Source organism: Equus asinus, chromosome 13, assembly GCF_041296235.1.
Source record: "Equus asinus isolate D_3611 breed Donkey chromosome 13, EquAss-T2T_v2, whole genome shotgun sequence".
NCBI lineage: Eukaryota > Metazoa > Chordata > Mammalia > Perissodactyla > Equidae > Equus > Equus asinus.
The window spans coordinates 1341660-1464424 of NC_091802.1; the positions used below are offsets into that span (position 1 = coordinate 1341660).

Below are 122765 nucleotides of genomic sequence, written 5' to 3' on the forward strand. Positions count from 1 at the left end.
TTTGCTGAGGAAGACTGGCCCTGAGCTAACATCCATGCCCATCTTCCTGTACTTTATATGTGGGATGCCTACCACAGCTTGCCTTGCCAAGTGGTGCCATGTCCGCACCCGGGATCTGAACCTGCGAATCCTAGGCCCCCAAAGCGGAATGTGCGCACTTAACCTCTGCGCCACTGGGCTGGCCCCTGAGGTTGTATTGTTAATTTATCTTTCTGTTACTTTGTTGTTAGTGTACAGAAATACAATTGAATTTTGTATCCTGCTACTTTACTGTATTCATTTCTTTCATTCATTAATTATTCACTCACTAACTTCAAAAAGTTTCTTCAGTGAATTCTTCAGAGTTTTCTATATATAAAAATCACATCATCTGCAAATAGTGACAGTTTCACTTCTTCCTTTCCAGTTTGGATCCCTTTTATTTCTTTCTCTTGCCTGATTGCTCTGGCTAGGACTTCCAAGTCTATATTAAATAAGAATGGTGAAAGTGGGCATCCTTGTCTGATTCCTGTTTTGTTTTTTTTTTTTGAGGAAGATTAGCCCTGAGCTAACTGCTGCCAATCCTCCTCTTTTTGCTGAGGAAGACTGACCCTGAGCTCACATGCATGCCCATCTTTCTCTACTTTATACGTGGGATGCCTGCCACAGCATGGCTTGCCAAGCAGTGCCATGTCCACACCTGGGATCCACACTGACAAACCCCAGGCCGCTGAAGCAGAACGTGTGCACTTAACCGCTGCGGCACTGGGCCAGCCCCTGGTTCCTGTTCTTAAAGGGATAGATTTCAGTTTTTCTCCATTGAGCATGATATTTGCTGTGGCTTTGTCATATATGGCCTTTACCATGTTGAGGTACTTTACTTTTATACCCATTTTATTCTGAGTTTTTTAAAAATCATAAACGGATGCTGTATCTTGTCAAATGCTTTCTCTGCATCCATTGAGATGATCATGTAATTTTTATTCTTCATTTTGTTAATGTGGTGTATCATGTTGATTGATTTGCGGATGTTGAGCCATCCCTGCATTCCTGGAATAAATCCCACTTGATTATGGTGTATGATCTTTTTAGTGTATTGTTGCATTCGATTTGCCAGTATTCTGTTGAGGATTTTTGCATCGATGTCCATCAGTGATACTGGCCTGTAATTTTCTTTTTTTGTGTTGTCCTTGTCTGATGTTGGTGTCAGGGTAATATTGGCTCCTCCAATGAGTTAGAAAGCTTCCCCTCCTCTTCAATTCTTTTGGAAGAGATTGAGAAGGACAGGTGTTATGTCTTCTTCTAATTTTTGACAGAATCCACCAGGGAAGACCTCTGGTCCTGGATTTTTACTCTGGGGAGGGTTTTGATTACTGTTTCAATCTCTTTGCTTGTGATTGGTCTATTCAAATTCTCTATTTCTTCTTGATTTAGTTTTAGAAGGCTGTATGATTCTAAGAATTTATCCATTTCTTCTAGATTATCCAATTTGTTGGCGTGTAGCTTTTTGTAGTATTCTCTTATCATCTTTTGTATTTCTGTGGTGTCTGTTGTAATTTCTGAGGAGAAATTACACTTCTGATTTTATTTATTTGAGCCTTCCCTCTTGTTTTTTTGGAGAGTCTAGCTAAAGGTTTGTCAGTTTTGTCTGTCTTTTCAAAGAACTAGCTCTTCATTTCATTCATTTTTTCTATTTTTTTTTTTTTTTAGTCTCTATTTCACTTATTTCTGCTCTGATTTTTATTATTTCTTTCCTTCTCCTGACTTTGGGCTTCATTTGTTCTTTTTCCAGTTCCTTTAAGTTCACTGTTAGATTGTTTATTTGAGATTTTTCTTGTTTGTTGATGTAGGCTATATTGTTGTAAACTTCCTTCTTAGAACCACTTTTGCTGTATCTCATAAATTTTGGCATGTCATATTTTCATACTTATTTGTCTTCAGGTATTTTTTTATTTCTCCTTTGATTTCTTCATTGACCCAATCGTTTTTCAGTAGCATTTTGTTTAATCTCCACGTATTTCTGGCTTTTCTGAATTTCTTCCTGTAGTTGACATCTAGTTTCATACTGTTGTGGTCAGAAAAGATGCTTGGTATTATTTCAGCTTTCTTAAATTTATTGAGACTTGTTTTATGGTCTAATATGTGATCTACCCTAGAGAATGTTCCATGTGCCTTCAAAAAGAATGCATATTCTCTGGTTTGGGGATGGAATGTTCTTTATATATTTACTAGGTCCATCTAGTCTAATGTTCCACTTGAGGCCAGTGTTCCCTTATTGATCTTCTATTCAGATGATCTATCCATTGGTGTAAGTGGAGTGTTAAAGTCCCCTACTATTATTATGTTGCTGTCTATTTCTCCTTTTATGTCTGTTAATAATTGCTTTATATATTTAGGTGCTCCTATGTTGGGTGCATAGATATTTCCAAGTGTTACATTCTCCTGTTGGCTGTTCCCTTTATCATTAGGTAGTGCTCTTCTTTGTCTCTTGCTACAATTTTTGTTTTAAAGTCTATTTTGTCTGATATAAGTACTGCTACCCCACCTTTCTTTTCTTTACCATTTGCATGGAGTATCCTTTTCCATCCCTTCACTTTAAGTTTGTGAGAGTCTTTAGGTCTGAAGTGTGTCTCTTGTGTGCTGCATATATATTGATCTCGTATTTTTATCCATTCAGCCACCCTATGTCTTTTGATTGTAGCATTTAGTTTTGATGTAGATTTAGCATTTTGATTGTGGCATTTAACGTAGCTATTGATAAGAACGTACTTATTGTCATTTTGTGACTTTCTTCTGGGTGTTTTCTGGGTAGTTGTTTTGTTCCCTTTTTCTTCTCTTGCTCTCTTCCCTTGTGGTTTGAGTTCATTCCTCTTAATTTTTTGTGTATTTATTATAGGTTTCTGGTTTGTGATTACCATAAGGTTCATGTCTAATAACCTACGTGTATAGCAATACACATTAAGTTGATCTCTTAAATTTGACCTTTTGCTAACAGCTCTACTCTTTTACTCCAGTCCTCCCACATTTCATGTTTTTGATATCATATCAAATCTCTTTTTTGTGCACGTGTCTCTGTTACTCTCTTATCAGGGAAATGGCTAATTTTACTACTTTCGCCTTTTTTTTTTTTTTTTTGGTGAGGAAAATTTGCCCTAAGCTAACATCCACTGCCAATCTTCCTCTCTCTCTCTCTCTTTTTTTGCTTGAGAAGGATTAGTCCTGTGCTAATATTTGTGCCAATTTTCCTCCATTTTGTATGTGTGATGCCACCACAGCATGGCTGATGAGTATGGGTCTGGCCTAGTATTTTTGTCTTTTAACCTTCCTATTAGCTTCATAGATAGTTGATCTGACACTTTTACTGTATATTTGCTTTTACCAGTGATTTTATTGTTGTTAGTGTTGTTTTTATAATTTTCTTATTCCTAGTTTTGTTCTTTTCTTTTCCACTTAAATAAGCCCCTCTAGCATTTCTTGTAAGGGTTGTTTCTTGGTGATAAACTCCTTTAGTTTTTGCTTGTCTGGGAAACTCTTTATCTCTACTTCCATTCTGAATGATAACCTTGCCACGTAGAGTATTCTTAGCTGTAGTTTTTTCCTTTCAGCACTTTAAATATATCGTCCCACTCCCTTCTAGCCTGTAAGGTTTCTGCTGAGAAGTCAGCTGCTAGCCTTATGGGGTTTCCTCTGTATGTCACTTGTTGTCCTTCTCTTGTCTCTTTTAGGATTCTCTCTTTAATTCTTGACATTCTAATTATAATGTGTCTTGGTGTGGGCCCCTTTGGGTTTTTCTTGTTTGGTGCTCTCAGTGCTTCCTGTACCTGCATATCTGTTTCCTTCCTTAGGTTAGGAAAGTTTTTAGCTATTATTTCTTCAAATAGATTCTCTGTCCCTTTGTCTCTCTCTTCTCCTTCTGGGACGCCTATAACACGAATGTTAGTGCATCGGATGTTGTCCCAGAGGTCCCTTAGACTGTCCTTGTTCTTTTTAATTCTTTTTTCTTTTATATGTTCAGCTTGGGTGATTTCCTCTAGTCTTTCATCCGGCTCACTTATCTATTCTTCTGTATCATCTACTCTGCTATTGAGTCCCTCTAGTGAATTTTTCATTTCCATTAGTGTATTTTTCATTTCTGGTTGGTCCTTTTTTATATTTTCCAATTCTTTGTTGAAGTTTTCACTGAACTTGTCTATTCTTCTCCCAAGATCCATGAACATCCTTATGATTATTAGGTTGTACTCTTTATCAGGTTATCTATGAGATTTTTTTTTGTAGAAACCTCATGGTAACCACTAAATAAAAAATAAGAGCAGAGACACAATCATAAAGAGAAAACTGAGGAAAGCATCATAGAAAACCATGAAAATTAAATGGCCATCAGAAATACAAGGGAAGAGAAACAATGCACATATAGAAGCACCAGAGAACAAAACAGGAAATGGCAGTATCAAGCCTTCATATATCAATAATCACTCTAAGTGTAAATGGATTGAATTCTCCAATCAAAAGACATATAGAGGGGCCAGCCCCATGGCCGAGTGGTTAAGTTCACATGCTCCATTTCACTGGCCCAGTGTTTCACCGGTTTGGGTCCTGGGCACAGACATGGCACCGCTCATCGAGCGATGCTGAGGTGGCATCCCACATTGCACAACTAGAAGGACCTACAACTAAAAATATGCAACTATGTACCGGGGGTTTTGGGTAGAAAAAGGAAAAATAAAACCTTAAAAAAAAAAAAGACATAGAGTGTTATAATGGATTAAAAAACAAGACACAGGGACTGGGCTGGTGGCACAGCAGTTAAGTTTGCACTTTCCTCTTTGGTGGCCCAGGGTTCACCGGTTCAGATCCCACATGTAGACATGGCACTGCTTGGCAAGCCATGCTGTGGTAGGCATCCCACATATAGAGTAGAGGAAGATGGGCATGGATGTTAGATCAGGGCCAGTCTTCCTCAGCAAACAGAGGAGGATTGGCAGCAGAAGCACAGGGCTAATGTTCCTCAAAAAACAATCAAACAAAAAAACAAGACCCAACAATATGCTGTTTCCTGGAAACACATCTCAGTTCTAAAGACAAACACAGGCTAAGAGCGAAAGGATGGAAGTGAATACACCAAGCAAACAGCAAGCAAAAGAAAGCAGGTGTTGCCATACTTAGACAAAGTAGACTTCAAGATAAAAAAGGCAGTGAGAGACAAAGCAGAGCGGTATAATGATCAAAAGGGACACTCCACCAAGAAGACATAACACTTCTAAATATCTATGCACCTAACACAGGAGCAGCAAAGTATACAAAGCAAGTATTAACAGACCTAAAGAGAGAAATTAACAGCAACACAATAATAGTAGGGGACCTTAACACCCTACTTACTTATATCAATGGATACACCATCCAGACAGAAAGTCAACAAGGAAATAGTGGATTTAAATGAAACTCTTTAGCAGATGGACTTAATAGATATATATAGAACATTCTATCCCTAAATAGCAGAATACACATTCTTCTCTAGTGCACATGGGACATTCTCAAAGATAGACCATATGTTGGGAAACAAGGCAAGCCTCAACAAATTTAAGAAGATTGAAATCATATCAAGCATCTTCTCCAACCACAATGGTATGAAACTAGAAATCAACTACAAAAAAAAGCTGGGAAAGTCACAAATATGTGGAGACCAAACAACATACTACTGAAAAACCAATGGATCTTTCTCCATACACAAAAATTAACTCAAAGTGCACCAAAGACTTGAAGGTAAGACCTGAAACCATAAAACTCCTAGAAGAAAACATAGGCAGTACACTCTTTGGCATTGGTCTTAGCAGCATCTTTTTGAATACCATGGCTACTGAGACATGGGAAACAAAAGAAAAAATAAACAAATGGGACTACACCAGACTAAGGAGCTTCTACAAGGCAAAGGAAACCATCAACAAAACGGAAAGACAACCCACCAACTGGTAGAAAACAGTTGCAAGTCATATATCTAACATGGGAGTAATTTCCAAAATATATAAAGAACTCACACAATTCAATGGCAAAAAACCCAAATAACCCAATCAAAAAATAGGCGGAGTATACGAACAGACATTTTTCCAATGAGGATATACAGATGGCCACAAACATATGAAAAGACATTCAATATCACTAATTATTAGGGAAATGCAAATCAAAACTACAACGAGCTATCGCCTGACACCTGTCAGAATGACTATAATTACCAAGACAAAAAATAACAAATTTTGGGGCCCACCCAGTGGTGCAGCAGTTATCTTTGCACGTTCCGCTTCAGCAGCCTGGGGTTCACTAGTTCAGATCCTGGGAGCAGTCCTACACACTGCTTGACAAGCCATGCTATGGTGGCATCCCACATGTAAAGTAGAGGAAGATGGGCATGGATGTTAGCTCAGGGCCAGTCTTCCTCAGCAAAAAGAGGAGGCTTGGCAGCAGATGTTAGCTCAGGGCTGATCTTCCTCAACAAACAAACAAAGAAACAAAACAAATTTTGGAGAGGATGCAAAGAAACGGGAACCCTCGTACACTGCTGGTGGAAATGCAAACTGGTGCAACCACTATGGAAAACAGTATGGAGATTCCTCAAAACATTAAAAATATAAATACCATATAATCCAGCTATCCCTCTACTCGGTATTTATCCAAAGAAGCTGAAATCAACAATTCAAAGAGATTTATGCTTCCCCATGTTCACTGCAGCATTAGTCACAATAGCCAAGAGGAGGAAGCAACCCAAGTGCCCACTGACTGATGACTGGATACAAAAGATGTAGTATACACACACACACACACACACACACACACACACACACACACACACACAATGGAATACTACTCAGCCATAAAAATAGACAAAATGGTCCCAATTGCAACAACATGGATGGACCTTGAGGGTATTATGTTAAGCGACATAAGCCAGCCAGAGAGAGACAAACAGTGTATGATTTAACTCATATGTGGAAGATAAAAACATGGATAAAGTGAACAGATTAGTGGTTACCAGAGGGGAAGGGGGTTGAGGGGGTGGGCGAAAGGGGTGAAGGGGCACATCTATATGGTGATGGATAAAATTAAACTATTGGTGGTGAGCACGATGCAGTCTATACAGAAACTGATAAATAATAATGTACACCTGAAATTACACAATGTTATAAACCAATATTACCTCAATTTAAAAAAAGATTTTGTGTCTGAGCAATTAAAAAAATATATATATAGTACTAAGCAGCTTTGTCCATGTCTCTTTTGGGGATCGTATCCTCTTCAGGATATATCCCACATTTTATTTATGTATAAGGCTGTTATGATTCCAGAGTGTTGTAAGTGATTATCTATTATTCAAGTAGCGAGCACAGAAATCCTTTCATGGTTAATGACCATGTGGATGAAAAACTTCACTGATAGATACTAGGGGTCTGGAATGCTAAGTACAGATTCTTGAAACCAAACCATATCTATAAGCCCAGCGATATTGGAATAGTCATCATATGTAATATATAGAGATGCAAATAACATACAATTTGTAATTCCTAACTTATTGACCATTTATGATCTCACCTTTTATTAAACTGACATTCTTTTCTTTAACATATCCATAGTGTGCCTTACTTAACCAGTGTTTTATTCTGAGAATCATCTTGTTCGATTCTTCTGTAGAAGTTTGTTTTGGGGGCTGGCCCCGTGGCCAAGTGGTTAAGTTCGCCAGCTCTGCTGCAGGCGGCCCAGTGTTTCGTTGGTTCGAATCCTGGGTGCGGACGTGGCTCCACTCATCAGGCCATGCTGAGGCAGCGTCCCACACGCCACAACTAGAAGGACCCACAACGAAGAATATACAAGCTATGGACTGGGGGGCTTTGGGGAGAAAAAGGAAAAAAAATCTTAAAAAAAGTTTGTTTGGGTTAATTAATTAGCTAATTCAAGATTAATTTTTGAGACCCTGCATGTAGCCACTACTACTCTGGGGACTGGTGGATATGGAAGGTAATAAAACGCACAAAAATCATTACCCTCATAGAGTTTTCACGCTACTGAGGAAGAGACAATAAAAAATAAACAGATTCTTTGGAGAAAAATAAAGCAGAGTAAGAGGATGGAGAATTTGGGGGGTTGGAATTTTCAATAGGGTGGCAAGGGGAGCCCCATTGAGAAGGCCGTGTCTTACCAGACCTGAAGGAGGTTAGGGAGTCTAAGCCGTGGAATACGGGGTAGAACAAGTTATAGGCAGAGGGGACAACAAGCACCAAGGCCTGAGGCCCAAGTGTGCTTGGCAATTTTTCCTAAACACAAGTGCTTTGTCTCAGTCCTCTGCTCATTAAGCCCCGCGTCTTTAACTGCTGGAGGTTGTCTTTACTTATTTTTTAACTTGTGATAGCTCTGGACTGGCCTCGCCAGCAACTGCCCCGTCTCAACCTGTGCAGGAAGGCAGCGAAGCAGTTTGCAGTGGCGCAGGCGAGCAGCACCACGCTGCCTCCGTTTTCCCACATCCTTCGGGCCTTTCCTCCCCCAGGCACTGTTTGCATGTGTTTTATTCCCCGCCCTGGCTCCGTCACCTCCGTACCTATCAGACCCCTCCTGTCCAATATGGAAGCCGCTAGCACTTCCAACATGGCTGGCAGGAACTGGATGTGCTGTTAAGGGTAAAATGCCATATTTCGAAGAACTCATCCAAAAACTGTAAAACATTTCATTTAATAATTTTACAATATTGCTTACATGTTGAGATGATATATTGGATTAAAGTATGTTATTAATTTCACTAGTTTTTCATTTTTAAAAATGTAGCTATCAGAAAATTTAAAATTAGACACGCTCTCGAGTCCTATTTCTTTGGAGGGCGCTGGGTTAGGCCCTCGGGGGACGCCGCCTCCCGGGGTAAAGGGACCCACGCTCAGCCCGCTTCCTCGAAGCAGCGCGAAGCAGGTAGCGGCGGCCGCGGTGCACGACGCTGGCGCTGCAGCGCGGGACCGGGTACGCGGGCCGGAGAGACCCGCAGTCCCAGAGCCCGGCTCCCGTGGCCAACGGGGCGGACAGACACCCAGCGCGGCGCCGCCGGCCAGAGAGCACAGGCGGGGGGCTTCGGGCGGACGCCGAGACCCGGCGACACTGCAGGGCCTCGAGCGGCCCCGCCTGTGGCTCCGCCTCTTTGCAGTAGAGCTCGGGCCGGTGCAAACCGGTTCAGTGCCCTGACGGACAGCCCGCGTCACCCAATCCTCCGCGCGCCCCCCTTTCCCAGCTGGTGGGAGACCGTGAGCGTCGAGCGGCCAGCGTCCCCGGAGGCGGCCCCGAACCAGATGGACTGTCCTGGTAGCCAATGACAACTGCTGCCGGCGCCGCGGCCGGCAGGCAACCAATGGCGCGGGCGCAGGGGCGGGCCCTCGCTAGCCCCACCCCTGGCCGCCCGCGGGGGCTCGGGGCGGCCAGAGCCTGCGCAGTGCGGCCGCGGGTGACGTAGCCGCGCCGGCGGCCTCCGCCCCGCCCCCGCCCCCCGCCCCGGGCGAGCGCAGCGCGGGCGCGCCTGGCCGGCCGCTCCCTCCGCGTCCGCGCAGCCCGGCTTTGTCCGCCGGCCAGTCCCCGGCCGGCCGGGCGCGCAGCGAGCAGCCCCCGCCGCGCTGGCGTCGTCCTCGCCGCCCTCGCCGCCCCCCGCGCGCGGGCGGGCCCTGCCGCCCATGGGCTCCCGGCCCGAGCCGGACAGCGAGGCCATGGACGCGGAGCTGGTGGTGACGCCGCCGGGCTGCTCGCACCTGGGCAGCTTCAAGGTGGACAACTGGAAGCAGAACCTGCGGGCCATCTACCAGTGCTTCGTGTGGAGCGGCACGGCCGAGGCCCGCAAGCGCAAGGTGCGCCCCGAGCCGCGGCGGGGGCGGGGGCGGCGGACCCCGGGGGCGGGGAGGCGGGCTGCGCGCGCCGGGCTGGGGGCGCGGGGCTCGGCACCTTCCTTGCTCCTGCCGCCCTTCCTACCCCCTCCCCTCCCCCTTCCTACTCCCTCCCCTCCCCCTTCCTACCCCCTCCGCTCCCCCTTCCTACCTTCCCCGCCCCTCCCTCTCCTCCTCCTCCTCCCCTTCCCCACCCTTCCCCTCCCCCTAGTCTTCCTTCCCCCCGCTCCCCACCCTTCTCTCCACCCTTCCTTAGTCCTCCCTCCCCTCCCCCTCCCGTCCCCCTCCCCCGCGGGGCTCTGGGCGCGGGGGTGGGACGAGCAGGGGTGGGGTTTGGGGCGCGTCCAGTCCCGCGGCTGGCCGAGCGCAGGCCTGGGGAGGGGCGGCCTTGTCCTGCGGGCTGGGGCTGGAAGCCTGGGACAGACGACGGGCGCCGGCGTTCCGCGAGGCTTCTCCGAGGAATCCGCCGGGGTGGGAAGGTTCGGGGCGCGGTTGGGGGCCCCGAGGAAAAATAGGACAAAAAGCTAATACAGGGACTAAGACTATCTGGAGCCTGTCGGAGGCCTGCTGTGCGTCAGTCCCCTGACTCCATCCTGAGTATACGTCATTCTAGAGTGTTCATTAGGATTACCTAGGCCAAGGAAACAGAACCGTACGTCGGGACTGGGGGTTATTAGGGTGTGGTTACAACTGCAGAACCCTCCCTGGATCAAGGGTCTGCAGGAGCCAGTGTAGGGGAATGGCGTCTCCCCCGTCCCCGTCTCAGATTTGGATGTGGGTGGAGGTGGTGAGCGAGCAGGCCGTTAGCAGTGTTGTAAGTCGTGCCGCCGTTGAGGGCCGGACCTGCGAGGCCGCCTCGTTCTCAGCACGGCTGTGGTTTGCAGAATCCTCGTAGCTCCGCGGGAGGGCGTTTAAAAGGTTAGTCTGATGAGAAGGTGGGCCTTGGCCTGCCTTCTAAGAGAAGAGCCTTTGGCACGGAACTGTTCCACCTTCGTGAGACATTCAGGAAATTATATTTGGTGTTACATTTTTCAGGTAGACGCCCCATTTAAGTGGTTAGGTTAATTAATGATTTGCAAGTCAGAAAATAAGATAAAACTGTTATCTGAATCAACCTTGTTTTTACAGTGTAACAGTTTTGCAGTTTGCCGTCTGCAAGGTTAGGAGGCGTTAGGCAGTTTCCATCTTGAATAGTGTTTTTGTTTTTTTTTTTTGAGGAAGATTAGCCCTGAGCTAACTACTGCTAATCCTCCTCTTTTTGCTGAGGAAGACTGGCCCTGAGCTAACATCCGTGCCCATCTTCCTCTACTTTGTATGTGGGACGCCTGCCACAGCATGGCGTGCCAAGTCGTGCCATGTCCGCACCTGGGATCTGAACCAGTGAACCCCGGGCCCCCGGAGCGGAACGTGCAAACTGAACTGCTGCGCTACCAGGCCGGCCCCTTGAATGGTATTTTTTATGGGCAAACAGATCCACTGAGATTGTAGGGACTGTTAAGCACCAGGGTTTTTTTTTTTTCTTTTTTGGTCAGTAGTGGCGTTGGGAAGCATTACTTCTTACAGTGAACTAAAATCAGAGATGAAACAAATTTCTATTAGATCAGAGGGAGATTCTTGCTCATGGAATTGTGCCTTAAAAAAAAATCGCCTGGTTGAAACGATGATATGTTGCTGCTGTGTATTGTTAGTTAATTGGTTGAGATTTATGTGAGGTGTGTAAGATTTATCTCCACATTGGATTGAGTGGGGAATCTCTTCCTCTCTTTCCTTCCTCTCTCTCTCCTTATCTTCCCCCTTCTCCTCCCCTGTAATTTTTAACAAACCTGAAAGAGTCAAGTTTAACCTGTCATTAACGTGGCCTCATTTTCTAAAGGACGAAATCACATTTTTTTTTTTGCTATGTATGACTTGGATTACTGTTTTGGTTTTTTTTAAAGATGGCACCTGAATTAACATCTGCCCACCTTTTTTTTTTTGTTTTTCCTCCTTCTCCCCAAAGCCCCCCCCAGTACATAGTTGTATATTCTAGCTGTGGATCCTTCCAGTTGTGCTGTGTGGGACGCCGCCTCAGTGTGGCCTGATGAGCGGTGCTGTGTCCGCGCCCAGGATCCAAACCAGCAGAACTCTGGGCCACTGAAGTGGAGCGCACGAATTTAACCATTCAGCCCCCGGCTGGCCCGGATTAATGTCTTTTTTTTCTTTTTTTTAAAGAGATCGGCTGCTGAGCTAACAACTGTTGCCAATCTTGTTTTGTTTTCTTTTTCTCCTTCTTCTCCCCAAAGCCCCCCAGTACATAGTTGTATATTCTAGTTGTAGGTCCTTCTGGCTGTCTGGATTAATGTCTTTTAATGTCAGTTGCTAGGTTTGAAAGCTGTTGAACCGGGTCTGTATTATTCATCAGTAAGAGCTTGAGCTCCGGGCGGACCGCCGTGGTGGTGAATACTTCTCTCGCGGGTCTGGTCTCTGTCTCGCTGGTGGTCCACCAGCACTGAATCATAGTGGCCTTCCCTGCTGCTCTCAGAGCGTTGGGGCAGTCGCGGTCTTGGCTCGCCGGGCCCTGTGTGACTGCGTTCTGGCGCACTCTAGTGGCCCAGCCAAGGAAGACTTGCTCTGAGAAGCAGTTCACCCCTGAGGATTAACAGCGAGTCGTCATTGCACGTTTGACACTTCGCACAGAGTTCTCAGCAGGTCTCTAGGCTCAGGACACTTTCAGTTTTAGGGATGTGAAGTTTCTTAGGAAAGTACTTCAAGTTACATTGTAGTCTTTATAAATGAACCAGGTGCCTTTTGAGGTTGGTGTCTCAGCTGCAATGTGACTAGAGACACAATTCCTGGATGAACGGGAATTAAAACTTTGTCTAGTCCAAAGTAGAGGTGGGTTGTGGTTTTTATATCCAAACTTTGATCTTCTTTTGATAGGCAGAGAGTGAGAATGTCATGATCAGATTTGATAACTTTCTGCTCAATTTAGGCTTAAACTGCTGTAAAACTTCTCTAACTACTGAATGTAAAACTGTGTCTGGATTTAGGACTCCTCGCTGCCACAGTGAACTCTCCTCTGCATTTCTGGCATTTGTTAAATAGAACAAATATCTTACCACTTTAGGGTTTGTGTTTGAAATAGAAACTGGCCATAAAAACATCAGGAATTTTCAGTTCTACTGGTTATTATGACACAACATAGTCTACGTTATATTTTGAGCGGATAGACACTTTGGGGGGGCAGGTAATGTTTTTAAAATAATCATTTCTGTCTTCTTTGAACTGTTTCTGTGACACTAAAATTTTCCAGCAGCTTGTCCTCAAAACACAGAGCCCTCAGGGTGGCCAGTGGTGCAGTGGTTAAGTGTGTGGGTCCCGCTTTGGCGGCCCGGGGTTTGCCGGTTTGGATCCTGGGTGTGGACATGGCACCGCTTGGCAAGCCATGCTGTGGCAGGTGTCCCACAAATAAAGTAGAGGAAGACGGGCATGGATATTAGCTCAGGGCCAGTCTTCCTCAGCAAAAAGAGGATTGACAGTAGTTAGCTCAGGGCTAATCTTCCTCAAAAAAGAAGAAAAAAAACCATAGAGCCCTTTTTGTAGCTATAGTAAATACTTTTTTTTTAAGATTTTACTTTTCCTTTTTCTCCCCAAAGCCCCCCGGTACATAGTTGTGTATTTTTAGTTGTGGGTCCTTCTAGTTGTGGCATATGCGACCCCGCCTCAGCGTGGCTTAGATGTAATGCCTGGAGTGACGCAGCCCACCATCTGGTAGATAGTAGCCCGAGAACCGTGAAAAATGCATGCATGTCACTGGCTCCACCAGTGACTCAGGTCATCTCTTTTGATTCAGCCAGGCACTCAGGGTGGTGAGAGTGCTGCTGAGAGCTCTCGCCTGTCTTTCATCCATTTTTTTTTTTAGTTCATTTTTTGTATATGTCTTTTTCTTGTGTATGTGTGAGGAAGATTCTCTCTGAGCTAACATCTGTTGCTGATCTTCCTCTTTTTTTTTTTTTTTTCCTTAAGGAAGATTAGCCCTGAGCTAACATCTGTGCCAGTCTTCCTCTGTTTTGTATGTTGGTCGCTGCCACAGCATGGCTTGACGAGTGGTGCAGGTCTACGTTTGGGATCCTAACCTGTGAACCTTGGCCACCAAAGCAGTGTGTGCTGGAGTTAACCACTACAGCATGGGACCGGCCCCTTGTGTTCTTTTTTTTAAATAAACATTTTTCCTATTCAAACTTTATTGTTCTAGGAATTAACTTTTGCTTTATTTATTGATAAATTGGATCCTTCAAATCATGATGAAGCATTACACCATTGATACTAAGCAGGGGACAGGCCATTCCAAGTAAAAGGCTAAAATGCAGAAGTTTTTTCTTTTGAGATAATCATGGATTGACATACTCTTGTAAAAACTAATACAGACAGATCCATGCACCTTTACTCGGTTCCCCTAGTGATAACATTTTGCAAAACTGTAATACAGTATTACAACCAGGATGTCCACACTGATGCACTCATCTTTGATACAATCCACCCATTTTATTCAGATTTCCCCAGTTTATTTTACTCGTTTGTGTGTGTATAGTTGTACGCAAATTAATAATAAAGTAGTTTTGGATTTACAGAGAATTTACCAAAAATAATACAGAGGTTTTATTTTTCCTTTTTCTCCCCAAATCCCCCCAGTACATAGTTGTGTATTTTTAGTTGTGGGTCCTTCTAGTTGTGGCATGCGGGATGCCGCCTCAGTGTGGTCTGATGAGTGTTGCCATGTCCACGCCCAGGACGCGAACCGGTGAAACCCTGGGCTCCTGCAGCAGAGCCAGTGAACCCAACCACTCGGGCTTGGGCCCGGGCCCCAATCTCCCCAATTGTTAACATCTTACATTACTGTGGTGGGTTTTGTCACAGCTGATGACTGAGCTTGATATGTTGTTATTACCTAAATTTCGTACCTCATTTAGATCTCCTTAGTTTTTCCCTGGTCTCTCATTTCTTTCCTAGAATCTCATCCAGAATTGCTCATTATGTTGAATTGTCATGTCTCCTTAAGTGCCTCTGGATGGTGAAAGTTTCCCAGACTTTCTTGTTTTTGATGACCTTGGTATCTTGAGGAGTATTGCTCAGGTATTTTGTAGAATGTCCCTCAGTTTGGGTTTGTCTGATGTTTGTCTCCTGGTTCATAGCCCATTACGGGTATTGGGAGAAAGAGCACAGAGGTGAAGTCCCCCCCAAGTCCTGTCCAGGGTAAAACAGTCAGCATGACTCATCGCTGGTGGTGGTGAGCTTGACCGCATGGCTGTCGAATCCCTTCACTGGGAAGGGACTCTTTTCCCTCTTTTCAGTTCTGTCGTCTTTGGAGTGAAGTCACTCTGCACAAGTCACACTTAAGGAGTGGGCAATTATGCTCCACCTCCTGAAGGCCAGAATATCTATCCGTGTGTTATTTGGAATTTTTCTGTATGAAAGATTTGTCTTTTCTCACTCATTTAGTATTTATTCAGTTATTTATATCAGTATGGACTTGATATTTATTTGATACTATAGGTTATAATCTAATACTCTGTTACTTATTTTGTTGCCCAAATTGTTCCAGCTGCAGCCATTGGGAGCTTTTCTGTGTCCTTTGGACATACTTTTGTCTTTTTTTTTTCTTTTGCTGAGCAAGATTCACCCTGAGCTAACATCCACTGCCGGTCGTTGTCATTTTGTATGTGAGCCAGCACCACAGCATGGCCGATGACAGATGGGTGGTGTAGGTCCACGCCTGAGAACTGAACCCAGGCTGCCTAAGCAGGGTGCACCCAACTTAACCACTAGGCCGCTGGGGCTGGCCCTTTCTTCGTCATTTTTTTGTTTATTGTTGTTTTTGAGCACTTCCTGCTTTCTTGTACTGCAAGATCTTCTAGGCTCACCTTGTGTATTTTCTGCCCTAGCCTTAGAGTCTGCCGTTTCTCCAAGGAGCTCTGGTTCTTTTTGTTGGAGAATGGAATTAGAAAACACAGTCTAGGGCCGGCCACGGTGGCGCAGTAGTTAAGTGCACATGCTCTGCTTCTGTAGCCTGGGGTTCACTGGTTCGGATCCTGGGTGCAGAGATGGCACTCCTTGGCAAGCCATGCTGTGGCAGGTGTCCCACGTATAAAGTAGAGGAAGATGGGCACAGATGTTAGCTCAGGGGCAGTCTTCCTCAGCAAAAAGAGGAGGATTGGCAGTCTATGTTAGCTCAGGGCTCATCTTTCTCAAAAAAAGGGAAATACAGTCTGGACACTGGCTGTGCTTGTTGATACTGGAGTGTTGTGGCTTCTCAGCCTTCAGGGGACAGAGCTAGGAGACAGATGTGTATAAACACATCTACGTCAATTTCAGTGCAGTCATGTGCTGCATAATGATGTTTCAGTCAACAATGGACCACATGCACGCTGGTGGCACCATAAGATGAGTACCATATGGCATAAGTGTGTAGTAGGCTGTAACATCTAGGTTTGTGTAAGTACACTCTATGATGTTCCCACAATGAGGAAATCGCCGAACAATGCACTTCTCAGAGCGTATCCTCTCCGTTTAGACACACGACTGTATATGGAGATCCATTTCCACCCATATTAAAGTATACCTGAGTGTAGGCTGATATTCCCAGCTCTAATCCTATACTCCACGGATCATTCTAGCCTTTTCCTCTCACTTACCTGTAACTTCTCTGTCCAACAGAGGGAAACCTAACCCTGTCGTCCACCATCCGTGTACTTGACTGTTGAATGTCAGCATTACACATGTAGTGGCTTCAGAATTAGTAACCTCTGTTCTCCTGGGGAACTGCGTCATCCAGAGTACGGCACTCAGGCATGCTTCCTTTCGCCTTCAGTTTAACACTCCCCACTCGTTCCTGAGTTACTTAGGTAACTTGTCCTCCTCACCCCTCAGCGAGGTTGTGTCCCACATTTGTAATACAGTCAGATTCTTTTGTCATAGCCTGCATTCCATCCTCTGACTGCCTAAGCAATTATTTGAAAATTTGTGTACATTAAGGTTTGCTCTTTGTGCTGTGAAGTTGAGTGAATTTTGACATGCGTGGTGTCATGCGTCTGCCACTACAGTGCTGTACACAGCAGTTTCACTGCCCTGAAAAAACCGTACGCTTCACCTGCTTAACCCTCCCCAAACCCGGGAACCACGGCGCTGTTCTTCGTCTCTCTAGTTCTGCGGTTTGCAGGGTGTCGTAGAAATCGGCTTATGCACCATGTAGCCTTTCAGCCTGGCTTCTGTGGTTATCAGCACGCGCTTAGTGTTGCGTGGATGGACAGTTCATTCCTTTTTGTCACTGAGCGGTATTCCGTCGTATGGCTCTACTGATCTTGACACCGACTAACTGCCCTGGGCAACTCAAAAGAGGTTTCGGAAAAGCTTAACTGTTTTTCGAAATGTTTTTTTAGTTAAGAGACTGTGCAATTACCAACTGCCCTGAGCCTGTCCAGACCCCAGCGCAGGAGTGACGCCAGTGCAGGGGGGCCGGGAAGTGCCCAAGGGTTCATTTTCATGTTGAGATCTCCACCCCCAGAGGAGCTTGGGCCTTGTCACTGTACCATGCAATGTATGTGGAAGCATGTTTTCTAGCTGCACCTGTGCAGGCTTATACCCACCTCTACATGTGGTGACGGAACTTCGTTTTTGAATATTTATTCCCCATCTCAGATAAAAGGCCCCTGCTTTCCCTTGCTTGGGGAGCCGCGGCTCTGGAATAATTCCTTGTGGGCTCCTTACATGCTGCACATGAACCTCACTTTGTGTGACAGCTGCTTCTGGTGAAGGCGTGGCTTTCAGCTCCCCGAGGAGCAGACCCGCTCTGGTTTGGTAACAATGTGTCCTGTAAGTCTCTTAATCTGCAGGTTCTGCTTCCATCCCTTCCTTCTCCTTACAGTTGACATGCTGAAGAACTTGGGCCTGTGACTTGTTGACTTTCCCGCAGTTGGGGATTTGCTGATTGCGTGTTTCTGGTGCAAGTTCAGCTTTTCTTTTGTTCTCTGTGTTTCCTGGAAGTCGGTGGTGTGGGGGAAGAGGGAGAATCCCGCCCCCCTCCCCAAGGTTCTTATGGCTGGTCAAACAATTAAAAAGGCAAATTAGCAGGAGAAAGTCAAACAAAGTTTAACAACGTGTGTACATGGGAGAAACCCAGGAAAATTGAGCAACTCAGTCATCTGGCCAAAGCTGCCACCTTAAATATCATGTCTTCAGCTAAAGACAAAGGAGGATTTGGGGGGTGGTGTTTTGGGATTTTAGAGGAGAAGACGACTATTTAGTTATTTATTCTTTTTTTAAAGATTGGTACCTGAACTAACAACTGTTGCCAACCTTCTTCTTCTTTTTTTTTTTTCCTTTTCTGCTTTTTCTCCCCAAATCCCCCCCAGTACATAGTTGTATATCTAAGTTGTGAGTCCTTCCAGTTGTGGCATGTGGGACGCCGCCTAAACATGGCCTGAAGAGTGGTGCCGTGTGCGTGCCCAGGATGTGAACCAGCTGCTGAAGTGGAGCGCAGGAACCCAACCACTGGGCCACGGGGCCGGCCCCAAAAAGACAATTTATATGGAGATGGAAATGCAAGTTTGTTAAACAAGTTTTTTGCTGGGCCAGAAATGGGCTTGTTGGTCCCTTTCTATCACCCTATTTTACATTATACTGTAGCTATCTCATGGTATTAGCTCTTTCCTGGAACAGGCCTTCTATGTTTAATTCTTTTAGGCAGTTTAAAGGAAGGTCAAATGTTCTTCCTGAGTCTTCTGACCCTACATTGTCTCAAAATAATTCGCATCCTAGAGTGGCGCATCTGCATCTCGGGGCGGCCTGCCCTGGACCCCATCAGGAGCCAGGCCAGAGGCTCCATCAGACATTAGCTTAATCCTTTAGCAAGATCTTAAGTCACGTGTCTTTTATGAAGGTTCTGCTGTCTTCAGTGCACAGGCCTGATGAGATCGTTATCAAGCAGACACTTGGAAGATTAGATGGGAAGTAAGCAAGCTTGGTTTTCAGGGACTGAAATGACCTACCTTACCGATATCTAGATTTCTTTCTTGCCTCGCATTTTATGTTGGCCAGCACCTGCAGCAGAGAGTGGTGAAGAATATAGACTCGTGTGTCGGTAACTTTCATTGTAACTTGTTAGCAGCTCTGGTAAAAGACGGCAGGGAGTAAAGGGGAGCAGCAGGTTAAGATGAAGTTTCAGGATAATCTGATCACTCCCTGTAGGGGCTTGTAACTGACAGTTGGGAAGTGATCTGAAATTTAAATCAACAGCCCAAGGCAGGCAGTGCCCGCGCACTTTGCCCTAGCCTTGCTTCCACACAGATGTGTGTCCTTGGGTAGGTCCCCACATCTGTCTTGGCCTTCACTCATCTCTCATTTATGACAGTAGTACTTTATGTTTACATAGAATTTTCCATTTTATAAAGCATTTTTCATATGTAATTTCGTTTTGGTTTTGGTACTCGTGATAAACAGTTTTGAGGTAGGATTGGCAGGTAAGTCCTAACCTGGCCAAGGACGCTGATGTTAAATGCCAGGTCTGGGCCTTGAAATTAGGTCAGTCTGACGCTAAGGTTCATGCTCCCATTAAATTATTCTGGAAAGCTTTCAAACACCACCAAGTAATTCTCCAATCTTGGCGGACACCACTTGGATGTCCTACAAATTTGACTCAATTCTGACACTGCCTGGACATAGTGTAAGATTCCACAGGTTAAGGGCTCAGTCCCACAAGACTGCCCCCGCTTGAGACACCAATCCAGGTTGTCACCTGTGCTTGCAGCTGACCATGATCCCCTCCTCGGGTTCAGTAACTTGTTAGAATGGCCCACAAAGCTCAGGGAACCATTTACTTATGTGTGCCTGTTTATATTATGAAGGATACTATAAAGGATACAGATGAGGTGCACAGGGTGGGGTTGGAAGGACCCTAAGCACAGGAGCGTCTGTCTCGGTGGAGTTGGGGTGCACTGCCCTCCCCACACATGGATGCACTCCCCAACCCAGAAGCTCTCAAACCCTGTCGTTAAGGATTTTTATGAAGGCTTCACTAGATAGGCACGATTGATTAAACAGGCATTGGTCAAATCATTACATAGGCATGATTGATTGAGGCATTGGCCATTCGTCGGGGGATGGGGCTGAAAGTTCCACCCCTCTGCTCTCATGGTTGGTTCCCTTGGCAGCCGCTCCCCATCTGGAGCTATCCAGGAGCTTTCCAGAAGTCACTTCATTGACATGCACTTAGACATGGTTGAAAGGGACTTGTTTGAGTAACGAAAGATGCCTCTATCCATCTAATCACCTAAGAATGCCAAGGGTTTCAGGAGCTTTGTGCTTGCAACTGTGGATTGAGACCAAAATGTGAATTTTTCACTAGACTACAGTTATGTCACCACTGTTGTAAATTGAAGGAGTTGGACTAGAATGATGCTAAGGTCTGTTTTAGCTCGGAGATGCAAAGGTCTGAATCTGGCTTTCCGAGGTTGGGAAACTTGAGGAGATTGTCTAATTTTGGTCAAGTCTTTACCTTCTGGTTCTTTCATTTGTTCATGGGGAAAATGGAGTGTGCGTACCTGTCCCTTTGCTTACATCCGAGTTCATGGTGGTGGAGATGTATTTTGAACCTTTGAAAAAGTCACTGACAAGAAGGCATGAGACTTGAGCTTTCCTTCTCGCAGCTTCGGGTTTAATAGCCCGGCAGTGGTTGGAAGGCGGGGGTGATGTCTGAGGTGTGTGCCAGTTCTTGAGGTGCTGGTTCGTGTGTGTACTTTACGCTGAACTCAGAATTCACCGCACAACTGAGTCAGCCCACTGGTGTGAGCCCATGTGTGTCGACTGCAAGGGCTTTGCCCCTTCTGCCCCGTCTGCCCCGTCCCCATCCTTCTTGGGGTTAAGAGGAAGATAGGAGAAGGGAGATAACAGAGACTAAGATATCCAAAGGAATGTTCTTAATATTGGGGCTGAATTGATGGACTTGCAGTGTGTTTCCTGCACTGTGTGAAATCAACAACTCTTGGTTTAAAAGTTGTTGATTCCCCATTGCTGTTCCTACAGGTCCTAGCTGTGTTTCAGGATTTACTTGCAGGCTGTTGAAGCTGCTTGAATTAATTTATAGGAGAAAGGAATTTAGTCCAAAAATCATTGCAAGGCCTCCAGGAGCGGCAGATTCTAGACTGAGTTTCCTGGAACAGCCGCCAGCCTCCAGAATCCTTCTGCCTCCCTGACAGGAAGGTGTGAGACCCGCTCGAGGAGGAGCCGTGCAGCCCCTCGGCCGACTCATACGCACTGCCCGTGAGGCGAGAGTGTCCAGGGAGTTTGGTTTCTAATCATCTCAGGGTCAGTGGGAGGAAGTCAGAAGACTCATAGCTAACGTGAACTCTCTTAGTCTGCAGTGGGTGCTGCAGCAAATGACCACACACTGCGTGGCGCAGAACAAGTTCTGGAGGCAGGAAGCCCGAAATGCGGTGTTGGCAGGGGCCCCCCCGGGGGCTCCAGGGCAGGAACCGATCCGGCCTCTTCCAGCTCCTGGAGGACTCTGGCACCATCGCCAGTCTCTGCCTCCACCTTCACATTGCCTTCCTTCCTCAGTCTAATCTCCCTCTGCCTCTCCCTCTAAGGACACTGGTGATGGCATTCAGGGCCCACCCAGGTAATCAAATATAATTTCATCTCAAGACTCTTAATTAAATATGCAAAAATACTTTTTCCAAAGAAGGTGGCATCCACAGGCTCTGGTGATTAGGACAGACACTAGCTTTTTGGGGGCCCCTGTCAGCACACTACAAATCCTCACGTGTGCAGGCAGTGTCCTAAATACTTTGAAAGCATCAGTTCATTTAATCCTCATAATAGGTGTATGAGGTAGGAGCATGTCCACAGTTTAAAAGTGAGGAAACTGAGGTAAAGAGAACTCTGTCACTTGTTCAGTGTCTTGCAGCCAGGAAGTGCTGAACCCTCTGCGTCCTGTAACAGATGTTGAATGGGTCACGGTGGCGGCTGCAAGTGCACTAAACTAGAAGTCAGCAGCTGGCTTTGGATAAGTAATTCACGTTAACACCTAACTATTTTCACTAGTTTCTGGTGGTACTGACCAACTGCCTGGAGTTTTGGGTTCAGACGTACAGGTGTCAATACGATACATCTTAGGGCATCCAGGGTTAATTCCAGCTGCTCTGGCCGTGCTTTAATTTAGCTTCTGGAGGAAGTGAACTCAGGAGACAGATATTAGGAAAAGAACTCCGTGTGTAACGTAGTAATTGCTCATTTTAGGACCTGGAACTGTGCTGTCCATTACTGTAGTCATCAGCCACATGTCAAGAGCTCAGTAGCCACATGTGGCCAGTGGCTGCCGTAGTGGACAGTGCCGTTACTGAACGTTTCCAGCATCATAGCGTTCTATTGAATGGTGCTGATAGAGACATCATAATACAGAAGACAACTGAGATTTTATGAGTATGTCAAAGACAGGTTTCTGTTTTCTCTATTCAGTGCCGGTTGCCTGTTGGTTGGCTGCTTGATGGCTGTTAGAGAGGTGGTCCCTTTGCTTCTGGCTCCATCAGTCTGTGAGCTTGTCTTCACTGGTGAGGGCTGAGCGTCCTTGGCCTGTGCGCACGTGACCAGTCACCCAGAGGGAGGATGGATGAGGCTCCCCAGGAGTCTGTTCCCAACAGCATTCATAGCTAAAGGGAAATTTTCAAGATACTTGGCCGTGTCGTTTGTTGTCTGTCCATCGTAACTGTATGTGTAATTTAAAAATGTCCCCTGCATTACTGGAAGCACTTATAGTTACTTAAGTCCTTGGATTTATTGTTGGAAGAATAAATAGATGGTAGACCTGCTGTTTCTGCTGCCGCTGCTGAACATCCTGCACTGCGTGGAAACAGCCCGCATCCGCCCGCCCACCCTCGAAGGATCAGCCGGCCCCAGACGTCTGTGGTGCTACTGTTGAGAAGTCCCGTGACGCAGCTAAACCTTAGGGGGTTCGCAGAGAGAAACTCTTCATATTATTTAAAAAAAGTAACCGCTGAGAGTAACTGCTTAATCAAGAAGAAATGGCATTTTAATGATCAGATTTGAATGTGAGTCCACAGATAAAATTGTCGGTGGAGTTGATGGTGTGCCCAGCTCCTTGCAGGGCTGTTCGGGGCCCTCCCGCAGGGCTCGTTAGCCCAGGGCTGCTCTGGAGGACTTGCACCTCCCACTGGCCTGGTTGGGCGTGTGTTCTGAGCACCCCTGTAAAGGAGCGCCTGCCATGCGATTACAGGGGGTGCGCGGTGCTCATCTGTCTGCTGCGGCTTCTGACCTGGGGCTCAGCCGCAGGGCACTCTTTTGGAGTGAGCATTCCTGTGTCCTGCCTCACCCACCGCACTGACTCTGCCTGTTCTGGAGGCCAGAGAAGTTCTTAAGGTCCCTGTGCAGGTCCCCTTAAGGCAGTTACTCTCTGGGTAGAAGTCACGATTCGCGTTTTCTGTAAATACAGGTGTGAGACTGGTCCTCGTGCCCTGTCCTGCCCTCCCTCGGCCCTCCACTTGGGTGAGTGCTCACCTGTCGCTGCTGGCTGGGCCCTTGCCTTGGTCTTGTGTGTGCAGTGAATCTTAGAAGTGGCTGCCTCGGAGCTGCAGGGGAGAGTGTGGACTCTTGGGGTCAGGCAGGTCGCAGTCCACGTTCTAGCAGTGTCCTCCAGCTGTGACTGAGTAAGTTTCTTCATACGTCAGAAGGGCTTGACCTTCCTCGTGGCGTAGTTGTGAGGATTGAGTGGGACAGACTGCCCAAAGACCCCAGCACCAGTGTCTGGTGCGCATCTGGCAGATAGTGTGCAGTGTCCGTGTCACCAGCCTTTGTTTTCAGAGACCCTTTCTGTTTTGTTTAGGCTTCTCTTCCCCATACCCTATTTATTTTCTACTTTGCTTCATCTCCCTGCTCCATCTCCCACCTCGAAACAGAAGAGAAGTACATACAGTCGTGTCATCTCAGAGGCTGGAAATTCAGTTTGATAATCTGCAGGGGATTTATAGCTAATATAACTGTAATGGTCATAGGGTGCTAGGAAACAGTGGCATTCAGGGTGGTTTGGGTGTATAAGAGCTGTTTGCCACTCTGCTCATTATTTCTGTGACCTCAATTTTAGGTTTCTGTGGTCTAGTTCTTGGCAGTAAACCATTCCTCTCCCTTGTTTGTGTATGTTGCTCTGATTCACCTTCTTCTTGAGTGAGTGACAGAGTGCTTCCGAATTCGCCACGGTCCTGGAGTATAAAGCTTAAAATGCTGTCAGGTGAAGGGGGACTAGGTTGTGAGTTGCTGGTCTGGGATTGGGACGGGAGCTGGGGTGGGCACCCTGTCGGGACTCGGAGGAGAACACAAAGACACTGCTCCTAAAGCTTCGTGTGGTAAACTTGCTGGTTTTGGTAATTGAGATTATGGGCTGTTTTTTCTTACATGGTGCTAGTTTTGAGCTAAATGAACTAAGTACCTTTTGGGGCACTTGAGAGGATTAACAAGGTGATCTTTTAGTGTGGTGAGACTGAGAAGAAATCCGCGCCTTCCTTTCCCCCATAGTGTGCCCCTTGTGGGTCACTGCGCTGGAATGTTCCCTGTGAGAACTCCTGTCATAGCATGTGCTGATTTTTAATTCTCTTTGAATTTCAGGCAAAGTCGTGCGTCTGTCATGTTTGTGGTGTCCACCTGAACAGGCTTCACTCTTGTCTCCACTGTGTCTTCTTCGGCTGTTTCACAAAGAAACATATTCATGAACATGCGAAGTCGAAACGGCACCACCTGGGTAAGGCACCCTTCTGCGATGTCCCACTGGGCTCGGGGACCGTCCTTGCCCCAACTCCTGCTCTCTGAATCTTGATTCGCAGTTCCACTCTTGCGGAAGTCCACTTCCTTTATCTAAAATAATTTGTGCCCTCCTTGTGCCACTCCGCAGAGGAGATGGAAGGGACAGACTAACTCAGATGGACTATGTGCCCAGCTGGCCCCGAGGCTTTTAAGTTGGTTTAATGTTTATGCAGCCTGAAGTGATAAATTATGGTGGCTCACTGTTTCAGCCAGCTTTCTTTGACATGTGCCTTTTCTTTAATGGAATATCAGAGACTCATCTTTCCCTCTGAAAAGCATGATTAGGAATTAGATTAGGCAAAATTTTGCAAAGAAAGATCTTAAATGGAGTGTTAGGTTAGTGATGTCAGCATGGAGTTGGGTGTTCATAGGTGATTTTTATTGCTTTCTGTAATGGATTTTCATTGTTCTCAATAATACTGGTTCATGAAAAGGCTAACAGCACTGTGGCATTAAGATAATTTACATTTCATAGACTTATGAATTCAAACTGTTGTCATACATTCTGGAAGTTACATAAAGCAGAGTTTTGCTCAACTGTATTTTCTAACTGTGGTCATTAAATATTCTCTCCTTCAGAATAGTGCTTTCTGTTAAATGATTGTGAGGTTTTAGGATATCCTTAAGAAAATCACTTTCAAAAGGTCCAAGCCAGAGAAGCTATTCTAGAAAATATATCACGTGGGTCTAGCAATTCCAGTTAAAGATATTGTGTAGGCCTTTTTAAGTGGTAGAGATGAAATTGTACCAACTCAGTCATCTCCCGTGGACCTGTCTCATTTGTAACTGTTAACTTAAAGGAAGCGTTTGCAAAAGGACGGCTGGAGTTGGGGGCTCAGGTTGTGACAATGGGCTCATTGGCCTCTTTGGAGGGAGAGCTCTAGTGCCCGCAGTGCTGCGCTTGTGCCGGCGGCCTGTCCCACGGAGGACGGGCGAGGTGGCCGGTGATCCCTTCCTACACGACTAGAAAGTAGTCGTGTGTGTCCAGGTGGGGAGGAGGGCAGGGAGCAGGAGAGGACGCTGAAGGGCGGCCTGCCCTGGCAGGAAACGGTGTCCGCGTCCCGCACAGGCTTGCCCTCCGCTCCTCTCCCTCCACAGCTCCCGCCCGCCCCCGCAGAGCAGCGTCCGAGGCTCTGGGTATTTTGGTTGCTGTTTTATGGGGGATGTTTTGCAGAATGTTCAAGGGCAGTTTAATTGAGCAGCTGAGTGTCGTATCAGGAGTGAAGAGCCTTGATTTCCTGTGGCCAAGTTCTTCTGTCTCCTGGAATACCCATCAGTCTTTATACTGGTACCTGAAGTGGATTATTGGAAACGTTTCTCACTGGGCATCCAGTTTTCATTGAGTAGCAGGAGAGGCCTGTCTGGATGTTGTGGATGATGCGTTTCCACAGAGACTGTCAGTAGCAGTGGGCCATTGTTGAAGGCCTTATGCAAGGACCGGTGAGCACGGCCGGCGTGGGATGCGACGGGTGTGATAGTGGTTTGCTGGAAGGGTCTGTTGCCTTTGTCCCACCTGTCCTCCAAAATTGCCTTGATGTGATGTGATAAAGTGCACACTTTAGAGAACGGAGCTTACTGTAACGTGGTGTAGTCAGTCACCTTTGCTGGTCGACTACGTCTGTGCTGGCAGGTGGCATAGACAGGATGTTGGGGTCTCAGGTAACTGTGAGGCCTGTGCAGTAGCGGAAGATGACAAACCTGGAGAAGTTTGATTTCACACTTTTTAGTTTCATACAAGTTTGTGTTTTATGTTAAGTCACAAGGGCACGTGGATTTTGCCCGTATGAGCCACAGAAGGTCTAAAAGTACTGCCTTTAGCTTTGTTCTCTGCATCCCAGAAGAGTTATTTTAGTTGTCCAAAAAAGATAGTACATGTGTGGGGTTGGGGAGTGTGGTTATCAGCTCACTTCTGAGTTGATGATGTTTTTCCCCCGCTATTCTCAAGGTCATCCTGTGACCAAGGGAAAAGGCCCTGTCCATGCATGGTACCTATGTCAGCTGAGGCTTGGGAATTCCCAAGTAAGCTGAAGTGTGAAAACAAGACCCGTGGGAGAGCCCCACAATCCTAGGGCCTGTCTCCAACTTACTGGTCGACGTGTCACTCTCATCCAGGTGTCTGATTCCTATCGTTGATCCTTTTGTCTTGCTGCAGGCAAGGCTTCATCCTTAGAATAGTTATCTTGACTATGAAATACTTTTCCAAGGAAACTACCTTGATTGTGGGTGTTGCTTTGGGTTTTTAAATTATATATTGAGGCAAAATTCATATAACATACAATTAGCCGTAATAGAGTATACAGTTCAGCAGCATTTAGTCATTGACTGTGTTGTGCAACCACCATCTCTTTCTGCTTTCAAAACTTTCCACCACCTCAGAGGAGTACCCCATCTCTATTAACGAGTCACTCTCCACCCTTTCCTCCCCCAGCCCACTCCCACTGGCACCACTGATCTCCTTTCTGTTTCTGGATTTGCCTAATCTGAATATTTCCTGTAAAAGGAATCATACAGTGTGTGGCCTTTTGTGTCTGCTGCTTTCTCCTGGCGTGTGTTCAGGGCTCGTCGTGTTGCAGCAGCATCAGTCGTTCGTTCCTTTGTATGGCGAACAGTCTCTGTGGACGTCCCGCCTTTTGTTTATCTATTCATCTGTTGATACACATTTGGATTGTTTTCACCTTTTTTGGCTCTTAGAAATAATGCTGTTGTAACCATTCATGTGGAAGTTTCTGTGTGGAACAGATGTTTTCATTTTCCTTGGATATATACCTAGGAGTGAGGTGTCAGTCATGCAGTAATTCTGTGTTTAATTTTCTGTGGAGCCGTCAGACTCTTCCACAGCTGCTGTACCGTTGTACATTTCTGTCAACAACGCATGAGGGTTCCAATTTCTCTACATTCTTGCCGACACTTTTCTTTCTTTCTTAACTTTAGCCATCGTAATGGGTGTGAAGTGATACTTTCTTGTGGCTTTGATTTGCATTTTCTTAATGACCAGTGATGTTAAATATTTTTTGTGTGCTTGTTGGTCATTTGTGCATCTTTGGAGAAATGTCTCTTCAGGTCACTTGCCCGTTTTTTTAGTTGGGTTGGGTTCTTTGTCTTTTTGTTGTACCTTATGATATATGTGTAAGTATTTTGGAAGTGTGTGTATATTCTGGATACTAGACCCCTAAGAGAGATGATTTGCAGATATTTTATCCAATTCTGTGGGTTGTCTTCTCACTTTCTTAATAATGTCCTTTAATGCATGAAGTTCAGTTTTGATGAAGTCCAGTTTATGTTTTTTCTTTAGTTGCTTGTGCTTTTGGCATCAAGTCTAAGAAGTGTAATTTATCAAAGATACATGACTCGTGCGTGGCAGAGCCAGGGTTAATGCTATTTATTGTGAGTCGGTGCTCTTTGCTCCGGCCACATTGCCTCTCAGACTCCTGATAGCGCTTGGTGAATCCAAGACAAAAAATCCTTTTTAATTGTTGAGCAGAGATAGTCCCTTTCTTTCAGGTACTCGAAGGACTTGATCTTATTTATCTTTATGATGAAGTAACTAAGAACCCGCTCTCATCCTTGTTTCATAGACGGGGCAGTTGAGAGAGTGCAGGACCCATGCACGGGTGGGCAGCAGGCAGGCCTGGCCCTCTGCTCAGAGGCTGCTTTACCGCCGTACTGACAGGGAGCGCGGGCACAGAGCTGTTGCTTTCCTTGTCGTGATGGTGTCAGCTCTAGACGGAGTGAAGCACGGCCACGGCGCGTCAGGCGGCCGAGAGCCCTCATGGGCTCATCATACTCTCTGGAAGTTTCCCCTGTTCGAAATACCACTGTTTCAGAGAAGAGGCAGAGGGTCCTGTGTGGAATGTGGGTGTGGCATCTCCCTTTACCTTGGCAGGAGCTTCCCAAGAAAATACACATGCTGGGGCCGCCCCAGGGTCGAGTGGTTGAGTTCGTGCTTCAGTGGCCCAGGGTTTCGCCAGTTTGGATCCTGGGTGCAGACAAGACACCGCTCATCAGGCCATGCTGAGGCGGCATCCCACATGCCGCAACTAGAAGGACCCAAAACTGAAAATACACAACTACGTACTGGGCGGCTTTGGGAGAAAAAGGAAAAATGAAATCTAAAAAAAAAAAAGAAAATACACATGCTTCATCTATGTAGGATAAACTGACTGACGTGGGAGGAAATTCTGTGATTAGAGAGTAGAAAAATGGTGCAGTCAAATGTCTAAAAACCTTATGTTTAATTTGTCTTTAAGCCCTGTCTTTCAATTTTTAGTTAAATTTTCTCTCTCTTCCCTCCTTTCTCTTTTCAGCCATAGAGCTTATGTATGGCGGTATCTATTGCTTTTTGTGTCAGGACTACATATACGACAAGGACATGGAAATCATTGCCAAAGAGGAGCAGCGGAAAGCTTGGAAAATGCAAGGTTTGGTTCTGTCTAGAACTGTGTGCCTGATTTGTCTCTTAGTCCTGCATCCTCTCCTGGCTGTCAAGGACAAAACTCACAGAAATAAAAGATCAGGATCTCGGGAGAGAGGGAGTTCAGGGAGAAAGGGTGGCAGCTGGGCTCTGCAGGTTGGGTTTGCATTCGGTGGGACGAGCCGCCTGCTTGCTCCTTCCTGTTATTGGCGTTTATGGAGGCTTCCTCACGTGGGCATGATCGATATTACTCTGTTTCTGCCCTCTCCCCTCTCTCGAGGGTGGGAGGGTGGGGCTGACAGTTCCAAGCTTCTGATCATGTCTTGATCTTTCTGGTAACCAGCCCCCACCTAGGAGCCATCTAGGAGTCCTCCCAAAGTCACCTCAAGAGAACAAAAGATGCTCCTAGTGCTCTTACCATTTAGGATGTGATCAGGGTTTTAGGAGCCTGTGCCAGGAGCCAGGGACAGAGGCCAGTACATCTCTTTTCTGTCTCACAGTAGCTTTGGTACCAGTGTGGGTTTCTCACTTGGTGTCACTTCCCTGTCCACACACGATTGCTTCATCAGATTCATAGTCAGGGACACACATGAATATCGTGTATCTGTTTTCTTCATTGTTCATTTATTTCTTTCTGGTTCACCTGATCTTTTTCTTTCCTTCAGTTTTTATTTCCAACAGACGCTCATGGGTTACAACAACAGTAATAGATACAGTTACCCCTTGACGGGTGAGCATCTCAACCAGCAGAACTGTCCCTGTTTACAAAGAGAACATGGAAACCCAGTATCTCTTTTAGTTTTTTGCCTTTATTGTTTTGCTTTAAAAACCCCATTTCCTGGGAATGGAACAGTAGGAACAGGTGCTCTCAGGGATCAGAATCATTTGTGTTTAAATCTTTTCTGGAGAACAATCTTTTTAACCAACTTCCTCTTCTTTTCCCACTCAAAAATTTAGTAACATTGCAACTAAGTCTGAGTATATTATTTCTCTGTGCAGAACACTTAAACCATAGGGCTGAGAAATGTGTGTCCCAGAATAAAATAGAATTCTTCTAAAACCATTCCACAGTTCCGTCTGTCAGCAAGATGCTATGTCTTTTAATATTGATTGAATCGTGCAGAAGTTTTCGGGAGCATGGAATAGGATGAGTATTAGGATGACATGTGACACTGCCTAGCATTTACATCAGTATTGTCTTTGGTTTAAATCTTTTATGGGTAGAGCTGTTCAACAAGGTGTATTTTCAAAGTACCTTTCAACAAGTGCATTTCATCGCTGTCAGTTTCTCTCGCTCTCAGGAGACGCCTTCATCTGGGTTGCCACGTACTCCCATTGGCGCCCCTGCTGCACTCTCTACTCAAGGACTAAAGGCTTTGAAGAAACCACCATTTTGGCCTCAGTGTTAGGCTAGCTTTAACTGGAGGTATTGCTTTTCTTGCAGCAAACAGCTTGTTCATAGCACATCCTCTAAAAGAAAGGCCTGCACATGTTGTGTAGTCCCTTACAGTGTCACAGGGTTTTAGAATGACCTCAGGCTGTTGCTGTCCCTCTTTGAAATACAACCTGATATAAGTATTATATCCCACTGCTTTTGTTTATTAACATACTTGATGAAAATTGGGCTAACGGCATCTGGAACTGTCTTTCGTCTGCTTAGGCGTTGGAGAAAAGTTTTCAACTTGGGAACCAACCAAACGGGAGCTTGAACTGCTGAAACACAACCCCAAAAGGCGCAAGATCACCTCCAACTGCACCATAGGTGGGTGGGCGCATGCTCGGGGGCTCTGCGCGCATCCAGCTAGGCTCACTTCTCGGGGTTTACAACTGGTGTTCGAATCACTATTCTCTGTGAGACCCTGCATTCATCTGACCCATCGGTTTGCTCACCAGCCACTTCCTGAGCCCGTCTTCTCTGCGGGGACCCGCAGCGGGCTTGGGGCAGGGACGGGCAGATGCAGTCACTGACCGCGGCCCTCACACCATTGCATGAAACGGCTCAAGTTCATTCTGGCCAGATTGATGCTGTGTACAGTGATCTTGAGGGAGAGGAATGTGTGTGTAGGGGGGAGGGTTCCCTGGGTTTTCTAAGACTTCAAGAAATACATTTTAGAAACTTTTAAAATAATTTTGATTGTTAGAGAGGCTTCTTGCTGACCTGTCCTGTTGTTATAGAATATCTTTGGGTAATTCTATCAAAACATACAGTGGCTGAAGTTGGGTGGGTGATGATGAACATTCCTCTGAACAGTTCGTATAAAAGTGTTGTAAAAATTAGAAGAATGTTACATTTCTTTTTGCTTCTTAAATGACTGAGTGAGAGACGCAGCAGGCACTGTGGAGGAAGCCCCGGCAGTGCCGTTGGGACTCAGTAGTACTCACATAGCGGTCCCCCTTACCGCAGAGGAGGCGTTCCAGGACCCCCAGCGGATGCCTGAAACCTCAGATGGTGCCACACCCTAGATACACTGTGTTTTTTCCTATTCATACAGACCTACGATAAAGTTTAATTTATAAATTGTGCACAGTAAGAGACGAACAACGGTAACTAGTAACAGTTGGCTTTGGGGCCATTATTAAATAAAATGAGGGTTACTCGAACACATGCACTGTGAGACCACAACAGGCAATCTGATAACTGAGACGACTACTAAGTGACTAAAGGGCGGGTGGCATATACAATGTGGACAGGCTGGACAAGGGGATGGTTCCCCTCCCAGATGGCATGGAGCGGGACAGCACGAGGTTTTGTCATGCTGCTCAGAATGGTGCACAATTTAAAATTTATGAATTGTTTATTTTTTCCATTTAATGTTCTCCATTTAATGTTTCTGGACTGAGATTGATCTCAGTAACTGAAGCCATGGAAAGCAAAAGCAGAGATAAGGCGGGACTGCTGTAGTTCAGTGCCCAAGCCAGTCCTGCTTTCCCGCCTGCCTCCTGCCCAGGTCTGCGAGGGCTCATCAACCTTGGCAATACCTGCTTCATGAACTGCATCGTCCAGGCGCTCACCCACACGCCGCTGCTGCGAGACTTCTTCCTCTCCGACAGGCACAGGTGTGAGATGCAGAGCCCCAGCTCCTGCCTGGTCTGCGAGATGTCGTCACTTTTTCAGGAGGTGAGCACTGTTGACTTTTGCAGCATAACATTTCTCTAACTACATGGGGTGTTTTCTCTTTTAAAAAAGAGAAAATAAGGTTGACTATAAAGAAAAGCAAATTTGTAAAACCTTATGTAGTGAGTAAATATTTAATATGTGCGTTTATTATGGAACACATCTTTTCTAAAAGAGATTGTTAGATAAGAGGCTATTAGCATCATTTTTAGAGGCACACTGCTGACTTAGAGGATGAAAAAGAGCCCTTTGGAAGAAGCACGACTGGTGGGTGACATTTGTCCCTAAATACTGTGGTGTTCCTGCTCCGCGATGTCTGCCATCCTGATTCACAGTGAGGCGTGTGGACATGCGCAGGCCACTTGTTTGCTTTGTTCTCAGAGAGAGTGGGTCTTGTCTTCTGTTGCCCAGCCTTCTCAGTCTGCTTCACCAGAGGTCCCTGTCTCTGTGTTCCTCTGCTCTGAACATCAGGTTCCGTTCTCCTGGTTGGACGTGAGCTGCACTCAGGTCGTGCTTGGCCATGTCTGTCTCCAGCCAGTGCTTACAGCATGGCAGAGCTCAGGCTGGGCTCAGGCATCCTTGGGCTGGACCCTCCACACTCAGCTTGGTGGCCTCAGCAAGTACAGTCCCTCAGCACCCGACTACGGGGGGCGATACTTCCTGCCCCACAGGTTGCTGAGAGCACCTGGATGTACTTTAGTGTCTAACACAGGAGCCAGCAGGTGCAGCCAAGTCTGTTTTTCCCATAACCTGTGATTGCAGCACCTCACACCCACTTGGGAGCCGCCCCTCAGTGACCTAGGGGGCTCTGGCGGCCCTCACATGCCCGCGGCAGAGGCAGGAGTGATCGAGCCATTGCAGCAGAGACCATCTGGCCTGCAAAGCCAGAATCCTGTGCTATCTGGACCTGTTAAAAAATGCCTGCCGACCTTTGGTCTAGCCTAACCCGGTGCCTGCGTACCTGCAGCGTGCAGTGACTGCTGGGGTTACGGCAGTGAACAAGCTGAGTGGTGTCGCCGGCCAAACACAGAGACAGGCGGTGTGGTAGAGAAACTAATGAGGGGTGGCTACACACCTGTGGGTCCACTCATTTCCGGTGGGCACTTCTGGTGATAAATTCATCTCTATCTGATTGGTTTTTAGGCTCAAATCTATTAAGGTATCATTTACAAAGGGCATAATTCACCTTTTAGTGTACAGATCTCTTTGTTTTGACAAATCATTTTGGCTTATCTGTAGAAGACAGATGGTGGGAAGGGAAAAAACGATATACAGACTCAAAAAGTCAGTGAGTCCAAATAACAGTGCAGTTTGCAAAAAAGAAGAAAACAAAATGGAGTCATTTTTGTCAGAGTAGCCGTTAGAAGTTCTAGGCAGCTGTTAAATATTTTTCCATTGTGTGTGCTTTGTGTTTGGAGCGTAGCATTCATTCCTGACCAGCGTTTTCGTTTCCTGTCTCTGAGCAGTTTTACTCTGGGCACCGGTCCCCCCACATCCCGTACAAGTTGCTGCACCTGGTGTGGACTCACGCCCGGCACCTGGCAGGCTACGAGCAGCAGGACGCCCACGAGTTCCTCATCGCGGCCTTGGACGTCCTGCACCGGCACTGCAAAGGTGCGGCCGTGCGCCTGCAGCCCGGGCTCCGTGCGGGCCTCTCAGAGTTCGTGTGTGTTAGGATCGCATGTTTTTCCCAGTAAGAAGAGCACGTTAGTACCTCACAGAGGTTCTTCGTAGTTTTTGAAAGGAGGAAGCCATTTGGGTGTTGTCTTCTGACCTTGCTGGGAGTGGAGCAGCATGGTGGTCGGTCCTGTGTCACCGGTAACGGTGGACAGTGAGCTCTCCCTTCTTGATGGGCCTTTGCCCTGAGTCCTCTGCCGCCAGCTTCCTCTTGGCCTGATTTGGGAGGGGCGTGTCTGCGGCTCCCATGAGTTGTTGTGGCGGTGGCAGACCGGGAGCGTCCAGATGTGCTCCAGATACAGCTGAACCGGCACTCCTGCTCCCGCCCCTCTCAGGGGCTCCCAAAAGGCCGCGGGGCCGTGCTGTAAAGGAGCCTGAGCCTCGCCCGTGCCAGTGCTTCCCTGACCCTGAGTCAGTTCATTTTGGATCCAGCCAAGGGCCTTTACTTTCAAGTCCCTCTTAGGATCTTGCTGGAGCTGGGCTTCCTCGTAGTCGAGTCCCACAGCCTGGCCCCAGAGGGCGGCGGCCTCACCAGTTTGCAGATTTGCGGGTTTGGGGGAGGGGCAGCAGGCGAGAGATTAGGACTGAGCAGGAAGCCGCAGTGGGTCCCCCTGCCCTGCCCACCGCGGGCTCCCCGTTTGAAGGCCCTGTGTGGAAGCTTACTGACGCAGGCGTTAGCCCAGTGAGGTTATCAAGCTTGAGTGTGGTCGGAGTCACCCCAAGGGCTCGCTGCTGTTTCTGCCTGGTGGGCCTGGAGTGAAGTCAGCACTTTTCATTCCTAATGAGTTCTAGGCTGGCTCAGAGCATGCTCGGGTGGAACTGGAGTGTGCTGGGGTAGCAGAGTTACCTGGTTACCTGTGGCCTCTGGGCTGAGACAGCTAGTTGTGGGTGATAGCCCTCTGGCTAATTTTCTTTCACCTTGATGTTTTTTAAGAAGCAAAACCCTGGTTGTCCAGGTCTTGGTGAGCGGCCTCATGCTGCTGCTTCTCAGTCTCTCGTAAGTGCCCTGTGTGGTCTGAGGTTACAGCTCAGAGCCGAGCCAGACCGGAAATAAGATGGCTTGTTCTGGTCGTCATGGGTTTGGGTTGTAGGGTTTTTGTATGTGTGCAGTCGTATGCCACATAATGACATTTTGGTCAACAGTGGACCCACACGTATGACGGTGGTTCCCTCAGATTAGTCCCATACAGCCTAGGTGTGTAGTAGGCCGTACCATTTAGGTTTGTGTTAGTACACTGTGGCGTTCGCACAACGACACGTTTCTCACAACCTGTCCCTGTCACTAAGTGACACCTGACTGTGCTTAAGTTCTTTTGTCCTGAAAACACACATGTGATCTTTTTAGTGCTTGCCCGAGGAGCCCGCTGAGCGTTGCTTAGCAGCTTGGGTAAGGCTTGGTTTCCTGGCATTGAGTGCAGTCCACGACAGAAAGGAGCCGCTGTGGAAGGTGATGGCGTTATTACTCCACCACTTGAGAGCCTTCTATAACTGGTGTTAATCTGTTCTAAAAATCAGCTGTGTGGAAATGCATTGCTTTAGTTAAAATTTTCATATGACAAAAAAAACGATGAAACCGTTGTGACCTGCTTCTCTGACACGTTCCATTTGAAGAGTGAAAAGGTATGGAAGGCTCTTCCCATAGAAGCACGTCATCAGAATTCTTCTGAGTTCATCAGGCTACTGGTTCACAGCACGTGGGGTGGCCGTGTAGCACTGGGTTAGGCGTTCTTGTATGGTGTTGTGACCTTCAGGTGTCTTTTTGGCTTATTTTTATTTGCATCTTCCTGTATGTATTGTCCCATATCCTAGCATTTTGTCCCATGAATTTGAAATCCATCTAAGTAGCATTTCTCCCTAATCTCTCCAGGCAGCTGCCATCAGAAGACCCAATGTCCGTCCTTTATCCCTCTTTAATAATTTTACTTTTTTGATATGTGTTGTATGTATACATACGGACACACTCTCTATCCCCATCGTCTAGTTGAGTGACAGTTAATAGAATGTATACACAATATGCATTAATAGGTATTACACTCCACCGTGTGTTCATATGTCTACACACAAGTATGAATAAAACTTGTGTTGAGCTGGAAAGGGTGGGAGTGGTACTTACCTAGATGCAGCTGACTGGGAAACAGCTGTTTCTGAGGTCCCAGAATGCAGGAGCTGATGAGAAAAGCATTCTGCAGTAATGCTTTCTGAAGTGAGGCCCCCATTTCTGTCTAGTCCGGGGGAGAAGGAGGGCCTTCCCTGGCAGCCTCTGACCCGCAGTGTGTCAGGCCACCTCAGTGGAAAGCTTCACTCAGTTATTCTCCGCCCAACCTCGGAATCAGTAACCCTCCCCAGCTGCTGGTCATTGGATACGTTTTAGTGGCAGGATAGAAGTTAAGGATATCCTTTTAGGGAGTGGAGAGAAAGAAGAAAATTGGAAATACACTGGCTGGCTCATCCCGTTCCCTGCCAATTCTCTCTGTTGCCCTTTTGAAACTGTCAGCTCTCCTGGCCTCATCCTGCCTCCACGGGTGAGTGGCCTCACCCGTGGGATGTGGCTCTTGGAAACTTGCTGACTCAGGTGTGGATGTGAATTCCAGAGCTGCGTTCTTTCCCCAGGTGACGATAACGGGAAGAAGGCCAACAACCCCAACCACTGCAGCTGCATCATAGACCAGATCTTCACAGGCGGACTGCAGTCGGACGTCACCTGCCAGGTCTGCCAGTAAGTGCAGGGCCTTCCGAGGGATGCAGGGGGTGCTTCTGCAACACGGGGAGCCATCTGGGCCATGCCAGCCAGGCCACCGTGTGGGACCCCCGGCCCACCAGTGAGACTCACTTCACTCCGGCACTGCTTAGTGAACATCGGGGCGCATTTCCAGTCAGTAAAACTGGTGCATTCTGAGAGGTTTGTGAAGGTTTCAAACTCTTGGAGCCGAACGTGTATTCAGCGCCACCCCAGTCCTGCCTTCTCGGTGGTGTGCCAGTAGGTCGTGTGGCTCTTACAGAGGAGCAGCCAGCTGAGAAGCAGAAGTGCAGACAGCCACGCCAGAGGCATGTGTCGAGGTAAAATAGCTCCAATACAAAGGACAGGAGAAGTTAGCAGGTCACCCTGAATGCTGACGTCGTCTGGGGCAGGGTCCCCAAGGGGGATGTGGCTTTTCATGTGGAGACCGTCCATATCCAGCATTGTGTGCTTTGAATCTTTCCCCCCACGTCTCAGCTTTCCTGGGGGTCGCTGACACCAGGACCCTAATAAAACAGCCCCAGAAGGACTGGACCACACGTGGCAGATACTTGGTATACGTGCTCCAAACCGTGTCAGTTTTAATTATTTTATGGTTTCCTTTTCCATTTTCTTCACAGTAGTGTCCCTAATTCTTTACAAGTGGAGGCTCTGTCCTTGGAGCTCCGTGCTCCCTCTCCAGAAGGAGCACGATTGGCTGGTGAGGCCTCGACCCTCCCACGCGGTGTCCGTGCACCCCCACGTTTTCGTTCCAGTTCAGTTTTTATAAACCCTGGCCATGATCCACGAAAATTACTTCAGAACATGTGATGGATTGCCGCTTGCAGTTTGTGTAGGATAGACTAGATATTGGAAAACGGTCAGTTTTGCCTGTGTTAAAAATGCACCGTTCTGTTCCATAGCATACGTCATCATGGGCTGGCCCCCTGAGCGGGGTTTAGACTCGTAGTTTCAGTGGCCTTTGTGGGCCCTGGGGTGCGCGACTCCGTCAGCAGGAGGTCGTCTCGGTTCACATCCTGTTGCGCATGTGTAGTGGATTTCCTAGTGTGAGAGTTTCTCGTGGCGTATTTTGAATAGAGCTCTGGGAGGGAATTGGCTGTGCTAAGTAGAACATGAGATGCAGCTGTGCGGCCTGTGGGCTGGGCCTGGTTGGTGCCTGCTCTCCGTGTGACGTGTGTTTGGAGGTCTAAGTTACTACCAAGGCCGGCAGTGCCCGGTTCCCAGGGAGAAATTCTGCAGTTCACACATGCGGCCAAGAGAGATCCATCGATGCAGCACCTCTGGACATGGAGCCCAGGAATTTATATTTTCCCAAAGATCCCACAGTGACTGATGAGCTGCTGGTTTGCAAACCATTGCTTTAGGAGCAGCCTTTGCCTGAAGTGGTTTACATGCTCCCTTCCCAGGCCCCCTTAGGAGCCCAGGACACATTTGTGTGAGCACTCTGCTTTTTCTGACTTTCGATGTCGTTTGCATAAAAGGGCGGAGTTGAGATTCGCTCCACCCAGTGGGACTTCTGAAGCTGTGTGTGGATGTCAGTTCTCATGGGCTTTCATCTCCCTTTGCTTCTAGTGGCGTCTCCACCACAATAGATCCCTTCTGGGACATCAGTTTAGATCTGCCTGGCTCTTCCACCCCCTTCTGGCCCCTGAGCCCAGGGAGCGAGGGTAGCGTGGTGAACGGGGAAAGCCACGTCTCAGGAACCACCACTCTCACGGACTGCCTGCGAAGGTGAGAAGCCTGTCTTGCGCTGTGTAGGGAAAGTAAGGGCTTCCTGGCCAGTGAGTGTCGTCTCCTTGCCTCGAGGCTGTCAGAGTCAAGTCCTGGTAAGTTCAGGGCCGCCCAGGGCCGCTGTAGGATTTTCTTTCACGTGTCTGGTATAAAACAGAGAAGATATGTCACCCTGCCGATGGCTGTTGTTGGTGCCCAGTGGCTCCTACTAGTTTGTCACATTTTTGCAGGATGGCTAGCTTTTTCTATCCACCCAGCTTTGTGTTTTAGAATGTCTGTATTACAGCTATTGTCCCCCCCCATGTAAATTAACAGAGCCACAGAGCAGCAGGCGAAGCTCCCTCCCCTTTTGTGATAGTAACCTACCCCAGCGCCTGCACTGGACGAGCTGGCCTCACGCTGTGGCAGCATCCACTTCTGCCGGTTATGCAGACCTGGAGTGCTGCCCACGCAGTCCAGGCTCCGCCTGTCCACTTACACGTTGTTGATTGAGATGAGTGATAAGATTTAGGGTGCTGTAAAACGCGTTTAAATAGCGGTGATGTACAATTGTGGGGAAACCAGAACCCCTTCCAAAACTTTAATTGAGTTTGGAGTTTCATAGCTTTTATTTTCTTTTAATTGCATCAATTAAGGGTCACTGTAGACGAGTCCTTGTTGGGTGGAAGTGTTCCTTATGAAGACAGACAAGCTTCCAGGTTGTTACCTTCCTGTGTCGTCAGCAGGCCCAGAGGTGCATGTTTAGAATTTTAAAATGCATCAGCTTTGTTACACTGATATGTCTAGATAGAAATGGAGTATGAAATTTTTAATTTGGAAAATATGGAAATGAGAAATCAAAAGCAAAAAAAAACGTTTTTCAAGCGAGTCTATAACTAAACTAAATTTAGTTGTAAATTTCAATAAAATTGAAGCTTTCCCCATGAAGCAGGATCCAAACTAGGTCCCCCTGTTACATTTGGTGCTGGTCTCAGAGTCCCTTTCAGATCCGCAGGCTTCAGCTGCCATCTCTTCTCTCCGTGCCCCTTCTCTGTTGAAAAGAAGATGGTTTATCCTCAGACTGTCCCACATCTGGGTTTTGCTGGTGCATTGTGGGCTAGGTCTTGAGGTTGCAGTGAGCGGCTCAGATGCCACGCTCCGTCCTGCCACCTCCACGAGACCCAGCCGTTCTATCCACGCTCCGGCTCCAGGCACCTCATGGGCAGACAGGCTCAGCTTCGGGTGGCGGCATCATCTCACCCTCGTGGGGTGACAGAATTTCCAAAGGATAAATGAGCATTTCCAGATCCAGTTGTGAAAAGGTTGAATTTTATATTTGTTTTTCAGCTTTAAACTTTAAAAATTTGGCATGAACTATATTGAAACATCTGTTTTAGGGATCTTTATCTTTAGTAGCTACCACCTGTGCCAGAAATGCTTGCTGTCTCAGCATAGCTGAGTCTGTCTCATCATCACTAGAAAATTACCATTTCTGCAAACATCTCCTTTTTTTAATTGAACTTTTTATATTGAGATGGTTGTAGTTTCCCATGCACTTGTAAGAAATAATACAGAGCAATCCCGTGTACTCTTTTCCAGTGGTAACATCTTGTAAAATTGTGGTTCAGTATCACAGCCAGGATATTGACATGGATGCAGCCAAGATGCAGGGCATTTCGTCACTGCAGGATCCCTTACAGCCACACCTCCTGCCCTCCCACCACGACTGCCTCCTTAGTCCCTGGCAGTCACGAATCTGTTGTCCCTTTCTGTCAATTCCACATTTCAAGAATGTAACGTAAATGTAGTCATACATCCTGTAACCCTTTAGGATTGGCTTTTTTCACTCGTCATCATTTTCTGCAGATTCACCAGGTTGTGTGTATCAGTAGTTGGTTCCTTTATATTGCTGACTAGTATTCCATGGTAAAGATGCACCACAGATTGTTGAACCGTTCACCATGGAAGGACGTCTAGGTTATGTACAGTTTCTGTGTGAACACAAGTTTTCATTTTTCTGGGACAAATTTGATTTCTGGATCTTATGGTAGTTGGAAAATTATTACTATTTCACCAGACTTCGTTAAAAAAAAGTTTAAGATATTTTTTAAAGTGATAGAGGGGAGAAAGGAAGAAATAGTTTGTTGTCATCGTCATAAAATTGTAAACGTCCCTAACTTGATGTTTTTAGTAGGGAAATCGGTTAATTGAAACCACTGAAAGTGATAACTCTTCTCTCTGACCTCTCCCATCTTCTTTTCCTAAAAATACATTTTTTAAAATGCATTGTAGATTTACCAGGCCAGAGCACTTAGGCAGCAGCGCCAAGATCAAGTGTAGCGGCTGCCATAGCTACCAGGAGTCCACCAAACAGCTCACCATGAAGAAACTGCCCATCGTGGCGTGTTTCCACCTCAAGGTGGGTCTCCAGGGAGCAGCCTCCGGGGGCAGACTCAGCTGTTTGTCCAAGTGCAGCTTGGAGCCCGCTGGGGGATGTGGAGTACGTTATAACGCAGAGACCCAGTGAGGAGCCCTGAAGGAAGCAGCGGGTGACGAGCTGTGGCTCTGTTCCAGTTCCGGAGCCGGGAGAGGCTTGTGGAGAAGAAAAGTGATTGCTCCATCGCGAAACCAGGGCGTGAGCCCCTCCACTGGGCGCGGGGGTGCTAAGGGGCTGCTGCTGCTCCTGCCCGATTCTTCCGGCCGCCTCCCAAGGGTTTGCTTGAAAGCAAACTAAGGCCCTTGGCACTGGGGTCTCCTCAGGGGCCGGATGGCAGGTAGCTTAGGCTTCACGGCCACGTGCCACCTCTGTTTCATATTCTTCTTTGTTTTATGATTTTTTTAAAAAAAACAATTCCTAGCTTGCCGGCTGGCTTTGGTGGCCCCTGATCTGGTCAGAGGAATGTCTTGTCTGGTGACAGGAGTAGTATATTCGCTTTTGCTCCCAGAGGCTGTGGGTGTTCGTTCTGCTTTCTCTCACCTTGCGCTTTGCAGGGTTTGTGGTGAGATTACTTTTTTGTACACCTGGTGTTTATCACTTTGAACCATCACTTCATTTCAAGCCTTGACTCGAACCCCATAGACTAGATTTCTCTGGGTTGGTACTGTGTTACTGAGTCTGTAAGCTCTAGACGTGGTCAGAAGGCAGTTCAGAAAGTCGATGGAAAGCCCACGTTTGGGAGTACACAGAGAACTGCCATCAGAGGAAGCCCCTCACAGCTCCGTTCCTCTCCCCTCCCACTTCTCCCCCATTTCTGTAGCGATTCGAACACTCGGCCAAACTGAGGCGGAAGATTACCACATACGTGTCCTTTCCCCTGGAGCTGGACATGACCCCCTTCATGGCGTCCAGGTACGAGAGGGTTTGTGGGGGTGTGGCTCTGGGTCAGGGCACAGGTCCCTGGGGAGGCGATTGTAGACATCGATACAACCGCCCCTGCTCAAACCGAATTATCGCCTGATCTTAAAGGTCACCCTCCAGAGATTGGGTTGGTGGTTACTAGAGGGGAAGGGAGAGGGGAGGAGGGCGAAAGGGGTGACAGGGCTCGTGTTTACAGTGACGAATGGTAATGCGTCTTTGCGTGGTGAACGTGATATAGTCTACGCAGAAATGGAAATGCATGTTGTACACCTGAAATTTGTATAATGTTATAAACCAATGTTACTGCAATAAAAAAATCATTTTGCTGAAAGCATAAATTTGATGACCTAATTTTCAGAAAAGCAGATTAGAAAAATAGTATGATCAACCAAGGCACCACATCAATAAAGCATCGTTCATTATTGTAAAAAAGAAAGTTACCCTCCTGAAAACCGCGCCACTGACACCTCACACACGTGGTAGTTTGCAAGGGCCACTGTAACAAATTGCCACAAACGTGGGGGCACGTAAGCAACAAGGTGCTGGCAGGGCTGAAGGAAGATCCCGCCCTTGCCAGAGCTGGGGCCACGTTGATCTGGACCTTCTCTGGCTCCGTGTCTCACACAGGTGTGCTTTCAGCAGTTCACTTCACCACCCTGAGCCTCTGTTTCCTCACCTTAATGCGGGGCAGTCTCTCCTAAAAAGGAGAGTTGTGGGCAGAACTGGAAGGCCTGTATAGGATGTACCCAGCATGGTGTCTGGCATAGTGGGCCCCCAGCAGTATTGGTGTCATCATTCAAGCCAGGCCTCCCTTTGGTTCATTGTTTTAAGTGATGCTGAGTTTTGCTGTCGTTGGTTACAGCAAAGAGAGCAGGATGAATGGACAGTACCAGCAGCCCATGGATAGTCTCAACAACGATAACAAGTAAGTGGTCCCTTCTGGGTGTACCCTGAGTGTCCCTGCAGGTGAGCAGAGAGGCCCTCCCAGCATTTCTTGGGGAGGCAACCTGATTCATAAGTGGTGGTGGCAGACCTCTCGTTCCTTTTGGCCACTGGCCTGCTTCCTGTCTCGCTGTCTGTTGTCCTGTGTTGAAACACCTGAGCCCTCTGTTAGGAAAGGGCTCTTCACGCCCGCGTCATAAACACCCCCTCCTGTCGCCGGCCGGACCCCTCTCCCACAGCCCTGTGTGTGAGGGAGGCTCAGTCTGGCTGCTGCCGTCCAAGAGAGAAAGCTCAGCATCTGAAATCTGGGCTTCTTGGCCTCTGCCTCTGCTGGCATTGCAATAAAGCCTCTGTTTTTCCTTCACCGTGCTTTTTACTGTTGCTGTGGTAGAAAGAATGAGAGAGCATGGTTACGGTATCTCCTCTACACGTGGCTCCAGCGGCTCCAGCAGGGCAGCTCGAGGGCTGAGTGGGGCCGGTGGGCGCTCACTCTCCTCTGCACGTTGGCCTTGCTTCCTGCCTGGGCTGTTCCCTTGGGGGCCAATGGGCCGCCCCTCACCATACAGGCTTCTGACTGCTTAGGCTGTCTGGTTTCCGACGGTCGTGAAGCTGACTGCTCCGTCTCCCCGCTCCTTCGTCCCCTGCCAGGTACTCCTTGTTTGCCGTTGTTAACCACCAGGGGACCCTGGAGAGCGGCCACTACACCAGCTTCATCAGGCAGCACAAGGACCAGTGGTTCAAGTGTGACGATGCCATCATCACCAAGGCCAGCATCGAGGACGTGCTGGACAGTGAGGGGTACGTCTGGGGGTGGCAGCTCGCTTCCCCACGTGTGCATCGGAATCCAAAGCCACATCTGTTTTTAGTACTGTAGAAGGATGTTCCCCTTTGGTTGCTGAAGTCAGGAGGCTTGTTCTGGACAGGACGCCAGCCGTGATCAGTCCCTGGATAGGAGAGAATATACCTGACTAGGGCACCCTTGATTAATGCCTTAACACAGCAAACATGGGCAATCATTTATTGTGGCCGTGGCGTGAGCTGGCATGTCACTTCCCTGGTGGCCCCTCTCTGCTTTGGCTATGTCATTGTTTCCTGGCACGTTGTCATCCACCTTGAGCTTCAGTAAGTCCTTAGTCTTGAGCCTGTCAGTAGGAGTCCTAGCCCCAGAGATGAGCTGCCGTGAACTCTGCGAGGCTCCTGGACTTGGTGTCCCAAGCAGTGGGGCAGGCCCCGTGGGAGATTGCGTGTAGAGCAGTTTGTGTTTGAGAGGACGGCCCTGTGACAGGGAGGAAGCCAGAGCAGAGGTGGGTTTGGACTGGAACCCACTGCAGGATTCTCACCAAAACAGCCCCAACATGAAGGCAGCAGCAGGCCTGGACAGGAGAGGCCAGTTCCAGAGCTGTGTGGGAGGCAGGACTGGCGGGGCTCGTGACTGTTGTAGCTGGGCAGAAGGACAGGCCTGGGGGCTCGGGCGTCAGGTGGGGCACTCCTGCTCCTTGGCTAAGGACCCTCCTCCTTGGGGACTAAGAGCCAAAACCCACCGAGCCAAGGCATCAGCCTGCTGGCACGTGCTGGTGCAGGTGCTCCTGCCGGGAGGGTTGGAGGCAAGCAGCTTTGTGTTTTCACGTCCTCAGGTACCTGCTGTTCTACCACAAACAGTTCCTGGAGTACGAGTAACCGCGTCCGCAGCCGCTCAGCAAAGGAAGGCGATGAGTTGGCCCGCCTCTCAAGATGATCCCCCATTCCCCGACAGGACACTGCCACCCGCACAGAAGCGCCCCAGGAGTGTCAGGGCCGTGGCAGCCTGTCCAGAGACGGCCACAGTGGGTGCCCAGGACCGGGTGGTCGACTGGACAAGCACTGCGGCCGGGGGAGGCTCCAGGAACCTCACGACCTGAAGGCTGTGCTGTGTGCGGGTCGGGGCAGAGGAGATGAGTCATGGTGTCTCTCCTGTGCTCCTCAAGAGAGCGTGTGGGTGCCCTCCGCACAGGGCAGCCTTGTCCTGGTGCTTCCGCACGGCAGTGTGGAGCTGAAAAGGCGCCAGCCCATCCTAGAATTATGGATGCATTAGAGCAGTAGAGACAGAGATGCTGTGCAAGGACCAAGGGCTTTGCAAGTGTCTTTCTCTGTGTGAGTCTGCGTATGAAATCTACGTAGTGTGGAACTCTTAGCCTCCGTTTTATCAGCAGACATCAGGAACCCCCAGCGCCTGTGAACGGAAGGGGCTCACTGGGGTTCGAGTCGCGTTGTTCTGCGGATGACGTAGCGTCAGACTGCATGTGGAAGCGCCAGCCAGGTGTCCTCTGTTGGATTTCTAAAAAGAGGCATTTTCTTATTCCCTCTTCTTCATCTTTTTCCATAGTGGTGAATTTCATAAATGTAATGATAGTGATGTGAATGAATTCTTGAGTTTATACTGAAATTTAGATAGTTTTCCCTTTATTCTCGAGAGTGAACTTGCTTTTGAATTGGTGTTGGTTTTGTTGCTTTCCGTCCCCCTCCCGTCTGGAAGCATCTGTGTCCTGGTCGAAGCTGGCAGGTGCAGCAGAGGAGGATGGGGCTGCAGCTCACAACTGCTCTATCACAGTAGTCTTCGAAGTAAATGAAGTGTTTTTCAGTGGTTTCGTTGTTTCCTTGTATTTTTTTCCTGGCCTCCTGTCCCGCTGGCTGTCCCGTTGCTGCTTGTTGGCCGGCTTGAGGCTGAGTGGCTTCCAGCGGAGCCACGCTTCATTGTGGAGCCTCTGCCCCACGTCCAGTGTCATTGCAATTGTAGCAGGAAAAGATGACTCTGTGATGGAGCTTTGGGAAGAGCTGAGTGAGGAGATGAACAGTTTGTTCCTTGTAAGATATCTTGCCTGCATGTATCTACTTAAACCCAAACTTAGATTGTCCATTTCTGAGAAATTACAACCCGGAGCCGTGGGGGAGGCGGTGTTGCTTTCCTATAGTTTGTGAACAAGCTGTGCTTGTCCTGGGAGCCAAGTCTGCGTCTGAGCTGTGGAGCATTTGTTCCTGGAGAGGAAGAGAGTCAGCTGTTTAAGGGTCAGCAAGCTTTTTTCGTGAAGAGCCAGATAGTAAATACTTTAGGCTTTGTGGGCCGTATGGTTTCTGTCCTAGGTAATACGTAAACAAATGAGTGTGGCTGTGTTCTAATAAAGCTTTGTGTATGGATGCTGCAATTTGAATTTCATGGGACTTTTCACATCCTGATATGTATTTTTTTCTCTATTTAAAAATGTGTGACCTATTCTTAGGTGACAGGACATAGAAAAACAGTCAGTGGACCAGATCTGGCTCATTAGATAGTTAAGTTAGGAGTTGAGTAGTTACTGCACAGCCTGGAAAATGCTAGAATATGGGAATCAGCAATCATATACTGCAGAATCATCATATACGGCAAAATCCTTAGTGATACAATTTTTTAAGCACTTGCACAGTTCATTCTCAGTTGTATTTCTGCATTTAAGGAGCGTAAGTTTTAAAGCATGTTTTCAAATAGCATTATCAGAGAAATATGGGTGGGTGCGAGATTTCCAGAAATGTCCCCATTTGCCCAAGGGATGTGTGTGTGTGTGTGACTGTGCTGTGCTGAGTTCCTTTGGGGAGGTGCTGTCTTGTAATAAGGAACAAATCCAAGGGAAAGCAGAAGGGACTGAAGCGGGTCTGCAGAGCTCTGAGCCCGCAGATCTCCTCTGGTTTGCCATCTCGCTTTGCTGCAGGGCCTGGGTGCAAAGTGGGGGCAAAGCAGATGGATTGGCCGTGGGGTTTCCTGGCAGATTCCCTGTGGCCTGCCAGCCCTGCTTCCCCACGTGTGTCTCCTCCCCTGCACCCCTTCCTGTCTCCTTTCGGGTTCAGGGGCTCAGCTGCTCTGAGCACAGGAGGACTGGGGAGAGACAGTGAGGCCGTGTTTATGTTTTATAGACATTAAACTTTTGTATCCAAATTAGTTCTCTTTATTCCCTTTGGCATTGGCATTCTAAGCACTTACCCCCTCTCTGCTACTGAGAAGTTCTCCTGCGGCCGGCGCACTGCTTCAGGAGCCGCTGGTGCTGCACTGCCGGCCAGAGGGCCTGCCGTCGACGCGCTCGTCTTAATTCATCTTCTTGGGAACAAAATATTACATGATGGGTTTGGGAATTTCTTTCCTTTTAGCTCCCAATCTGACTGTTAAATTCAGGAAAATGGTTTTCTTGTTTCCTAATAACTACCCCTGTGTCGGTTTTCCAATCATGGCCAAGTATGTCTGACCACTAAGGAATCGTTGGTGACCCCCTCCACTCCCAGCGGTGTGTTTAAAATGTCCTGTGTTCCTGAGATGACGGCTGTCGTTTCAGCGCTTCGCACTGGAACAGTGGACTCTCCCTCTGGTGTCTGAAGTGAGTTCCGAGCAGTGTAAAGCGCCGGGAGAGTGGGGCCGGGGAGGTGGAGTGGCCAGGCCTCCCCTCCAGGCCGGGCGCTGGAGCAGCCCACGCCGAGTCCACCTGTGCTGTTGTAGTCCGGCTTGGTGTGTGTGCTTTCATTACGTAAAATTGCTCTTCTCTGACAGTTAAAGCGACTGTTTCCTTGCTATAGCCTTGAAAACAAAAATTGTTAGGAGAGGACTCCACTGATCATGCTGTGGACTTTATTGCCAAGACGTTTACACCTCCTTTCTCCCTGTCGTTTGGAGCAACTGTTTGACTCTACCTTCCACCCCAATGGCTTGTAGTCGTTCCTATGTCATAATAAAGCTACGTTTTATTCTGAAAATCGGCCAGCCGTCCCCTTACTGATGCCAGCGGCCAAACGGGGGGCAGGGGATGCGAGGCCCTCCTTGTCTGTGGACGCCCGCAGGGCAGACCCTGCTGAGACGAGAACCCACCAAGTCCGGTGCTGGAGCCGCGGGCCCAGCTTGTGCCAGCTCTGGGCGTTGGGAAGTCCGTGCAGCCTGCCTGGTCTCGTTTCTGTGAGTGGCCCACTGCTTCTTTGACCTTTTCCTCCTCCTCTGGGCAGGATGGTGGCATAGCCAAGATCCAGGAGAGCCGTGGGCCTTCAGACTCTGGTGTGCGCACCCAAGGGTCTTCTCCACGTGCAGGAGTCCTTGCCCCAGCTGGATTACGAGACCTGGGATGTGGTGTGGGGATCTGCAGGTGTAGCAAGCTCCCCATGTGATGAGAAAACAGCGTGTATAAATAAATAAGCAAAGACGAGGTATGCGCTGAGTGCTGCCCTTGACTCTGGTCACAGGGCTGTTGTCGATGCCTGTGGCATCTCCTGCCCCTCCCTGTCCACCTCCGCTGTCCTGGGAACTGCAGCTGGTTGTAACCTGGCTGACCCGCACCCTCCTTCCTGAGGTGTCCTTGTTTGGATGCCTTTGTGACAAGTTCCTTTCCTTCCCTTATGTGGAAGACCCATTGGCGTCAGAGAATCCCACTGGGTTCCAGGCTTAGACTGCCTGTCCCTGTTGTGTGGCAGTCTCTTCAAATTAAATAGAACCACTGTTGTGCCCCCCGGGGAAACTCCTGCCTCGAGGTCTAAGACTGTCAAACCAGCAAAGCCTGAGTTTTCCAGGACAGGAATAAGAAAAGTGTGCGATTGGGTTATTCAATGTGATACTGAAGAGTGCCGATCCCACTGCCCTTCGGACTCGCACCTGCTGCTGGGATGGGGGCGCTCTGGTTAAAGCGGAAGCCATCCTGGAAAACAGCCCCATCCCTTCACCAGAACCGAGTCTCCAGTGAGCCCTGCTGCTTCCAGGTGGGGAGTGAGGTGACGGGAGCAGTTAGTTCCACAGACACAAGCCTGTTGCTGTATGTCCTTTGCTGTGACTTGGGTTCCCTGATGAAGCAGTGCTGTGTGGAATGTGATGGTGGATGGTGGTGCTGACGGGCAGGGCAGGCAAATCCACGTCCAGAATGTGAGTTTATTCCAGTGAAGACAAATCTCTGCCCCTTCCGTAATGGCAGAGGCCCAGTGTAGTCAGCCTGCTGCCAGGTGGCTGGCTGGTCCTCCTGGGAAATGCTGTTCCAGGAATGCATGCTAGGATCTGTTGTTGGCGCTGAGGCACGCAGCAGGAGGTAGCCTTGTTCAGGGTGAGTCTCTGGCATTGAGCCTATGCTAGCCTCCATCCCTGTCTAGATGGCCACTAAGTTCATGGGTCCCCTGAGCAGGTATGGTGGCTGGGGAAAGAAGCTGACTGCATTCACAAGGCATGCCATTCTGTCCCTCTGATCGTTAAGAGCATCCTCTGTAAGGATTCTCTGGTGGGCACACATGGATACAGATATCTTCACAGTCTGTGCCCACTTTGAGAGGTCTGTCCCCACCCAGATCCTGTCACTAATCTTTCAGTCCTGTTCCAAGTCCTCAACCCTCCAGCGAAGCTGTTAGCTGCTCCCCGTGAACCAACGTGGATCGGTGCTTTGGCCCTTTCTCATCTGGACGAGGCAGACAACCAGATGGGCCAGTCGAAGTCCACTCTCGGGGCGATTTTCCTCCATCGCTGTTCTTCAGAATCATCCCCAGTCGTCTGGCCACAGGGAAGACGGGAGGAGGCCTTGCACCACGTGTCTGTTGAAAGAGTCTGTCATCTGCTCATGCAGTTGACTGTGCCCTCTGGACACTCCCGAGCTCAGTCTCTACATGCCATGTCCACTAGATGATAGGTGGCTGCTGCGCGCACTCAGCCTTAGGGCTGAGCGGGTCACACAGTTCCTTTGGTTGTGCATGCTGCCCCGGAATTAGGTGTTCGGTCTTTGCTAAATCTGAGAAGCGAGCAGAAGCTATTTCTAAAAGGGAGAATAAATATCTGCAGAAGAGAACATTGATTTGATCTGTTCTGAAATCCTGGAGGTCTCTGCTGTTGCTCCCCAGCTGGTCCTTGCTGGAGTTTCCCGTAAAGCATCCTTATTTGCCATGGACACTTGGAGTATCTTCGGATCTTCTGGATCAAGAGATCTGAGTGCTACTGCAGCACAGACAACAGTCTGAACTTACTCAGTTCCCGTTTGAAACTGGGAGCCATATGGTGCCACCAGATGACGGGTCGGATTAACACTCAACTGTGGTACGTGCTGCCTCCAAAACCCAGCAGGGCCTGCCGGGTGCTGGGCCGCCTTCCGCATGGTGAGAGGTGCCGGGTGCAGCAGCTGGTCTTCCGCCTTGAACAGGGCAGCTGGATATGCTTCAGACCACTGAATACCCAGAAACTTCCTTGAGTTGAGGGCCCCTGAGTTTGGAGGAGTTTGTTTCTTATGCTTTGGTTCACTTGTCATTAAAGCAGCTATAGAATTTGCTGCTTCCTTCTTATCAGATCCAATGACAAAATGTCATCCATAGAGTGGGCCAGAGTGATATTTTATGGAATGTCAAGATGGTCAGTATGTCTGTAGACTGTGATAGCAGAAAGCAGAATTAATGCAGCCCTGAGACTATATGGTGAAGGTATGCTGTTGGCCCTGCTGGGTAAAAGCAGACTGCTTTGGTGGTCCTTCCAAATTGGTATGGGGAACAAGGCATTGCCAGGTCAGTGGATGCGGACCTCGTGCCGGGGGCTGTGTTGATTTGCTCCAGTGAAGGTACTGAGCCTGCCAGCAGCTGCGATGGACGGCCCTGGTTAGGTTAGAGCCTCGCGGGCGTCCTCTGAGATCCGTCAGACTGCGCAGGCCCACAGTGCGTTAAGTGGGGATGCGGTAGCGCCTGTCACTGTGGCTGCTTTCAGTCTTTGATGGGAGGGTTCGTCTTTGGATCACGGTAGAGGGGCCGGCGCAGGAGTGAGGAAGGGAGCCGGGCCTCTGAGGACCAGGGCAAGTGTGCCTGGCTGGTGGTGGGCCCTGGAGCGTGGTAGGAGCTGAGAGGGAGAGGAAGGCAGGGCCAGACCAGGGGGTCCAAGGCCCTTGTAAGAGGCGAGACTTTATAGTGTGTCAAGAAACTGCTGGAAGGTTTTGGTCAAGAGACATGATCTAATTGCTTTTGAAAAGATCAATCTGGCTTCGGCTGCCACTGAGGAAGCAGAAAGCCAGAGAGGGCACCAGTCCTTCCCTGGCAGTGAAAAGCCGGACAATCTGCAGAATCATCTCTTCTCTAAGGAGGGCAGTGCTTCCAAGGAGAGAACCCCTGTGGGTGAGCGCAGGGAAGAAGGCAGAGCCGCCAAGCTGCTCGGCAGGCTGTAAAGAATGGCCAAGGGCTGCATGTGCCTCAGCACCAGAGCGGGGAATTCGTGGGGACTGCAGACGAGGGGAGCTGACATCCACTTGCAGATTCTTCTCCACAGACTTCCACTGCACCCTCATGAAAAGAAAGACCGGGCACAGAGTGGCAGACCAGAGAGCCGCCCGCAGTGGACAGGCCTGGGCACGCAGGTGGTGCACAGATGGCGCACAGACCTTTCTTCCCTAACAAAAGCCTTGTCTGGATACAAGTGAAAATCTATTGAGGGTGGTAGGAAGGGAAAGGAAATACCCTCCACTGCGGTTAGCGGGCAGGAAACTGTCCCCAGCCTGACCAAGGAGACGGCTTCTACTCCTCGGGGAGGGGAGGGCCACTGGAAAAGCCTCATTCCCTCACCAGGGAACACAGGGCCTGCCTGAGCCTGAGTCAGAACAGGACGACAGACAGCGCCCCCAGGGCAGCAAGCACCAAGTACACCACCGACCGATGGAGGGGAGAAGTGAAAGGCCCTGGCTGAGACCATGGCCGCGGGGAGCTGCACTGCTGAGGGCGGAGCATAAACCCAGCCCCGACCTGAGCATGTGGTGACAGCAGGGTATTTGAAGCCAGTGAGGCCCTGAGAGGGACCCCAGCAACCAGAAAACCCAGCCCAGCCCAACTCAGGACTCGGCTGACTGAATCCCTCACACTAAAGGCCGGGCCAGGGAGAAGGCGAGTCCATTTCCGGGCACAAATACTGCTTACTTCAGTCTGACTCCTGCCCCCACAAGTCTGGCCTTCAGTAAAAAAACCCTGTGGGGCCCCATCAGTGGAGCCGGATGCGAGGATGAGCTGGGTGCCAAAACCATCAGGCAGGAAATTTTAAATAATTCCGATGAAGGTGTTGAAGGCTGTCATGGAAAATGGGGCACGCTTGCATGAATAGATGGGAGCTTCAGCAGAGGGGTGGACACTCTAAGAAGAGTCACGGGGAAGTGGCAGGAGAAAAACCCAAGGGGAGAGAGTAGGATGCCTCTGACAGGCCCGCCAGTGAACTCGGCACAGCCGCAGAAAGAAGCGTGAACGTTGAAGGCCAGTATAAACCACCGCAACTGAGCACAAAGAAAAAAGAGAAAGGGAAAAAAAACCCTAAAAGAATAGGGCACCTGAGTTGTGGGACAATATCAAACACTTTGAAGAGATAATGGCCAATAATTTTTTTAATAATGAAAAACATCAAGCTACAGATCCAAAAATCTTGGAGAATCCCAAGCAGGATAAATAACAGAACACACCTAACCACAGCAAAAAGCTCCTCGACATGTCCTACTCAAACTGCTAAAAAGTGAGATAAAGAGAAAAATTTGCAGGCACACGTTGCAGAGAAACAAAGATAGGAATCGCGGCAGATGTCTCGTCGGAAACCGTGGAAGCCAGAGACAATGGAGTGACGTCTTCACTGTGCTGAAGAGAGGAAGCCGGCACCCGGAAGCCTGTCCCCGGAAAAAATGCCTCTCAGAAGTGGAAGCGAAATGGAGGCTTCCCAAACACACACACGCACAGAGCTCATTACCTGCAGACGGCACTGTGAGGGACGTTCAAGAAAGTGCTGCAGACAGAAGGAGTGCGATATGAGATGGAGAATGGGGTCTACACACAAAAAGTGATTTCCAGAAATGAAGGTCAATTAAAAGATGCTGTTTTCCTTATTTTTAATCCCTGTAAAAGATACTGAATTTCTAAAGCAAAAATAGCAGCAATGTCTTGCAAGTTTATAGAGTGTGTTGGAGTAAAATACGTACGAGAGCAGAACAAAAGATGGGGCGGATTGGCGTGCGCTGTTGTGAGGTTATACTACATGTGGAGTGATATTATTTGAGGCTTGATTGTGATTAAGTAAAGATGTGTATTGTAAACAACTATTGAAAAAAATTTAGAGGCTGGCCTGGTGGCGCAGTGGTTAAGTTCGCGCACTCTGCTTCAGTGGCTCAGGGTTCGCCGGTTCGGATCCCAGGTGTGGACCTAGCACCGCTGGTCAAGCCATGCTGTGGCAGGCGTCCCACATATAAAGTAGAGGAGGATGGGCATGGATGTTAGCTCAGGGCTAATCTTCCTCAAAAAAGAAAAATTTAAAGAGGCATGAATAGAAAGATCAGTGTTCAGAGAAACCAAGTAGAGTGGTGGTTACCAGGGGCTGGGCATCGGGACAACGGGATAGGTTGGTCAAAGGCACAGACTTCCAGGTGTAAGATTAACAAGGAGGGTCTAAGGTACAGTGTGGTGACTAGCTAACAACACCAGCTCATGTCCCTGAAAGTTGCTAAGAGAATAGATCGTAAATGTCCTCACTATGAAGAGGGGATGAAATGCTGATTGCGGGCTGGGATGGAGGTGTTCGCTAAGCTAGGTGGTAAGCGTTTTGCAATATATAAGTGTGTCTAATCAACACGTGGTACACCTTAAACTTACACAATGTTATATGTCAATTATATCTCAATAAAGCTGAAAAGAAAAAAGCTCAGTGTTGCCATGAAGTAGGGTGGGGCTGGCAAGCCATGGCCCGAGGTCCGAATCCAGCCCCTGCCTGTTTGTATCCATGGGTTCCTCAGCACCCGCTCCCCGTTGTTTGTTTCTCGTGTGGCTGCAGGGGTGCTGCTGGGCGGAGCTGAGCAGTTGCCGAGGACCTGCCCCAGAGACTGTGCTCCACATAGCCCAGGATGCTTACTATCTGATCCCTTTCAGAAAAGCTTCTTGAGCCCTAGGCTAGGGGACAAGGGGGCCATAGGGAAGCCAGTGGAGGCTGGTGCAGTCACCCAGGTGAGAAGTGACGGGAGCCCAGCTTCAAGAGGTTGTGACAAGTGGTGGGAATCAATATATTTTGGAGCTGGAACCAACAGAACACAGACCATGGGTAAAGGGACAGTATTTAGACTTTCAGATTTTCTTTCTAGCAAGGGATCTCTGTCTTAAAAACACAAAAACCAAGAGCTTATACAAAATGTCAATTGAAAAACTGACAAAAGCAAGGTTTTTGTTAGATGGAAGTCGGAGTTGGGCACTCAGCTGCCTGTGTTTTCAGCAACCCTAACTACGCCCCCACCCCCCCCAGACCAGAAACATCCCCGGAGCCCCAGCCAGGTGAGCAGAATCTGAAAACTGTAGAAGGAACGGGACCTGTGCAGCTTTCAGACAAGCCTTAACACTCCAAGCGGCATCTGTGTAGCTCCCAAATGTGCTGCTACGTCTCCGACATCCAGCTACTGTCTACACCAGTGACAGGGTTTTAGCGTCAAGCCTGTAAGAAGCCCCTTGCGTTAGGCACAGTGGTAGGAAAACTGGTGGCCACGGTGTTGCCGTTTGCCATGTTGGGCCGACTGTACAACGGGTCAGACACGTGTCAACAGGTACTCTAGAAGCTCACTTGCCTGCGGACAGAGATGAAGCAGGTGGACTTCGGGAGGGCCTGTGTTCTGGGCCGAATCATGTCCCCCAAAATTCATGCGTTCAAGTCCTAACCTCTTGCACCTCGGAATGTGACCGTATCTGGAGGTAGAGTCTTTACAGAGGTGATCGAGTTAGATGAGGTCATGAGGTGGCCCCAATCCAATATGACCGGAGTCCTTATGAAAGGAACAATTGGACGCAGACACGCAGGGAGAAGCCCCAGGCTGGGGAGAGAGGCCTGGCACAGACGCCTCCTTCCCGGCCCTCGGCGGGGGGAGTCAAGTCCTTGCATTTGGACGTCTCTCAACTGTCCCACGTCACTGTCGGCGTGAGAACCGCCCAGGGTGGTGCCTTGTGCGGCAGCCCTAGGAAGCTCCCACAGCCTGTCGGCCTGCGGAGGGTGGAAAGACAGAGCTCCGCTGTCCTGTCTACACCTCCCAAAGTGCGTCCCCTGAGCTTGTGGTGCAAACAGGTGTGCAAGGTAATTCTGAGTGGTGAAGGATGAGTAGTTTTAATTTGCATAATCGTGTATTTATCTTACAGTGTAAATGCTTCTAAGAATAGGCATTTTTAAGGTTTAAATGCTACTAAAATATAGGTTTCAATGCTAATAAAAATAGAAATATAAAATATAGGTAGCATCTAAAATTTGTGAATACTTACATATTATTGCTTAGTGTTATCACTCAGAACCCATAAAATTTAGCATGAGGTTTAAGTAAGTATGGAAGAAAAGGTGAGTTAATGTAAAGAAAAATATTAAGCAACTAACAGTGCAGGTTGGTGGCTAGAGCCGGTGAAGGTGGGCGCGGGGGAGAGCACGCCCGCTGTGGTCCAGGGAGCAGCCTCAGGCTTGCAGAGCAGCGAGGCGCTCTGGGTTCAGCTTGCCGGCCCCTTCCTGTCCACCCCACACCCCAATGCATACACACGTGTGCACACTTACACGCATATGTGCACGCATACAGCCTCAGCACACACATGCACGCACGTGCATGCACTCTCTGTGCCTCATGCCCTCCCTAAGGAGGCAAGATGGGAATTGGTTTCCTGGAAGAAATGTAGGCAGCCCAGCCCTGGTTCTGGTGCTGGCCACAAATGCTTTCTGCAGGCCAGTCTTCATCTTTCTCCTCTTCCTCCGCTTTCCCTCGTCAAAGAAAGCAAGCAGCAGAGCCCGTGTGCACCCACTGCTCCCCACTGACGGGGCCACGAGCTCTCCGGGCCTGGCGCGGCAGTCCACACGCGGGTCCTCGGCCGGCAGCTGCCGCTGCGTGTGCTGACACCATGAGCCGGGGCAGGCCGGTGAGAGGGGCCGTCCAGAGGCGTCCCAGGGAAGACACGACCACAACCACGACAGTGAGGAGCGGGCAGCCGTGGAAGGTTTTATTTCTACAGAAGGGTTCTTGGGGGCTGTGTCCAGCAGGCGCGGCCGACCTTACTGCAGGTGTGTTTGGGTGATGGTGACCTATAGTGGAGACTTGGGGTAAAGGCAGGGACAGCGTCCTGTCCTGGCACCTCCCCCTCCCTTTCTCTTGCTATCTATCTCCCTCTCACCATCTCTCTCTTCCCATCCCCTCCCTGCTCCGGCTCTCTCCTCCTCTCTCCCCCATCTCTCCCCCAACAACCTCTCTCTTTCGCCCGCTGGCTCAGTCCCCGCCCCCCATCCCTCTCCTCTCACCATTCCCCGCCCCCCACCGTTTCACGTGGCCAGGCCTCCCTCCTGGGCGGGCGCACAGACGACCTCGAGGCCGCCATTGGGGGCATGCGCACAGGGCTGTCCGGCCACGGTCTGGCCGCGGCGCCCCCACCACCCAGCGCGCTCGAGCCCGGGTGTCTGGGGCGCGCCCGCGGTCTCCTGGGTGGGCGCCCTGCGTTCCGGGAAGCAGAAGCTGCACGTCTCCACCGGCTCCGGCGGGCCGCCCGCCGCGCTTCCAGCTTCCATCCAGTGATCTGTGTGCGGGAGGAGAGACGGCATTGGCCTTGTCCCCGACCCCTGCAGCCAGGGGTCAGCAGGCCGGGCTCTCAGCAGAAGGAAATGCTTCTGGGAGACCGTAAACTGTCCTGCACTCCCGCGGTGCCCTCCTCCACCCGGCCGCCCCCAGGCAGCCCCAGCCAGCGCCAGCTCCCCTTCTGCTTGTGCAGGAGCAGGCTTTCACACTTGGCTAACACTCTGTCCACGCCCCCAGGCCCCTAGGGTGGCTACCTTCTCTCGGTTTTGGCCCTGAAAGCCCTGCATCCGGGCAAACCCTCCAGGCCCCTGCAACCTGCTGGCTGTCCCCTGCCCCCCTCCTTCCTCAGGTACCTGTCTCTCCTGGCCTTGAGCTTTGAACCTAATTTCACCAAGACAGGAAAACTACTGCAGGGCTTTGCCCACACCTGGCCCAGGGAGAGCCGACCAAGCGCGCTCCATCTAGAAGCAGGGGCAGTGCCAGCACAGAGGGACGGCCCGTCGCTCGGCCCACAGCAGTGGGAGGGCAAGGACCCCCATTTCATGCTCACCCTTGGAGGACTTGGCCGGAGTCCGACACGGCCCTGGGGGCGGCTGGCAGGAGAACCGGTCCCCCCTCCTCCTGAGGAAGCAGGCCACCGCCAGGAGGAAGCAGCAGATGATGGCACAGAGGCAGAGCCCCAGGGTGCTGTAGACCAGGACCAGCTGGTCGGCGCTCAGCTTCAGCCCTGAGGGTGCTGCAAGACAGCGGGAGGCCCTGAGTTCAGCAGGGGCCCTTCTCTGAAGTGTCCCCCCTCAGGCCAGCAGCCCCCTAGTCCTAGGGTCTTTCTTTCCCCTCATTAGGCCCAAGCGAGCCACATGGCCATGCCCGTGCCCCCGGAAGGCCAAGGCCCCAGCCCCCAGCCTGCTGTGGGCCGCTCTGGCTCCTGGAGAGGCTGCCTCCCTCGCGCACCCTGACGCTCGGCTGATGTGCTGTCTGGACCTGCAGGAAGTCAGCCCCCACCTCAGGCCAGTAGCAGCTTCTTCCAGGACCCTAGAGCTGGCCCCCTCTGGAGCTGGCCCTGTTTGCCGTCTCCTCTGGCTCTGGGATGTAGACCGGGCCGTAGAGGTGGACAGACGAACGAGTGGATGGTATAGTCCAGTCCTGGCCTGGGCCTTCCTCCAAGGAGGAGGTTTGCTAGGGGAGCACGTCCTTCGAGGGCGAGCCAGGTGTGGTTGCTGGAGTCTGGGAGCAGGTGTAACCCACAGGGCCCTGGGGAAATGGGGCACTGCTCACTCTACCTCTCAGGGCCTTGAGTCTCTGGATTGGATGCCAGAGGAAGACTCAGCCCTGAGCCAAAGCCCTCCGCTTGAAATTTCTCCTTGCCCCTGGAGTTGGGGTGTCCCCCGGCCCCAGGAGTGGAAAGGTTAGTGTAATGTGTGTGCAGCATACTCAAGACTGGACCACGTACTAACCCTGATGACGGACTGCCTCCTTTAGTCCCCCTGCTCCTGCGAAGGAGGACTCACGACCCTCCTAGAAACTGAGATGTAATGCACATGCCAGCAAAGTCAGCGCTTTAAAGCGTACGTCCCAGTGGTTTTTAGTGTACTCACAAGGTCATGCAGTCATCAGTACGATGTAATTTGAGGACATTTCCGTCACCCGTGTGCCCTCCAGCAGTCACTCCCCATCCCCCCACAAGTCCCTGGTACCACTGCTCTACTCTCTGTCTCTGTGGATTCGCCTATTCTGGACATTTCACATGAATGGAATCGTGCACTATGTGACCTTTTGGGTCTGACTTCTGTCTCTTAGCATGTTTCTGAGGCTCATCCGCATGGTGGTGTCTCAGGCCTCCATTCCTTTCTACGGCTGAGTAATATTCCAGCGGATGGTCGTTCAGCACTGTTTGTCCATTCACCCATCAAGGCACATCGGGGTGGTTTATGCCTTTTGCTACTGTGAATAATGCTGCTGTGAACACGAGTGTGCAGGCTTTTTTGTGGATGTATGTTTTCAGTTTTCTTGGTGGATACCTGGCGGTGGAATTGCTGGCTCAGAGGATGACGCCATGTTTAACTTTTTCAAGAACTGCCAGACTCTTTTCCACAGCGGCTGCACCATTTTATAGTCCGTTCTGCAGATGACGAATCAAGTCTCAAGTCACACTGTCCCACCTGCAGAGCCGCAACTGGGAGCAAGTCTGATGGATGCCAGGCCAGTGCTCCGGGCCAGCACGCGGGGGCGACGGGGCAGACACTGTCCTCCCTCCTTACACACGCTCCTGACAGTCAGGAGATTTATCAAGAGACAGAGCCAGCAGGTGCCACCCTAGCATTCACAGAGGGAGACGGAAGCTCTCAGTGGGCTGGTGTCACTACCCCAGGCCTGTGGCACTGTCCTTCGTGTCCCTTGCCCAGAGTTCAGAGAGGCTATGGGGGAGCGAAAACAAAGACACTGGACCCACAGAGCTGGAGGGTGAAGCCCTAGGAGGTGAGAGGATCTAGCCAAAGGTCACAGGGACAGAGGACAGAACAGGGTGACGTCCACAGTTCCCAACTACGGGTCTTTCCATCTGCTCATCTGCTCCTACTCACCTCTAGAATCAAATGAAAACATTGTACTGGCTGGGTCCACAGGGGAGAGGCCAGCAGCCTTCACATCAGAGGTGGAAGCCCAGCTACCAGGCTGCTGCTAAGTACAAACCAATTGCCGTGTTGATTCAAAGAGAAAGACTAAACATCTACATGTTTCGGATGTTTTCAGTGTGAATTCTAACACCCAGACCCACTCTGAGCCTGTGGCAGCGAGTGTTCAGAGCTAGTCCCCAAAGAACCGCCTCCCCGTCTCCTGCCCTTCAAATCTGGGCTGGGCTGGAGATTTCATTGCAACCAGGAGAACGCAGCTGAGGTCACCCAGTGCCCGTCCTGGCCTCACCCTGAGAAGGCCTGGCAGCTTCTGCTTTTGCTCTCCAGGGAGCCCTGGGAAGTCTAGCTGGAGAGGCCACTTGGACAGGGGTAGGCCCTGAGACTAGAGAGACAAGAGGCGAGGCCCAGCCAGCCCAGCATCAGAGCCGAGCCTCTAGGTGACTCCACTTCCAGCACCGTCTGCCCGAGACCATGTGGACACCCCAAGCGACACCAGCAGAGGACCTGCCCAGCTGAGCCCAGTCACCCACAGAGCCATGCGACATAACAAATTGTTGTTATCTGCAGGTCACTCAGTTTTGGGTGCTCTTGGATGCCACAGCGGACGACCAGCACAGAGATGCTCCTGAGGGAGTGAAGCACTTGTCCCAGCTTCTTTTCGTCCCTCTTCCCAGACCAGTGATTTGAGATTTCCTGTGGGAAATGAACTAGTTCCTGCCTGGCGACCTCCCCTAACACAAGCTCACAAAGCCCCTGGGCTGAGAAAAGAAACGCAAATCAAAACCCAACAGGGGGCCAGCGGGTGGCAGCGTAGCGGTTAAGTTCGAGTGCTCTGCTTCTGTGGCCCGTCGTTCACGGGTCCAGATCCTGGGGGTGGACCCAGTACCACTCATCAGACCACACTGTGGCGGCATCCCACGTACAAAATAGAGGAAGATGGGCACAGATGTTAGCTCAGGGCCAATCTTCCTCAAGGAAAAAGAGGACTGGCAGCGAATGTTAGTTCAAGAAGAGACTTCCTCCCCCCAAAAAAGATCACACAAAGCTGCCAGGGCTCGTTGCTTCCGGGAAGAGAACCCAAGCGGCTGCGGGGCTGGAGGCTTTTCCCAAAAACCTTTGTGTATAATGCCTTCTTTTTCTTTTTTTAATGATCTGTATGAGTCATCTATTCAAAACAGAAAATCAGCTCCCAGCTGCTCTGAGGCCAGTGCGCAGCTCTCAAGAGTGCATTCCAGGCCTAGGGAAGGAGGCGGAGGCCCACGCTGCGCCACGACAGGAGAGCCGCCCGGTCCCAGGGCCCCTGGGCGCCGCAGCGGTCATGTCTCTGCTCCCCTTTGTTCACTCACAAAGATCACTTGGGTCCACGACCTCGGAAGCTGCCCTCCGCCGGCCTCCATGACCTGGCCACTCGGACAGAGAGGCTCGGCCCGTGCTGCGCGTCTGCTGACCCCGGGAGCGAAGGGGCACAGGCAAGAGTTTTTGTTGGGAAAAGGGTGCGTCCTCCGTCCCTGCGTGAAGATGGGGCCAAGCACCAGCCCCAGGGCGTCCCACGTGGCTCTGGGCGCTCCGAACAGGTCCGCGGCGGTGGCGGCTGATTTCCGAGCTGCTCTCTGTTTTGGTCTTTCGTTTTCAGTGTCTTCAAAGCCCCTCTCACCTGGAAGTAGGTTCCCCGGCGCTGGCCCAGCGCTGTCGCCTGTCGTTCAGCGGCAGGGCGAGCGCCCCCGGGCCGTGGCAGGGCCGGGCCGGGATCAGCCACCTGAGCCAGGCGGAAAGGAGGGCTCGCTCTGGGCCCGCAGCCGCACGGCTTGAGTTGACAGTGGCCTAGGACATGGTCCTGCGCTTCTCGGCCCCGCTCCTTGTCTGTAAAGGGGTGTGACGTTCCTCTCTCAGTACTGCTGTTGGCATCCGTGGTGCGCAGGCGAATGCGTGTGAGGCAGCTAGGCCCGGGCAGAACATTCCAGCAAGTCACCAAGCATCCCCACACCCCTGCAGCTCAGGGGGGGGGGGGGGTGGGGGGTTGGGTGTTTGTCCTTGGGAAGGAGTGAGGCTGGGCACAGGAGGTTTCTGCTCCTCCTCCCTCATGGAGGACCCCCTGCGTGGCTTGTGGCCAGGTGGCGAGGACGGCCGCCCGCAGCCCTGATGCTCCGTGCTTCCCTCGATCCTTGCGTGCTGCCAACGCTCGCGTGAACGTCCGCACTTGAGAGGGAGGTTCCTGCAGGAGTGCGAGCCTCGCTGCCAGGTCCTGGAGGGCCTCCAGTGTCCACGTCCCTGGCCTTTCCCACGGAGGGTGCCTCTGTCTCCTCCGTGCGTGTGCGTGTGGGAGTAACACTTGGCTGCCATCATTCTGGGAGACAAGTTTGGGAAAGGACAGGTGGGGTTGCAGTTTCCAGAATGCCACGTTTCCTGCTCCACCCCCACCCCCAAACCCATCAGGACCTGGCACCCCTGAGCGCCCGTTCTTTCAGTGTCCCCTCCCTGAGAGCGACCCTCTGTCTTGCTGGCAGGAGCGGCCCAGCAGCTGCAGCAGGACAGGGAGGGGCGGCGGCTGCAGGCTTTCAGCCCTTCTCCCTGGCCTGGGTCACGCCTAGGGGCCAGCCCGCTGCTCCCACTCTCAGTGAACCAAGACAGCCGGGCGGTCCTACTCCGGGCCTGCCCACTCCCAAGCTGCGCCGCCTCTGCTCTCCACCCCCCCCCCCCTTGCCATCCGCCCTCTCCTCTTGGGCTTCTGCCCCCAGCGTCTTGTGAAGCAGGTCTCCCTGATGACCCTGCTCCAAGGACCTCGCTCTAGCCCTGGGCAGGCAGAGGGGCGTGGACACCTCCACGGTGACGCTGCATGTCACAGTTGGGGGGCGGGGGGAGAGAAGACACTGCACCCTGAGATAAACAAACGCACAGCCGCTGTCAGACCAGCCATGGGGCACCCAGTCCAGCTCCCACTCCCAAAGGAAGGGAGACTGAGCAACTCCCAGGACAGAAGCAGTGTCATCCCCCACCCCACCATGCTGATCCCGACTTTACGGAAGTGATCCACGCAAGAAAGCGGCTGTTTCCCACCCTGCAGTGCGTCCTGCACACCCCTCAGCCTGGCCGCTGGGTTTCTCATCCCTGATGCTTGTCGTGGGCCAGCCCGCCAGCTCCGAGCTGCCCCATCTCAGCTCTCTTGCCACATCAGCCTCGGTGGCTTCACACCAGCCGCCCCCTGTCGGCTTCAGGCCCACCGCCTGTGACCTTCCTGATGGGGCTCGGGGCTAGGCTGGGCATCCTGGGCTCACAGTGGACAAGCGAGTCCTGAAGGACAGTCTGTGCTGCTCTGACCCCAGCCGCCCCGTGCATTCCTGTCTGGTGGACTTTGATTAAAATGGACTCAAGGACATTAAGGGACTGATAAACGATGAGGCTGGGTTTGGACAGGGGAGAGGAAGAGGCCTGCTTTGTTGGTCTCAGGGATGGTGAGAGGGGCCCCCTGCCTGTGGGTGGAGAGCCCGCAGCCCCCGTCTTGCCCCCGCCCCCGCCATTTCGGTGGGTCAGGGCGCCTTCACCTGGGGACACCTGAAAATGGCCCTTCATAGGGTCCCCTGACCTCCTTGTGGCCAGAGCTGGTGGACATTTGCACCTTCTCTGTGGTATGACCTACTCCTTCTAGAACTTTCCTCCTTGTATGCCTTGGTGAACATCCAGGGTTCTGCTCTGACCCCTGACTGCTCCTCCCCAGCGTGTCTGTGGGCCTCTGTCGGCCCCTGGGGTACAGACTCCCCCACAGAGGGCCTCCTCCTCAGTCCTTTTCTCCCCTCACACCTCCTGGGTCCCCAGGTAGCTTTTTCTATTCCTGTGACCACAACTGCCACCTTATAGGCCAATGAAATCCAAGTTCTCCAGGTGAGATGCTCTCCAGAGCTCCAGACCCACTTGGGGATCCTGGCTGCCCCCAAGGCTGGCATTACCCTCCCATGGGGGGACCCAATTCAGCAATCTCGGTCCATCTTGGTTCCCCCCTGACCCCATGCAGCAGGTTGAATGGTGGCTCCCCAAAGAGATGCCCCCTCGTTACAGCAAATATGACCTTATTTGGGAAAAAAGAACCTTTGCAGGTGTAATAAGTTAACGATCTCAAGAGGAGATTATCCTGGATTAGGGTGGGCCCTAAATTCAATGCCAAGAGTCCTTAGAAGAGAAGGGAGGGAGAGAAGACAGATGACACACAGGAGAAGCCACGTGAAGATGGAGACAGAGACTGGAGTGATGCAGTCACAAGCCAAGGGGTGCCTGGAGGTACAAGAAGCTGTTAGGGGCCAGGAAGGATTCTCCTCGAGAGCCCTCGGAGGGAACGCAGCCCAGCCCACACCTCCATATCAGACGTCTGGCGTCCAGAACTGAGCCTACATTGTGATGCTCTGAGCCCCCAGCTGGTGGCGCTTGTCCAGCAGCTGCAGGAAGCTGGCGCAGCCCCCAGGGAAGAACCATGTTCTGCTCTCTGCGCCCAGTGAGGTCCTGCCAGTGCCTGGCGTGTCCTGTGCACTCAAAACCCAAAGTCATTTGGGCCTCACGAGTACCCTGTGAGGTAGGCGCTGTTGCGATGGTGGCAGGTGGGAACAGTTAGGCACAAGCAGTCCAGAAACTTCCCTGGGTCACACAGGGAGGTGGGGCTGGATCAGGGGCAGGCAGGCTGGCGGAGGGCCCTGCTCACACCTCCCAGAGCTCTTAACTGGGGACCTGGGGGCCACGGATGGAGTAGGGGGCGCCGTGGACTGGGATGAGAAAAACAAATCTTTATTTTCACGGGCTGCCGACTGAAATTTAGCCTTTGCTTCCACTCGACGTGGAGGCCACAGCCCCCGGTTGTCTGAGCAGTGACTGTGGCTTTGTCAAGAGCAGAACCACAGGTGTCTCCGTCCCCACCTCAGTGGTTTTACCCTGAAGTGTCGCCTATGGTCACTGGGAGTTTGAAAGCACTGTCGTCCTCTGGCCAGCCCTCATCCTGCTATTGAATGCATTGATGGAGAAACGCGTAGATTCAATCTGATGTCGCAATCTGTGTGACATCATTTGATTTCACATTTCGTCTGGTTTTCTCTCCTGAGATGCTATTTGGCAGCATCTCAGCACCCTGCTTTCTCTGTGACCCTGGGGGCTTCAGCTTCCGTGCTTGAGAACACCGTCCCAAGAAGGGCTCTGGGCACAGTGCTGAGGCCGCAGGGCTGAGCTGCCAGCTGTGCTGGAGGCCCCCGCTGCTCACCTCATGATGGCCTTTCCGCCCCACGAATCCTGTGCCAAAGCACCTGCCCTCTGTCTCCATCCCAGGGCCTTGGCATCTGCAGCCTTCATTACTGCCAGAAACAGCCTCTCGCAGGGCCCCTGCCGCCATCGCCACCAGCCACCCCAGGGCGGTGGGGGTCTCCCTACAGCCCAGCACTGGCCCTCGCGTTCTGCGGCTGCCCCTGCCTCCGGAGCGTGTCAGTCTCCCCAGCCTGGCAGACGGGCCCTCTGTCATGTGGTGTCTGGTCCCTCCCAGGCCCCCGTCCAGCCGCCCGAATGCCTGCCGCCCATCTCAGTGCTCCTCCTTCCTGCCGCGGTGCTCCTCCTGTTCTGGGGGCCTCGCGCAGTCTCAGCGGTGGAGGGGCGGCTCCCTGGACCGTCCAGCCCCTGGCGGGGAGCTCATCATGTGGGCCTGGAGTCGTCCTCCTGCACCTGTGCAGGCCTCTCCCCTAGGCTGGGAGCCCCTGACGCCAGGATTTGGTCTCGTTCCCCCCAGGTCTGCCTCCAGCACACAGCTCCTCCGCCCCCCGGCACAGCTCCTCTTCCCCCACCAGCATTTGCACGTGTTATTCCCTCACCTGGAACACCCATCCCCCACCATGACTCTGAAACACGTTTTCTTCTTAAGTGCTGGGTGGGCATCTCTGATCCTGACCGAGCGCTCATGCATCAACTCCATGACGACGTGTCACCTCAGTCTCACAGAACCAAGGCTCAGAGAGGTGAAGTAACTTGCTCAAGGTCACACAGTGAGTGAGGGATGGAACCAGGGGCTGCCTCCACAGCCTGCACCACCACCGCAGTCTACCGCCAGGCCCCGCCTCGGGAAGCCTTCCTTGCCCGTCGCACCCCAGGCTGAGCTGTGTTGCCACCCTGCACTGAGATTAATTTATCATTTGCACGAGTCTTGTCCATTGTCTGTCTCTCCCCTCAGACTGTGACGTCCATGGGACAGGAACAGGATCTGCCTTGCTCTTGCTGCCTCCCTCATGCACAGCAAGCCCTCCACAGTTACGCATCAAATGAGGGAAGGCCACTCTGAGAGGCATGCGTGTGGGCCCTGGAGCAGGTTGAGCGGGGCCTTGTAGGGAGGATGAGTGGGGGGACGGCAGGATTCGAGGAGCCCATAAGAGGGCAGGGGACAGATCAGCTCCACCACTGTGTGCAGCCAGATGTGGCCTGGCCACATAGCGCCCTCCAGTCCCCTCAAACAGGTCCACACCTGGTCCCTCCTCTGGGCGTGTGGCCCTGGTGCTTCCTGTTTACAATCGACCTCAAATCCCGCTTCTGCCCCAGCGGCACCCGGAAGCGTCAGAGGAGAGAGCACGGCGGACCTAGGCCCCAGAGCTCCAGCGAGTCTCAGGCAGGGGCAGCGTGCAAGACCGCCACCAAGTCACCGAGGCCCGGGAGCGCCCATGATGTCCCCTGGCCCTGCCTGATACAAGTGGGACAGCTGATGCTGGCTCCCCAACATGTCCTTACAACCCCCATCCACACTTCCTGGGGCATCCATCCCTGGTGCCAAGATGAGGCTCCCAGCTTCTACCCAGTGCCCTCCAGGGCTGGGGCTCGGCTATGGTCACAAATCAGAATAGCTAACCATCTCCCATGGGCAGCAGGTCACCCTCAGGGGGTGACAATCCCATGGACACCACTCTGGGACTTTTGCTCTTGCCGCATGAACAAACTTTGAAACCTACAGACTGGCCCGAGTCCCAGCTCAGCCACGCACCCGGTGTGCAACCCTCAGCTTGTCACGTCAAATTTTGAGACTTGGTTTCTTGATCTGTAAAGTAGGTAGGATTGATCTGAAGAGGAGTCTATTGCATCAGAGGTGAGAAAGGTTCTGGGTTTGGCTGGAAGGATCAAAGGTGTCGCAGACTGCAGGGCAGGCACGGGATCACCAGTAGGAGGAGCAGGTGTGCCCCCACTTTGTGGCTCAGTTCGTCGCTCCCTCTGTGTCCGCACCCTCTGCGTGGGAATGTGCTGTTCCTCCCTCCCTCCCTCCCTCTCTCTCTGCTGTTCTAGATTACAACTCAACATGGCGACAAATTCTTTGCCTCTCCACCCTCCAAGAGGCAGCGTCTGTTTCTCCTCCTTGAACCTGGCTGGCTTTGCAATTTGAGTAATAGCAGGCAGCGGCGATGGTGTAATGCAAGCTCCCAGCCCCTGCGTCCCGAGGCCTTGTGTATTTCTACCTCTTACACTCCTGCCGTTGTCACAAGAAGGACATGCCTTCCCAGCCCGCTGGACCTGGGAGGGGGCTGAGAGACACATGGAGCGGAGCCACCTCTGGCTGAGCTAGCCGAAGACAGCTGGCCCCAGCCAAACCCCAGGCTCCCGAGGAATAAGCCGCCGAATCTGGAGGCTGTTTGTGAAGCAGCAGCAGCTCACGGACAAGACAGCAGACAAGAGAGAGAGAGACAACAGTCCAACCAAGCAGAAGTTGGGGATGGGCAACCTCCCTCATCAGGGCACACGTGGCTCGCCCTTGGGCATCTTGGCACTAGGGCCCAGCCACCTGGAAAGGATGCTATCATGAGGAAGTCACGGCAAAGGGAAGAGATCAATCCGCATGCTTGGAGCTTCAGCCTCTTGTCTCTCCACTGACAGGCCAAGGGCAGCATCATAACATCTCAAGTGTTTACGGATCCACATGGCAGCCCCTCCCGACCTTCCTGACAACACAGAGCAGGTGAGCCAAGAAGTGTCTTCTGGGAGGATAATTAGATCATTTTCAGTGCTTGGCGCTTTAGCAGATGTCCAGTTCATGGGACCTTTCCCACCATATCCAAAGCAGCCAACCCCCACCATCAGCTTTTTTTTTTTTTAAAGATTGGCACCTGAACTAACAACTGTGGCCGATCTTCTTTTTCTTCTTTTCCTTCTTCTTCTCCCTAAAGCCCCCAGTACATAGTTGTATATTCTAGTTGTGTGTCCTTCCAGTTGTGGCATGTGAGATGCCACCTCAGCATGGCCTGATGAGTGGTGCCATGTCTGCGCCGAGGATCTGAACCGGCGAAACCCTGGACGGTGAGCGAACTTAACCACTCGGCCACGGGGCCGGCCCCCATCAGCTTTTGTGTAATACTTCTTCCTTCTCATCCTTAGGAAGTCTCCTTTGCCTCTGAATGGAATAAGAGATCTTGCTCACAAGGCCAGTCCTGCCGGTTACTCGCTGCCCTGTGTCTTAAGAACTCATTCAGCCTCCATGATAAGGCTCCCAACCTCAGGTCTTTCCTCCTCCTGCTTCCTTCTTGCCCACAGACTTCTGGATAATTTGTCTAAATTTTTTTCTCTTCCGTGATGACCCTCCTGGCTTCTGGCCATCTGCCTGGACTCTGGACTTCCCGCTTTGCAGACCCTCGTTATTTAGGCCCGGTGTCTGGCTTTCCCCGCAGTCTGACCCTCCGACACTGTGCAAGCCAGCCGCAGGTGACTTACCTGGACCTGCCTCCGAGCCTCTGTGCTCTGGTCCCTGGTACCTTCCCAAGCCGTCTGACCTGGTTTCAAGCTGGCCCGGCCGCTGCCTCCTGAGCTCCGGGGGCGGGTGCATGTGGCTCTTGAGCTTGTTCTCACAGAAGAACGTGCACTGCTTGGGGTGGCGTCCGCAGATGGAGGCGCAGCTGACACAGTCCCTCAACAGCTGGTCGTAGTACCTGCCTTGCTCCTTGAGGCAACTCAGTGACTCTACGAAACAGAAACAAGTGATGGCACTGGGTGACCGAGACCGCGGGAGCTGCGGGTCTGGCCTCAAAGGGCATCAAAGTGAAAAAAAAAATCACAATCCGGTTCCCCAAGAGCAATTCCCAAATAATCCAGGTCCTTTTCCAATTTGCAAATGTAAGGCTGTGCTGTGCCCCCTAAGTGCTGGTTGTTAGCTGCATTACACACATTTTGATATGTAGTATTTTTTTCTATATGTAGTTTAAAGTGTTTTTACTTTTCATCATTATTTCTTCCTAGACCTATAGCTTATTTAAAAGTGCATTTCTTAGTTTCTAAACATATAAGGATTGTCTCTTTATCTTTTAAATTAGGTTAGCACATCATCACATAAGTTCTTGCAGTTTTCAAACTTCAAAAAGGAGAAGCGCATTTCATGTGACGTAAGGGTCAGAGGGGCAGGAAGGTCGGAAAGCTCGAATGAAGTGTTTCTTGTGTCTTAATGAAGGAGAATTGTGGGAGCTTAACCAGGTGTCCGCGCCAAGGAGCAGCAGGCCCGCGAGCCGAAGCCCACCCAGCCCGCTGGCCTCGGCAGAGCTCCTGGGATGCAGGCGGGGTCTGCGCTCTGCGGGCACGGCTCCTCGTCACTCGTCTTTACAATCAGACTTTCTCTACATGCACCTGTGACGCATGCAGCAGGTGTGAGGGGCGCATTGCAGAGGCGGCGCGAGGCAGAGGTTAAGGGCACAGACTGCAAGGCCCCACAGCCCAGGGGGCCTTCCTTGCTGCACCACCTGCAGGTTGTGAGGGCTACACCTGTCGGTGCTTCAGTTTCCTCATGCCCAAGAAAGAAATAACAGTAATAGTGACTTCTTAAGGTCGTGAGGATTTGAAGTCCCCAGCACAGGGCCTGACACATCATAAAAAATGCTCCGTTAAGCGAAGGTTTGAGAATACTCATTTTAGCCTCTTTGCAAGGCAAACACAGCAACACTGACGTGCCTGACAGAGGAAAGGAAAAGACCAGAAAGATGGTGGAATTGGGACCTCAGGGCAGACTCAGACGGCCCCATCGCCTCCATTGCCGTGGCGCCGCCTGGCCCCGGGTTCCACTGAGCCACATGAGACGGCATGAGCCTGCTGGCGGTGGTATTCCTGGGTTCCCTGTGAGCTCCGCCCCTCCTCAGGGGCCCTAGTGTGGCTGTTGCAGGTGGTGCCTGAGCTCCCTCACTGTCTGGCTGCACGACCTCCCCTGTGGGCCTTGACATTCCCGAGTGTTTCCCCACCTCCAGGCCTTTGCCCACACTAGTCCCTCTTTCCGTCATCGGGCTGCCACACCTACGCACTCTTCACGACCCATCTCAGGGGCTGCTTCCTCCAGGAAGACATCTCTGCTCTCCAGCCCATCAGCTGGAGGCAGTCTCACCCAGCTGTGTGGCGTTTTATGTACTGTACTTTCTACCTCAAAATGTAGTCATTTCTCCCATTAAATGAAAGCCTCTTTGAAGGGTCATTTTCAAGGGGATGGAAGGTTCCATGAACATTTGTGCAATGACACAATCAATGTTCTACTTCATTCATGGATAATGGTGCAGAATCATGTTTTGGAGTCCTGGCTCAAATCCTAACTTTCCCTCTATTATGCTGTGCGATCTTGGGCAGGTCACTCAGCCTCTCTGAGCTCCACTCGCCACAAACAGTATTTGCGAAGCACTTCCTATGTGTCAGGCACTGTGCTGGGCCTGAGGAGCTCACAGAGACAGACATGAAACAGACACACATGAAAGAACACAACACAAACTGTCATATGTTCCATCAAGGAAAAGAACGAATATGAGAAAGAGCAGCAAGCAAAAGATATTTTTCAAGATAATCAGAGAAAATTAGATTTGTCCTGAATCCAGACGATGTTGAGCAATTGCTGCCTGAGGTGCTAAGATGTCGAGGTTCGATTTCAGAGGCCCTTGTGTGTTCGGGATTCATGATCTAGTTTTTACAGGTGAAATATATGAGTTCTTGGATTTGCTTTAAACAAGCAAAAAATTTGGTTGGGGAATAGCAAGGCGGAAGTTTTAAAGCTGACGATGGGGAGTCAGGGGTCTGTTATGCTGTCCTCTCCATGCTTGATAATTTCTATAAGAAAAAGTTCAAAAAGAAAGCAAGAACAGAGGATGACAAAGCTGGGCCGAACTTCTGTTGGCCAGTCAGAGAAGACCTCTGACACTCGGGCTGAGTCCCGAAGGTTAGGTAGCAGGGAGCAGAGGGTTCAACCTGGCAAAGGCCCTGAGGCAGGAAAGAATGCAGCATGTTCAAGAAACTGCAAGGAGGCCCATGTGGCCAGAGCAGAAAGATCAAGGGGTAAAGGGTGCCACGTGGTACATCTCCTCCCATCACGCCATCCTCAGGCCCCAGGCGCAGTGGGCCAGAAGGACCACTGTAGGGGAAAGCAGGGGCTGAGCCGGCCGTCCCCCGGCCCGGGCCCGGAACTCACTGCAGAAGGCTGCACAGGCGCGCGGAGTCTGATGGCTGCAGATGGGTCTGCAGGAGAGGCAGGCGTTCAGCAGGGGGTCCCAGTACTGCTCTTCGGGGCAGGATGGCATGGCCGCCCCCGGCCGCAGGCCCTGTGGAGCTGAGAGGCAAGGAGCATGAGGGCAGCTGGCATCCACTGGAGGCTGGAACCCGGGCGGCCTCTCCTGCTCACCTTCCCACTCTGTCTCAGCAAGCAGAGGGGGAACCACACAAAGCTGGCTTCCAATCCCGGCTGCACTTGCTGGGTGACTTGGGGCAGCCACGTCACCTCCCTGAGCCTCAGTTTCCCCATCTGTGAAACGGCCATTCTGAGGCCCCTCCCTCGTGTCAGTGGCCCCGCGGCCCTGTTCTCAGCCTTCTTTAATGGGCCACACCTCTTCCCACCACAAGATCTTGGCACATGCTGTTCCCTTTGCATAAAATGATCTTCTTCCCTGTCCTCAGTTGGTTACTTCCTCCTGATCCTTTGGACCTCTGATTCAGCTTCGTTCCCTCAGGGAGACTTTCTGACTCTCCCCAAGACAGGACACTGCCCTGCTCTGCACACTGATGCGCCCGTTCCTTGTCACTCCGCCTCTCTGTGAGCGCTGGTGCCAGCGCCCCCACCACGAGCACTGTGCAGGCAGAGACTTGAATGTTTGTTTGCTGCCGGGCCCTGAGAGCCGGATCGTGCCCAGGACACAGCAGGTGCTCATGAAATGAGTGAACAAGGAGAAAAGCAGATGGAGCCCGTGCCCAGCATACTGCAAGCACTCAATAATGTCAACTTCCTTCCCTTTTCCTTTTCACCGAGGGATGAGACACCCCCAGTGTAGGGACACGAATCCTAAGTGTGCGCCTGTTGAGTTTTTCTGTGCGTCTACACCTGTTGCCCCCACCCACACCAAGGTATAGATTTCCGGCCCCCGGAAGACGCTCTGGGGCCCCCTCCCATCTGACGTCCACTCCCAGAGCTAACTTTCGTTCTGACTTTTACACCGTCGGTTGTTGACGTTGCCCCTTCCTGGACTTTGGTGTCTGGTGTCACTGGCTCCACAAGACCCCTGAGCCCCTGAAGAGGCTCCTTTGTGCTGCTGAGCCTCTCGTGTGAATGCATCACCTCTTCTAGGATGTTCTGTCTGATTTCAGCACCGTTGCTCCCCCAACGACTTCTTGTAAACATTCTGCAAGGCATTTGTTTATTCTTGAATGAAACTGCCTGAGAAGAGGCCAGTGGCTCCTGGTTTAACACAGCGGCTTAAACACACGAGCTTATGTTCCTTCCCCCTTGAAATCCTACTAAAAGGACAGAAAAGGAAGTTTATCCTCAAAGATAAAGAGAATGGAAGAAGTTACCCCAGCAGGGGACAGACGTCAGCAACATTTTGGAAGATGTTTGGTGGACACACTGGGGTGACTGACCTCAGTTTAAGATCTCTGATGCCCATCGGGGAAGGAAGCTGATCTGAGCCACAGCCCCCCAGGAAGACTCTGGAATTGGGGGCACCAGTGTCTCCGACAGTGGGGGAAGGGAGGGCAAAGCAACGGTAGCTGGAAATTTATAGAAAGAGGGCTTGAGCCCAGCCAGATCGCCATGCCCAGGCAGGTGACGGCCCCTCGCCCATCCAAGCAGAAGACTGGGGGTCTCCTCGGGCGCAGCTGAGTGCTGTGGCTCCGCGTTTAACAATGTCTCCTTCCCCCGCCTGCAACTGGCAGGAAATCATCAGCCTCTGCTCCGGGAAGCCCAACCCAAAGGAAGAGACCTGGAGGCACAGACTGCGAGATTCTCTCAAGAAAATGAGAAGGCGCTGCCTGACCACAGGGCAAAGCTTCTACTTTAACAACGCCGTCCGTTTACCCAGAACTGCCAATCAGCTGGTAGTGCGTCACTCTGAGCGGGGAACCACAGCCGAGAGCGCCCCATGCAGGAGCCCCGCCTCCGGATGACAGACAGCTCAAAGGAGGCGGGCGGAGAAGCCTCGTGCGAGCCGCAAAGACAAGTGAGAATTACTAGAAATTAGAAATATGATAGCCAGAATAAAACATCAGTAGAAGGGTTGTAAGTTGTAACTGAAGACATTTCCCAGAAAATAGGGAGAGAAAAGATATGAAAATTATGGTATCATTTCAGGAAGTCCAAAGATTGACTCATGGGAGTTCCAGAAAAAACAGATTTGACGGACATTAGCTTCCAGATTCAAAGAGCCCATCAGGCGTCTGGCACAATAAATTCTAACAAACCAAGACCCATCGTCACGAAACTGAGCAGCACCGGGGACGAGTTGCAGATTCTCAAACCTTCTTGAGAACAAGCAGGTTACCACAGAGCGTTGCCAGTCAGGAAGTCCGTGAGCATCTCAAAGCAAAGCTGGAATGTGAGGAGAGCGATGTCAGGGAAGGAGAGCAGGAAGCGCCAGGAGTCTGCCCTCCAGCTCAACAGCACCGGCCGGCAGCCACTGTCTGCAGTAACTATTTTGGAATTCTGGAGTTGTCCAGAGGAGAGCTGGATGGAGAGCTGGTAATGTTCAGGAATGTCAGTGCATTTTCAGCCTATCCTATCATGGTGGATACCACTCTCCAGCCCCCAGCTGCACGTAGGCAGCACTGGAGACAAACGCCCACATTCCTCATGTAACTTGTTGGAGCCTGGATGGGCAATAAGGCACTCAAACTCCAAATATTGGGATTGTGAATTCTGATTGCTTATTCCTACTTTTTCTTTCTTTCTTTGTTTTTTTGAGGAAGATTAGCCCTGAGCTAACATCTGCCACCAATCCCCCTCTTTTTGCTGAGGAAGACTGGCCCTGAGCTAACATCCATGCCCATCTTCCTCTACTTTATATGTGGGACGCCTACCACAGCATGGTTGCCAAGCAGTGCCATGTCTGCACCCAGGGTCTGAACTGGCAAACCCCGGGCTGCCCAAGCGGAACGTACGCACTTAACTGCTGCACCATGGGGCGGCCCCTCTTATTGCTGCTTTTGATCACTGAGAGACCAGACCAGAGGCTGGTGGCCATTGTTTCAACCTCCAAGGGCTGATGTGGTTTTCAGGGATTTAAAGAGACAGACACTACTTCCCCCCACTTTTGGGAGACAGACATTTAAGGAAATCTTCGTCAGGTCACTGGCTTGCTGCAGAGATAAAGGATCAGAAACTTCAGTGACCACACAAGAGGAATACATACTTTGCAAAAACAATTTGGGAAAGTCACAAACAGACTCCAGCCCTCAACAGGCAAGACCCAGCAATCTCTGAGGGGGGAGAATCAGGTTTCCAGAGTTACCACAAAGTAATACTCAAAATATCCAGTTCTCAAAAAATTTATGAAACGTACAGAGAAACAGGAAAATATGGCACATTCCCAGAAAAAAAATAATTTGATAGAAACCATCCCTGAGGAAGCCCAGACATTGGAAATATTGGTCAAAGATGTTAAATCAACTGTTTAAAATATGTCCAACGAGCTAAAGAAAACCGTGGACAAAGAACTAAAGGAAAGCAGGAAAATTATGTATGAGCAAAAGGAGAATATGAATAAAGAGATAGAAGTTGTCAAAAAGGAATCAAAACCTGGAAGCAACCTGGGGCCGGCCCGATGGCACAGTGGTTAATTTCACACGTTCCATTTTGGTGGCCCAGGGTTTGCTGGTTCGGATCCCAGGTGCGGACATGGCACTTCTTGTCAAGCCAGGCTGTGGCAAGCATCCCACATATAAAGTAGAGGAAGATGGGCATAGATGTTAGCTCAGGGCCAGTCTTCCTCAGCAAAAAAGAGGGGGATTGGCAGCAGATGTTAGCTCAGGGCCAATCCTCCTGAAAAAAAAAGAGAGAGAGAGAGAAACCTGGAAGCAGCCAAAGTTTCCTTCAGTAGGTGAATAGATAAATAAACTGTGGTACATCCACACAATGGCATATTATTCAGCACCAAAAATAAATGAGTTATCAAGGCATGAAAAGACATGGAGGACACTTAAATGCATATTGCTGACTGAAAGAAGCCCAGCTGAAAAGGCTACTGTATGATCTCAACTGTGTGACATCCTGAAAGCAAACTATGGAAACAGTAGAAAGATCAGTCGTTGTCAGCGGTTGGGGAAGGAGAGAGAAAGGAAGAGCATGGAGGATTTTATAGGGCAGTGAGACTATTCTGGGTGATATTATCATGGTGCATACCTGTCATTACACATTTGTCAAATCCCATAGAATGTACACCACCAAGAGTGAATCCTAATGAAAACTGTGGACTTTGAGTGATAATGATGTATTAATTCATGTTCATTGATTGTAACGAATGTCCCACCTTAGTGCAGGATGTGGAAAGTGAGGGAGGCTGTGCAAGTGTGGTGGGAGGGGGTCTACGGGGAATTTCTGTTCTTTCCACTCAATTTTGCTGTGAATCCAAAACTGCTCTAAAAAATAGTCATCAAAAAATGGAATCACACAGAAATTCTGGAATTCAAAAGTCCAATAACTGAAGTGAAAAAAACCCCCTCACTAGGAAGGTTCAACATCAGATTTGAGTAGGCAGAACAAAGGATCAGTGAACCAGAAGATAAGACAATTGAAATTATTTAGTCTGAGATGAAGAAATAAAAAAAAAAAAAAAAAAGGAGGAGAGCCAGCCTTGATGGCCTAGTGGTGGAAATTTAGCATGCTCCACTTCAGTGGCCCAGGTTCAGTTCCAAGGTGTGGAACCACACTACCAACCCATCAGTTGCCATGCTATGGTGGTGGCTCACATAGGAGAACTAGAAGGACCTACAACTAGAATATACAACTGGGGCTTGGGGAGGGGAAAAAAAAAGAGGAAATTGGCAACAGATGTGAGCTTAGGGCAAATCTTTCCCTGAAAAAAAAAGACTGAGGAAAAATGAACAGAACATGAAGGACTTGTGGGACCCCATCAATGTGCCACCACATGCTTATAGGAGTTCCAGAAAGCAAAGAGAAAGAGAGAATGGGACAGAAAAAAATATTTGAAGAAATAATGGCCAAAATGTTCCTAAATCTTAAGAACGATACGAACATACATGTGCAAGAAGCTCAATGAACTCCAAGCAGAATAAACTCAAAGAGACCCACACCAAGACACATTATAGTAAAATCTTCAAAACCCAAAGACAAAAACAGAATTGTGACAGCAGCAAGAGAGAAGCACTTGTCACATACGGGGGATTCTCAGTGAAATTAACAGGTGATTTCTTCTCAGAAACCATGGAGGCCAGAAGGCAGTAGGGTGATATAGCTATTTCTGAAAGGAAAAAACTGTCAATCGAGAATTGTATATCCAGCAAAACCATCTTTCAAGAATTAAGGAGAAATTATGACATTTCCAGATAAACAAAAGCTGGAGGAATTCATTACCAGTGGACCTGCCCTACAAGAAATGTTAAAGGGAGACCTTCATGCTGAAATGAAGATACACTAGACAGTAACTTGAAGCCATAAGAAAAAATAAGGAACACTGGTAAAGATAACTACATAGGTAAATATAAAAGCCAGTATTATTATACTTCTTGTGTGGTTTGCAACTCCTCTTTTTTCATATATGATGTCATGGGCCAATGCATAAAACAATGATTATAAACCTATGTTAATGGGTATAAAATGTATAAAGAGTTAATCTTAACTCTTGTTATTGTTATCATAATAATAACAATATAAATATAAAGGGTCAGAGATATAGGAACAGAGTGATTGTATACTATTGAAACTAAGCTGATATTACTCAAACTAAGTTGTTATGTTTAAGATTTTAACTAATTCCCAAGGTAGCCACTAAGAAAATAACTTTAAAAATACAGAAAAGGAAAGAAAAAGGAATCAAAATGATACATTTTAAGCAATCTACTAGACAAAATAGTCAGTAAGGAGGAATTGAGGGGAAAAAACCGTGTAAGACATATAGAAAACAAATAGATAAATGACAGAAGAAAATCCTTCATCAGTAATCACATTAATGTAAATGGACTAAACTCCCCTACTAAAAGGCAGAGATTGGCAGAGTGGATTAAAAGAGAAAATAAGATCCATCTATATGCTGTGTACAGAAGACTTACTTTAGATAAAAGGACATAAAGAAATTGAAAGTAAAACAATGGGCAAATATATTCCATGCAATTATTATCTCTCCCAAAAGAGAGCTGAGGTGGCTATAAATTGTCAGACAAAACAGAATTTAAATCAAAAGAGGTTACAAGAGAAAAAGAAAGACAACATATATTAATAAAAAGTTTGATACTGACAGAGATATAACAATTATAAACATATATGCACCTAACAACAGAGCCCAAAAAATACATGAAACAAAAATTGACAGGACTGAAGGGAGAAATAAGTAGTTCTACAATAATATTTTGGGTGTTTCAATACTCCACTTTCACTAATGGATAAAAGAACCAGAAAAAAGGTCAATAAGGAATTATAGGACTTGAACAACACTATACACCAATTACATACAACAGACATGTATTGAACACTACACTCAACAACGCAGAATACACATTCCTCTCAATTGTACATGGAACATCCTCAAAGACAGACCATATATTGGATCACGAGACAAGTCTTAAAAAGTTTGAAAAGATTGAAATCATTCAAATTATCTTTTCTGATCAAAATAGAATGAAATGAAAAATCAATAACAGAAGGAAAACTGGAAAATTCACAAATATGTGGAAATCAAACAACTCACTCTTAAAGACCCAATGGGTCAAAAAAGAAGTCACAAAGAAAATTATAAAATATCTTGAGATAAATTAAAATGAAAACACAACAACCCAAAAGTTATGGGATACAGTGAAAGTAATGCTAAGAGGGAAATTTACAGCTGCAAGTGTATACACTAAAAAAGAAGAAATTCTCAAATCATAACTTAACTGGACACCATGAGGAACTACAAAAAGGAGAGCAAACTAAACCCAAAGCTAGCTGAAGGAGAGAGTAATAAAGACCAGAGCAGAGATAATAGAACAGAGAATAGAAAAACTGTAACAGAGAAAATCAATAAAACTAAAAGTTGGTTCTTTGAGTAGATTATCAAAATTGACAAACCTTTAGCTAGATTGACTAAGAAAAAGAGAGGAGGTTCAAATTAGTAAAATCAGAAATGAAAGTGGAGACGTTACTATAAATTTTACAGAAATAAGAAGGATTATAAGGGAGTACTATGAATAATTGGACACCAACAAATTGGACAATCTAGATAAATGGACAAATTCCTAGAAATATACAATCTACCAAAATGGACACACGAAGAAAGAAAATCTGAATAGACCTATAACAAGTAAAGAGACTGAATCAGTAATCAGAAACTTCTCAATGAAAAGCTTAGGACCAGATGGCTTCACTGGTGAATTCTATCAAACATTTAAAGAAGAATTAACACTAATCCTTCTAAGACTCTTCCGAAAACTTGAAAAGGAGGGAACACTTCCTAACTCATTCTATGAGGTCAGCATTATGCAGATACCAAATCTTAATAAACACATTATGAGAAAAGAAAATTACAGACCAATATGCCTTATGAATATAGACAAAAAAATCCTCAACAAAATATTAGCAAACCAAATCTAACAACATATTAAAAGGATTATACACCATAACCAAGTGGGATTTATTACTGGAATGCAATGATGGTTCAACATATGAAAATCAATCAGTGTTATACACCATCTTAACAGAATGAAGAAAAAAACTACATGATCATCTCAGTTGATGCAGAAAAGCATTCGACAAAATTCAACACTTTTCATGATAAAAACACTCAGTAAAGTAGGGATAGAAGAGACTTCCTCAATATGATAAAAGCTGTATATGAGAATTCCACAGTTGACACCACCCTCAATGGTGAAAGGCTGAAAGCTTCTCCTCAAAGATTAGCAACAAGACAAGAAGGCCCCCTTTCACTACTTCGATTCAGCATAGTACTGGAAGTTCTAGCCAGAGGAATTAGGCAAGAAAAAGAAATAAAAGTATCCAAATTGGAAAGGAGAAAGTGAAATTATCTCTGTTCACAGATGACATGACCTTAGACGTAAAATCCCTAAAAATTCCACACACACACAAAACTGTTAGAGCTAATAAAAGGATTTAGCACAGTTGCAGGATTCAAAATCAGTTGCATTGATATATACTTGCAATGAACAATCCTAAAAGGAAACTAAGAAAACAATTCCATTTATAAAGGCATAAAAAAATACAATACTTAGGAATAAGTCTAACCACATGAGGAAAGAAGCACATCCTGAAAACTACAAAATATTGCTGAAATTAAAGATCTAAATAAAAGACATTCCATGTTCGTGGATTGGAAGACTCAATATTGTTAAGACATCAGTGCTATCCAAAGTGATGGACAGATTCAATACAATCCCTAACAAAATCCCAATGACTTTTCTCACAAATAAAAAATCTCATCCTAAAAATTCATATGGAATTGCAAGGGACACCAAACAAGTCTAGACAATCTTGAAGACTCACACTTCCTGATTTTGAAACTTACTACAAAGCTAAAGTAAACAGTGTGATGCCGGAATAAAGACAGGCACACAGAACAGTGAAATAGAATAGAACCCAGAAAGAAACTCTCATATGTGGTCAAGTGATTTTCAACAGGGGTGCAAAAACATTTCAATGGGGAAAGAACATTCTTTTCAATACATGATATTGAGAAAACTGGATATCCACATGGAAAAGAATGAGATTGGACACTTACCTTACAACATATATAAAAATTAAATTAAAATGCATCAAAGACCTAAAATTAGGGGCTAAAACCATAAAATTTTAAAATTCTTTTTGTGAGGAAGATTAGCCCTGAGCTAATATCCACCACCAAACCTCCTCTTTTTGCTGAGGAAGACTGGCCCAAGCTAACATCCACGCACATCTTCCTCTACTTTATATGTGGGATACCTGCCACAGCAGGCTTGATAAGTGGTGCACAGGTCCACGCCCAGGATCTGAACTGGTGAACCCTGGACCACCAAAGTGGAGCACACGAACTTAAACACTATGCCACCAGGCTGGCCCCAAAAAACCATAAAATTTTTAAAAGAAAACATACATGCATTGAATTTGACAATGACGCTTTGCATATGACATATAGATAAATTGGAGCTCACCAAAATTAAAGCTTTTGTGCATCAAAAGACACTATCAAAACTTCCAGTTATAGGAGAGTGATGTCAGCATCATGGCAGAGTGAGCTTTCCTAGTAATCTCTCCCCTCCACCATACAACGAAAAAGACATTCATACTCCAACAGAGGACATCCAAACACAACACAAAAGATGTCTGAGAGACCCACGCAGCCATATGACAGAAGGCAGAGAGGCTGGAGCCCCCCTTAAAGGAGGTGGAACAGGGTAAGAGAAAACTTCGCTCCTTCCCCAAAAGACTGGGATCCGGGACCACAGGCAACCTCAGAGAGGGAAGGAATGGGGGTGGGGACGCTCATTCACGGGAACTTCAAAGATCCTTGAGGCTCCTCACAGCCTAGGATGTGAAAGCTATGGAGGTGAAAGCTAACATGGGGGTGACCTCATCAGGCCAACACCCCAGGAGAGCAGATAGTGAGGGCAGAGCAAGAAAACCCCAAGAACACCCAGGAGAAAGTGCCCCTCCCTGCACCTGCCCAGGGCCAGCTTCAGCCCCTGGGATCTTGGCAGAACACAGAGGGCTAAGAATACATGACTCTTGACCCCCACCCAGTGGCGATAGGTGGTCACTGTGACCAAATAACACCGAGATGTAAGGAAACAGAGCCACTCCCTCTAGCGGTATCAAAAATTATATCAAATCTCCAGACCAGAGAGAAAACGACAAGTACCCAGAAATCAGTCCTGAGGACACAGAAATATGTAATCTAAATGACAGAGAATTCAAAATAGCTATCATCAAAAAACTCAAGAGAGAATATAGAGAAACAATTCAACGAGTTCAGGAGCTACTTCACGAAAGAGATTGAAACTATAAAGAAGAATTGATCAGAAATATTTGAGATGAAAGATACAATGCAAGAGATAAAACAAAATATGCATGTCCCACTTGAGCAAACACCATAGAGGAGCGAATCAGCATAATTGAGGATAGACACGTTGAAATGCTCCAGGCAGAGGAGGAGAGAGAAATAAGACTAAAAAGAAATGAAGAAATTCTCCGAGAAATATCCAACTCAATTAGAAAATGCAACATAGGAATTATAGGTATTCCAGAGGGAAAAGAGGAGAACGGAGCAGAAAGTGTGTCCAAAGAAATAATAGCAGAGAACTTCCCAAACCCAGGGGAGATGGAAATCCATGTGGAAGAGGCTATTAGATCTCCTAAATATGTCACTGCAAAAAGACCTACTGCAAGGCATATAGTAGTGAAACTGACAAAAGTCAATGACAAAGAAAAAATATTAAGGCAGCAAGGCAGAAGAAAATAACCTACAAAGGAACCCCTATCAGGCTTTCAGCAGATTTCTCTGCAGAAACCTTACAGGCTAGAAGAGAGTGGAATGACATATTCAAATCTTTGAAGGACAAAAACTTCCAGCTAAGAATACTCTATCCAGTGACAATATCCTTCAGACATGATGGAGAAATAAAAACTTTCCCAGATAAACAAAAGATAAGGGAGTTCGTAGACACAAGAACACCTTACAAGAAATCCTCAATAAGGCCCTCATACCTGGGAAAAAAAAAAGGAGAAAAGGGTTAGAAATCACGAAGTAAGGAGATAAATAGGTATACAAAATCAGAAAATTGTAGCTATACATCAGAACAGGTTAGCAAATACTTAAGTATAGCATTAAAGATAAAGGGAAGGAAAACACCAAAAACAAAGATAATCTTGTCATTTTAACCACAATCTGACAACACAAGATGGAATAAGATGTGAGAAAAACAACTTGGGACGTGGGGACGAAAGGGACTGAACCCAAGGAAATAAGAGGCCATCAGAAAATGGACTATCGGGGGCCAGCCCCATGGCTGAGTGGTTAAGTTCATGCGATCCACTTCGGTGGCCCAGGGTTTCATTGGTTTGAATCCTGGGCGCAGGCATGGTGCCACTCATCAAGCCATGCTGAGGCAGCATCCTACATGCCACAACTAGAAGGACCCACAACTAAAAATACACTACTGTGTACTGGGGGGCTTTGGGGAGAAAAAAGAAAAATAAAATCTTAAAAAAAAAAGAAAGTGGACTATCTTATCTAGGAGACTTTGAATACAAACCTCACGTTAACAACTAAACAAAAAAGCAGAACAGAGACACAAATAATAAGTAAGGATAAAGCAAAGAAACACAACATTAATAACTACATAACTCAATTGGTAGACCAAAACACACAGGATGAGAAACAAAGGAAATGCAGGAGAACTGGAAAAACGAGTCATAAAATGGCAGCATTAAGCCCTTATATCTCAATAACCACCCTAAATGTAAATGGATTGAACTCTCCAATAAAAAGACACAGAGTGGCGAGATGGATTAAAGAACAAGACCCAACAATATGCTGCCTCCAGGAAACACATCTCAGCTCCAATGACAAACACAGGCTCAGAGTGGAGGGATGGAAGATGATACTCCAAGCTAATGACAAACAAAAGAAAGCAGGCATCACAATACTTATATCAGACAAAGCACACTTCAAGATAAGACAGGGAAAGAGAGACAAAGAGGGGCAGTATTTAATGATAAAAGGGACAGTCCACCAAGAAGACATAACACTTATAAATATCTATGCACCCAACACAGGAACATCAAAGTTCATAAAGCACCTATTAACAAACCTAAAAGATATTAATAATAACACAGTAATAGTAGGGGACCTCAACATTCCATTCACATCAATGGACAGATGATCCAGACAGAAAATCAACAAGGAAACAGCGGAATTAAATGAAAAGCTAAACCAAGTGGACTTAATAGATATATACAGAACACTCCATCCAAAAACAGCAGAAAACACATTCTTCTCAAGTGCACATAGAACATTCTCAAGGATAGACCATATATTGGGAAACAAGGCAAGCCTCAATAAATTTAAGAAAATTGAAATAATAACAAACATCTTTTCTGATCACCATGCTATGAAGCTGGAAATTAATTAGAAGAAAAAAGCTGAGACAGAGACAAAGATGTGGAGACTAAACAACAGGCTATTGAACAAGCAATGGATCATTGAAGAAATTAAGGGAGGAATCAAAAAAATATCTGGAGACAAATGAAAATGAAAACATCCCATACCAACTCACATGGGATGCAGCAAAAGCTGTACTAAGAAGGAAATTCATTGCAATACAGGCTCACCTTAACAAACAAGAAAAATCCCAAATAAGCAATCTCAAACTACACCTAACTGAACTAGAAAAAGAAGAACAAACAAAGCCCAAAGTCAGCAGAAGGAGGGAAATAATAAAAATCAGAGCAGAAATAAATGCTATTGAAACAAAAAAGGCAGTAGAAAAGATCAATGAAACAAAGAGCTGGTTCTTTGAGAAGAGAAATAAAATTGACAAACCCCTGGCCAGACTTACAAAGAAAGAGAAAGAGAAAGCTCAGATAAATAAAATTAGAAAGGAAAGAAGAGAAATAATAATGGATACCACAGAAATACAACAGATTATAAGAGAATACCACGAAAAGCTATATGCCAACAGAAATGGACAATCTAGAGGAAATGGATAAATTCTTGGATTCTTACAACCTCCCAAAGCTGAATCAAGAAGAAACAGGTAATTTGAATAGACCAATCACAAGGAAAGAGATTGAAACAGTAATCAAAAGCATTCCCAAAAATAAAAGCCCAGGATCCGACAGCTTCTCTGGGGAATCCTACCAAACTTTCAGAGAGGATTTAATATCTATCCTTCCCAAGCTATTCCAAAAAATTAAGGAAGATGGAACACTTCCTAACACATTCTATGAGGACAACATCACTCTGATACCAAAACTTGACAAGGACAACACAAAAAAGGAAAACTACAGACCAACATTGCTGATGAACATAGATGCAAAAATCCTCAAGAAAATATTAGCAACTTGAATACAGCAATACATCAAAAAGATCATACACCATGATCAAGTGGGATTTACACCAGGGACACAAGGATGGTTCAACATCCGCAAATCAATGTGATACACCACATCAACAAATTTTGGAATAAAAACCACATGATCTTCTCAATAGATGTAGAGAAAGCATTTGATAGGATCCAACAGCCATTTATGATAAAAATTCTTAACAAAATGAGGATAGAAGGAAATTACCTCAACATAGTAATGGCCATATATGACAAACCCACAGCCAACACTCATACTCAATGGGCAAAAACTGAATGCCATCCCTCTGAGAACAGGAACAAGACAAGGATGCCTACTATCACCACTCTTATTCAACACGGTACTGGAGGTTTTGGCCAGAGCAATTAGGCAAGAGGAAGGAATAAAAGGAATCCAAATAGGGAGGAAAGAAGTGAAACTCTCACTGTTTGCAGATGACATGATCTTTTATATAGAAAACCCTAAAGAATTCATTGGAAAACTATTAGATGTAATTAACAACTACAGTAAAGTTGCAGGGTACGAAATCAACTTACAAAAATCAGTTGCTTTTCTATACTCTAATAACGAACTTACAGAAAGAGAACTCAAGAATACAATTCCATTTACAATCGCAACTAAAAGAATAAAGTATCTAGGAATCAATCTAACCAAGCAGGCAAAGGACTTATACAATGAAAACTATAAGACGTTATTGAAAGAATTAGATGATGACATAAAGAGATGGAAAGACATTCCACGCACATGGTTTGGAAGAATAAACATAGTTAAAATGTCCATACTACCCAAAGCAATCTACAGATTCAATGCAATCCCAATCAGAATCCCAATGACATTCTTCGAGGAAATAGAACAAAGAATCCTAAAATTCATGTGGGGCAACCAAAGACCCAAGTTGCTAAGGCAATCCTGAGAAAAGAGAACAAAGCTGGAGGCATCACAATCCCTGACTTCAAAATGTACTACAAGCCACAGTTATGAAAACGGCATGGTACTGGTACAAAAACAGGCACACAGATCAATGAAACAGAACTGAAAGCCCAGAAATAAAACCGCACATCTATGGACAGCTGATCTTTGACAAAGGAGCTGAGAACAGGGATGGGGAAAAGACAGTCTCTTCAATAAATGATGTTGGGAAAACTGGACAGCTACATGCGAAAGAATGAAAGACCACTCTCTCATGCTGTACATAAAAATAAACTCAAAATGGATCAAAGACTTGAAGGTAAGACCTGAAACCATAAAACTCCCTGCAGATAATACAGATAGTACACTCTTTGACATCGAACTTAAGAGAATCTTTTCGAATATCATGTCTTCTCAGACAAGGGAAACAAAAGAAAAAATAAAAAAGTGGGACTTCATCAGCCTAAAGAGCTTCTGCAAGGCAAAAGAAACTAGGATCAAAACAAAAAGACAAACCACTATTGGGAGAAAATATTTGCAAATCATATATCTGACAAGGAGTTAATCTCCATAATATATAAGGAACTCACACAAGTGAACCACAAAAAAAAAAAAAAAACAAACAGCCCAGTCAAACAATGGGCAGAGGATATGAAGAGACATTTTCCAAAGAAGATAGACAGACGGCCAAGAAACACATGAAGAGATGTTCAACCTCACTAATCATCAGGGAAATGCAAATCAAAACTACACTAAGATACCACCTTACGCCTGTTTAAATGGCTATAATCATTAAGACTAAAAATAACAAATGTTGGAGAGGGTGTGGAGAGAAGGGAACCCTCACACACTGCTGGTAAGAATGCAAACTGGTGCAGCCACTATGGAAAACAGTATGGAGATTCCTTAAAAAACTAAAAATAGAACTACCGTATGACCCAGCCATCCCACTACTGGGTATCTACCCAAACAATCTGAAATCAACAATCCAAAGTAACATATGTACCCCCATGTTCATTGCAGCACTTTTCACAATAGCCAAGACATGGAAACAATCGAAGTGCCCATTGACCGATGATGGGATAAATGCTGTGGGAGATCATAGCAGCATTCTTGCTAGGCTTTAAGCCTAGGAAAAATAAATTCCAAACGGATGGCTGGGAGGTATGTGATCTGCTGACTATCATAATTGTTATACCAGATTGCTTGTGCTTTGGAATCTCAGGCCAGAGGGGAGTATGTTATCGAGCATGGAGGCAAGGGGCTTAGGAACGCGGGGCCCTTGCAGGAACAGAACACTGTCTGCATACCTTGCTGATTGTTCTTAAGATATTCCCCAAGGGAATGACCTGGGATGGGCTGGTGTGCTTCAGACGGATGAAGGATAGAACCTTTGGGCTTTGGCTTGCACATCCCTGCAGGCATGAGTTTCTGCTATTGTACATGACTGTGATTCTTTACCCGCAAATAAATATGTGGTGATCCAAGGGACCTCACCTCAGTCCTTGAGACTGATGGTCCCCTGTTCCATTGAATATATAGATTGTGTTCTGTTTATTAATTCTGTCTGCTCCTTTGGCTCGCTGCCTAGCTGGTCTTGGCAGCAGATAAAGAAGATGTGGTATATATATATACAATGGAATACTACTCAGCCATAAAAAAGATAAAATCATCCCATTTGCAACAACATGGATGGACCTGGAGGGAATTATGCTAAGTGACAGAAGCCAGACCGAGAAAGACAAACACCAGATGATTTCACTCCTATGTGGAATATGAACAAACACATGGACAAAGAAAACAGTTCAGTGTTACCAGGGGAAGGGGGGCGGGGGGTGAGCACAGGGGATGAAGGGGAGCACTTATGCGGTGACAGACAAAAAATAACGTGGAATTGAAATTTTACAATGATGTAAACTATTATGAATTCAATAAAAAAAAATTTTAGGGGTTGACCCGGTGCCACAGCGGTTAGGTTCGCATGTTCCGCTTCTCCACGGCCTGGGGTTCGCCAGTTTGGATTCTGGGTGCGGACATGGCACCGCTTAGCAAAAGCCATGCTGTGGTAGGCATCCCACATATAAAGTAGAGGAAGATGGGAATGGATGTTAGCTCAGGGCCAGTCTTCCTCAGCAAAAAGAGAATTGGCAGTAGTTAGCTCAGGGCTAATCTTCCTCAAAAAAACAAAAAAAATTTTTTAAAGACACTATCAAGAGGGTGAAAAGACAACTCACAGAGTGGGAGCAAATATTTGCAAATCGTATATCTGATTAGGGATTAATATCCAGAATACATAAAGAACTTCTCCAACTCAATAACAGAAAGACACACAACCCAGTTTAAAAATGGGCAAAGGACTTGAATAGACATTTCTCCAAAGAAGATATACAAATGGCCAACAAGCACATGAAAAGATGCTCAGCGTCATTAGCCATCAGGGAAATGCAAATCAAAACCACAGTGAAACACCACTGCGCACCCATTAGGATGGCTATTACCAAAAATGGGAAAAATAACAAGTGTTGGTGAGGATATGCAGAAATTGGAAACCTCATATTGGTCATGGGAACATAAAATGGTGCGGTCACTGTAGAAAACAGTTTGGCAGTTCCTCAAAAAATTAAACATAGAGCTACCATATGATCCACGAGTTTCACTCCTAGTCAGATACCAAAAGAACTGAAAGCAGTGATTCAAACAGAGACAATATTCATAGCGGTATTGTTCACGGTTGCCAAAAGGTGGAAAACCAAACTGTTGATGAACAGATGGGAGGATAAATAAATTGTGCTATGTATACACGTACATTTGAATATTGTTCAGTTATTAAAGTGAGCGAAGTACTGATATTCAACACGGATGAGCCTTGAGGACACTGTGCTGAGTGGAACAGGCCAGTTACAAAGGGACAAATATATGTGATTCCACTCATACGAGCTAACTAAAGTAGGCAAATCGGTAGAGTTAGAAAGGAGGTTAGAGGTTACCAGGAGCTGGGGGAGAGGGGAATTGGGAATTATTATTCAATGGGGACAGAATTTCTGTTTGGGGTGATGAAAAAGCTTTGGGTATAGATAATGGTGATGGTCGCAAAACATTATGCATGTACTTAGTGCCACTGAAGTGCACACTTAAAATGACTAAAATGGTAAATTTCATTACATATATTTTACCACAAAAAAAAACAAAAGAAGAAGAAGAAGAAAGTAAAACAATGCTTCAAATTTATGATAGAAAATTATTTTCAATCTAGAACACTACATGTTATCAAGCAAGTGTGGGCACGAATAAAAATATAATGACACACGCAAGATCTCAAACATTTTCTCCTCCCTCCCCGCACCGTTCCCCGGCAGCTCCGGGGGGACGCGCTCCGTTGCCTTAGAGCACGCCCACGTTCCCTCCGCGTGCTGGAGAGTGAACACAAAAGCGAGGAGGGGAGGAAAGCAGGGTCCATCTCAGCCAAGAGGCGAAGGCAGGATTTCTCAGAAGGAGGGTGAAGGAGGTCTCCCCAGGGACAGCTGCCCGTGGGCGTAGGGGGAAACCCATCCCAGACGAATCAGGAGAAAAGAGGAAGGAGTGTCTCCAACGAACACGTGCAAACAATAGATAAGAGAGGATGTTCGACCACTTGCCAGGCTGGACCTGTCCCAGAGCTGGGGCTAACTTATTGATGCATGCAGAGAAAACTGAGGAGTTGCCAGCTCCAGGAAAATCACAGTGCACGGATGGCTCAGCTGTGAACAAAGTTTACATTGTCATAAATACGTCAACAGCTACCAATGACTGACTCAGAGGCCTTGGCTTGTGTCACTTGCGTGCGGGGAGACAGCCATTAGACCATCGTCAATGAACAAAGGCAATGACAGGAAGAGAGAGGAAGGAGAGGGGACAGAGAAAAAACGCAGAGGGTTTTACATTTCAGGGCAAACCGATTAGCTGGCAGGAAAGAGGACCGTCTCTCCTTGAGCACCTGTGTTGGCTAGGGGATCCAAGACAACTTCAGTTGCTCATGGATTTTCTGGAAACCCCTGAGGGCACGAGTGTGGGCAAAGGTGCCAGGCTGTCTGGGTGTAACGTCTGCTGGTCCTCCCACATCCACCTGGGGTCACTATGTCCACCATGGGGACAGCCCCTTCCTTGCGTCAGAACTGCCCCTAGCCTACACGGATCTAACTAAACACCGCTCTACGGGAGGCTGGGTGGAGGCGACACTGTGTGTACGCAGATGTAAGGTGATGTAAGAGTTAAGTTCTCATCTTAGAAAGCAGGAAATAATACAGAATGTCTAAAATGGCAAAGTTAAGCACCAGCAGTGTGAGCATATTATCTTCTGAGGCTCTCTGAGGACAAGCTGGTGAAGCACCAGGCGGCAATGGTTGGGAACCGCTGGACTACGAGGCCCGGGTCCAGCACCTCCAGCTGTGTGACCTTGGGTGGCACTGCACTCTTTGAGACGCAGGTTTACCTCCCTGTCAAATGGGGTCTATGGCTCGCTTCAGGGGGCCGTGGTGAGTGATATCTGCATGGCAAGAGCTGTGCTGAGCGTGCTGCTGAGCACATTAGTAGAGGCCTCCCCCTCCTTGAGCCGCTGCCCATGTTAATATGGCCGCTCTCCACCCCCCAGAGTACTGCGCTGGCCAAGGCCTGGACCCGGGGAAGGCAAAAAGACAAGGGCCAATGCCTGCCACAAGGGGCTAAGCCACTTCCCTCTCTCTCTCTGTGGTGGGCAGAGGGCTCTCAGCCCCATGAGAAAGGAGCAGGAAGACGGAAGTGTTGGCTCCTCATTCTTCCTCTTTACAAGATGTGACTTGAAAAGAAAGGACATTAAAAGCTTCAAGACAGGAGAAATTTCTCATTCCGTCTTTGAGCAAACACAACGTGAGCTGAGGGCTACAAGCCAGGCTGTCATGGGTGGGATGGGGGAAGGAGAAGATTCCAGTGTGAAGAGATGGGTGTGTGCCCTGAGGAGGCCATAGCCTGACACCTGGGTGACACGCTGGAGAAGTGACAATGGCCGTTTTTAATCATGAAGGAGGAGGAGGAAGAGGTGGGAGAGGGGGAGGGGAAAAGAAGGAAGAGAAAAAGGTGGCTTTTCGTTTCAGTTAGCGGTGCATAATTTCTCACAGGCTTTTTTGAAATATTGAAAATAGCTCTGAGCCCTACCCCTGCTAGCCCCAGCCCCACCCCAAGCCAACTTTCAGGGACTCCATTCCACGCTGGATCTAAAGTCAGAACTACATTATGGCCTGGGGGACTAGTCAGGTCACTTGCTCAGTTTCTGTTTATGAAATAGCTGCCTATTTCTACCCATTGTGATTTTTGCCTCCTGTTAGCTCATTTTGAAAAGTGATTTGCCTCAGTTCAGTGACAGAATGTGTGTGAGAGCAAAGGGGCCTGTGGTGGGGAAAGCACAGCTCTGAGTCATCGCCGGGTCAGCTGGGGAGACGACCTGGGCAGCACAAAACTTGGTGTTCTTTCTCTGTACAATGGGAATCTCAGCCTTTCCCTTGCAGAGGAAGATTTCCCAAGGACATGCACATGATATGCGTGTAACTGGCCCAAGATATGGTTGCCAAGTGGTAGTTATTATTTCGATATAAGTGGTATAAAATATAATGGGTTACTTATAACCATTTTATAGTAATGCAAAATGATTACAATATTAATAGCAGTGGTAATATCACACGAGCACTCCAGGCCTGGGAACTGTTCCCAGAACCTCAACTCATGGATCAAGCATCACAGCTTTCCAAACACTTGTCCCCATTGCCGCCTCATCACCATGCCTCTCCTCCACGCCGTCTCACCTGGGCCTTGCTGGACGATTGTGTGGCCTGAGCACCCTTTCCCTGCGGATGCTTCTTCTTTTGTAATTTGCCGTTTGGGGGAGTTGCCATTCTGCCTCCTTACACTGTCTCATTCATCTCTGAATCCAGTGGCTTCCACAATACAGGCACATAGTAGGTGCTTGGTAAATGCTCATAAATGACCAAAAACCTTATACCTAATTGTCCTCAGCAAAGACTTGTGGAATGAACAGCAACGCATTTTCTTATCCTGTGTTACAGGCTAGGGTAATATTTTAGTTTTATTCTGCCCTCCTCCCCTGTCTGCATTTCCTGCACTCAAGCAGGACTCAGGGCGAAGGTGTCCTGGGGGAGGGCGGGGTAGCGGAAATCCTAGCTGTTGCTTTCAAAACTTAGGTGAGAGAATTCTTGGCACAAATTGACTGAGCCAGAAAACCAGCACAGAAAATAATTTCCCCTAGATTAAAAAAACAGCCCAATCAAAGATTTAAATGTGAAAAAGAAGAAAATTATTAAAAATTCTAAAGAAGAAATCATCTGATAATCTCTTTATAACCTTGGGGTATAAAAGGCCTTCTTAACAATGACCCCAAATCCGAAATCTATAAAGAAAGATTGATAAAATAGATGACACAAAACAAGGATACAACCAAACAAAAGACTTCTGCATGGCAGATGACACTCAAGGGAAGTCCAAAGACAAACGAGAAATAGGAACAAAACATTTACAACTCAGGTCTAAAGAGTCAACAGAAAGAAAAAGACCAGCCAGCCAGCAGACAACTGGGCAAAGACGAAGAGACAGTTCACAGACAGGGACAAACAGCACAGAGATGCTGGCCTCGGTCCAAAGGGACGGGCAGATTCAGACCGCCCTGACGCGATCCTCCCCCAGGAGACTGTGAAAACTCCGGAGGCTTCACAACACCTTCTGTTGGCAAGGTCATGAGGAAGTGCACTCTCATTGAGAGAGGGAGAGGAAACAGGAACAGCCCTGAGGGAGGGCAATCGGGCAACATTGGTCAAAATTGCTGATGTGTTCGCCCTGCACACAGTGGTTGGAGCCAGGATGTGCCCCAGAGCCTTAATGATAAATCCACTGCAGCGATCTTCGTAACAGCAGACAACTGGAAATAACCCAGGCGTCAATCAAAAGAGGACCGACTGAGTAAACTATAGTACATTTATCCCTCAGACTGTTATGCAGTTAGTAAAAGAGGAATGAGGAAGCTCTTTATATATTGTATGGAAAGAACTCCAAGATATATTAAGTGGAAAAACAAAAATAAAAATAAAACAAAGTACATAACAGCATGACTCAAGCTCCTTTTCTTTTTCTTTCTTTCTTTTTTTTTTTTTTTTTTTTGCAAAAAGGGGGAAAGTCCTAATCTATACTTATAAGTGTTGGCATACACATAAAGAAACACTGTAAGGAAACATAAGAAACCAAAGACAGTGTTTTAAATAAAATACTTAGGAATAAATTTAACAAAAGAAGTGCAAAACTTGTACATTGGAAACTACAAAACACTGTTGAAAGACATTAAAGAAGACCTAAATAGATGGAGGGACATCCCATGTTCATGGATTGAAAGACTCGATATCATTAAGATGCAACACTCCCCAAACTGTTATACAGATTCAGTGCAATCAATCAAACGCCAAGCTGGATTTCTGAAGAATTTGCCAAGCTGACCCCAAAATCATACGGAAATGCAAGAGACCCAGAAGAGGCAAAGTGATCCTGAAAAAGAAGAACCAAGAGGACTGACACTCCTCAATTTCAAAACTTACTACAAAGCAATAGTGAATAAGACAGTGTGATGCTGGCATGAAGATAGACGTAGATCAATAGACTAGAACTCAGAGTCCATAAATAAAGCCTAACATTTATGGTCAATTGATTTTCAGCAAAGGTACCAAGACAATTCAATGGGAGAAAGGATAGTCTTCAAGAAATAGTGCTGAGACAACTGAATAGCCACAAATAAAAGAATGAATTTGAACCCCTACTTCACACCATACACAAAAATTAACTCACAGTGGATCTTAGACTTAAATGTAAGAGCTAAAACTACACTTTTAGAAGAAAACAGGAGTATATCTTCATGGATTGGAGTTAGACAATGACAACTAAATACACAAATGATTAAAGAGAAGATTGAGAAATTGGTCTTCATCAAAATTAAAAACTTATGTGTTTCACAGAACACCATCAAGAAAATAAAAAGACAATTCACAGACATGGAGGAAATATTTGCAAATCATATATCTGAAAACGGATTTGTATCCAGAATATGCAAAGAACTCTTATAACTGAATAACAAAAAGACAGCCCAATTTAAAAATGGATTAAGGAGTTAAATAGACATTTTTCCAAAGAAGATATATGCTAATAAGCACATAAAAAGATGCTCAACATCATTTTTCATTAGAAAAATGCAAATCAAAACCACACAGAGTACCTACTGAGAAGGGTATAATGACAAATGCAGGCGTTGACAAGTGTTGGCAAGGGTCTGGAGAGACTGGAACCCTCAGGTATTATGCGGGACTTTTTTTTTTAAGATTTTACTTTTCCTTTTTCTTCCCAAAGCCCCCCAGTACACAGCTGTGTATTTTTAGTTGTGGGTCCTTCTAGTTGTGGCATGTGGGATGCCACCTCAGCATGGCTTGATGAGTGGTGCCATGTCCGTGCCCAGGATCCGAACTGGTGAAACCCTGGGCCACTGTAGCGGAGCGTGCAAACTCAACCACTCGGCCACAGGGCTGGCCCTGGGATTTTTTTTTATTCTCCCCAAAGCCCTCCAGTACATAGCTGTACATTCTAGTTGTGAGTGCCTCTGGTTGTGCTATATGGGATGCCGCCACAGCATCCTGACAAGTGGTGCCATGTCCGCACCCAGGATCCAAACCGGCAAAACCCCGGGCTGCTGAAGCGGAGCGTGGGAACTGAACGACTCGGCCACCGGACCAGCTCCCATTACACGGGATTATAAAACTATGCAGCCACCTGGGAAAACAGTTTGGCGGTTCCTCAAAATGTCAAACACAGAACTACCACACAACACAGCAATTCCACTCCCAAGAGAAATGAAGACATGTCCACCGATACTTGCACACAAATGTTCACAGCCAAACAGTAGAAACAATCAAATATCCATCAACTGATGATTGGATAAATAAAATGTGGAATACCTAGAAAATGGAATATTATTTGGCGATAAAAAGGAACGAGGGGCTGGGCTCTGTGGCGGAATGGTTAAGTTCATACTCTCTGCTTCAGTGGCCCAGGGTTTCACCAGTTCGGATCCTGGGCACGGACATGGCACCGCGCATCAGGCCCTGCTGAGGTGGCGTCCCACATGCCACAACTAGAAGGACCCACAGCTAGAATGTGCAACTATGTACCAGGGAGCTTTGGGGAGAAGAAAAAAAAAAAGATAGGCAACAGATGTTAGATCAGGTGCCAATCTTTAAAAAAAAAACCAATGTGAAAAGCAGGCAAATCTATAGAGACAGAAAGTAGATTAGTGGGAGCCCAGGGCTGGGGTGGGGAGAAGTAAGGAGCGACAAGGTTTCTTTCTGGGTATGAAAATGTTCTGAAATTAGATTATAGTAATGGTTGCACAACTCTGTAAATATACTAAAAAACACTGAATTGTACACTTTAAATGGGTAACTTTACAGCACATAAATTACATCTTAAAAAAGCCGTTTGTTGTGGGGGAGGCGAGAACTGAGCAGGCGGAGGAGAAGCAGGCAAGGAAAGCTTTCTGTTACACACCTTTTTGTACTTTCTGAGCTTCCAACCACGTGACCGTACTATACATTCAAAAAGCAAATTTAAAAAAACAAATGGATCAAACAAAATTCAAAAGAGACCCTTGACTGTTCCCTCATTTGGGGCTAAAAGAGGGAGAGACTGCTACCCACCCCAACCCACTGGGGAGTGATGGTTGGGCGGACAGTGGGTTAGATCAGACAAGGGCAGCCTGCGTGCGGTGTGCGGCCCGGCTCCCTGCCCGGCTCCCCGGTGCCCGGAGCCCAGAGAGCGGCCGGGAGGGACAGTTCTCAGAGGCCTGCCTGTGCCTCCTCACGCGTGCGGCTTGTTAATAGGCGCTGCACCAAGAAAGACCTCTGTGGTCAAATCAGTGTGGAAAATGCTGGGTTCAAGAAAGTCAAAGCGTGTTTTTTTGCCTGGAGCCCTTCTCAGAGGCTTGCTCGTGACTCTTCAAGAAGGGCTCTGGCAGCTTCAACGTGCTTCTGCGTTTTTGAGGGACATCTGGTGGAACAGAGGCTCTTCTTCGTTTTACAGCTGAAGGGAGCCCAGAGAGGCGGAGGGGCTCATCCAAGGTCACACAGCGAGTCCGTGAGAAGCAGAAGCTAGAACTCCCGACCCTCAGCCAGGGCTGAGTCTGCTGCACGAGGCAACTCCCATCAGCGCCAGGTCACAGTTCTGACTGGTTCCCAATCCGTGTCCGGGGCCCAGGGCCTTTCAGCCCGTGTCGAAACAACCTCTGCTCCCTGCCCCCTGCCCCGGTCAACTCTCTCCGAGATTTTCTACATTTGAGCCCTGAGCTGAGGATACGTCTGAGGAATCAGAGAAGAGACACGCTCCCTACACGCTGTGTGGGGGACAGAGCAGACTGTGCACCCGTCACCCCACACCCCCTCAGACCCAGCCTCAGACCCCGTCTGCACAGGGACCACTTGGATCCTTCCATCTGCTTAGTGACCTATGCTTTCAGATTTTTGCTTTCGAGCAAACCTGTCCTGATAGATGATCCCACTTCTTCAACAAATAAGTAGCAAGGAAAAAAAATGGGAACTGTGTAAGAGTAAAACCTGTCACCAAAGGTACACTGTGGGCTCTGTTTGACCCTGATGTGAGCAAATCCACAGGAAAAGACACGGAGGAGACAATGTGGAGTGTCTGAACCCCCGCCGGCCGCTTGAGAGACAGAGGGACGGTTATGGCATGATGGTTAGTTTTTTTGGTTTTGTTTTTAGGAGATAAATCCTGAGTATCTACAAATCAGACAATACGATATTTGGGATCAGCTTTAAAATGACCCGGTGGGGCTGGAAGGGGAAGCCGGGGGCGCAGGTGACGGGAGGTTGGTCACATATCGATAGACGTGAAGCTGGGTGACACATGCAGGAGGGTGCGTTAAACTCTCCTCCTTACTTCTGCCTGTGTCGGCTTCAAAATAAAATATTTTAAAATGTCCTGGCCAGCCTGGCTCTGGGTCCTCGGCCAGCTTGGGGCAGGGAGTCTCGGAGGGGATTGCTGCCCTGTGGCTGACCCTCCGGCCCCAGCTCCTCTCCTGGAACACAAGGCACAGACCCCAAAGCCCCCAGACTCGGGGCTCTCCACGTGCGGGGGCCTGTGGGAAGCCCTGGGCTGCCCGAGCTTGCCCATCTGCTGCAGGTGTCATGCCCACCGAACCCCACGGAGCCCATGCGGCGTGCCCCCCACCAAGCCCTTCTTGCTCCCACCCTCCCGCCTCCCCAGCTACTCACACCGCTCCTCCCGGTCCGCCCGGCTCCGGCCACCTCGCCTGCTGCGGCCCAGGCCACTCATTACTCAGGACGTTTATTATTAGCCTTGCATTTGATTAGTGCCTGGGCTGCACTTCCTGGGTTTTCCCCGCAACCTGTAGGATGTAAATCAGCGGCACCCCATCCCCGCCCCGCGCCTGCGCGTTCTGTCTCAGGTGCTGAGGTGGGTGGACTTCGCCTGATGCTCCAGGAGTCCTGTCTGGCGCTGCCCGCTGAGCCCCCAGGCATGCTGCTCCCGGGGCACAGAGCAGGGAAGGCCTGGCCCTGCCTTGGGATGAGGTGTAAACTGTGGTACTGCCCAGATCTGGCCCTGAGCTCCCACCTGGACCTGGTCTCCTGCCCCAGGCTCAGCCGGAGTGAAGCAGCTCTCCAGCCTTCAAGCACTGCCCAGGCCCTTCTCCCATCCTGGACAACCGTTTCCTATCTCATTGCCCCGTCATCGCCTCTTGTTCCTTCTTCGGGCTCAGCTGAGGCGTCACCTCCTCTTGGAGGCCATCTCTGATTGCCCCAGACCAGGTTAGGTGGCCGTTCTCTGTGCTTCCTAAGCCCTGTCCTTACCCTATCAAAGCACCGCAGATGCTGCTGCTAGAGCGTGGGTTCGAATCTCGGCCCGGCCACTGACCAGCAGGAAGCCTTGGTGGCAGTTTACTTAACATCTCTGGGCCTCCATTTTCTCTTCTGTAAAACTGGCGTGATAACAGTAACTGTCTCATGGGTCATTATGACAATGAAGTGAGTTAACACACAAATTCTTAGAGCAAGGTCTCGGCACAGAGTAAGTTCTCACTAGATGATACTGAGGGTTAGTACCATAGCCCTGTGAGGATAGGAAGCCCAGAGGCTTAAGGCTAGAGTGGGACGGATTCAGAATTCAGAGAGCCCGGGGCATTTAGGAAGGAAGCTCTGAGGCATGGGAAGGAATCCAGCAGGTGGAGGGAAGGTGGGCGGGCCTCCAGGCAGCCGTCAGGGCAGGAGGGGACAGGAGGGGGCTGGAGGGGGCAGGAGCGGAAAAGCAAAGGCCAGTTTGCATGATGATGAGCAGAACAGGAGAGAAAATGCAAATGGCTGGTAACCCTGAAAAAATGCTCAATCTCGTCAAAAAGCAGAAAAATACAACTTAACAATGAAAAACTAACTTTCATCCATCAGGCTGGCCAAGTCTTCAAGCTGATGCTGTCGAGTGCTGGGGGTGAGCTGGGGAAATGTGGGTGCACGCCCTGCTGCAGGGAGCCGGTCGGCCCCACCAGTTCAGAGGGCAACCTGCTGGGGTCAATTAAATGTGGAACAAATGCCTAACCCACGACCCAGACATCCTTCTCCCTACGCCACAGGTGCAAGAGGATGTTTGGTAAAGTGTAGTGAGTACCGACAAGCACCTGGAAACAACACAAATGCCCATCCCCCAGAGGAAGGCTGAGTAAAGGAGGTGCATAGGCCATAACCAGGATTACCAGGCACCGCTTAAAACGAGTGAGACAGGTCTGTAAGCAGCGACGGGAAAGACTGTCGAGACAGGTCATAGAGCGGAAAACATAGCTTATAGCATGATACTTACAGTAAGATGCCTTTTAGTAAAACAAAAACAAAGCCACACACCAGGCTGCTCCATCCTCGTCCACGGTCGCATACCTGTAAACGCAATGTGAGTCTGAAAGGAGATGTGTGACGACCATGGCTGCCTCCGGGTAGGGCAAGAGGGACAAGGACTGGGGATGATGGTCAAAGGGGACTTTAGTTCTATTTGTAATGTTTTAATTTTTACACGGAGAAGATACCACGGATTACTTGTGTCAATGAAAAGTAAGAAAACCACCGCCGGGCTGGTTGGCTAGAAGAGTGAGCCAGAGGCGATCACAGATTCTGTTGCCAGGAACCTTCTGCCGGTGGGAATGGAGCAAGCCCAGAGTCACTGTTGGGTGCCCTTGTGGCGTCCCTCCCTTACCTGCAGTTTTCACACTCCCAGGGCCGGGGGGCTCACCCACTCACAAAGCAGCTGGCTCCCAGGGCGTTAGCTCTGACCATTAGAAAGCATGCTTCCATCTGTTGAGCAGACCGTGCCTTCCAGAAACGGACTCCCCAGACTGAGCACTGCTCTCTGAGGCCGCATACGTGGTCTCCGTCAATGAGATGGCACCCTGGAGTTTTAAAGCCAGCACAGACCAGGTGTGAACTGAAACACAAGCACACAGAATCCAGCGTGACTCTCGGGCTGGCTGGAGAACTGCACAGCAGGGTCCCTGACGTCTCGCTGCTGATCACAGCTTGTTAGTGCTTTTGCTCGAACGGTTGACACATAACGGACTGTATTTGCTTTCTATTTTCTTTAGCTGGAGGTGCCATTTACATACAGTGAAATGGATGCATGTCAAGTGGAAGGTCAATGCGTGTTCAGGCGCGTGCATACCCAGGCAGCGCCACGCAGATTCGGCTCGGGCGTTTGCGGCCCCAGAAGGCTCCCACCTCCCTCTCGCAGGCAGTGCTCCCCACCCCGCCCGGAGAGCCGCCCATCCCGCTTCTCTCTCCACAGAGTCATTTTGCCTGTTTCTGAACTTCCTATAAATGGGAACACGCGAACGGGGTCATCCCTTGCTTTGTTCTGGCTTCTTTTACTTGAGATTAGATTTCATTAAACAGACAAGACAAAGCCATGGGGGCGTGGGGGGAGCTGTTTAATTTCTGTGAGCCTCACTCTCTCCTGATCTATCAAACAGATGAACACGAAGCTCCAACAGGACAGCACAGATGAGAGCACATGCGACCTCTACCCCCAGGGCGCCACCATCGCGAGGAAGTATTACTCTTATTGTCACTGGGCAAACCGGATTTCATGACCCGTGAAAATGGATTCCCCCTCTGCGCTGGGCTCCCTCAGAACAGGTGGTGGAGGTTTCTGAACCTCATGCTGAACCTTCCAAACCTCATTCTGAAACCAGCCCTTTCTGGCTTGTCTCCCTGGGGCACGCAGAATTCTAATTTTAAGCTCCACGGTCAGGGTGACAGAAGAGTTTGGAGCCCAGAGTAAAGATACGTGGTGTACCTCCAGGTGTGGGAGCCGGTTCCTTCATGTACATGTGTTTAAACAGTTGAAATGAGCACACAGTACAGAAAAATTCAAACAACATGAAAGAGAATATAGGCAAGAGCAAATTTCTCTCCGTCCAGATGCCCCAGACCACGGCCTCCCATCCCGGAGGCAGCACCACCGGCAGACCCGCTCACACGGCCTTCCAACAGAGCCCAGGCCTCTGCGCGTGTCCGCGGCACACCTCATCCCCCCACACGCTTTATAAAATTCTGCTGAGGTCATAATGGTTTACAACACTGCGACATCTCAGTTGTACTTTATTGTTGCCAGTCGCCATACATACCACACGCTTTTGTTCACATAATTGCTGGCTTGTCCGGATTGAACACACTGCTAACACGCCCTTTTCATTTAAGGTGCCCCATCACTTTTTAAGTGCGCTCTTAAAATGCTCGTTAGGAATAAGAACAACAGTGAGCGTTCCTGTCCCCTCACTGTGCTTCAGGCACTACTCTAATGCTTCGCATGCTTCCATTTAATATGTCGAATGGCTTGAATCCCTCAAGTGGCATCTCTTGGTCAAAGGGAACGTTGTCGCCTTGATCGTCTGGGACGTTCTGGTCACAGGGACCCTCGCCGGTCTCATTTCCGCCCTCGTGTCGGCCACCCCGCTGGCCCTTTGAAGCCATGCTATTGAGCCTCCTCTGGGCGAGCGCTAGAGGTGAGATAAAAGCAAGAGTATCCAAAAAAGGAGATTTCTTAGAAATGCGGCGAAAGCCCTGATTTTCATGATTGCAATTTACATATACCACTCAGGTGCGCTGAATTTCCTACTTTGCTAATATACCCGTTCTCTTAATTTGTACTAATTTTTCAGAAGTGCTAGAGACCATTATTTGAGCAAAACCCACTTCAAAGAAGCGAACAGTGCTTTCTTCACAGTAAGAGCACCCAGCCTTTTGTGGGAAGACCTAGTTTCTTTTTTTTTTTTTAAGATTTTATTTTTCCTTTTTCTCCCCAAAGCCCCCTGGTACATAGTTGTGTATTTTTAGTTGTGGGTCCTTCTAGTTGTGGTATGTGGGACACCGCCTCAGCGTGGCGTGAGGAGCGATGCCACGTCTGTACCCAGGATTCGAACTGGCGAAACCCCCAAACCGCTGAAGCGGAGCGTGTGAACTTAAGTGCTTGGCCATGGGGCCGGCCCCCTGGTTTCTTTTTCTATTTTAAAATTTTCCCCTCAAAACTTTTTATTATGAAAAATTCAAAACTCAGAGAAAGGTTAAAAGTAAAGTAAAATGAATTTCCCTGGACCCTGCACCGAGATGGGACAACTGTTCTCAGGCTCCTGGAAGCCACCTGCAGACCTTCTGACGCTTCACTCCTAAATGCTTCACAGACGTCTCCTAAGAAGAGGGACGCGCTCTCACACAGACTGTCGTTTTCACACCTGGGAAGTCAGTCAGAATTCAACAGCATCGCTGACTCCCCAGTCCGTGCCTGAGTTTCCCCAGCTGCCCTAAGTTTTCCGTGGCTGCTGCTTGTCAGTCAGAATCCAGCCGAGGCTCACGTGTTGCACTCAGCTGTTACACCTCTTTAGTCATTTTTCGTCCAGAACAGTCCCCTCCCTTTGGCTCTTTTCCTTTCACCTCCTTCTTTTCCTTTCTTTTGTTTGTTTGACATGGACTCGGCCGCTGTCTTACGGAAGCTCCCACGTCTGCATCTCTGACAGTCTCCTCGTGGTGCAGCCCACCCTCCGTCCTCTGTGAGCGCCCAGAGGCGGAACATCAGATCCATAGGGTCACCCGGACTCGGGTTGCACAGTTTGGGGGAGAAGACCTCCCAGGTGACGAGGTGTCCTTCCTATTGGATCTCATCAAGACGTGCGTGATGTCAGCTTGTCCCACACACAGTGACGCTGACCTGGATCGGCATTCAGGTGGGGTCACCAGGCGCCCCCAGGTAACGGCACCATGACTCTCTGCAGTTAGCGTCACCTGTGGAGGTACTTTCGCACCATGTGTGTTCTGGTCCCTGACCACCTTTAGGTAGATAGCTTTAGCTTCATCGATGGTCCTTGGCTGAGACAAGTAATACGTCTGCAAGGTGGTAGCCTTCTAACCCTGCCATTCCTTCAGCATTTCTTAGCTGGGGTTTTCTGCAAAGGAAAGCTTTCTTTTTATTTCCTCTTCTGAGAAAAACATACAGAAAATAACCATGAATAATATATCAAAACTCATATTTCACCACTTAGAATTATGTTAAAATGTTGGAATACTTTCAATTTTATTTATTTTTGTTGTTATTGAGGAAGATTCACTCTGAGCTAACATCTATTACCGTCTCCCTCTTTTTTTGCTTGAGGAAGATTAGCCCTGAGCTAACATCTGTGCCAATCTTCCTCTATTTTGCCTGTGGGTTGCCACCCCAACGTGGCTTGACAAGCGGTGTAGGTTCACACCTGGGATCCGAACCCTTGAACCCAGGCCACCGAAGCAGAGTGCACTGGACTTTGGCCGCTACACCATGGGGCCAGCCGTCCAATTTTTTTTAAGAAGGAAAACATTACAGTGAAAGCTCTGAAATGGCCCCCACCCCCATCTCCTCTCCTCACTGGGAGAAACCACCAGCAGAAATGTGGCTCTTCCTTCCAGTGTCATTTTTATACTCTTACAAGCGTGTGTTTATCTATGAACAATACCACATGTAGCACTGTTTTGCATGAGTTATTTTAAATTTTTTATGTAAATAGTATTCCGTATATATAATTATGCCTCTTCCTGTTTTCCCCCAACACTGCTGAGATGGTATGAATTCGTAGACAGCTAGCCTGTCCCTTTGCGCTCTGTGGGCTTCCACACTCACTCCTCCTTCCCTCCTCTGTTGAGGGATGCTGTTTCCACTTCCTTGCTGTTACGAGCAATGCTGTTCTGGGCAGACCTGTGCACGCCTCTTTGTGCAAATATCTGAGAGTCTCTCTCTAGTGGATGTTCTCAAACCGGATGTCTGAATCGTGGGGTCTGCCCTTTCCTAGTTTCAGTAGGTATTGGCAAAGTGGCCACACTAATACTCACTCCCACTAGCAACATGTGACTGTCCCCAGTGCCCCATGTCTTGACTACGTGGGAAAGTATCAGACTGTTCCATTTAGTATGAGATTTTTTGGCAGTCTAATAGGTGAGAAACGGTATCTTGTTCCTTTAATTTACATTTCCCAACTGTACACTAGTGAGGCTGCACACAGACACTTACTGCCACTGGGAGCAGGAGCCACAACCTGAAGGCTTGCCGCCACTGGGAAGGAAGCCCCCTGAAGCCTCCCGAAGCCCCTCCAAAGCCAGGAGAGGTGCTACATTAGCAACAATCAGGTGGACATTGTGGAGAGAGCATAATCATTCTCAATTCACAGTGTCTCTATATTTGTATTAATAATAACACTTGTCACTTATTACTGGCTTACCAAGTGCCAGGCACTTTATAGACCTCATTTCACCCTCTCGGGAATTCATTTATTATTATTCCCACTTTCCTGAAGAGGAGATTGAGGGTGAGGGGGGTACAGACACTTTCCTGAGGTTGTTGTAGAGCTGGTAAGCGCTCGGCCTGCCGTGCCCACACCAGTTCCTCTGGACAGTGTTGCGTCTCCACACTCCGCACACGTGCCCAGGGAGCTCCCGGAGGGAAGACGAGACAGCTTCTCACAAAGGAGAGTCAGGTTCTGGCTTTCCCACCCCTCCCCTTGGCTATGAGCAGAGGAATTGTTTATTTTCCCAAAGTGCAGCCTTGCAAATAGCTCCCAGCCCACTGGCCCAGGTTTCTGGATTGGGAGGCGGACACAGAAGGCAGCTGAAAGTGCTTCTCTCTCACTGCGGCTCAGCAAGGAGAGGTGCGTCGGAGAGCTCTTCATCTCCTAGTGTTTGCATTGCTGCGGCCCGGGTAGGTGGGGAATGAACCAACGAGACTCCACGCTGGGGAACTTTTATATCTGAAGTGTAAGAGCAAAGGGCTCTCTCTCTCTCTCTGTCTCTCTTTCTGTTCCTGTCTCTCTCGGTCTCGGTCTCTGTCTCTCTCTCTTTGCCTCTCTGTCTCTCTTTGTCTCTCTGTCTCTGTGTCTCTGCCTCTCTGTCTCTGTCTCTCTGTCTGTCTCTGTCTCTGTCTCTCTTTCCAAGCCCTCTGTTATACATGTGGTGTTGGGCACGAATATTTCCAGACTTTTCCATCGTCACCTGGACTCTGGAAGAGGAGTATCTTACAGACTTCAGGTCTGGCCTACCCATTTTGTAGATGGGAAAGCTGAGGCATTGAAACGTCTAGGCTCTGGGCTGCTTGAGGACACCAAGGTGTCGACTTGTCCCCAGAGCCCAGCAAGGCATTCAGCACACAGTATACATTTCACTAATAGACATTGCATGAGTCAATGAATGAATGAGAAGTTTGGCAGTTAAAAACAAATGAACAAAACCCTAAAGCTTTTGGTTTTTTTTGGGTCCTACTGGGTGGAGGTGACCAATTCGAGGAAGAAGAACCAATGAACCGGGTCCTTCGTGAGAAGATGGGGCCAGGCCCCACTGTGAGGTGCTCAGTGACTCAGTCAGCACTCCCATCCACAGACCACTGACTCACTTACGTCCTGTGTGGGGAGAAGTACAAAGCCAGGAACAGAATCTGGACAAGGCCCCAGACGGCCGGGCCCCACTGCCTCCCTGCTCTCCTTTCCCACCTTCCCGCTCACTCTGGGAGATATGCCAGACACATCCCCACCTCAGGCCTTTGTCTCTGCTGTTCCCCCTGCCGGGAACCCTTAGCCACCGGCTCTTTGCTTGACTGAGCCTCAGCTCCAACAGCACCTCCTCAGAGAGACCTTCCCGACCACCGCAGCCGTCGCTGCCACTGTGATCCAGTTTATTTCCTTCTGAGCGCTTACTTCTGCTCTGAACGAGCCAGCCTGTTCCTGCCCTCCCGCTGGGTCCTCTGCTGCCCCACCACAGTGTAAGCTCCAGGAGGCCCTGCTCCAGCTTGATGTCACCATGTCCTTGGTGCCTGGAGTTGTGTGCGGCACGTGAAAAGCACCCAATGCACAAGTGCTGTATGAGTGAGAAAAGGGGCTGGAGCTGATTTCCGCGCCAAGGCCTCTGGGCCCCCTTACAGGTAAGCAGCAGGAGCAGCCAGAAGAGGGATCCGGGGCCCCACAGTGAAGGCAATGGCGTGTGTGCCCGTGCATGTGTGGGTGCGTACTGGGTGGGCACTAGGCGAATAATGAGCGACCACAGTTAGTTGAACACCTACCATGTGCCAGACACAAACTTTCTTTTAAATCGCTTCATCCTCAGAATAAGGCAGATGCCACCACGACCCCCGGTTTACAGGTAAGGGAGTCCGGCCTCAGGGAGACTGAGCATTTTGCCCACAGCAGAGGATGTGGTAGAGTGGAGATTTCCTCCCACAGTCTCTGCCCCCAGAGCCTGTGCTCTTCCTAGCGGTGCTGGAAGAGCCAGGGCTGTTACAAATTTTTTTTTTTTTTGAGGAAGATTAGCCCTGAGCTAACTACTGCCAATCATCCTCTTTTTGCTGAGGAAGACTGGCCCTGAGCTAACATCCATGCCCATCTTCCTCTACTTTATACGTGGGATGCCTGCCACAGCATGGCTTTTGCCAAGCGGTGCCATGTTCGCACCCGGGATCGGAAATGGCGAACCCCGGGCCGCTGAGAAGCGGAATGTGCGAACTTAACCACTGCGCCACCAGGCCGGCCCCAATTTTTTTTTTTAGATATTTGGATTTTTTTTTTAAAAGATTTTATTTTTTTCCTTTTTCTCCCCAAAGCCCCTCGGTACATAGTTGTATATATTCTTTGTTGTGGGTCCTTCTAGTTGTGGTATGTTGGACGCTGCCTCAGCGTGGTTTGATGAGCAGTTGCCATGTCCGTGCCCAGGATTCGAACCAACGAAACACTGGGCCGCCTGCAGCGGAGCTCGCGAACTTAACCACTCGGCCACGGGGCCAGCCCCTGTTATGAATTTTCATCAGGCCCAGATGTGAGCCTGAGCTCCTGCTTGAGCTGATGCTCTTCTGCCCAGGGACCCCCGGCCCTCTCAGAGAGGACATGCAGGCCTAGAAGCAGAGCTGTTCACTTAGGCCACAAGCACTAATTGAGCGCCTACTGTGTACAGGGGTGCTGGGGATACAGCAGTGCTTAAGTGAAAGTTCCTGTGCCCGTGGAGCCCATGGTTAGGGGTGGTGGGGGCACACCAACATGAGCAGCGGACGGAAGGTCAGACGCTGGTCTGCACTGAGGTGAGTGGGTGCAGACTCAGGAGTGCTTAAAGGGCGGCTGGGCTGGGGTGGCCTAGACGGGTGCACAGGCAGCCTGCAAAGATCTGGGTGAAGGGTGGTCCAGGCAGTGGGTGCAGTTAGGAGTGCGTGAACTTGGCGTATCAATGGGGTAGGAAACCGGGCCTGTGGGGGTGGGCATGGGAGGAAGGGAGAAATGTTTACAGAACGGAGGAATGATTGAAATAACATTCTGGGCCCCTTCAGAGCCTGGCACAGAGAAGACCCTCCCGAAATATCTGAATTGAATTGAACTGAATTTGATGAATGATTAATCCCCTGCTTGGGAAAAACAAAAAACAAGATAACAGTTCCTGGGGCGGCCTATCTGACAGGGAGATTCCCTCCGGGAAGAGAGCAGGAGAGCGCTGATCTCTGGGGTTAGCAAACCAGAGCAATACGTGCAGCCTAGCACGTCTCAGGCTGCAGAAGCAGAATTTAAAAGTTTGAGTAAAGGAGAAAAAATTGCAGGATTTGAGTTTAATCTCCTGCTACTCTGGAAGGTGAGTCTGTCTCCCCCTTCTTCCTGGTAAGGGGGATCCCGGCTCTGGCCCAGCTCTGGGCCTTGGCACCACACGACTGGACTGGCTTGGTCGTTTCAGTTCTGGATCCAAAGTGGCAAAGGACACAGCGGCTGCAGGGTAGAAATGTAAGATCCTGCTGCCAGCTGCCTGCCCTGAAACGTTGATTGACATTTCAGCTTGGATGCCTATAATAAAGATAGCTAATGAAGCGATGCGTGGTACAAGTATGATGACACTTTAGAGATGAGGAAAACAAGGCTCAGAGAGAGTAAATCACCTACTAAACAAAACATATGCAAAACCACTTCCTCTTCCAGTCTTGCCCATTTCAGTAAATGACACCACAATTTACTGAATTCCTCAAGTCAGAAATCAGGGGATGATCCTTCGTTCTTTCCTTTCCTCACTCCCACGTCTTACCCATCACCAGTTTGTCTATTCTCACTCCGAAACACAGAACATCCTCCACTCGGCTATTTCCCTCGCATCCCCACTGCTGTTACCCTCCTTGTACCAACATCTGTCTGCTGAGCCGCTCACCGTCTGCCTTCTGCCTCAGCCTCTGCCGTCCACTCTCCTCCAGCAGTGGTGAGCGATCTTCTCAAAACATAAGCCAGATGTGGTATCAGTAGCTCACTGAAAACTCTCTAACAGTTTCCCATTGGCTTTTTTTCCCTCTCTACTTCTGATATTTTTCTCTTTTATTTTTTGATTTCCAACAATGTTATTGTGTTGTGCCTAGATGTGGTTTTCTTTGTATTTGAGGGTTCATAGACCTTCTCAAATACATGGCTTGATGTCTCTCATTCATTTGAAAATATTCTTAGTCATTACCTCTTTAACTATTACAGCCGCCCAATACTTTCTCTTCCTCGTCTTCTGAGGCTCCACTTATACATACATTAGGTCTGTTATGCCACGTCCCATATGTCTCTTACGCTCTTTTGTCTCTTCAGTCTGGATATTTTCCTCTGACATATCTTTCAGTTCCTTACATCTCTCTTCAGCTGTATCTAATCAGCTATTAAAATTATCTTTTTTGTTCTTAATTTCGGTTACTCTATTTTTCAGGTCCACAATTTCCATTTGATTCCCCCTTTGTTTCTTTCTTTTTTCTTTTTTGGGTTTATGTCCTTCCAGTCTTTTTTTAAATAATAGGTTTTATTTTTTTAGAGCAGGTTTAGGTTCACAGCAAAATTGAGCAGGAAATATAGAGAACTCCCACAGACACCCGGCCCCAACACACATAGCCACCCCCACCATCAACACCCACCATCACAGCGGTATGTTTGTTACGGTGGACGAACCTGCAGTGACACATCATCATCACTGGAAATCCACAGTTTACATAGGCTTCACTGTTGGCGTATATTCTACAGGATTTGACAAATGTATAATGACATGTATTCGCCATGATACTATTGTACAGAATATTTCACTGTCCTAAAACTCCTCTGTGCTCTGGTCATTCATCACTCCCTCCACCCTGACTCCTGATAACTATTGATCTTTTTTTTTTTTTTTTTGAGGAAGACTAGCCCTGAGCTAACTGCTGCCAATCCTCCTCTTTTTGCTGAGGAAGACTGGCCCTGAGCCAATATCCATGCCCACGTTACTCTACTTTATACACGGGACGCCTACCACAGCATGGCTTTTGCCAAGCAGTGCCATGTCCGCACCCGGGATCTGAACCAGTGAACCCCAGGCCGCAGAGAAGCAGAATGTGTGCACTTAACCGCTGTGCCACCAGGCCGGCCCCACTACTGATTTTTTTATTGTCTCCATAGTTTTGCCTTTTCCAGAATGTCATATAGTTGGAATTATAGTATGTGGCCTTTTCAGACTGGCTTCTTTCACTTAGCAATAGGCATTTAAGGTTCTTCATTGTCTTTTCATGGCTCGATAGCTCATTTCTTTTTAGTGCTGAGTAGTATTCCATTCTGCAAGCGTACTAAGGTTTATTTATTTCTTCACCTACTGAAGGATATCTTGGTTGCTTCTAAGTTTTTGCAATTATGAATAAAGCTCCTATAAATGTCCAAGTGCAGGTTTTTGTGTGGATATAAATTTTCAACTCATTTGGATGAATACCAAGGAGCATGATTGCTGGATCACACAGTGACAGTATAATTTAGTTTTATGATCCCCTTTTCTAGAGTCCCATTCATTGCCAAAATTCTCCATCTTGTCTTTTAACTCACTGAACATTTAATCATAGTTGTTTTAAAGTCCATGTCAGATAATTCTATTTTCTGGATCTCCTTGAATTTGGTTTTATTGTTTGTGCGATTCCCGCCCCCCCCAATTTTTGGCCAAGTCTTGTTTTTTTGTAAACCTGGACATTCAATATGAAAAATTACGGAGATAATTTGATCCCCTTACTTTTGCTTCTGGCAGGAAGCTCAGTGGAGACCACTGGAACAGTCCCAGATTGCCTTAGTCACTGAGGACCTGAGCTGGCTTGCAGTCAGGATTCAGTCCCTGGGAGGGCTGGCCTATTTCTTGTTCTTAACATGCAGCCTTCAGGAGCCCGGCCCAAAGTCTTGGATGTTTCGTGAACCCCTCCTCCTTGGTAGGTTCCAGACTCCAAGCTCCACGAGTCTGGTGAGAGCTCTGCTCAGCTTCCTAGCCTCTCAGATGTCACTTTCAAGTCAGCCATCACCTTGAGGGGGAAAGTAGCGTCTGTTGCCAGCTTTGCCTCCCTGGGCATCCATCCTTTCCTAGACCTCGGCCCCATGATTCTTGTAATTTCTCATTGCATTGATGGTACCTTCAGACAGATGTGTTTTTCTTTCTAATTTTATCCAGTTTTCTAGTGTTCTCAGCAGGAGGAATGGTCTGAAATAATCTAGTCCACCATTGCTGGAAGTCCTCCAATTATCTTTAGAGAAAAGTGAATACTCCTTGTCCTGCCTACCAGCTTCCTGCCATACCATTCTCTCCCTTGCTTGCTACACTGTAGTGAAATGTGGGGCTTTTTCCTATAACTTGAATATGACAAGCTCCTTCATGCCCCAGGACCTTTGCACCCACTTTCCCCTCTGTCTAGAATGTTGTTTCCTTTATTTCATTTTCCAGGCCTCTGTTTAAATGTCACTTCTTCTGAGAGGCCTTTCCTGACCTTGCATTCTAACTCATTCAGCTGTACACTCACACCCTGTTCCACGTGGCCGCTCTTGTATACACCCTGCTCTTCCCTTCACACCACTTACCACAATTTTAAATTATATATTGATCTATTATCCTTTGTTGGTTGTCTGTCTTCCCACCACATGGAAGTCCTGCGAGGCCAGGGTTGTCTGAGTTTGGGCTCCCTCACAGGCAGGCCCTGAGATGAAGATTAAGCACACGTTGTTTTTTGGGAATTGCAGGTAATAGGGAGGGAAGGCAGCCAAGAAGGGGTGCGATTATGCAGTGACCACGGTGGGCAGCGGAGCCATCCTGCGAGAAAGCTGGGGAACATGGCACAAAACTCATGCCCAGGCGGGGGCTGGGCATTTACACACCAGTTCCTGCCAGGCCTGCTGGTGGGGGCTGCTCCTGGGGTCCACAGAGTCCCTGGTGCTGCTGCCCTGCAGCTGGCACAGAGCCCCACAGAAGGGCGGCAGGCTCGGCCTGGAAGGCATCTGGGCGCAGGGAAGCGGGAGGACCTGAGAGGGTCCGCAGGGCCCTGCCAGGACAGCTTCTGTTCGGGGGACCATTTTATTCCCAGCCCCAGACACAGGGCCTGGCAGGCAGTAGGAAGTCAATGATGACATGTTGAATAAGTGCACTTTTAGAACTCCGTGCCAGGTTTAGAACCTAGCTCTCCAAACGGGCTCGCCATGGTATTAAAGATAATTGTCGGGACCCTGCTGCCGGCCAGGTGCCTTCGAGGGCAGGAAGGGGCTTTCCATAAGAGCAGAGTAATCAGAGGAGGGCGCCCCACAGCCTGGAGCCTGGCCTTTTTGAAGGACGAGACTGTGCACCCCGTGGAGAAGAGACGTCTCAGCGACAGTCCTCACGTGCCCCGGGCCATCCTAGGGGTCATCCCGCATAGACTGCACGGGCGAGAAGGCCCCGGGTGGATGGTGCTCTGCCAGCTTGGAGGAGAGCTTCTGCACTCTGCACTGCTCAGAGGCGGCCCCAGCTGAGGCGGGAACTCCCTGCCACTGCTCCTCCAGGAGAAAACTAGGTCCCGGCCCTCAGAGCGCCTGCTGCCTGGTTGAGAGGACAAGACGTCCCTCTGCGTAGCGCTGGACGAGGAGGACAGGCCCGCACACAACAGCTCGAGGCGAAAACACTCAGACTCGGTTTCTGGTTCCCAGAGTGCACGCTGAGCCGCCAGGCGGAGGAGGCGCTGAGGCAGGAGTCGGTGGTTCTGTTGATTCATCTGTATGATCTTAGTGCTGTGTTTCAAAGGGCCTGCTCGGTCCAGTGCTGGATGGGGCCTGCTTGTACAAGGTGCTCTTGTTGGGTTTCAGAGCACCTGACACCTGGATTGAGATCCTGACAAGCCCAGGAAGGGGCTGGAAGGAAAGTGGGGCCGCCCCTGGGAAACACACCAGGATCTCCGATAGGCTTGTCCTGTGTCTCCCACTGTGTTTTGTTTTATATGTCGACTTGGCTGGGCTACAGAACCCAGATGTTTGGTTCAATACTAGTCCAGATGCTGCCGTGAAGGTGTTTTTATGTAAGATTAACAGTCAAATCAGTAGACTTTGAGGAAAGCAGATGATCCTCCCTAGTGTGGTGGGCCTCATCGAATCAGTTGGAGGCGTTAAGAGAAAATGACTGTGACTCCTGATGGCCTCTGGACTCCAGCTGTAACATCGCCTCTTCCCTGGGTCTCCAGCCCGCCAGCCTGCCCTACAGATCTTGGACTTGCCAGTCCCCACAGCTGCATGAGCCAACTCCTTAAAATAAATCAACCTTTCTCTCTCAGAATATTGGTTGTTTCTCTGGAGAACGCTTGGCCTGTATTCAGCACACGTAATCATAATGACAGCACTCCAATCCTTGTCTGCAGCCGGGCTTCCCCTCTGCACCCAGCCTTGGGTACCCATTATCCTCCTCTGTGCCTCCTCTTGGCTTCCTCACAGGCATCTCAGACTTACCACAGCCACAGTGAGCTCCTTGGCCTGCCACCTGGCTGTGCCCGTCTCATAACCAGCAGCCCCACACGTCAAGCTGCCCAGGCCGCAAACCCTCAGAGTTGCCCTCGGCTTCTCTCCCCTTCTTTCTCCGCGTCTCCCCACTTCAAACAACCCAGCAGCAAACCCTGCTGGCTTTGCTTTCAAAACGCTCCCGGCATCCTCTGACCTCCTCTAGCCACCGTCACACCTGCTTCAAGCCACGCTCACCTCGCCGCTGGATCATGGCGACACACTTCTCCAGGGCCTGTGGGGCGCCCCCATAGCCGTCCTTGCTCCGTGGCTGGTAGGGAGGCGTCCTGTGAGCACTGCTGCATCTCGTCCTCTGGTGCTGAAGCTCTCCCCCGGGCACTGGCTTTGCTCGGGGCCACGCTGTGCGCTCACCAGCACACGGACCCCCATAACCTAGACTCCTCCCGCCCACCGCCCCTTGCTCACTCTTTTCCACTCACACTGGCCTCTTTGCTCTTCCTAAAACAGGCCAGGCGTGCGCCTCCCTCAGGCCCCAGCATCGGCCCCTCCCTCTCCTGGAGTGCCCTTTGTCCAGCATCAGCCTCAATTCCCTCCCTTGCCCTTTGCCCAAATGCCCCCTTCTTGGTGATTCTTTCTTGACTTCCTCTTTAAAACTACATTCCCCTCACCCCCACTCCACAGTCCCCCTGGCGCCCCGGGTCCCTGGGTCCCCTGGGTCTGGACTAATGCCCTTCCTGCCCAGCCCCATGCATTCAGGAGCAGCGTGGGCCGCCTCAGGCCGAGGCTCGCAGCTGGACAAATCTCTGAGGCCCCACAGCCAAAACCTAGTTTCTTTTGTTAATTAAAGTTTCAGATATTCACTAAGATACGACTCACATGCTCTGTAAGTGTGCAGCTCAGAGGACTGTCACAGACTGAGTGCACCGGCCCCAGAGCAGGGACGAGGACACACCAGCCCCCCAGCCTCTGCCCTCCCGATGTAGCCACTGTCCTGACATCCAGACTCCTGGCCCGCCTGGGGCGGCACCGCACCCACAGGGAAGGGTAAGACCTCCGCTTTTAAACGAACTTGTAATTTTGGAATGATTTTAGATTTACAGAAGAATTGACAAGCTGCCATGGGGAGTTCTCCTATAGCCTCCGTCCAGCTTACCCTAACATGGACACCTCACAGACCGCGGTGCACTGGTCAGAACTGAGATGGCGACACCGGTGCGACACTGTTGGCTAAATCATCAAGTTAACTACTAACTACTGCTGTTAGCGGAATGATAAAGACTGCCGTCTCTACTCGATTTCACGGTTTGTCCCTGAACTCCTGTGTCTGTTCCAGGAGCCCACACTCTGCATGGACTCGTCCTGTCTCCTCAGTCTCCTCTGGCTCGTGGCAGGTTTCTCTGTCTTTCCTTGTTTTCCCGACTGGGACAGTACCCAGGAGCACCATGGAGGAGCCAACAGGGTAAATTTCAGAGCCCACCGGGAGCACATCTATCGAGGACATGGGTGACGGGCTGGGAAGGGGCCTGGAGGAGGGGACCAGGTGGGAGGGCACTTCTGCAGAGAGCCGTCCATGCCATGGCCTCCCCTCCCCCGGGTCTGCTCCTGGAGCCTGGCGCTGCCCCATCACTCAGGAGGAGCCCAGAGAGCCGCTGCTGTGTGGGTGACACCATCAACAGTGAGCGTGTTAGAAATTCAGACTGAGTTAACGACCTGTCTATTGGCTGATTGGTTTTAAAATAACACTAATAAACCCACTACTTGTTAGGATAAATAAGACATCGTCATGAGAAATTCGTTATGTACTGAAAGGAAGTCAGCGAGAAGAGCGGCACTGTGGTCCGTTGTCACAGGTCTCTGCGGGTCCGGCTTGAGAGGGACGAGGGAAGACGACCCCACACCTGCCCACAGCCAGTCTGTGGTGACGTGCTGCTTGGTGCAAGTATTGCAGAAAATCCACCTGGCACGGATCTGTGGCTGGGAGGGCTGGTCCTGGCAGTGCCTGGAGAGGCTCAGGGTCCCGTGGGGCCCCCAGGGCACACTTTGAACTGGCTCCTGGGTGGGTGGCTGAGGTGGGGCCTGGCCTGCCCAGGTTTGTCCATGGGGCTCCCAGTGGGACTCAGAGCCCTCAGCAGAGAGCCCCCCCCTCTCACCCCACTTCTGCTGCCGCCAGAAAGGGACCCCCCCCCACTATGAGCTTCGGTTTCCTCCTCTGTCAAATGGGGTCACTACAGCATCTACATCTCAGGCTGCTGTGAGGACAGCTTGAGATGAAGCAGGTTGGCCGCCCGGTGCCTGGCTCCTTGCTGCCCTTCTCTGGGTCCCCACCTCTCCCTGCAGAACCACACCCAGCAGGCGGCGAGTGGGTGCGAGCAGGGGTGCGGAGAGGGCAGAGAGTCCAAGAGCCCGGTGTCCCCCCGGCGGTTTCGTGCAGAAAGAGGCCAAGACGCGAGAAGGGAAGGAGCACCCCGAGTCCAGTCAGGTCCCCCGCTGTGACGGCTGCGGGGCTGGGCGGATGAATGACCGAGGCTGGACTTCCTCTTCCTATGGCATCTGAGGACTTTCCAGGATCAGAAAGTGACAAGAAAAGCCGTGGGCGGCTCAGGTCTTCAACGGGGCGGAAAGTTCCCCACTGAACACAATCAAGGGACAGAAAGGACACAATGCAAGTTGCATCAGGCTGGTTCTACACCCTTGTGAGGGGTTTTCTGGAAAGTTCCTAATCGTAGCCCTCCTCTCCTCTGCCCGCGCCAGCCCTGTGGTCCCCGGCCACCAGCTCAGGCCCTCCCCGCCCTGGCTGTGAGCTGCGAGGAGCTGGGAGGCAGGGGGAGCCTTTAAAGAGTCGGCAGTTCGCCCTGGCCCAGGCTCGTTTCCCTGCAACCTGTGTGGGTCCCGCTCGATCCGACACAGGACAGAGGGCTGAGGGTGTGGTTGTTTTCTTCTTTATCGAGGATGACTGAAATATAGTGGAGTGCACAGATCTTGTGTGCAGCTCGCTGAACAATGACACATGAACACCCCCAGGTAACCAGCGCCCAGATGGAAACATGAATTTCCAGCCCCACAGCAGGCCCCAAGGCCTGCCCCTCCCACCAGGTAACCTCTATCACCAGGGATTGGCTTTGCCTGATCTTAAACTTCACATGAATGGAATCACAGTGTCTACTTCTGTGGGTCAAGCTCCTCTCACTCAATGTTCTGTTGAGGTTCGCTTGTGGCGTCGAGGGTAGCCTAATCACCCATTTGCCCTGCTGTGTAGGATTCCGTTCCATGAATACACCTCAGTTCTTCCATCTATCCTCTTGTCGAGGGAACTCTGGGAAGTTCCTGCTTTGGGGCTGTAAGAGCACTGCCGTGAACGCTGTTTTCCTTGAAGGAACGGACACCTCGGAGCTGCCAGGCGCCCGCGTGTGAAGTTGCTGGCTCGCGGGCGGCGGAGGTTCAGCTGTGATGAATGCTACCGAGTTGTTTCACTACTTCCAGAGGCTCGTCCCTCCACCTCCACGCGCTGTGCAGAGAGTTCCTGCCGCGGCGTGCTCTCGCAGACAGGCCTCTGCCGCTCAGCAGCTGCGACACTTTGGGAGAGCCACGTACCTTCTCCGAGCCTGTTTGCTCATCTGTAAGAGGATGACCATGGGCCCTGCCTAGAGGGCTGTCTTGAGGACTCGGTGAGACGAAGCGCGGCAGGCTCTTCATCCGGTGCTCATTGCCACAAGTGACACGCTTCTCCCTCGCTCAGAGTCAACAGGAAGACGCCTCCGTCACTCAGAGGGATCCTGGGGGGGTCAAGGGACAGCCCTCGCTTGTCCCGGGAGGATAAGCCCTGGATCCTTGCTTCCAGAAACAGCCACCTCTGGGGTCAGGACAGCTCTAAACTGCCCAGGGCTCGGCTCTATCCCCCCACGGGGCTTCTCCAGGTGTGGGAAGGGGCTGTGCGTGCCAGTCTCACACCCAGCCACTGGCTTCCCATGTGACTGGAGCCCAGCTGGGTCCAGAGCAGAGCGGCACAGGGCCCTGCCCCCTCCCTGAGTCCCAGCAGCCCCCACCCTCGATGGCACCCCTGTCTCAGGGAAAGCCTGGCACCCCGGAGAAGGGCAAGGCTAGCATTTGGCTCTCCCTCCACGCTTTCTCTGGCAGGCGTGGACCTGTGTTAACAGGCCCGTGAGGTACCCTATTCAGAACCCCTCTGGGGACAAACAATGCACATTGCCCACTTGTGTGTGACAACCACCGCCCACCTCTGTGTCACAACCACTGAGCCCACCCAGACAGCACTTCTCTGCCTGCAAACTCCTTTAAGTGCCTTCATCCAACACTCACAAACAGCCTTCTTTCAGTTCCTCACATATGCCACACCCTGTCTGGGCTCAGAGCCCTTGCACATGCTGTTCCTTCTGCTGAAAACACTCTTCCCTCCCATCCTCTGCCTGCCAGATGCCTTCTCTTCCTTTATGCCTCAGCTCCAATGTCCTCCCCAGGGAAGCCTCTCTTGGCCACAGTCGCTAAAGTGCACCCCTCCTTCACCCCTGCCTCCCAGCCCCTGCCCGTCTTCTTCACAGCTCACGGCAACTTCGTGTTTCAGCTGCTAATGTGTAACTGTCTGTCTCCTCAGGTGGCGCCCAGCCCAGGGGCAGGGACCTGGTCTAGTTCACTGATGTGTCCCTGGCAGGGGAGAGTCAAGCTCTATAACTATCTGTCCTGCGGCCGCACGCATTTCATAGAAAAGATGACAGATGTGAAGAGGGACTTGCCCCAGGTCACAATGGATGGTGACTGCTGATGTTGCATCGTCAGAACTTCCTGAGGACAGGCAGCGGTCTAGGCGCTGAACCGGACCCCGGGCATGTGCGGTCTGGAGCCTGGGGGCTGTCAGTCACCTAGAGATGGGGGCAGGAACTCAGGGAGGCTCGGCCAGGGCAGAGCCACACAGCTAGCTGCGGGCAGAGCTGAAATTGGAGCCCAGCCAGTCTGGCCCTGCACCGTGCACAGGGCGGTGGGCTGGGACTCCCCTCTTCCCTCCATACCCCACTCCATCCACCCCCACCAGGAGATCATGCAGATGTCACCTTCAAAGTAATTCTGAGACGACCGCTTCTCACCCCTGCCTGCCCCCAGCTAGTCTGAGCCCCCTCATCACTCACCTGGACCAGCCAGGAATTCTCCAACTAGCCTCTCTCCGTCTGCCCATGCCCCTCCTCAGTGTGACCCCCCTACCCAGGATCTGTGTGACCAGTTAACCTAAGTCACAGCTTCGCCCTTTGCTGCTCAGAACCCTCTACTGGCTCCCAGCTTATTCTGGGTGAGAGCCTGAATCCTTACAACGGCCGCAGGTCAGTGAACCTGGGCCTTTCTCTCTCTGAGCTGTCTGCTGCTCTCCCCCTGCTGTGCCACCCCAGACATGGGACTTCCCCTCTGGGCTTCAAGCACGTCAACCGTGCACCTGCCTCAGGGCCTTTGAACTTGCTATTCCCTCTGCCCGGATAGCTGCTTGGGTAACCCACCACCTCCCACAAATATTGTTCAAATCTTGCCTTGTCAATGAGGACAACCCTGACCACATCTAAGACGGTGTCTGGCTCATAGTACATGCTCAATAAGTATGAGGAGGGACAGAAGGAGGGGGGGAAAGAGGAACACCACACACTCATTTTTATTCCAGTGAAATCAAGTTACAATGAACACCAGAAAGCAATCCAAATGGTGCAGAAGAAAGATTCCAAAGGCCGACACGAATGAGGCCGGGAGGGGGGTGGGCAGCTCTGCTCGTTGGCCCTCATGCAGATTTTGAGACCCCAGACGCATACACAGCTCTCCTGTCTGGGCAGCCCCTCCTCTGCCCCCTCAGCCATGCCTTCCTTCCCCCACTGCTCAGCCTTGCCATCCACCAGGGACTCTGGACAATACCAGGAGGCCCAGGGCGCCAGAGATGGCTAGGGGCAAGATGCTTGACGGTCCACAAAACTCATCTCATTTCTGCTCCAGACAGGCAACACTGCCCCCCTGCCCAAGGAAAGGGTCCAGACACAGTTGATGTCAAGCTCAGTGTCTGACCGCAGACTAGGCACTCGATATCCTGGGACTCAGTTTCCCCTTCTGTCCAAATCAGGGAGAGCAGATGCCGTCACCCCACAAGCAGCCCCGCTCTATGTCCTGAGCATCTCTGCAGTGTACACAGTGCTGTCTGCCGGGAAACCTGCCACGCAGAACCGTCCTGACTTCCAGGGCGGGTCTTACTCCAACTGTAACCACTACACCTGGGCCGGCTGCACCACGGACCAAGGGCAAGGTCACCTGCTGCCCCCTTCCTCTACTCTTTCCTCTCGGGGGGGGACTGGGGTTTCACACAGGGCAACCAAGGCCCATAAATAGCAGGTGGCCACTCACAGGCCAGCCCTCCCAGGCCCCAAAAAGGAAGTGAGAGAAAGGCGGGCACTTTTGTTCTTTCTGCAGAAGAGAACCGCTTCTGCAGTGACCTGCCAGGCGCTCCCCAGGGCCTGGTCAGACCCCCACCACCCTCCTCTGGTTCTCTCGGTAGGCTGGCAACGAGGGGCTCCGGCTGCTCCATTGCTGACAATGAGGAGACAGAAGTACAAAGCCACGGCGACCAAGGGCTGGGCTGAGGCTGGACCCAGGGTTCTTTGTCTCACAGCATTCTGTGAATTGCAATAGGGTCGTGCTGACAAACTGCGTCAAAAAAGCCCCATGGGGAGTCCTCCTGGGTGACTCTGCAGGAGGAGGTGACTCAGGGTGAATTCCCCTCTGCGGCGCACTCAGTTGTAGATGAAAATAGCCGTTCCCTGCCTCTTAGGTAAAACCAGACCGGGGTGCGGCAGTGCCCGAGAATAACCTGCCCAGCCAGCCCCGTCAAGGGGACTTTGGAGGGGCTGTCACACACGGGCACAAGGACAGCGCTGGCAGCCGCAGCGCCTTCACAGAGAGCGCACTGCTCTGGCCGGCCCTGCCCAGGCCTTTCCAGAGAGCCCCTTCATTCAGTTCCTCCTTGTTTCGAGCACGTATCCTTTTCCTGCCCGGACTCTGCCGGACGCAGCGACAGGGAAACGGATGAATAAAACACGACGTTCTCTTATCACCGAAATTTGTACAGCATGAAAAAGAAATGAGGCAGACCTACGTGCATCTCCACCATGAGTCTTTCAAAAACACAGCGACCAGTGAAGAAAAGCGGGTTCCAGCGGGCTCCATCTGCATGAATTTTAAACCCAGAGTCCAAAGAGCAGAGGGATAATTCACACATACTGACCTATGGATACAAAACATGGGGAATGGGCTGGAATCACAAACCAAGCTCTGGGGCGGGAGTGGCACAGGCGGGCTCGCTCAAAGGGACCTGAAACTTGATGTGCAACGCTTTGTGTGTTACGGAAAATGGGAGCAACTCGACCAGCTGTAAGCAAGGCCCGTTTGGGTGCTTGTCAAGTTATTTCTTGTGCTATTCTGAATATTGATGTCTTTTATATATCAGTTCAACTGCTGGATTTCAGCATGGAGCTCGCTGAGCCCTGTGCGTCCGGGCTGTGGGCACACAGCACGGACAAAACAGACCAGGCCTCTGTGCCCTCTGGAGTCGACAGTCCGCTTAGGAGAGACACACAATATATAAGACAGATAAGTGAAATAGGTGGCATGTCAGATGCTGAGCAGGGCCACGAGGGAGACTGAGGCAGGGAAGGAAGACAAGGATCCTGGGGGTAGGGACGGCAACGTGAAGTACGGCTCCTTTCCTACGGCTGCCATGGCAACAGACCACTAACTTGGTGACTTAAAGTGACACACGTTTATTTCCTCATAATTTTGAAGTCTAGAAGTCCAAAGTCAGGCTCGCCGGGCTGAAGTCGATGGGTCAGCAGGGCCGGCTCCTTCTGGAGCCTCCCGGGAGATCCAGCCTTTGCCTCTTCCAGCTTCCAAAGCCACATTCCTTGCATCCCTTGGCTCGTGGTCGCTTCCTCCAGCTTCACAGCCAGCAGTGTAGCATCACGCTTCAGTCGCATTACCAGCCTCTTCCGTGCCAAATCTCCCTCTGCCTCCCTCTCGTAGGACACTTCAGATCAGGTTTAGGGCCCAGAATCCAGGATCGTCTCCCATCTCAAGATCCTTAAGTTAACCACATCAGCCAAATCCCTTTGGCATATGAGGGAATGCTCACGGGTTCCCAGGGTTAGGACCGGGATGTCTTTGGGGTCAGTATTTAGGCCACAGGTAGTAAAGCAGACCTCAGGACAAAGTGGCGTTTGAATAAAGACCCAAAGGTTCTCTGCGGAAGAACACTCCAGTCAGAAGGAAGCATGAGACGCCTGAGAGACAGCAGGGCCCCGGGCGGCGGGAGCGCGTGTGTGAGGGCCCGAGCAGGGAGGCGCGGCCACCGAGGGCGCAGGGCCCGGCGCAGAGGGCCTGAGGCCCCGGTGACAAGGGCAGTTTTGCTGAGTGAGACGGGCCGTGGCAAGGCTTGAGGGACTTGATGGTGCCATCCCTCAAACCCTGGCACGGGGCTCCTGAGGACACCTCCCTTCCGGGCACGCTTGTTCTGCTTATTGCTGAGGACACTCTGTTGTCTGGGTCCATCCATTCGCCTGTTGCTGGGCATCCCAGTTGTTTCCAGTTGTGACGATTACCGGTAAAGCTGCTACGAACATTCGTGTACATATTCACATGGATGGATTCTTTCTCCCCTGGGGAAACGTCTAGGAGTGGAATTGCTGGGTCACATTGTAGGCATACATTTAAAATTTCAAGAACGTGCCAAATCATTTTCAAAAATGGTCATACGGCCTACATCCTGACACAGGGAGGGAGACGTCCAGCTTCTCCACATCCTTGTCAGCACCTGGTAAGGTCAGTCTTCTGAATTTTGGCCACTCTAATCGGTGTGCAGTGGAGTCTCATAATGTTTTAATTTTCATTTCTCTAATGACAATGACGCCAAGCATCTTCTCACGCACTTATCGGCCACCCATAGATCTTCTTTATGAAGCATCTGTTCAAATCTTTTGCCCATTTTTAAAAACTGGGTTGTCTGTGTTTTCACTGGCCTTTTGAGAGTTCTTTATCGGTTTTCGTTCTAGTCCTTGCACATACTGTCTTCCAGTCTGTGGCTTGTCTTGCATTCTCTTAACAGCATCTATTGAGGAGTAGAAGTGTTTGATTTGAATGAATTCAACTTACCAATTTTTTCTTTTAAGGATTATGGTTTTGGTGTTGTATCCAAGAACTCTTTGCCTAACCAAGGTTTTCTCATATATTTTCTTCTAGAAGTTTTATACTTTTAGGTTTTACATTTAGATCTATGATCCATTTGGGGCTAATTTTCATGTATGGTGTATTAACTACATTTTGTATTAATTTCTGTATATGGATCCAAGTTCATTGTTTTGAGTATGGATTTCACATTGTTCCAGCACCGTTTGTTGGAAGACTTCTCCTTTCTTCACTGAATTACCTTTGCATCTTTGTTGAAAATCACTTGTCCAGATATGTGGTTCTATTTCCAGACTCTATTCTGTTCCATCGTCTCTGTTCCACTCTCTATCTCCACGCTAACACCACACTCTCTTGATTACTGTAGCTTTAACCCTAGCTTTCAAGCAGCTGGTGTGAGAGCTCCAACTTTGTTCTTTTTCAAAGTTGTTTGGGATCTTCTAGGTTCTTTGCATTTCCACATGGATCGGATATATACATATATTCAGAGTCCTCCAGAGAAATAGAAGTATATATACCTATATATAGTGTGCCATATACAGAAGCCTGTGCTTGCTTCAGGCGGGAGCCAACAGAGGCCATGTGCCTGCCGCCAGCCAAAGGACTCACGTGGATGGTGACATCCAAAAGGCAAGCAGCCTGCTGTACTGTGCACTCTGTGTGATGCATGCAGCATTACTCACACATATATGAAATTCTGTTCCCCTGGAGAACTCTGACTAATACACCAAGTGCTTAGAACAGCACCTGGCACATGGCAGGCAATAAAGGAATGAATGAATAAGCTTATCTGTTTATTCATCGCCGCATGCCCAGGCCCTGACACTCTGAACAACAAATGTATGAGAAACGATGAACGAAGACCGCCAGCGTGAGTCTCCCACAGAATGTGCTGTTCCTGCGTGCGGCCCGGAGCCCACCAGCAGCGCCGTCCGAGGGGATGCTCGCTGGCTGGCGGCCCAGAGCCTCTGTGCTATCAGCCCTAAGAGGGGTGGCTCTGGAGGTCTGAGGCGCCCTCCTCTCCCAGCCAGGCTTCTACACTGGTGGCTCTCAGCCAAGGCAATTCTGCCCCCAGGGGACGTGTGACAATGTCTGGAGACATTTTTGGTTGTCTCAATGATGGTGTGGGGGGTGGAGGGGGCTATAGTTGCTGGCATCTAGTGGGCAGAGGCCAGAGATGCTGCCAAACATCCCACAATGCACAGGACAGCCCCACAACCAAGAATGATCTCGTTCAAAATGTCAACAGTGCTGAAGTGGAGAAGCCCTGGTCTCCACGAGTCGCTGACCGAAACGCTCTATCCGATGCCCCGCGCCTGGCCTCCCGCCTCACCCCACGCTGCCCCGTGCCAGGCCGCCTCACTGCCCCGCGCCTGCGTGGGAGATTAAGAAACCTTGTTAAACCACAGGCAAAATGCATTTGTGTTACAAGGAACATACTGGAGACCACAACCATTCTAAGAACTTTGCATACGAAGAGTTTTGTTTTTGAAAACTGAAATTACAGAATAAGTACCCAAAGAGGAGAGAGAGAGAGAGAAACTTCACTATTTGGGTTCAAATTAGCAACCTGAATATTCTTGGCTCCTGGTCGAAAAAGTAGCTGCTCATGCCGGGCCATCTGCTGGGGCCATGGGGTTTGTTCCGACCTGCTCCTTCCGCCTCTATCACAGTGGAGCAGACGTGCTGGAGCCTGGATGACCACTGGGCAGGCAAAGAACAAGATTCATCTGGAAACAGAAAATAACTTTTTTAGCAGAGTGGGAAGATCTGCGGACTGCTAACAGGGTGAGACATGGTGATTAGCTGCTCTTGAGGGTGTCAAAGAGCTGGGCAGGCATGGGGAGGAGGTGAGCAGGGCCAGGTCCCGCGGACTTAGCCCCGTCTGAGCTGCCCCTGGTGAGGGCTGTGGTGAGATTGGTCCATGCAGGTCACGTAAGCACACGGTCTGGACAGGCACTCTCCAACACGCTAGCTGCTAGTATCTTGCAGCAATTATTTAAGTTTAAAGTAAGTAAAATTAAAAATTCAGTTTCTCTGTCCCACTAGGCACACTTCAGGCGCTCAACAGCCACAGTGGCCAGTGGCCACGATCCTGGACAGCACACAGACCATCTCCAGTCGTCACAAAAGAGTCTGTCGGAAGGCGCTGACCTGCACCTCCTCCTGTTCCTGAAGCATGTGGTGGACTGGCCAGGCGCTCAGGAAGCCTCTCCTCCTGGGCTGCCCCTGCTTCAGGGGCTGAGGGAGGCCCGGCCTTCACCTCTCCGAAAGCTGTCTCCCCTCCTGGCTCCTCCATGCTCTTCTCGCATCTCCTGCTCCTCTCATCAGTGCCCCCCTAAGCCGGAAGTGATCTTTCCTTCTTCTAAGCTCCACAGTCTCTTACACAGACTTGTGAACGCATTAGTTTGAAATGCATGCGCACTACGCAGAATAAAAGCTAGTGTTCCTATTTTGGCCTCGAGGCCCTGCGTCACCCGCCCCTACTGCCTCTCGGAGCGCATCTCCTCCCTCCCTCCGTCGCTCTCTCCACCCCAGCCCACGGTTGCTTGCAGTTCCTTGAAGGCATCAGGCAGGTCCTTTGCAATTGCTGTTCCCTCTGCTCAGAATGCTCTTCCTTCCAATACCCACATGGCCATTCCTTCTTTCAGGCCTCTGCCCAAATTTCACCGTATTGGGAAGATCCTCCCTGACCATCCCACCCAGTATGGCTCACACACACATGCAAACACATGCACGCATGCACACACATACATGCAAACACATACGTACTCAGACATACACAAGGCACACACGCACGTCACGTACATACACACATGTACAGCTGCCCCAGGCACCTCCTCGGGTGGCTTTTCAGCAAGTTCTGAGGCATGGCGCCCCCCTGTGGCTGGTGTCCCTTAGCTCATCAGAGGTGGGTTCCCAGGAAGTCCTGAGGTCCCCGGCCTCAGTGACTCTGGGGCCATGCAGTGTGCCACAGCCGTGTCGTCTCCAGG

General features: G+C 49.3%; 2 protein-coding genes across 4 annotated transcripts; one reads left to right on the top strand and one right to left on the bottom strand.

Moving 5' to 3' along the window:
- The first annotated feature begins 9487 nt into the window (after nt 1-9487).
- On the top strand, nt 9488-47412 carry USP22 (ubiquitin specific peptidase 22). Of its 3 annotated transcripts, none has more exons than XM_044746148.2 (13): nt 9488-9836; nt 24519-24651; nt 29018-29131; nt 30785-30886; nt 32073-32242; nt 33706-33853; nt 36527-36632; nt 38226-38384; nt 40656-40782; nt 41621-41712; nt 42584-42646; nt 43312-43461; nt 44298-47412. In XM_044746148.2, exons 1-13 carry the CDS (start codon nt 9666-9668, stop codon nt 44338-44340), a joined length of 1578 nt encoding a protein of 525 aa, XP_044602083.1. In that variant the 5' UTR covers nt 9488-9665; the 3' UTR covers nt 44341-47412. The 3 variants fall into 3 exon arrangements, with proteins under 3 accessions (XP_044602083.1, XP_044602084.1, XP_070338311.1); XM_070482210.1 differs by lacking the exon at nt 9488-9836 and adding an exon at nt 9871-10790; XM_044746149.2 differs by lacking the exon at nt 24519-24651 and having other exon boundaries at nt 9498-9836.
- Nucleotides 47413-51994: 4582 nt separating this feature from the next.
- Nucleotides 51995-95688, bottom strand: TNFRSF13B (TNF receptor superfamily member 13B). The gene is made up of 6 exons (XM_014832312.3): nt 95543-95688; nt 70221-70358; nt 67508-67753; nt 56731-56916; nt 55927-56181; nt 51995-55696 (listed from the first exon to the last, which is right to left on the bottom strand). The coding sequence occupies exons 1-5, from the start codon at nt 95601-95603 to the stop codon at nt 55931-55933; spliced, it is 882 nt and encodes a 293-aa protein (XP_014687798.1). The 5' UTR covers nt 95604-95688; the 3' UTR covers nt 51995-55696; nt 55927-55930.
- Between the last annotated feature and the right edge of the window lie 27077 nt (nt 95689-122765).

What these genes read in the sequence shown, in the direction of transcription:
- USP22 (XM_044746148.2), top strand. Translation starts at nt 9,666, where the DNA reads ATGGGCTCCCGGCCCGAGCCGGACAGCGAGGCCATGGACGCGGAGCTG. An exon ending in GTCACCTGCCAGGTCTGCCA is followed by an intron (nt 36,633 to 38,225) that starts GTAAGTGCAGGG and finishes CTTTGCTTCTAG; the next exon opens with TGGCGTCTCCACCACAATAG. An exon ending in CTCACGGACTGCCTGCGAAG is followed by an intron (nt 38,385 to 40,655) that starts GTGAGAAGCCTG and finishes AATGCATTGTAG; the next exon opens with ATTTACCAGGCCAGAGCACT.
- TNFRSF13B (XM_014832312.3), bottom strand. Translation starts at nt 95,603, where the DNA reads ATGAGTGGCCTGGGCCGCAGCAGGCGAGGTGGCCGGAGCCGGGCGGAC. An exon ending in CGCCTGTGCAGCCTTCTGCA is followed by an intron (nt 67,754 to 70,220) that starts GTGAGTTCCGGG and finishes TCTGTTTCGTAG; the next exon opens with AGTCACTGAGTTGCCTCAAG. An exon ending in TCCGGCCAAGTCCTCCAAGG is followed by an intron (nt 56,182 to 56,730) that starts GTGAGCATGAAA and finishes TCCCGCACACAG; the next exon opens with ATCACTGGATGGAAGCTGGA.